The sequence below is a fragment of the Aptenodytes patagonicus genome, chromosome 1, assembly GCF_965638725.1.
Source record: "Aptenodytes patagonicus chromosome 1, bAptPat1.pri.cur, whole genome shotgun sequence".
NCBI classification, from domain to species: Eukaryota; Metazoa; Chordata; class Aves; order Sphenisciformes; family Spheniscidae; genus Aptenodytes; species Aptenodytes patagonicus.
In genome coordinates this window covers 57071566-57204321 of record NC_134949.1, presented here as the reverse complement: position 1 = coordinate 57204321, position 132756 = coordinate 57071566, and the positions used below count along the sequence as shown (strand labels likewise).

The following is a 132756-nucleotide window of genomic DNA, read 5'->3' as shown; positions in this document are numbered from 1 at the left end:
CCAGAAGGACGAAGAACCAGAGAGGAAAGGAAGAAAATAAGCAATGAAGAGACATACGTGTTGCACGGCTCTCCTCTGGTAGAAAAGATCTTGGACACGTATACACACACAAAAGAAAATCAAGTCTTCCAGTAAATAATGCCATCTCCTTTTAATTCTTTTTTCCCTAGTACTTAACATAATCTTTGCGTGTTTAAAAAATTAAATGTGAAGTTGCAAAAGGGGCTGCAAAGTGGCTTCTCTGGACCTGGATCCATACTACATTGGGGCCTGCCCCTCTTTTTGCCATCATGTTTGTTCCAATAAAATAAGCAATTGTGCAGGACACAAGCATAGTCCAGACGTTATCTAAGTCTCCCATTTATTCCCTGAATCACCTGGCTTTGCAGATCTCAGACTACTCATGCCAACGCAAAGTGAAAGAAAAAATCCAAATCCTGAAGAGTGAGTGTAAAGAAGAGAACTGAGTAAGCCTGTGAATTGATGTTGCCTGTTAGGTTACATTCTGGACTCAGGATCTGGTGTTTCAGAAAAGGCCCATCCTTGAAACTGTCTGTGTTCTGTTACATTTGATCACTTTAACCTCCTCAACAGCAAACGTCTTCCCTCAAAATCCTCAATGTCTGTTTGTTGTTCTTGCTTCGCATTTGAAATCTAACAGGCACGATACAAATTTCATGCACCTCCAACTTTTTTCCATCCCACTTGGTAAACTTGTATTGATCCAGCTGCAATATATCTAACAGGTGACAAACATACTGTGGCAGGAGATGTTTCCATCCTGCCACCTGATGTTTTCAGAACGATGTTTCCATTGGAAAGCTTGCTCCAGATTGCATGCTGGAAGATATGAATGTCACTGAGTGTAGTTAAAAGGAGGGATGACCTTTTACAGGGTCCATAACCTGGATTTGCTCTGAAAAAAGTTTGGAGGGGGTCTGGAGGAGACAGACCCAGGCAGCCATTCCCAACCCCAAGCACTGACCAGGTGGATGTCTCCATGAGAGCTTGATTCCACGCCTGGAGGAGAAGGGGTGTGAGCCTGTGTACACCCAGCTGTACGTAGCACTGTGTGCTTTTCCGCATGTTTCCTTTTCAATTCAAATAGGGGGAAGTAGATACACACCTACTTTCCTCTTTTCAGTAATTAATCCAAGAGAAGTGACCATACGGCGCAGCAATTGCAAACTGAGCACACAGTGATGGGCAGTCTCTATTGCTTATTTTGAATTCATTATTTCCTCTATCTTTTCAAGTCAGTCATATCATTATTTTGCTCTCAGTGTGCCTTGCTCCATTTTGAATTTTGCTCTGCTCAGGCTCCTCCATTCAGTCTCTCGTAACCGACTTGTGCCACAAAGCATTATTTCATTTTATCTGGAGGTGGCTGGACTGATGATAATATTTAATCTGTTTCAGGAAGTTTTTAGAGGTCACCAGTGTCAAGGAACAACAATTTGCATTATCTCCTTTATTATGTGTATTACTTCTTCAAAATAATTTTCTTAGCATTCTTGAAATTTATGCTTGTTGCAGATGTCATGTCCTCTTCCCCCAGCTTTGAAATTTGTGGTGGGTTGACCCAGGCTGGACGCCAGGTGCCCACCAAAGCTGCTCTATCACTCCCCCTCCTCAGCTAGACAGGGGAGAGAAAATATAACGAAAGGCTCGTGGGTCGAGATAAGGACAGGGAGATCACTCACCAATTACCAACACAGGCAAAACAGACTCGACTTGGGGAAAACGAATTTAATTTATTACCAATCAAATCAGAGTAGGGTAATGAGAAATAAAACCAAATCTTAAAACACCTTCCCCCTCCCCTCCCTTCTTCCAGGGCTCAACTTCGCTCCTGATTTTCTCTACCTCCTCGCCCCCAGCAGCACAGGGGGATGGGGAATGGGAGTTGTGGTCAGTTCATCACACGTTGTCTCTGCCGCTCCTTCCTCCTCAGGGGGAGGACTCCTCACACTCTTCCCCTGCTCCAGCGTGGGGTCCCTCCCACAGGAGACAGTCCTCCGTGAATTTCTCCAACATGGGTCCTTTCCACGGGCTACAGTTCTTCATGAACTGTTCCAGCATGGGTCCCTTCCACAGGGTGCAGTCCTTCAGGAACAGACTGCTCCAGCGTGGGCCCCCCACGGCGTCACAAGTCCTGCCAGAAGACCTGCTCCAGTGTGGGCTCCTCTCCACAGGGTCACAGGTCCTGCCAGGAGTCTGTTCCAGTGCGGGCTCTCCACAGGGTCACAGCCTCCTTTGGGCATCCACCTGCTCCGGCGTGGGATCCTCCACGGGCTGCAGGTGGATATCTGCTCCACCGTTAACCTCCATGGGCTGCAGGGGGACAGCCTGCCTCACCATGGTCTTCACCACGGGCTGCAGGGGAATCTCTGCTCCGGCACCTGGAGCACCTCCTCCCCCTCCTTCTTCACCGACCTCGGTGTCTGCAGGGTTGTTACTCTCACATATTCTCACTCCTCTCTTCTGACTGCTGCCGGTGTTGCGCAGGTTTTTTTTTCCCCTTCTTAAATATGTTATCCCAGAGGCGCTACCACCGTCGCTGAGGGGCTCGGCCTTGGCCAGCGGCGGGTCCATCTTGGAGCCGGCTGGCATTGGCTCTATTGGACATGGGGGAAGCTTCTGGCATCTTCTCACAGAAGCCACCCTTGTAGCCCGCCTGCTACCAAAACCTTGCCACGCAAACCCAATACAAAATTGTTACATAAATTAGAAGATTAAAAACACTTTTGGATTATAAAGATCTGGGCAAAATGGAAGTTCATTCAGTATTTCTAGCTTTTTTATTCAAGAAACACATTTATAAAAAGAATAAAATTTTAAGTAGGAGATGAACTGATTTAGAAAAGTTAACAATATGAATTGTAATTAATTTTATAACTGTTTAATATATAAAAGCTTTAAAGTGTCCTTTTCACTGCTCCCAGATACAAAAACTCCTAAGTAAGTGGTTGAGATTAGAGTGGTCTTGAAGTTTACTGGCATGTTCCAGTCTCTGACTGGAAGTATGATTTCTGTATGGTCTGCTATTGCAGATCATACACTCAGCTGATCTTCATAAAAAGGCCAGCTGAAGCATCGCTGAGCCTATGGAAGCAGGAACAAGTGTTTCCAGTGTTATCCCAGCAATGTTTTAGTTGTTAGGATAGGACTTTTGCTCCTATGAATTCCAGTCTTGATGGAAGTGACTGGTGTTCTCTGTCATACTCTAATGAGTGTTTGAAACGTTAAGTATTAACGATGCATTCAAATTATGGAAAAAATTTCTCCCAACTGATCTGGCCACTCCTTTACTCAAAGGACTGTTCTCCATGTGACTGCTGCTGTATCGGTTGGATATAGTGAGACTACAAGCTCTATACGAGGTTTTGCATACGGGGCCAGAAAGAAACTTCCATTCTGTGAGAAAGTAAGTTCTTTTTTGCAAATCTGTATGAATGTGCTAGTACTAATGGCAGAAGCCACAATTCCCCTTTTAATTAAAATATTCAATATTACAACAAAAAGACGCTTTCTTCACTTATTCTGCAATTTTAGAGTCAAAATAAACTAGTACAATGGTTTTAGCCTAATGTATGCAGTGTTCATGGAGAAATGCTTCACCCACTGGTTACTTGGGCAGTCTGCATCTTCTTGGGAAAACAGACTTGAAAGATTTGACCCTTGACTGCTTTCCAGCAGTTTTCTGTGCATCATAATAAATAAATGAATAATTGTTGCCTCTTTTTCACACTCTTTCCCTGACTGTTCAGAGAATGAAATGTCCTCGCTCTAGAGTCAAAGCCAACAGACACATACACACACACACTGCCTTGTGCACCTAGTCTTTTCCACGTAATTTGAATAAAGCATGCATATTCAAAATACTGTTACAAGCATCTATGCAAAAATGATATAGATACTGTTGTTCACAGCCAGTCTAAAGGAGTTCTTCAGACTATCATGAACAGTCCACTGCATAGCCATAATGTTTAGAGAATGGAAAAGCAATTGTACTACTCATGTTCAGGTTCCCTGAACTTAAACTCAGAGCAGTTTATACCAGGTGGGATGGAGGACTCGCTTTCATCTCAGAGAAACATATCCTTGAAAATTATATGTATACTTTGGTGACATACACCTGTGAATCAGGAACAGAGAACAAATTTTAACCTTGCAAATTTGTATAGAACTGTTATTCCTGGTCCTGGAAATAGTTTGATATTTTTTTTTTTTAACCTATAATTTTGGATTTGCAGAGGGACGGTTTCTACAGAGTTCCCTGGTGTTAGTTACATTAGCATTTTATAGGCTGCTCATGAAAACTCTTGAGCTTTCATGGCTCTCATTATTAGCTTTTTAATATAACACAGTTCATATTGGCTTTTATGCTGTTTAATTTAGGTTGGGCTTTCTTATGTGGCCCTCAGCTGCAAGGAATGTGGCCTACACTTGTTTGAAACTTTTCTTGTCTGTGTAAACCTGCTATTGATGTCCTTTTTTCTTGCATATTGTAACACTCTAAGAGCTAAACTTGCCTGTATTTGTCATGCAGATCAATTACTCTAAATAGCAAACCTAGATCTCATATTACAGGTGGGAACCCAGAACTTTTAGATGGTAACTGGAAGTCTCTCCTACCTTTATACCATATTTTGATTGTTCCACAGATATAGAAATCCATAGCTGAATTGTCTAAATAAATCATTCTCAGCAAAAAATGGCTCTTATTCAAAGGACACATGCAAATAATTCCCAGCCAACTGTTAGTTATTGGCTTCTAAGTTCATGTGCTTTTTGAAGTGATCCCAGTATCACTCTTCTCTTTTGGGCATCTGAAATTGTTTAACGCAACGTGTGGTTTCTCACCCTTCTATAAGAAAAAGGCAATTTTTAAATAGAGTGAAGAAAAATGTAGTTTAAAGAAAAGTGTATTTTAGTTTGGATATTCATGTTTATAACAGCCTCTTTCCTCAACAGAGAGAAAATTTTCTACCTAAAAAGATCTTTCTTAATAGTTATTCTAGATAAATTTGTATGGACAATTCAGATAGTTTTTAAAAACTCTGTGTAAGATACTGAGAGGAGTAAAGCTTACGTTTTCACAAGTCTTATGAAGAAAGGAAGTTCTTTCTTGTGCATTAATGTATTTAATCAGAATTCCTGGGAAGCTGTCCAGCTATACATAGTAAATATCTCACATACCAATAAAGTGATTCCTCAGCAATTCAACCACTCAGCACAAATGAGATTTAATTTATGGTGAATATCTCCACCTGTTAAACAGTGAAAAAGGCTCCTGACGTAAGTGATGCTTTCATGCTGTTATTTATCTAATTTTTTAAAAAGGTCCTATCTTTCTAGATTATAATCTTTTAAAGATCATAATTTCAAAAACATTCCCAGGCCTGAACTCTGAACTTTAATATTGAAGAGGGAATATATGTGATTTTGAGCTAAAATATATATATGTAGGGCTCAGATCAACACCATCAAGGGAAGGCATAAAATGTGCCTATTACTGAATTAGGCATTTGTTTTGTATATCTAATGATAAAATCAATATGTGGCTCCATCAGAGGAGAGATCCATCAGCCTCTATCTTGCTAGCATTCAATCAAGAGATTGAATTTGCAAGTTTCGAGGGGGAGAAATGTTTCTCCATCTTTTGACAATCCATATTACACTAATTCGGACAGCTTTTACACAGAGCTGCACCAGTTTACTCAAGCGTTGCTTTCAATATCATTTCATTAAATCAATGCAAAAGGTTGTGTTGACCTTTTAAATATATATTTAAATCTGATCAGTGGAGCTTAAATCGATTAGGAACTGATTTTAAGCCAAGTCTTAAGGCAAATAAGTGTATCCACACAGGGTTCCTCAGCTGTTCAACGAATTGATGTGAAATCCAATTTAAATTAAGCTGCTACAAACAAACCACTGTTGTGTTGTACGCAAGTCCCAAATGTGCCCTCCAAGTTCTTTGAGAACTTTCTTTTTGACTTGAACAGAGAACCCGAGGGAGATACAGTTAATGGAGTGAAATCCGCTCATCCCCGTCAGGAAAGGAGGGGTGACTACAAACCGCGGCGGTAAGAAGCTTCCAAACAAACATCCAAGGTTCATCTGAAAGTTGCATTTGTAAACCTGCTCACTGTCAAATGATGGCCATTTTTTACTCTTCTCTCTTGGCAGCTGTCACTGCAGTGAACAAGGCGGGTGGCATCAGGAATGCCAGCACGCACCAGACTCTGGCAGGAGGAGGCCTCCTCCATATCCCACAGGCTGAAAAGATCCAAAGTGAATTTAAAGGAAATCCCCTCTAATTCATGCTTGCTAGGGATTGGGACATCTAAGGTTTCCAACCTGTAGCTTGCCTTCACAGCAGCTCTGGTGTTTTCACAGAGTCGATTATTCCTCTCTCCTGAAACCTCACTGAAGACCTTTGGAGGACTGCAGAGAAGCCCCTTTATCTTCATAACCTGTAAGTCTGCAGGGGGATTTCAGAGATTTCGCTCTCGAAGCAAAGAAATGGGAGATGCAAAATGAACCGCACTCCATATTGATTCGTGATGCAGATAAGATGGAATGAAACGGGTGTTTGTAGAAAGAAAAGATTACCTGATAATTTCTACACACCAACAAACCTGCAACCTGGGTTTTAATGATTGAGTTTAAAAACAGAGTGAAATATGAACATACAATCATAGAATCATACAATAAAATACACTGTGAGAGAAAGCAGGGGTGAAAGGAGTAAATAGAAGGAAATAGTAAGATAAGTTGAGGAAAAACTCGTTTAGCATAAGCAACTACCTTAATTATTAATCAGATAACATGGGAATGCGAGTTGCATTCGGTGAGCTTCTGGGGCCTATTGGTCCCTCAACCTCCCCCATCCCACTCTTACCCAGATAAACTGTCATCTGCTCCATTTTCCCCTGTCCTAGAACTGAAGAAAATGAACAGTTTTCCATATACTCTCCAAAATGTTTTAATTAATTGGCAGGTTTTTTGTATGAAAGAAGAGTTATAAGGGCTCTTCCTCAGCTTCAGGCCCCTTTCTAACCAAAGGCTGTTGTCTGATGGGCATTTGCAGAAGCTGTCTTTGCCAGTCCAACCCCCCAGCAGGAGAAATGTATCTAAATGCAAAGGTGGGTACTTTGTCACTCATTGTATGAACAAAGGAAGGTAAGAGAATGGGGCATTGTTTTTTCTCCTCCAGGGAATGAAAAGCGTCTGGTAACTGCTGATGGTTTGTATGTGGGTAGTGTTACCAGATCTCTGGCCTTTTTCTCTTTCCAGCTTTCCTGGTTCCTCAAATTTACTTATAATATTCCCATTCAGACCTGTGCAACCAGTTGTCTTGAATGATTGCAGACTCGCAAAAGAGGGTTATGGGATGTGAGTGAACGTGAACATAAGGATCTTCCATGATAAACCCATGAGTATGTCTATATATTGAGGTAAAGGAATTAACACCTTGGTGGTTGTAGTAAACTCTCACCCAATATAGAACTTCCTATGTGTCTTGCTAAAACCCCCCTGAAGCTGTTGCATCTTGTACTGTTCCTTTTTTTTGAAGTCTTGTTGATACTGCAGGTGGGTGGGAGAGTATTCCTAGTGCTGGATATGGCTCTTTCCCCTTCCTCCTATCACTGATAGAAATCAGTGAATCCTTAAACTGGGTTGAGAAATATGATTATGAATGTAGTGAGCAGAGGAAGAAAGAAAAAACCAAAAAGACCACAGTGACTGGAGGGGGTAGAAGAAGGGACATCACTTCGCAGTGGTAAACCTCCAAAAGCAAAAATTACCAAAGCACTAGGCCCTGCACCTTACACTTGCTTCTCTGCTCACTCCTATTTTCTGTATTTCCCAAAGCTGTCAGGACTGGGGAGCTTGTGCTTTCTGATCAGTGAAAGCTCGCTGCTTCAAATGGCCCTTCTTTCCATTGGGGTTCTGGAGATCCAGTTGTTCTGAACTTTGAAATTAAAGAAGAGGATGTTTGACACAGCAAGACACGTTCAAGGTATGTGAACCTGCAAAGAAGTATGACAGTTTATTAATTTATTTTATTGTTCAGTATAGAACTGGCAGGCAGACCATCTCTTGGGGGATTTGCTGACCTAGGTGCCATAATGAACTTTATAGTGGAGTCCAAAGCAAGGCTAAACCCAGTATATTGTCTTTATCTAGGCATTAATGAGAGAGAGCGGTTAAATGCCAGAAATACTTGAAATCCTGCTTTCTGAGAACTATCTGAGTTAGGTACCACAATTTTTTGTTCCTGCTTATGCTGGTATGGGAGGCAGGGGACTGCTGGCTCCCTCACTCTTGGCTTCTTCTGTAATATCCATATAGTTTTTGCACCAGTAATTGCCGTGTCTGTGGGCCACCTACTTTGTTTTTCCCATTCCTTTGTGTCTTTCCAAGAAGCAGTGGTATAAAGTTAGGGGTTTTTTTTGCCCTGAAATCACATCTGAACTCCACCTTCACATTCCCCACCCCCCGCCAAAGAAAGCTTAGATTTGGATTTTTACAGTTTTCAATTGCCAAATGGTGCCTTTGCTATGACTACCAACAAAACGCTTTTACTGATAGCAGCATCTCTCCTATCGTGAGAAAGAAGGATGGCAAAGGCTAACGAATTGTGTCTTGTTGAGCAGGGCCTGCAGTTAGGAACTCGATTCAGTTAGATCTTTGGAGGAATTTTGAGATACTGTATTTTTTGGAAAAAGGACAAAGAATTAATGGGGAAGACAAATGCAAAGCTGTAGCTCAATGGTTCTCACTTCCTTTCAAACAGCATCAAAACCTTTGACTCAGAGGAGGTAGCTTCCAGACCTCCCTTTTTTGATAATGTTTTTTTGTGAGCTTAGTGTTTATTCCCTCTCTGTGACTCTCTCCCCACAGTCAAGACTGTCAGGGAGTTGTAGATAAGAGTATCTGTAAACAGTGTTTTAGTGTCTCCCACACAGCAGTCTGGAACAGCCTCTCCTCGTGTTACTGAAGGTTCATGGATTTCCCAAATCAGTAGGAGTTTATTGATTTATATGCAGGCAAGCTTGTGTTACTACTTTGGTTACTCTCATGTTTTTTCCTGGCTACTGTTAATTAGCCTGGCAGCATCTTCCAATGTTGCTTACATGCACCAGTAGATGAATATAACTACTTGTATTGAGCTATCATAACATTCTCCTTTTTTTGCATCCTCCTCAAAAGGATAAAAGGCACTTTGAAAACTCTTGTCTAAGCAACGAAGGAGATCCAGACTGTGACCCGGTACTCAGATGATGTCTCTAGCGTGGTTAGTGGTGCTGTCTCCTGCACTTGGACTATCCCATAGCCTCTCGTCACCTCATGCAGTCCTTCTAGGATGTTCATGGCAAAAACAATCACTGCCCTGCTACCACTTTCCTGTTACCCTCTGAAAGACTCGCCCTGTCTCTGAATTACAATCTCAGCCTCTGTCTCTGACATCTCTTCAGGATCCCAGCTCAGGTTAAAGCAGGACTCTTTCTTTCTCAAGCCCTCACTCTTTCCCATGAGTGCATTTTTTGTCTCAGTTGCTGTAGGCAGTCTCACCCTCCCACCTCTTCTTCAGCCTTGTGAATAAAAGAGGTGGCCAGGCTGCAGCTGACCTAGAGGTATGGTGACTCTTGGGCCCACGTCTTGTGTCCCCAGGCTACGGGCGGCATGGAGAGCCCTGGCTCCCCTGGGGACCTCTGCGCAGGCTGTGAGCCTGGCTGCAGAACATGTCCTCTCTGAGCAGAAGCTGGGATGCTGGTTTCTCTCGGGAGGTGGCAGCACAGCCAGATGCGATCAGCATTTGCAGCTTGGTGCCCAGAACTGCAAACGGGTGGCAGGGAGGAGGTGGCGTTGGTGTGGATTCCTTCTGAGGTGGAGTTCCTTGGTGGGGGCGAGGATTAGGATGGGGAGTGCAGGGGTGTTGAGGCATAGGAGGGATGGCTTCAAACCCGTTCTTGAAGCAGAGTGGAATCAGCCCAACATCCTCACCGTAATGTACTGGGGTCTGTTGATCCTGATCACGTTTCTCTGTATCAGCTGCTGCTGATCGTCAGGTGTGATGTGGGGCTGGGATGCCCACTGTGGGGATAGGGTCATTTGTTGAGCCTAGAGCCACACCCCCAGCTGCTCTTTTTCACGTGTGGGGAAAGGCTGTCTGCAGGAGATTGGGCACAGTCATTAAGTATCATGGTTTTTGCAAGCACCTACTTACCTGCAGGCTGTCAAGATGGTTGCATGTTATTTTATCTGCGAGTTACTAAGCAGCTTTTGGTAAAATACCATGAGAAAGGAAGAGCAAAAATTAGTCACCATCCCATGAAATTGTACAACCTGCTCCTCTCTCAGAATCTCACCTGTTCTTCTTAGCTGGATTACTGGGGGCTGGAGGCTCCATTTCTCTCCTGAGGTTTTAGTAATGGATTGCAAAGCCAGGGGTACTATATGGGGTATAATGTGACCATCATCTGGAAAACATGCACAGAGGCAGAGGGTTTGGGTTTCTCCAGAAACCAAGCACAGTCTGGTCCAAAAATCTATGGGATATATTGCTTAATCTACCGCTCTGGCTCTGTTCTTTGAATTCAGCTTTCCTATGCCAAGCACACTGAATCAGCTGGGAATGCTGCAGAGCCTTGGTGGGAGGTTGTTTGCTTCCTTCATGAACTTTGAGAAGTTTTGTGGCAACACAGAAAGACGGTAGATTCAGTTCTGCCCTGATAGCCATTTGTGAATGCTGTCTGTGGGTTTGGGCATCCAAAAGCAAACGGTGCTAGAAGTCCCAACTTAGTCAGTTCAAATGGTTTTAGTAGCATCAGCAACTGGAGGGCAGCCAGCCAGCCCTACAGTTCTTTAAAAAGTAATAAAATGCACTTGATTTTTACTCCTTGACTTGCAACCACTGAACGGGAACTAATCTCATACACCAGGTAATTCCTGCTTGACGCTGCTTAGGGCACCACTGAAATCACACCTTAAACAGGCAGCACTGAGAGGATGAAGCAGAAAGGCAGCAGAAAAACTTGAGGTTTGTAAACACTTAGAAAGGGGCCACGTCCCTTTTTTCTCCGCTCTTTGCTCCTGGCAGTCTTGGAAGGCCTATCCCTACTCTCATGACTGTACAGTAAGGGAAAGGTGTTGCTCTGAAGATTGTCTCCTCTCTTTCAGAACAGTTTTGTTTCTGAGAGTGCCCTGAGTGCCCCAGAGAGATCCTGTGGCGTTGGTGTGCGCGCTGAGGATGTCTCGTGGTAACAGAGGATGCACCACTCGTCTTGTCTGCGGGGCTGGGATGCGGAATGCAAAAGGCTCAGGCAGCGAGGACTGAAAAGCAAAGCAACCTTTCCTGTGCGCATTTTCCTTCTGACTCAGTTCTGGGGGATCCTTCCCCTGCCGTGTGGATCCCTCTGTTCTGGTGCCTTGGAGGAACAAGTTTTGTCAGTACCACCACCAGGCCTCCTGCCCGGTCCCTGCATGGGTGCAGTTGTGGAGAGCCAGGGCTACAAGCAGCTGCCCCTCCACTAACAGTTCCACAGCAGTCCAGACAGGCACACACTTTCAAAGGGTGCATGTATAGAGGGGGAATCGTTTGGGGGATAAATCCCACATAGGAAAATGTTGGTGGCTGCAGAAAAAACCACACCAACAGGTGGACTGTAAAGGAGAAAGATGATGACCGAAGTGAAAGACACTGGTTTTGGAAGGTAATTAATTGCACTGGAGTGACCAGGTTGTTGGTACCTTGCCTGTTGGAACAGTTTTGGACAACTGGGAGAGGGAGTTTGTCTCATTTTAATTGGGACTAACCATATTCAGAGCAGTTGCCCTGTGTCACCCGGTCTGTCTGTCCACCTGCCTTTTCAGCTTGGCAGTCTCCTCTTTTTCCCCTGCACGTCCCGGTGATTTGAAAAATGATCCATTCTTCAAAGCATCCCTGGTAATTTGGACCACAGTGTTATATTTCTTTTGAGGCTGATGCTTTTCAAAGCTGCAGCCTTTCTTTCTGCAGCAGCTGCTGACACCTCGCTATAACATATAGCCCTAGGAGGGGGAAAACAGGTCTGAGGGGCTGCACTTTTCCTATGAGGAAAGAAGTTAGAGATGGCACTAAAATCAACAGAAAAGAGATTATTTCATGTACAGTAAAGACGGTGGCTCAGACCTTTTTATGAAGTGCAGGACTATTAGGGAATACCATTACTCATTTCACTTTGCAAAGCACGCTGGAGATCTCTTAATGCACTTCCCATTGTTGGTATTATGTACCTGCATACATGTATCAGTACAGATTAATTAAATAAGCATGCAGATATATGTTCTATTCTGCACCATGTTTGTTATCTTTTTTCCTGAAAACACCACCACCTTTTTAACAGGACTTAACTCAAGATCTGCATTGCTATATACTTTTTGCTGCCAGATACAGAAAGATAAATCCAGACCATATGATTGCTGGCTGCATGGCTTTTTCCCATTGGCAACCATCTCCCCATGGTGACATCAGCTGAGGTGGGAAGACTGTAATGTTATATTGCGCTAGTCATTTAAAGTGAAAACGAATGTTAACATTTCTCTGGTATGCATATGCCCTACTGTACATGTTTGTTGGATGTCCTGGATTCCTACTGAGTAATGTCCTACTGGGGACATTACCATACAGGTTTAGAGTTAAAATTCATTTTCTATTATAAAGAAAATCATGCAAATTCTGCTTTGAAAAGAGCTATTTTCTTGAAGGTGAAAAAATCAATTTTGTCAAGCACTCATCTCCCGTTTTCAAAATACTCCTTTGCAGTGGCCTTCATACTAGTCCTGAATAAGGAGGAACAAGATGAAAAGCTGAATCTGTGCAGCTTCATTTTATTGTTAGCAATAAGAGACACACCATAACTGAGCAGCATTTGGTGAAAGGGGCAGTTAACTGAAATGGAAGCTTTCCACATAGATAACCAGAGGTGTTAAAGGGAGTATAAATGAGTGAGGGCATTTTTCTTCTTCAAACTTACCTTTACTGTGTTTGTGACTTTCAGGCTCAACCTGACCCTGCAAACATCTAGGTATGTGCTTAACTCAAGGCACAAGTGTTACGTGTCTTTCAAATATGAATCCCAATCCCACTGAAAATTATTCCAACACATCCAATGGCAGCATCATCTTGTCCTTACCGCAGGCCCCTACTTTAGGTTAAAGTTTATTTGGAGACTGCCAGACATCCCATCCCAGCAGGCACTGGATCACAGGTAAAAGCTGTATGCATACAGCAAGATGGATATGATGGAGCCAGACTGGAACTGTGCTATTGGGCCCAAATGCTTATGATAGGTACAGTATAGATATTGCTTGCATGTATATATGCAAGGGAATGCCCTTTCTATGCTTCTACCACCTCCTCATTCCCACATCTGTGCAGCAACACGGTGTAAAAACTGATTTAAAAGGGTTGATTCTGCAGAGAGCGAGCACATCTACAAGGACCTGCGAAGCTGGGTGACATTTCAACACCTGCTGTTGTCCTGCTGGGGACTATCTTCCCCTCAGTTTCCATACCCTGGGGAATACTACTACTGACCTTCTCAGAAAAGTGCTTTGAGCTGTACTGACAGAGAGAGGAAGTTCCCAGTACTAGCTCCCATGCCTGTTGCCTCCATCTTTGCAACAGAATAGGCAGAGCTTGGGCAGCTCTAGCACCACAGGTAAAACCCATGTTGATCATAAATATTGTTAGCCTAATTCGTGTGCTAAAAGAGTAGTCTGGACAATGCGAATTCTTTCTTTAGCAATTCTGGCATTCCATTTAAAAAAAAAAACTGGACTGCTAACGAACAAAAGGGCTTCAGTAGTAACACCAACGAGCCTACCTCGTTCTGCACTTGCTGGAGATCAATTAGGATGCAAGAAAACGAGCAGAAAGTTTATTAAGGGCTGAAGCCCTTCACAGTAGGGCAGAAAGACAAATCCCAAGTGATTTTAGCGAAGCACTGAACAAGAATCGGAGCCCAAGTGTGCCAAGGAGCTTACGGGGGTCTGGGGTTGCACTCAGAAGTGATCCTTCGGACAGTGAGCCAAACCCCCTATTAGGCAGGGCACCTCACCTGGCTGCCTGCCGTGCGGGAGCCAACCTTGCCCGCCATTCAGTGAACCGAAACAGGGGAGCCCCCACTGCAGAAGCGACAGCGAAGCGGGGCTGTTTCCCACACGAGCGCCTGTCACCTACCCCACGTCCCCTCCTTCCCCGCCGCCTGAGCCGCGCCCCGCTCCAGCGCCGGCTCCCGGGCACCGCTCGCCCCTCTGCCGCCGTGGCCCCGCACCTCTCCCCGTCTTTCTTCCGCCTCGCTCGGCCCCTGCGGAGGCCGCGGACGCCCCCGGCGCTGCCTGAGGCGAGGCGAGGCGAGGCCGGGCAGCGGTGGCCCGGCTCCCCCGGCGAGCCCTCCCGGGGGGGGCTACAGCCGGGCCAGGGGGCCCGGCCCGCGGCACCTGCTCCCTGGCCGCGGGGAGGCGAGAGCGGCGCTCGCGGGCGAGCTGAGGGAGGGAAGGAGGCGCGGCGCCGGCGCCGACCTCGGTGCCCCCCCGCTTCGCCTGACGGGCGACAGGGCCCCGCCCGGCAGCGCCGCGCAGGGCGGGGCGGGACCGCGCCCGCCCCAGCGCTTCGGGTGCGTACCCCTTTAAGGGCACCTCCCCCACCGGCTCCTCGCGCGCCCTCTCCCCTCGAGTTGTGCAACACCCCGGGGGGGGCGGGGGGGGAAGGAGGGAGGATGAGGTAACGGCGCACGGCCCCGCCCTGACCGGCGCCTTTAAGAGCCCGCCTCACGTGACCGCACTCCCGGCCTCCCCCCGGCGACGCGCTCTCTGCCCTCCCCGCACCTGTTGGCGACGGGGCGGGGCGAGCGAGAGGGCGGGACCCGGAGGGAGCCCCGCCCACCCCATCCGCCTGCTGTCCCCTTACCCCTCCCCGCTGCGCATGCGCGCGGAGCAGGACGGGCGATTCACGTATCCAAAATGGCGGCCGCGATGGATGTGGACACCCCGAGCGGTACCAACAGCAGCGCCGGCAAGAAGCGCTTCGAAGTGAAGAAAGTGAGGCCCGCCGGCGCGCTCCTCCAGCTGGCCCCAGAGGGAGGGGGTGCTGGGGCCGGCCTGCTGGCGGCGAGCGGGGCGGGGGGGGAGGGCGACTTCCCGCTCCCCTCACGGAGCCGGGCGCCCGGTTCCGCACCGGCGCGGCGGGAGGGGCGGGGCGGTGACTGCGGGGAGTCTTGGCGTGCGTCCGGGCCAATGGCTGAGGCGAGCCGCCGCACGTGGAGCGGAGGCTGACCAATCAACGGGCGCGGCTGGCGTGGGCCGCGGAGGCGGGAGGAGGGAGGCCTGAGGGGGCTGCCGTTGTCGGGGGGCTCCGTCGCCCGCTCCCCTCGGGCGCTGCCGCCGTGCCGGGCCTCGGCTGCTCTGTGCCCTCCCCGGCTGGGCCGCGTTACGCGGAGCCTCTGCGCAGCTAAGGCCGGGGAGCAGGCGTGGAGTGCTGCCTCCTCCTCAGCCCCGGCCACCCTGGCCCAGTCACCCGAGCTGCCCCACGTGCTCCATAAGACACTTGGCACAAATTTGTGTGGCTGCTTTTTTTTTCTTCTTCTTCTTTAAATCAAGCCACAGCAACATGTGTGTAGTCAGCAAATACTCTCCTGTCACCCTGGCTTTGTTTGCATCCCCAAAACAGCCATAGTACCGCTCTTGCATCCAGTGCCACCAGTTTGTCAGCTGGATCCTGGTAATAGTCCAAACCTGTTGCACGAGGGTGCGGAGGAAGTAGAGAGGCTGTGTGGGCTTGCACTAAGGTAGAATTTGAGGAAAAATGACCCCTGGACTGGATACCAGCAAACATTTCCAAAGAGTGATTCCTGCTGGAAAGATGGTCTTCCAGGTGTAGTTTGTTTGAAATGCAGCTGTCATCAGTGATGATGAAAACCCCTAGCTCTGTATAGGGCTGCAGGTCTAGGCAGAAGGAGGTGTTTGGGTGACGTGATTGCTTGTTCTTTGGAAATAGGGACAGATGTAATAGCACATGAGAGGAGCAGGAAGTGGCACCTTTTATGTGTCAGTGGCATTCTTCCTCCCCAGCAAGGTACCAAGGTGCATTTGTTGGATGTGTGGCTCAGTACAGGTCCGTGGGTCGCCAGAGTAGCTAATGTTGGGACAAGAGATTAAGTACCTGAGAGTGTGGGAGACATAAGGGTGCTGGGAACTTTCATCCTAGCTGCCTTGAAGTGTGGATGAAGTCCTTGAGAGATGAGTACCTCAGCCAAAAGGCTGGCTAGACTTGAATTTAGAAGATGGGGAGAAAAAATGGAATCACTACTGACCCATTTCCTGAAACATCTAGTAGTATTGTGATGACTTTTTATATCAGTACTAATGAAAAATTGAAGTGCTTATCAAAATGGATACTGCTTGTCAATACTTGGCAATCTGCATTCCTCCTTCAGAATCCTGAACTGAGGGGAAGCAATGAAAACACTGAGATGTAAATGGAATAAAGTAGAGAATATTTACTGTAGTACAGTCAATACAATCATATACTGAAAAAATGGAAGGAAACAAAATATCTCGACTACTTAAGTAGTAAATGAAGATTATCCTGGCTACCAATATGCTGTTGGATTGCTTTGAATATTGAAGGCAAGCCCACCTATTTTGTGAATTTGCAAAAGACCTGATTATGTTTTTTGTGGGGAGGAATAAAAAGGTGCTATGCTTTTCTGCATAGCTTGTCTTAAAGTCCTCATTCTGAATCAGTTTTCTAAAATTGTCATGGAAACTTGTAGCCAACCCTTCCCTTGAAGTAGCATGGGACAGAGATATTCCTTTTTGTTGTTGTTTTTATTTTATAAACAAAGTCTTTGAAAGGTTAATTTGGTTGTACTTTCAAATTTTTATATTAGGCTTGCTGGTAGGTCATTGCCTAGTAACCTTTTTGGAGAGGAGATTGTTCAGGAGTCAGCGAAGGGTAGCATTAGAGATTATTTTAGTTCTTGGCCCCAACTGCTCTGGGGGGTGATTACTAGAAGAACTGCTGGGAATAATGGAAATTCCTCTTAACAAAATGGCATCTGGATTGGCCTTTCTGCAAGGCACTGTCCTTTCCATCAGAATTGAGGATGTGGCATGAGCTGCATCCTTGCCTCTGGATCTTGAATAGAAATGCAGATGTTTACATTTGTTTCACAAAAAAAGGGGACTATGGGAGTTATCTTGTTGTTTCTAAAGTTTGGAGAATTGTGTCTGGGAGGTATGTGGGAGGAATGTAACACTGCTTTCTAGTAAGCTTCTGAACTCATGATAAAGAATTACTCTGGACTTCTAAGATTTTTTTTTTTAAATATCCCAGCTTTTCCATTTAAAAAATGCATGGGATCTTGAGGAATAACAAGGATTTCTGTGTGCTGTAAATTGAGTCAAAACTATGTTTTTCTTTTTCTTTTTTTTCCCCTCTCTCTAGTGGAATGCAGTAGCTCTGTGGGCATGGGACATTGTGGTTGATAACTGTGCCATTTGCAGAAACCATATTATGGATCTGTGTAAGTAAATGGTTGACGGTTTTGACTTGTATATGATGCACAGCTGAAATTTCCCCTGTTGAGGGTATAATTCAGCAAATGCAGCTTTCAGTTAGGAACTAAGTCTTCACAGTGCAAATACTAAGCTCTATTTTATGTAATGCTGAAGTCCTGTAATCTGTTTTTGTGACCTCTGTCACCATACTGCTTTTCCCTCACCCTTCTCTTGTAAAGAGTAGAATCACTTGGTACCACATCTACAGACGAGATGATGTTGCTGAGTGTATTTGGGATGTAACAAAGAGGAAAAGGAGTCATAATGAAGAGGCAAGAGGAAATGAAATTATTCAGGGTTGACAGGTATTGCTCACAAAGAGAGGTATTAGTTTTCAGAGTTGGGGATGTTGCTATAGGTATCAACTTTTTGATGACACTCAGTAGGATGAAATCTTGCAATACTTTCTGTGTCTGGCCAGGAAAGGCTTGGACCAGTGACTTCATTTGACGCTTCATTCTACAAAAACTGCCTTGCATAAGTTAGTTAATGTTATAGTATGGGGAATTTTGTGGCCACATAGAGAATTAATTGTTCGTTTACAAAGGAGAATAATCAAATGCTGAAATAAAAAACAAAGTATTGCTAGTATTGGTTTGAGTTTTTGCTGTATAATCTAGATGGTTCAATATGCTTGCTATGTAGGAAAATAAAGTGGAATTAATGGAATTAAGTGTACAAATTTCTGTTGTGAAGTAGGTGTGCATACACAAAGTCACTGGTTTCAGTCCTGTAAAAGATTGGTAACGAGTACAAAACCATTCCACCCCCCCAAACTGACAAGATATTGTTGGCACCATAACTGTCCATCTTGTTTGAGTCATGAAGGACAGAAGACCTTTTAATATACCCCAGCCAGAAATTTGCTAGTACTACTAAAATGTGGAACCCCCCCAAAACAAGAACAGGTACAGCTACAGTGTCTGGGAATGGCCTGTCATGATCCCATTGTGATAGTTTTGTTGCACTTTGTTTTTATGCAGTAGCCCTTGGAACTACTGGTAATGGTAACTTACTGTCAGTAAGCCTATAGGAAAATAAAACGTTTCAGAAAAATGAGACCTCAAGTTTATAGTAACAACTAGTGAGAGATGCACCTGATTTTACATATTTGAATAATAATTACAAAACTACTTTCAGAAGTTTTTTTTAAAATAAAGAGAAAACACGCTGTAACACACAGGGCTGAAAATGGGTTAAGCAAGTTCAATTCTTTGCTTTGGGACAGATATGTTTGTATTTTGAGCCAGCTACTGCCTATCCATGCCTCAGTTTATTCTTGGTTATTAGATATGGAATGATAACACTAAAGAGAAGCAAGTGAGAATAGGGGTTATGAAATATGCCAAGGTCTTTTGACGTAAAGATTTCCTTTTTAAGTACCTCTAATCTGTACCATCTTGAAGAGTAGTTGAGGTGGACACTGGACTACTACTTAGTCTCTCAGATTTATGATATATTAGAGAGGAAAGCATGTCACTGACAGGCAAAAGGAACTTTAAAGATTTGTTAGAACATAAGTTACATTTATGGAATTTACAAATGTATAGAATGAATAGATAAAATCCTGTAATTCAAGATAGTTATTCATGATAAGTGGGATATGTTGTAAGATAATGGATACTGGTGTGTTTCATTCTATTAATCTGCCTCAAAATTAATAGTGCCTCCCATGAGAGACCAAATACAGTCTCATATATTTGCTGTTTTTTATAAATAGCAAATAGGACATATGAGGATGAAGGAGAGATGTGGAGGAGCTGGAAGAAGAATGGACAGATGTTATTTTCCAGTAGTGAGTTTTGTGTGTCAGTTCTTTAAAAAAAAAAAATATCCTACCAAAAAGGGGGTGGGGTTGAGAGTGTATGGGTAGATTAGGAAAAACAGTGAAGGAAGAGGGCATAGGTAACTTTCTTTTTCTTTTTTGAGTTGCTCAAGCATAACACGTTATTAGTTTGGGTATGAGGAATATTATAAAAAGCCTGGACTGCAAATGACGGACCAAAATTGACAGTATACAGAGTAGAAGGGGTATCTAAATTGGTGTTCTGAGATCAGTGTTGGCTCTGGATTTACTTACTTCCTTGTTACAGATCATTAATGTTGTTAAAAAACACTTTAATTAGATTTTAAAACATAAGATGTGAAGTGATGGGAAATTGAGGAAAAATTAATAGAATATGCAGGGAAGAACAACACAAGATTCAATTTGATAAAATGCAGGATACAAATGCCTCCCTCTCCTAGTGATGAAGAGAAACCTTGAAGGGGAAAACATTAAAAGAGTGATAAGTAACACCAGCCATGCTAATGGAAGATTGTTAACCTTATAAAGTCAGGCATCCAAAAGCTAGGATATAATAAGGTTAAGGTGTCATGCCGTTCTTCTCGTGCGTGTACATTATGACTCGGTAATAATATGGTCAAAGGATTCCCCCCTGCCCTCAGTATGTTTTGTATTCAGTGTACAGAAGGAATGAGTAGATTTTCAGTGTTTTGTTTTCATTCTTCTCTGGAAAGACCCAGGTCCTGGGTCTCGGACAGGCTTGGGAGCATCGACCACCTCTCTAGGAAGCCTGTTCCAGTGTTGGACCACCTTCTCGGTAAAGAAATGCTTCCTAATGTCAGACTAAACCTTCTCTGGCGCAGCTTTGAACCATTCCCACGTGTCCTATGACTGGATACCAGGGAGAAGAGATCAGCACCTCCCTCTCCACTTCCCCTCCTCAGGAAGCTGCAGAGAGCAATGAGGTCACCCGTCAGCCTCCTTCTCTCCAAACTAGACAAGCCCAAAGTCCTTAGCCACTCCTCATAGGACAGCCACTCCTCATAGGACAAGTAACAAGTGTACTTCAAGTTTATTAGCCTGGTTACGTGTTTTTTCTGTCTGTGTTTTCTGAGTGAGTACATGATGTGTTGTGTTAGCCAAGCTATGTGTATTTATTTCTCTTCTTCCCAATAAGTCAATCCCTTCATGACATGATTTTAGAAGGCAACATGTAAAGAGAAGGAGGAACCCATACAGTTACAGTGGTTACCGTTGCTCAAGCAGAAGCCGCTTTGAAGAGCTCTTATCATCAATTTTACCAGTGCATTGGGCTGTTTACTGTAGCTGCAAACAAAAGACATGTACTTTACTTCTGTTACCTGCCATTATGGCTACTTAAATCTTGGGCTATTTTTCTTGTTACATAAACATACAGAAGATTTCTGCAATAGAAAATGTATAGGAAGAGGGATGGTCCTTAAAAGATGCCAAGATTCAGAAGTTACCGTTATATAATATGCATTTCTGTAACTCCCTGAGTTGAAACGCTTCCATTGCATCTTTAACAATTATTTACAGGTATTTCAGGTTTTAGCTGTATCTTTCTGCCCTCGCCTCCAGATACTCTGTCAAAAGCAAGGCAAAAGAAGAGCTGCTCAGTATTCCTCCAGTACCTGTTACTGTCTGACTCTTACCGCTTCTTTTGGGTCAGCAGCTGGTAAATAGCTTCTCTTTCTTTCAAGAGCCAGAATCACCAGCTTTCTTCTATGACAGAGAATGTTCATTGTTTTATTTCTTTGTTGATATATTGTCCTTTTTTGAAATGAGGCAAGTAGGAGACCAAAAAGTGCTTCAGCTTTTGGGAAACCTTTTGTTGGCAGTCAAAGGTAGTAGTGCTAGCAGTAGTCTCCAGCCTGGAGACTACTGTTTGATGAGGGAGTTAAATCTGTGTGTCTTGTTGGAAGGGCCTTATATCACCACCAGAGAACTCCTCCTCAGCTATTTCTGCAAAAGTTCATCTGTCCTCTTAAGCTTTTGGGACTGTCGTGTTTTAGACTGTACTTGCTGGTCAGCGAATGTTTGAGTAATACTAAAATTAATTTCAGTGCTGCTTTTCTTCCTTACCTAAACCACCTTTCTTCCCTCTCACTCCCAGTCAAAATAGAGAGTCCTTTAAAGCCTGGGAAAAAAAAAAAGATAATTGTATTGTGTTCCAAAGCCTACAGCTCACAGGTTAAGGCCACTTAGGGGGGGTGGGGTGGAAGACAAAATGACATAAAAATGGGCTAGATGGACTTCAGATCTAATATGCCTAATATCCAGTTTCCAGCAGGAAAAGAGGAGAAGATGAGTATATTGTGTGCTGGAATATTTACCTTGCTTTCAGCAGACAGAGACTTCCTGAGTTAAAGTCTGCTTACCAGTTGACCTTTATTCCTTCAAATGAATTTCCTCTCCTTTTCCTATTACTAATCTTCTCACCATTTTCTGTTACTGTACGGACTCATGCCAAATATTTAAAACCTAATATAATATGCCCCATGATACTCAGCAAGACCATGAGTCTATACTGCAGTAACAGTAAAATCGTTCCAGCAATCTTGGGTCAGATTTTAACAAATGTCCAAAGTAATTGAAGCTCTTCAACGTTCTTGAGCATCTTCCATTTTCTTAATCAGATTTAGTTTTATTGCTGTATGTATTGAGGGCTTAAGGAATTAAGACATCATCATTTCAAGTGCACTGGATTTTGTTCTCTTCTATAGGCAGGCCAGAGATTGAGCTTTGGACTTGCTGCTGTGGTATATCGTATCTTGATGTAAGCCATATAATAAAGAAAGGTTCATTCAAATCTTGCAGAACAGTTGTTGCTACTGAGTTTCTTTAGACCTCAGTCTTGTTTTGAGTTGTTCCTCGTGACCAAGGTTAACTGATCTCTCTCACGTCTCAGGAAAAACGGGCCTTTCTCTTGTTTTGTTCATCTCCACACCTGAGGGAGAGTGAAAAATGGAGAAAGGGATGAATGGGACAGAGCAAATAAAGGTCACATTTTTCAGCCAAACCTGTGGGGTTTGAAAGTTTTTGAATCTTTAATTGGTGAATCAAATTCCTTTTCCTCTGGGCATATTTAGGCACACTAAAAGTGAACAGAGAATTGGAGCTCATTCAGACATTTTCTTTGCCAGGAAAAAAAGAACTGCAAAACAAGCAAGCAACAAGCCCATGTATCGAGTTCTAAGCTGATCATCTATCAGCATGTCTTTTTAAAGCATTTGGGCTTGACTTTTAAGGAAAGCATCCTTTTGCAGGAAGTAAAATGTTGGTCTCATAGGTTTGTGCTGCTGGCTGTGGAGGAGTTGGAAATACCTTTTTTTTTCTCCTGAAGTTTCTTCTTGAGCTGGAGCAGAAGTGAATTTTTCAGTCTCTAGAATGGAGAACCAGGTTGCTGGATTTATTTTCTCAGTGCTGTTCTTCCTTCTTTTCTCTCTCTCGTCTCCTTCATCCATGCCATCTGACACAAAAAGTAAAACATAACCCAAACCCATAAATAGTGTTTATCTTTTCTGGGATCATCCTAGGTGTAAAAAGCTCAAGCTCTAAGGTGTAAAAAGTTCAAAAAATACATTTTAAACTGTATTTTTATTGTGTATTTTTGGGCTGTGCTTAACTGTCACAAGACTATAGAAGAGAGCCCAGCAAACTCCAGCATTACAGGAGCAAATTAATTTGTAAATATAACAGATAGTATAAAATGCCTGATGAGACAGTGAATTTATATTTAGAGAAACCTGGGTAAGAAATTTAAGTAAGCTTTCTTTCACGGCTCTGCTACTGCAACTGATCATCAAAAGACATCTATTAAAACACGAGAACAAATTAAAAATATCCTTAAAATTTGGAAAGCAGAGACATGTTACCGGTAGATGAGCTATGTGCTCTTGCCCTCTGGAAATTTGGAATACTAAAAATGTAGAGGAAGGAGGAAAGCAGGATGAAGTATATTTTGATCTGGTACTTTTGGAAAACAGTACACATTAAACCAACAGCTCTCGACACTTCTGATGTAATGAACGCAACAAAACAAAGAGCTCTTCTCCCCCCCGCCCTTGCTATTATGAAGAAATCTAGCAGTTGGTGTTGCATGTACATCTTCTACTCCTGCATATATGTGTTTAATCTTTGTTTTCACAGGCATAGAATGTCAAGCAAACCAAGCATCAGCTACCTCTGAAGAGTGCACAGTTGCATGGGGCGTCTGCAATGTAAGGAAAACTGTTTTATTGCGGAGCTCACGTGTGGTGATGCTATCCCCTTCTTTCATGACTCGGGACAAAACAAGTTCTATAAAAAGTTTCAGATAATCCACCAGAAAAAAGAACTTTGAAGAAAAAAGAAGAAAGAGTGAAAGTTGGAGAGGTGTAATAGGGAAGACACAGAAGAGAAGGGAGGAAGATAGGCCTTTACCCATATTTTTTGGAAGCATAATAGATCTTTAATGTTGAGCATGATTTTCCTGATCAAGGTTCTGCCTAGGGGCTATGCCTTTTTTTTTCCTGGAAATAGGATTACTTGGATGTCAGCATGCTTGATTTGTCTTTGTGCAGGCTGATTGGAGTCGTCAATAGGGGGTAACGAGGTGATTTGTTTCCCCTTTTGGAGGAAGATCAAATTGGTTCTAGTGTATAATCTCCAGCTCTTCAATTTGTTGCCGTATGCACTCCTTCATACATGGTCCCACTAGCATGTGAACTCAAACTTGCATACCTCTTAGCTAGCCTGGGCCTGAGTTGGAAGATAAAATTTTCCATAACGGAATAACTACCTGTTCCTCAGTCCCGTCCTCACTATGCTGTGGGATGAAGTTACAGCGTGATAATGCTGGAACGGGATTATAAATGTTGCAATTCTGTTTGTAGAGGACAAGAGCAACTTTTTTAACCATGTCAGAATATTCTAGTGTCAAAATTATGGTTTTGTGTGCAAGAGTTACCACAAGTGGAACCTTGTTTTTAAGTAGCTGTATGGGGTATGGAAAAGGATGTCCTTATTAAAGACATAATAGAGATTTTTTTTTTCTTTCTAATTTTGCAAGTTCCTTTTTATTCAGGCTTTGGTTTGTCCAGAAGACTGGCAGAAAGCTTCAGCATGTATACATACGTATCATCCCTGCTACTCACTGTGAAATCCTCTTTCTTGTCTTTCTGATTATGCTTCTTATCAGCATCTGCTCTGCCAATTTTAGCAGCTGCTGAACTATGCGTTCTCTCCTTCATCAGAAGTCAGCCGCTTGCCACTGCATGCACTGTGGAACAGGCTCCCTGCTGCCATTTCACTAATGTTCCCTTCCTCTCTGAAAACGTGGATCAATTCCTTGTTTACCAGTGAGCTGGCTGATTAGTCCTCCCCACCTTTATCTGCAAACACTTGCTACTCTCTTCTCACTGTGATGCTTTCCATGGTAGTTTTCACATTGAGATACATTCATGTGTTCTGAAATGATGTGATCTGAACTTTCTCTTCCAGCATGCTTTCCACTTCCACTGCATCTCTCGCTGGCTCAAAACTCGCCAAGTATGTCCGCTGGACAACAGGGAATGGGAGTTCCAAAAGTAGGTATCCTGCACAGATTTCAAGATGAAAAATCCAATTGTCCTTCTGTTAATAGAAATGATCAATGTCAGATATGTGGGTAATCTCTCTCATTTGTGGGTCTGAGGGCATAGTTGCTGTTGGGAAAGGTTTTTTTTCCACCTTGCTGTATAGGGACCTTTTCTTAGTCACCCGGTGGTAAATGAGCTCTGAAGGAAGCCCAAATAGCTGCGGGGTAAGTGGGAGTTGTTAAAAAGTAGTGATTTCTATTGACATTCTCTCTGAAGAATGGAGAGCAGAAGAGAAATGGAATTCACTGAAAGTGGAGCCTCAGGTGAATGCTATACTGCCGCATGAGCAATTTGGGTTTAGAAAATGACCTGAATTTAGCTGCTTGTGTTCCGAAGCATTTCTGCTGAGGTGCCAGATGTCTTACTGGGTCCCTCTGTATCTTGGTGGTTTGTTTTATAACTCTAATAGGCTCAGAGATTAATACAGCTGATTTCCTAGCATCTGGAAATCGAATATCCATGCAGCTATTGCTACAGCCTTGGCCTATTTATTCATAATTTTGGTATTCTTTGTTTTGTTTTGTGTTTTTCAAAGTTCTGTTGTTAGAATAATAATAGGAGCTCCATGGATGGGTTTTTGAGGGGTAATTGTGTTTTGAGAGGTAATTGTACATTGAGAGTAGTTAGGAAGTTTGCCTGTCACTTGCTTCATTCTGCACCATTTATCCATTAATCTTTTCTTAACTGTGGATTTTCCCTCTCCCCACCCCCTTTAAAATGTAAACAAAAACCAACCCCAAACATATTAATTCTAACAGGAGTCCAGATTAAAACAAAGCAAAACAGATATTGTAACTGTTCAGGATTGTCTCTGGGATCTGGTTCACAATCAGTTGTGCAAATCGTCATTGACGTGACAACTTGAGTACCATAGTTTTGATGTTAAGATGTTTTAATGAACACTTAATGAAAACTGAGCCCACGTTGCCTGGCTAGTGACTTAATATTGCATGGGCAGCATGATGAGAAATGGAGACGTGAATGAGTATCTTTTTGTGGGTGCTCAGTAATACGTCTGGGGCTATGACAGGCTTTGGCCTTGTTTTCACGCAGGGTACGTTTGAAGTGGGATTCAGGGCAAAAGATGATGATACCGAAGGTCTCTTGCAGATGATATTGTGGATTGCTCAGTCTCTCTTCTAACTAGTATCTGGATAGACTTTTGGGGGAAGTGAAATGTGGAGAACTTCCTAAGGTTTCCATACCATAGCATTTCACCTTCATCTGGTTTACATGATAACTACATCACGGTAGAATGAGAATAAATCTGCCCAAGTCAGCACTAGTATGAAACATAATTTTTTAAAAAGCATTAACATATTATGTATTTGCAGGTATGGACACTAGAGAGATGGTGGCCACGCTTCTTGTTACGTCGTCAGCCTCAGTTGTTCATGTCACTATGGGTTTGTTTTAGCAACTTGAAAAATCAGTAATGTATACGATTCTTCTTTAATCTTAATTTCTCCCTATTGTATACCATTGAATAAAATCTTGCTGGAGCTTCCCGTCGAAGTTTTTTCTCTTGTGTTCAGGAGTGGGCAGTCGGTGAACGAGGGAGGAGAATTATCTGGAGACTGGGGATAAGCCAGGCAACTCCTAAGCTGGGCAGCTCTTCTTGTTGCTATGCCCAGTTTTTGACTGTGGGTTTGGTCTTACTCCCACGCAATTGAGAACCACACCTCTGGCTCACTGAGGTCAGCATTAAGCTCCATCGTGTAGTGCGACGGGTGCAGGACTTGGCCTGGCTAAGTGTAATTTATGCAAATAGCATTTCATGCGGACATGCTTTCTTGCAGCTGAGTTGAAATGATGATCTATACAATTAGGGGTTGTGTCATTGTTAGAAACTACTCTCTCTTGCTTCTGCTCTTGAGTTTGACGAGACCAGCTCCCCTACAGAGGAAAATTTCACTAACTGTTCCCAGTTCCGTCTGTTTAGCTTGGGGGACATTAACTGAGTGTTAGTTTTTATCAGTGCTCATAAAGCACCTTCATATGTCAGGTGAAAGTAAACTCAGGAAATTCACGTGCTAGATTGGCTGGAGAGCTAAAAATAAGCAGCGTATGAACAAACTAATTCTTGATTGGCTTTCTACTGGTATTTTCCCAGTTTGAGCGAAGCCGTAGTTCTTAGTGGCCAAAAATTGTTACTATGAAAACTGCGTAACGTTTTGTTTGGTATCTCCTGTGCCAAACGGCCTGGTATCCTCCTCCTCACTGCATGCAATTTTGGCCCCTATGTTGACAGCGTCAGCAGATGCCGGGAACTCAAACAAGGTCAAAGAAATTCTTCCTGCTACAAGAGGCTGTGTCCCTTCATGTCGGCAGCGGTAGATACAGTAAATTTCTTTCATTGGTTGTTCATGATGCCACCTTTGGATCAACACTTTTTTGCTAGTTATTGAGGATGGGAAATTTGATAGCTGATGTTAAACATTAGTGTACTATAGTGATAGGGAATAAAGATGGTCATTGACAGAACCAAAACTTGCAGGTTTTTCAGTAATTGCTGGGGCTTTCTTTAATCTGCAGCAAGCAAATGTCAGGATTATTTTATCAGCTGGTGTCAGCGCTCTGAAATGATACGGTTCGCTGTTTTCCACCCTGAAGAAGAAAAAAGGAACAACTAGAATCTGGAGAGTTTATAGCTGGACAGTTTATTTACCAGGTTTAGCTGGTAGAAAGCTCATCCTGAATTTGCAAGGTGGTTTTGGTGATGGGGGCAGGAATGCGACAGAAGAGGGGGGAGGGAAAGGTGATCTTAACAGCAGTCAAAGCATTCATCCAGGCAGTGGGATATCCAGGTTAAATGCCATTCCCTGGGATTTGAACTCCCATTTGAATGTCCTGTCCAGCTGAGCAAAATGTCAGATGTCCCTGTTTATGATAGTCCATTTTGTGTACAGTGTTTGATTTTTTCAGGACCTGGAACCCAGATGCTCGCTGATCGGGGAATTTATTTCCTTGAGAACTTTGTTTTGGGTCCAGCTACATCATTCTGGTTCGTCTCCCTTCAGTCTGTGCATATTGCCCTGAGTGTATGTTTTTGGCTGGGGACAGATACATCAGTGCAGGCATTTCCCTCTCCTTCATGGCTTCGTGTGCATTTGCTTGAGGCTGTGCCTGCAAGAAGACAGTTTCTTTTTGTATTTTTTTATTGCTTTTTTTTAAATGGATCCCTCCACATGGCAGGCTACAGGCACTCTCCCCCCACACCCTTTGAACCTCTCTTCTGGTGCAGCGCGTAAAGCTGCACCAGTAAATAACTGTTAAATTTTATTTCAGATTTGATTTAAAATGGGAAAATACAGACTGCAAAGCAGCAAATGCTTACAGACCTGGGAAAGAAAATCTTTTTTCAGCTGCTGCCCATTGAAATGTCCCTGCTGCTGTTCCTCTGCCGCAAAGGGCCCGAGCTCTGTGATGACCCACGGCAGCTCCAGCTCAGGGCTGCCGGCAGCCCTGTTTTTGTAGCGCGCATTAAGGGTTGTGTTTGGGGGGAGAAAGAAAAGCTTCAGCAAACGACCTAAGAGAGAAGCTCCGCAGCGCAGGCAGTGTCAAGTGAAGGTAAGAGGGATCTATTTTATCCAAAGGCACAGAGCCCCATTTCCCCGGGGCATGGTTGCTCACTCAGGCTGGCATCGCTCTGTCCTGACTTTCACAGTTTGGCCTCCATCTCCGCTGGACGTGGTGGGAGGGGGAAAGCCCGTTCCTTCCCACCGCCTCTTTCTTTTTTCCTGAAGCAACAATCATTTTGGGCTACAGCTTCCCCTTCTTGCAAAATACAGACAGGTTTTTGGGGTGGAAGGAGGAGTTGGTCACATTTCTAAGCATCCCAGGGGGAGGGCAGGCATGCAGGGGAGAAACGATGACCATGTCAGTGCCGTTTGCCTGTCCTATAAATGGAGGATGCGTCTGAGCTGTGGACACAAAAATACGATCAGGAGGACATGACAGTTAAAACTGCAGAGAGTAGCGTATCCTGCAGCTGCCCGGCTTAGAGAAAAACAAATCACTGGTAGACCTGCTGCAGAGCAGAAGGCAATTTTGACATTTCTGATGCTTTCCACAAGTTTTTCAGCCGAGGCTAGCTGTATCACTGAGCTTGCCCTGGCAGAGAGTATTCTGGGCAGGCCAAAATGACCAGACAGCGGCTTCCTTCTCTTCCTTTTGGAAAGGAGGCAATGAGCTCCAGGTGCTGCGTGGCATCGGCTGTGCCTTGTGCAACAAATCCCTTGCTGCTCTTGCATTAAAATGCCAGAATCGGGACGATGTGGCGCCGGGACGGCACTTTGGGCTGTGCGGAAGTGGGAGGGGACAGACAGCAACCAAACTGAGCAGCAGTTTGAGGGGGAAACTCAGGGTGTCGAGTTTCCCCCTCAAAATCGCCTTACAGGCCATACATTAAAATAATGGCAGGCCGTCAGGAGTCTGCTGGTTGAAAGGTGTCTGTTGTCTGAGAGGAATGGCTGAAGCCTCAACCAGTTTGCCAGGCTTGTAGCAACATACCATGGAGTGAACTTCACGGTTGTGTCCTCCTGCCTCAGTCAGATGGGGAGGGAGTATCTGTGGAGATGCAGATGTTCGGGTTGGGATGAGGAAGCTTTGCAAATGCTTTGGGTGGCCCTGTGCCCATACCCCTCATGGGGGAGCCCTGGGAGCTGCTCCCACCACTGTGCAGTCAGGCACAATGGTGAAACCCAACTCACATGTGAAAATACACCTTCAAGAGGGGAGGCAGGAGTAGCCATCTGCATCTGTGTGTGCAGGCAAGCAAAGACACCAGCATCCATCAGTCCTCTTCCACTAGCTCCTTGTGAAGAAGCTAAAGGCATCTCGAAGTAGTCTGGGGCCACAAAATGCTCAGCAAAGCTGATGTGAAGATGACCCAAGCAGCACTGGTGTCGTGTGAGCCAGTGCAGGCAGAGCTGAGCTTCCAGGAGGGGAGCACGTGTGGCGGGGAGATCTGCACTGTTTCTGGAAAACTCCCACCTCCAAAGGCATCAGGGCAGAGGACGGCAACACCACCACTTCCCTGACTGGCACCACCGTGGGTTTCACTCCCTCAGCTAGAAAGGAGCAGGGGAGAGGAACAGTTGGGAAGGTAACGTGAAGAAGAGACAGGCAGAAGCAGAGACCAAGACTAAGTCACTGCCTGTGCTTGCCCAAGACACTGCTCCCATCAGGAGGCAGGCGAAGAGACATCCCAGCGAGTGGGGGCTACCAGTGCAGGTGTTGGTGGAGAGCACAAGCTCTTCCCCTTGGCAGTGTGGGAATGCTCCCACATTGTTCTTGGGCAGCAGGAATGTGGTGCCATTGTGGGACAGCAGAGAGGCGCTTGCAAGGGGCAGAGCTGATGCCCGTGAGCGGCACTCGGCCAGCCTGCTGCCGGTCCTTTCCCTGGCCCGCCATGAACTCCCGTCCTTCTGCCCTACGGCAGCTGCTTTACCACCCAGCGAAGGGACAAGCCCCTCAGTGGTGAATGATGAGGCTTTGGGTGGGCTCAACGGGCACTGGAACCCCAGGTTGCTCACCCCAGCCCAGGTGAAAGCCACCACTGCCCAGAGACCCCCAGGCCACGGCTGGAGGGAAGAGGGAGGAGGTGACACTGCTGAGGCTATTTTCCTGCCACAGGTTCCCCAGGGGGCTGGAGGGGAGGAGGAGGATGTGGGTGGAGAAGCATCCCTTGTCTCCCTGCTTTGCTCACCCTGTTCTTCTCCTCCCCACAAAACCTGTGGGAAGAGCAAGCTCTTCTTGCCTGCTTTTGCTTTTCCCCGCAAGCTCACTTTGCTGATATTGCTGCTGGCTTTAATCTGCTGTGGGGAAACATGCCTTCCCCCCGCCACGCACACTGTATGTTGCTTCGTTTTCTTCACCAATGCAGCAGGTTTTGCAGCAAGCCTGTTACTGCTCACCGTGGGGTGTCTCGGGCGCACGGATGGCTTCCACACGCCGCTCATCCCCACTGCCGCCACCTCCCTGTTCCCCGCTGCTCGCTCCTGTCCACACTCTGCTCTCCTCTTCCACTGTACCCCCCTCTGATCCAGTTCCCATGGAGATGCCGAGGCATCAACGGTGCGGTTCCTCCCTCCGTAGCCTTGCGGGGGGGGTTGGTGGGATGATTTTTGGCTCACCTGGGCTGAAGTTGCATCCAATCCCAGAAGTCAAGCAACAAGTTACTGGAAGGTCTGTTTTGTCTCTCTGTCACTTAACTCCTTCTCAACAGTAGGTCGTTGGCCTGTTGTCTCACTTTTTTTCCAGCTGCTTTCCAGCCTCTCCCCATCAGACGCAGAAGGGGATGCTGCCTAAAGCTCAGCCCCGTGACGGCGCAGCTCGCCAGGCCTTCACATCGTGCCATTGCCAGCAACGGTCCCGGCTGCAAAAGAAAAAAAAAAGCATAAAAGCATTTGAGGTTGCAATTTAAAAATCTGTTGAAAATCAGCACCAGCTGATTCTGGAAAGGCCAGATCCGGGCGTGGGGACACACCACTGCCTGCCACCTTGCTGAATTTACCTGCTTCACTGCATCAGCCTGGAGTTTGCCTGTTTGCTGCCTTTTCTTTCCATATGACTGTGAACATGGCTCAGTCAGCTGATTTCTTGGTCCTTGCATGAAAGGTGAGTCCTGGCCTCACTGCTCCAGCACATAAGCCAGGAGGAGGGCACGGCAGTTGCCTCTGGAAAGGTACCAGAGGTACCAGCATGGTAGGTATCAAAACTCAAGATGAGACTGCAAAGCAGTATGACCCTGGCGCATCAGGATTTTCTGTCCATGGGGCATCAGGTAGGTATTTTCAGTTGATCTGCTGTCACGGGCAGATGATCCTAGATGGCAGTGTGCTGGCGGTGCCTTTGAGAAGATGTCCTCTTCTTCTGGTTGTGCTGTTCTTCCTTGGTCACTCTCATCTCCTCTTCGTCTTCCTGTGCTGGGTCTCAAGTGGATGCTTATGTGCTGGGGAAGGGGATTAAAGTTTTCTTCTCTGGAGACGCAACCTGCTTATTATCCTTTTCATCCCCCTTCCTCTTCCATGTCCTAGAAGACATCAGCTACAATGCAAATCAAAAGGGGCATTCATCTCCCGTCCGCTCGCTGAGAGAGGTGGCGTGCTGTTGGAGCAGTCTCTTCATCCCAGTTGTATTGGATGCATTGAAATGATTCATTTTGACATTTTAGACATGAAACATTATGATTTTTTAATGAAAAACATGTACTTGGATATTTTGTGTACTTTCCCCCGCCTCTCCCCGAATGTCAGCATTGTGGATTTTTTGAAGGGCGTGTGTTTGCCAAAATTCATCTCAGAGCTGCAGCCTTTTCTGTAAAATGTGAGTTTGGTTTTCTGCAGTTTCAGTGTATAAGTCATTATGCTTGTCACAAAACCCTTTCACTCATGTTCAGTTCTGGGGGTGAGAGCTGGCTCCAGGTGCCAAGGCTCTCACATCCCGCTGCTCCATGCAGAGCGAGTGGCCATCCATCTCCCTGCTCAGCTAAGCGGAGACCGAACATTTAAAATACTCATAAATCACTGATCTCTGAACCGTTCAGAGATGAAAGTCTACGAAGAAAGACAACAGCTCTGTGAGGATTGTCCCTGAGCCTCTGCTTTCTCCAGAAATCTTCCAACAAGATAAACCACTCCCTAAAGGAATTGGTGTGAGGAACAACCCAGACTTGTCCTCCCAGGCAGATATTTTGGGTGTCTCTTGGTGCCACTGTGTACCTTTCCTACAGGGCGGTGAGACGGAAAAGAAGTGTTGCTCCCAGGTAGGAGGCAGAATGAGATACTCCATCCTTTTTCAGGCATTTTAGGACAGATTTCATTTTATCCACGTGAGATCTTCTTGAGAGGGTTGAGGTAAATGTGAATCCCAATGGGTCTACTGGACACCACTTCCAGGAGGGTAAAATTCAGAAAGGCCTGTGCTGGATTTGCTTCAGGAGGTTTTTACCTATTTCCCAGACGTTGTCCCCGTCCCCCCTGGTGTCACCCACGAGCATCAGCCTCTTTTCAGGCAGTCACCAGCTGTTGATAAATCCAAACAACAGTCTCCTTTTTTTGGTCCAGATGCTACCCACCTTTAAAAGTTAAGACTGGCACCCAGAGGTGCTCCTTCTGCTGATGGAGGAACGGAGCCCATCCTTATTCCATTCCCATATTACATACGACATCTCTTTCAAAAATTGCTTTTACTGTTTCCGCAACCACTGTGCTCATGCGACATTTCTGTCCTGGGTTGCAACCGCCTCCACAACCTCACCAACATGGCTTGTCCTGCTTACAGCTGGAGACCTCCGAGGGAGAGGATGGCATCCATGAGAGAGGGACACAGCAAATCCTCAAAAACACAAGCAGCTGCAGCATTTGTGCTGAAAATCGATGTTAGAGCCCCGGCCGTTGCTCATTTTGCGGCTGTTTCCTCAGCCCGATGCTGTAGGTTGCATCGGCAGAATGGAGCTATGGGTGATGACGGTGGCCTCATTTGTACCTGGGGCTGTGGCCGCTGTTGATGAACCGTCTACTGAAGCACCAAAAGCAGCTCCTGGAAGATAAGGCAGCCTCATTTCCTTTCTCCTTTCCCACTTGTCTCTTCTGGGGTCAGTACACCATTTTTGGCTTATTCCCTTGGGCTCTTTGTCAAGCTCTTTGGGTTGTCTATAAATGTGGTATCTTCATTAGCATTTAATCAGCACAATGTAGGGTCATCTCTGAGCAGCAGCCCACAAGGATGCCGTGCTTCAGATGGGAGGCACCTGTGGTCGGTCGTGTCTGCTGGGGTGGCACATGCTCATCAGAGCTTTACACAGAGAGCGGATGTTCCTGGGGCGAAGACAATGACCTCAACCCAGCTCCTTTCTGCTCCCCATAAATCACATTAGAGTATATCAAAGCTCTGAACTGTCAGCGCTACCTAGATGTAAATACTGTAATTATCCTAAGTAAAATTAACAGTTTATCAGACTTCCTGTGTTGAATGTTTTTATTCCAGGCTTTTTTTTTCATCACAGATTTGATTTGCCATAGACTTTATGTGACCCTGGATTATAAATCTCTGGCTTTCAAACACCACCTGACATCATGAGCTGTTGCAGCAGCTACTTGGCAGCTGCTCAGAGGCTTATTTTGCTGAGGAGAAGGCTTTTTTCCTGGCTGCCCCGAAATTTGCTGGTCCCTTTCAAAAAAGGTTTGCCCGTGCAATGAGTGATGCCGGATCCATACCAAGGTCCTACGGGATCCAGACGTGGATGCAACCCTACACAGCTAAAGAAATGAGACCGTGTCAAGGAGCGTGTGGGGTGGTGGATGTGGGGAGAGGAAAGGGCTCGGACCTTCCTCATCCCCAGCAAAGCAGAAGGCAGCAGCATCACACGGTGAATGCAAAAATGACCTCTTCAGCCCACCATTCCCACCAGCGACTGCCGTCATGGACACCTCCACGCTAGGTGAGGCTGCTGACGGCGGCTGCCAAGGTAGGCGCTTCAGAGAAGAGGCTGCACAAAGCTGTGCTAGCATCAAGAGTTATTTATAACACAGTCAAAGCTTTCTAATGATCGTATCAGGCTGCAGAGTTCAAGTCATGTGAAAGAATCTTCCCCCCCCCCCCCATCAGAACAGACACTGCTGAGCAAAATTACTCCAGTAATGGGGTTTTCCACTGCCCACCTCCCTGTAGCAAAAGCCAGTGGACAGTCTGCACAGGCATTTCACCATGAGTTATAAATGGCAGATTAAAAAAAAAAGGGCTTGTACTTCAAACACACAAAAAAATGAGCCTTTTCTCACACGCATCTTTGCATGGCATTAGGAGACAAGCAACGTTATTGCTTTTGTCCCAGCGGAGCCTGGTGCAGCGGGTTTGTCTCAGATGTTTTTCCTGCCTTTGACTCTCAGCCTGTTTGGTGCCTTTCTACCAGCTCCACGCCTCCTGAAGGTGATTCAGAAAATGAAACGTGGCAAAACAAAACTAATTTTAATAGCTTGTCTTGGCCAAGGCCAACTAGGGATATAGCTGTGTTATTATCATGAGCTGCAACGCAAAGCTATTTACTTCATTAGCAGGAATGACAACAAAATAGCAGCCCATAGTGTTGGCAAGGGTAGAGCCAGAACTAAAATATTGTGTACAAAATAGAAAAAGACCTGGAATAAACTCCTCATTATGGATCTAAAATAATTTTTTCTTGGACAAAATAAGCTCCAACGGCTTGTGAGAGGCTCCTTGAAAAGCGAGGTTTTATCCAACATCTGACTGTGCAAACCTCTGACATCCTGAGGAGATGCCTCCGGACAAGAGCCAGGGGCTGAACACTGGCACTTCACCAACAAGTGAATGCTTAAAGGCTGGAGACTCAAGAAGGGCACAGCTAAAACTATTAACCAAAGAGGTTTTACATTTGGACTGACTACAGTTCTCAAACCAGGACTGGCATCAAATTTGTGTTTCCATTGCGTCTGCCACTAAAAAAGCAGAGCTGAAGAGCTGCAGGTGGAGTAAAGTAAGAGTAGGCTGAATTCCTTATCATGGGACTAACATAATCAGGTTGGTTTTTGGTATGTTTGGGGTTTTTTTTTATTAAAAGGCTCTCCATACAATTTTGAGAAGTCTTTTCACTGATTATGGATAGTTTCTTTCAAGGACGAGATTTCATTCCCCAGCCGGACCCGGAGCAGCTCCTCCCAGCAACATGGACATGGAGGGGTTGCCTCCTCTTGAGAGAACAGTTCATCGGAAGTACAAAACATGAGGATAAAAAGTAGAAAGATCTGCAGTAAAATCTGCTTATCTTTGAAAGAGGAACAGAATGTTTATCTGGTTGTAACAACATAATGTTCTTCAGTTTTGTTCCAAATTTTCAGTCTATCTTAGACTACCTTTTGCATCTTAAGTAGATCAAGCTGTCCCTAAATCCCCCATGAACGTACCTGAAAGCAACATGTGCTGTACCTCAAGCATCTAAAATGTCTTCTTCCTCCTCAGTCCACTGGAGAAGTCTTTTAAAACAGCCCTTCAAACAGCCTTCCAAGCGAGGAACCCGTCCCTTCGTGGGATTTCAATTTTCTATCCATGTGCTGGACACTCGGTCCATCCACCCTGCTCCGCACCTCCCCGTTTCCCCGGCCATGCCTCCGCTCGCTTCCCGCACACTTGCAGGCACTGCCAGAGGAGACGCTGCGCCCGCCTGCCCTGGCGAGCCGGGAGGTGGTTATGGGAGGTGAGCACCAAAGATCTCCAACAGCTTCAGGGATCAGTGTGGAGCGCATCCCAATGGGCACTGCGGTGTGCCAGGCTGCACCACCAACCCTCCGACACAGCACGCCCAGGAAAATCACTTGCTCTCGGGGCGACAGGTCTTCCTACCCCCATTCAAAACTGCTGTGGGCGAGGAACATGGCTGCATGTGCTTCCTCCGAGCCGTGTATGTTCATGCCAAGTTTAGGAGGAGATATAAAAGCTGGCAGAGCTGCTACGGCTTCTTTCTTTCCTCGAATTATTTCCATCAACATTTTTCCCCACACCGCTGCTTTGGGTTCAGCTGCAGCACAAGCCATAGGGAGGCTTGAAGAAGACAAGGTAATGTCTCTGGGAAAGGATGAGCTTCGAGATATTTAGTCCATGGGCATGTTTGCGTGCAGAATGGTGTTGAAAGGGACAGCAGGAAGAGAAATACAGGCAACGAGTCCTGGCTCTGCCTTTGTGAAAAGGCTGTGTGCAGCAGGGAGAGCTGAAAATCTCAGCGACACCCGCGCTCTTTCGGTCTGACTCTGCGGCCTTTCCAGGACGTCGGACTCGCCCTCCGCCTCAGCCTTCTCATTGGCGGGCCCGGGAAAGCAACGCAAACATTGGTAGCACGGGGTTAGAAACGATTACTCAGAGTCTACGGCGCTCCGGATCAGAAAAGTGCAGCACAAGTGCTTTTATTATGTAGGTGCTAAACATGTATGGTAATTATTCAGTGCTGATGTGTTTGGGTTGCTTTCTAAGTTTGGTTTAAAAAACCCGAAACACCACGAATCAGTCGTCAGTGAAGCTGTCTTGAAAAGGCGAGCTAAGGTAGGGAAGTTTCTGTAGTGAGTCACGGCGAGATCAGAAGTAGTTTATCAGTGGCTTCCTGTCCCCGGTTGTCTGTCCTGAGCAGCCGCTTCCCGTCCCGCTGGGTGGCCTCCAGGCAGCCGCCTGCTGCTGGCGGCAGCATCCAGCATCCCCACGCACGGCCCTGGTCCTCACCTGTCTTCTGCCAGTCGCAGTACACAGGTCCCTCTGTGTGCCTCTGTGTGCACGTCTTTTTTCCTCCCCAAAATGCCCTTTGGGTTTTTTTTTTTCCCCATGGATTACCCAGAATGTAAGAGAGATTTATGCTGGGGCTAAAATGTAAGCTCTTCTTTTAACAAGTCGTACTGTTTGGATACAAGGAAAACCAAAAATCAATTTGCTTCATGCTCCATTCCTGTCCTCTCCTGCTCGCACACTGTTAGAAACACAGACTAAATTAATTGCAGGAACACCAGGCACCAGAGGGGTAGTGGAAAAAAAAATCCGAAGCCTTGTAGTACAGCTATAACACCGTTTCATGTTCTCTGGGGTTTTTACTCGCAGTGACTCTGCATCAAGGTTTTAGTCACACAGATGCCAATTTTTATTCCATTCATTCCATGTCGGGGACGTGTGCTTGACCTTTGCAAAAAAAAAAAACACTCTAAGGCCTTGATGCATCAGTGCTCTTTGAGTCTTGGGTAGGAGCAGGGCCCCGAAATGATTTCTCTCTTTGGTTTGCTACGAAACAACGAGCTTTTTCTTCCTTTCTTCTCTCCGGCGCTGGATTAACAGATAGGCACTATCCATCTGTGCCAAGGTCCCAGCTACTGGAGCGAGGTGATGAAATCGAAATCTCAGCTCCAGGAGCTGAGATTATTTCTTTTAATAAATTGAACTTCCAGTCTTTCATCATACTGAGAGGAAATTTGAAAACATCACCTAGAAGATGTCAGCTGGAGTCTGTGGAGATGCTGGAGCTGTAGCTCAAACAAGAGATGCGCTGCACTGTGCATCTCAACTGGGTCTTAATGACAAGGCTTATTTCTACAAGGGCTGCCTGGTTTATGGCTGGAGAAGAGCGTGGCAGGTCCAGCTTTTCGCCAGCCCATAAATCTGGCTGCAGGGGTGGGAGTTTTGGCAGAGGTGTCTCTTACTGCCAGAGGTGTGGGAGCCTCACAGCCTGATGCAGGGTTTGACATCATACCAAGGATGGTGGACTCCCCACTGCTGAATTGCCAACAGGGGTATTCGGGATTACCTTTGGAGATGATTTGGAGGCTACAGCAAATTGCAGAGTGCAGCTGGCTGCCCGCATGGGGGAGCGAGCCCTGCAAATGCGCCATACTGTGTTCGGGGGGCTCATGCTGCAGCCTCTTTCGGGAGGCTGGTTACAGCATAGGAAGTCCTGTATAGGAAGACTTGGCAATCTTCAAGAGCACCTGCTTGGTGCCTCCCATCAGGAGCGCTACGATCACTGCAACCTCTACCTGTTCCTTTCTGGGGGTGAATATTTCAGGGTCGGTGACTGAGGTGGTGGTGTGGGGAGCAAAATGCTCTGATAAAGCTCTCCAGGTTCCCGTGGGCAAAACGCCTGACTTGGAAAACAAATCCACCAACATTTTAGGCAACCAAACATATTAAAACACACGATGCTAAATGTTCTCAGTAGAAGATCTTCTCTACAGGATTATCATCCTCTTAGAGCATGTCAGAGCCTGGACTTGTCAGTCCTCCGGGCCCCGTGGAGGTTCGCTGGGGAAAGGCAGCCCCAGGGCAGTCATTTTCTCAGCTCTGAGCGAGGAGCCCTGTCGGATAAAACGGCAGCAAGCAGTTAACAAAGTCTAGTTTACTTCTTTTGCCATCAGTACGTGCACCTTCTTGCATGGAAAGATTTCCCTGCCATCACTTGGGCATTTGCAACCTTCGTACCATGCCAATAGATGATTCAGGCTTTTCTATAATAAAGGAACTCACTTTGGATCCTGCTGCTTTAAATTATTCACTTCCTCTTACTATCCTTTTTTTTTTTCTTTTTTTTTCCTTGAGCAAGTGAAAGTAATTTGCCTCTTCTTGCAAGATCTGAGGACTGACACACTGCTGCTGGGACCAGGAGGTGACTAAGGGCTTTGCTCCAGTGCAAACACCAAGCAGAGCACCTTGCAAAGTTGCATGTCATATAGCGGGAAATGCTAAATATGATGAAACAAGTTTCAGGGGTTGGCGGTTCAGCAGCCAACACCAATTACTCCCAGTCTGGGATGAAATCACCCTGGAGCTGCTGCAACCCCAGGCAGCTGCAGCAGAGCGGGGAGCAGGCCTTTGCCATGGCCTTTCTCATCTTCTGGTGATGTTTTATCCAGCAGCAGCAGCGTGGTTACTGCAGAGCCACAAGCGCTCGGCTCTCCCTGTGGCTCCGGCGTGATGCTCAGAGCCTGTCTGGCACGGTGGGACATCATCATGGATTTACTAGATGGCACCAGCTCAATAGGAAAGATAATCTCTAGCTGAGAGGTCTTATGGGGGGGTGTCTCTAGACTAGCTCTGGGTTGCCCTGAGCCCATGCAATTTTGTGACAGCAGTATCTGCCGCTGTTGGATACTGCTGTTCTTTAAAGAGGCAGAGGGATTCAACGACACTAAAAGCAATAAACACCCAACTGGAGTAAAAAAGGCTCTGGGGTCAGCCTCGCTCAGAAAAGCACTGAAACAGGGATCACAGGGTAGGGGTGAGCTTGAGAGGTGGCTCAAAATCCTGGCGAGTTCTGCAATCTGTTCACGTGCCACCCATATTGCTGGCTGCCGGACGGTGCTTGGGTTTAAAATGTCCATGGGGTGTTTTGGAGGAGCTGAGCCTAGATATTTGCTCAGTGACCAGACTGCAACATCCCAACTCATCCCTGCTTTGTCCTGATCACACAAGTGACACAAAAACCAAGACGCCTCTGGGCAGTAAGGGGCCAAACACGCTCATCGTTGAGGTCTCCCACTGGCAGCGTTCTGCAAATGATTTCCCTGCTTGGCACATGCGCTGCTAAATAGTGTAGATGGGAGATGTGTCCTCCTCTGCTCTGCACAGCACACCCCTGGCCCCCCAGGACTGTTTCATGCCCCGCCATGCCATGAAAGCTGGGATCAGTAACAGCCACAGAGCCTGCCCCGTCCAAAGCCATCGCCATCCGCTCCTGGACATCCTGCTGACACCGCTCTGGGACCTACTTGTAGCTCCCAAAAACAAACATCTGAGGGGCTGCTGCAGGGTGAGCTTGTGTCTCAGCCCAATTAAATGTGGTTTGGGGTTAGGCCAGTAACAGTTTGAAACTAGGTCCTTCAGGAAAGATGGGTGACCAGAAGATGGTTGCTTTTATAGTTGGAGACAGGCTATTTATAAGAAGAAAGAAAAAAACCTCAATGATGTGATAAATCATTGTTTTGTCCTGAATTCAATTGCTGCTCTTTCAACTCCCTAAGATGAAAATGCAGTAAAATAGGGATTTTTCAAACTGACTCCTTTTCTTTATAGTAGAGGATAAGGGCAATGCTGAGCCAATGTACTGAGCTCTGCCACAAGGTCATGGGGCAGGGGGTAATTCCAGTATGGGACCCTGGACTGCAACGAGTTCAACACTTCTCATATTTACAGTCCTTCAGATCTCCTAAATCTCTGGGAGCTCACAAAATGCCATGTCCATTTATAACTTTTGCTATAAGTGTATATATATATATGGAAATGATGCTCCAAGCTCGACTGATGGGGAGCAGGGGCTGGCTTCGGGGTGAGGTGACATCTAAACCTGTACGCAGGTATTTTTCATATGAAATGCTGCATTTAAGCTTATGCTTTTTCCTTGCTGTTTGTCCCTAAACAGCCTTCAGGCCCTCTGCTTCGGAGCAGAATGGTGCTGAGTGGAAGCCAGCCATGCAGCAACAGCCTGAGAGGGTTTTTTTTTCCTCTCTTTTTTTTTTTTCTTTCCTGGATGCTGAATGAAGCAGCTCTTTTGTGAACAGCAGTTGTTTACATTCTTCCTAACAAAAGTTGGGATTTCCTCCGACGCTAATAATCTTGTCACTAATGCGTACAGCCAGCCAGAGCGCTTGGAATAGCCTTTTAATAACGTCTGGGCCAACTTGAGCGTGCTCATCACTGGTAGGAACAGCCCCCGAAAGCCAACACAGTGCCACCAGAACAAGGAGGCGACTTTTCATCGCTGCCTTCTTCAGTGAGGGCAAATACCACGCATTGCTCCCTGCAAACCTCAGGCCAAGGGCTGGACCTCGTTTGCAGGTTTTCAAAGCACCCAGCATTACCCTTCGACTTGCTGGTGCGCACCGGGGCCCCCGATGTGCGGGGCGTGATCAGCCAAAGCACCTCGGACCAGTCCTAATTATGCCTGGCGTCCAGCCAGGTTTTCCACATTTGTGTTTGTGCTGTCTAGTAACTTCAGGTGATGTTTTCTCTTTCTTTGAGCATTTCTGTGCCATCTCAGTATTTAGTTTATTTTCTCTCTGAGGGGCAGCGCTTGGCCTCGGTCTCAAACATGTGGCAAGGTGAGAAGACTGACATTTTTCCGCGTTCCCATTTGCAGGTGGGGGCTATCCTGCGGAGGGGCACAGCCATCGGGGCCGGCTTCTGCCAGGTATTTGCCGGTGTAAACAGGGAAGAGACTTCCTTCAAGGAGCCAGTCGGGGCAGCCACCACCCTGCAGCTGAGCATTGCCCTACGGGATCGCAATTGGCACTTGGAGGGTAAGGTGGGCTTGGGGCAGGCTGCGATTGCCAGCAAGCTCAGCAGCGTGGTGCAAAGCTGCCTGCAAAAGGTTGGCTGTGACCAAAAATGGTGAATGACACAGACCCCTTTTTTTGTTCCCAGCGTATCCTTCAGAAAAACCTACTCGGTAGCGTGAGTTGCTGTGACCGTCTGCTCCCGTCATGGCTCTGCCCCGTACCCAGGAAGGAGAGGAGCATCCCAGTGAGCTCCCTGGCTCCTGGGGCACTGGGTGCAAACCTCTCCCTTTGTCCCTTGTCCTAGACTTCTTCCCAGCACCACACCAAGGGCTAGATAAAAAAAAGAAAGGTCCTTTCCACAGGGACTCCTGCAAAAAGCTTCCCAGCATTTTGGTTCTGTCCATAAAACAGAAAGGTTTATCAAAACCTGCTGTTGAAGTGCCTAGGAAGCCTTTTGCCATTTAAGCAGCTTTATTTAAGAATGCCGCTGTTTTAGAAGACCAAATCCAAGAGCATCATGCCGTGCTTTATAAGTAAAAATGTTAGGAAATCTAAAAAGAACGTAGTTTATTTTGACTGTCCAGAACAAATGATCACTAGTAACCAAATTACATGAAAACACAACTAAAAACATCGTCCTTATTTTCTTTATTTGAAAGCATTCTGAGCAGAGTTCAGTTTTTCTCCCCAATAATCTCTTGATTTCACGTCTGTACATTTTCATTATGAGTCACCTGGTAGCTCTTATTAAACTACATGTTGAGAAATAAGATTTCCTCATTGATAATCTCAAACCTACAGAGCAAACCACAAGTTTCCAACCAAACAGCTTGTCCCATGTCAGCACCTGGATGCGAAAGTTTGAAATGCAACAAAGGTAGAGAGATATTTCAATGCCTTTGAAAGCAAACGCCTCCCTAAAATATTACTATTAAATGCAGAAGTACTACTATTTGTCAAAGTTGAACAGCTCTTCACCTCCTAAGACGTGCTGAAAAGAAGAAGGAGGTACTTGGGGGGGGGTGTTGGGTGTTGGGGGACTGCTGTGGCTGGGGAGGGGGTCAGAGCAGCTGGAGGAACACGCAGAAGGCTAGGAATAAAAACTCTCTCTGCCAAACAGAGGCAGAAACCCTGGTGGGGGACAGGCCAAGAATGATGCAGATGCAAGTTGCAATCCTTCATTAAAATAGTCATCAGATCGGAAGCACTACAACCTGGCACGTAAAAGCATTAACTCTTTATCCAGGAGGAGCGACCGCCGGGGTCTGAAATGTCCCTCTGTGATGAACAAGCATCTGCAGGTGAGCGAAGGTGGGTGAAGTTACCACGTACAGACTCTGAGGCTTCACCTTCATTGCTTCGCCTTTCCGTCTGTCCCCTAGTTGAGCTGGGAGCACCAAAAGGGGGATCCCCCGGGCTACTCACAGGTCCACTCCAGGCCAACATTGCCTTTAGGGTGCAGACCCTGAAGGGCTCCCGGCCCATCCTGCTGGGCTCCTGCCAGTCCCCTGGGAATTGGGGCGGGAGAGCACCTGGGCAGCCCTGCTGCTCCTCTCGCTGCCACAGGCCACCCTGGCTGGATCATAATGAGCGATTTGGTGGGTTTTGCACCCAAACCAGGGGGTGAAGTAAAGATTTTTCTCTTTCTCTCCAATGTTCTCAGAGCACTGTGACAATGACACAAAATGGACATAAAATTGACAAAAAGTCCCTTTTAATCATTAAAAAATAAATGAATGCAGCAGTGGACCACAAAGGTTTCTGAAAGTTTTTCCTCACAGTGTATCATTTCCCTCTTGAATTCAAAACCTCCCACTAGTGATTTGAATTAAAATCACTGAAAATATAAAAGCTCCAGAAGCGTTTCTGATTGAAATAGGTGGACAACAAACAGATCGTAAAGCTGCACACAGTCACCATAGCGACGGAGCTTCCAAAAGGATGCAGGGGAGCCTCAGCCTCCAAGAGCATCACCAGCATCCACAGCGCCAGGAGAAGCACGAGCATCCCGACAGGGGGGTCGGGGTTGTCCTTCACAGGGAGCTGTTTGGGGGGCAGGTGGGAGGTTGCGCAGACAGGGTCCTCCCTGCCAGCCCCCTTGCCAAAAGAGTCATTGGGCAGATGTGGGGATTTTGGATCTTGGGAGGGGACCTTCAGAAACGTGGCCTTAGGACAGCCACTGAATAGTCCGGGCTTAACAAAACCGCTGGAGAAGGGAGGTGACCTTGGTGTCTTCACCAGCCCAAATTTCTATTTGGGAGTGAGCCCAGAACTTCAAAAAAATATATTAAAGACTTGACAGAGGCCAGAACAAACCAGCTTGGCTCCACACAGTCTTCCCTGTTGTGAACCGATAAAAACAAGAGCATTGGACGCCCCTGACTCCAGCACAGGGCACAGTTCACAGAGGACTTCATCTCACACTGTAGTAAGAAGATGAGTAAGGAAAAGTATTGCTCTGCTACTCAATAAATAGCAAATACTATTGATAAATAATGTCAATAAAGTCAAAGTGCCTAATACTTTTTTTATTATTGGTCTTCAGTGAATATATTGCTGCCACGCGGGCAGCCAAGAAAGGGAATGAGATGCAAGCCTGGAAGAAAGAAGCGGTTTGAGAGCACCTGGATGAGGTAAATGTTTTCAATCTCATTATGCAGGAGGAATTTCACCCAGCACTGACAGGCATTACCTCAGAATGGTAGGTGGTTAATTTGGGGAATTTATGACGGACACGTCAGGGCACCCGAAAATTAAAAAAGGGCAAAGGTGTTCCTATCAACAGAGAAGGGAAGACGAGAGAAGCCAAGGGAATTACAGAACAGTCAGCTTAACTTTAACTCTCTGGAACAAATAATCAATTTATTTGTAAACATCCAGGAGATGGCAACGAGATGAGAAGCAGCCAACTTGGATTTGTCCAGAGCAAGCCATACCAAACCAACCCGCCTTCCTCCTAAAGCAGACTAACAGCAGGCTCAGGGGCAAAAGGAGAAGCTCCGGATGTGCCGCGGCTCGGCTCCAGCCAGGCTGTGGCATGGTCTCACACGATGCTCTCCTAAACCATGAAGAGAAACTCACTGGATCAAACTAGTAGAGGACGGGTGGCAAAACGCTGTGCTATTCTGGTCCTTAGCAGTGATTCATTTTCAAAATGAAGGGCTGTACGGAGTGAGGGTGAGCCAGGATCCGTCCCGGGTACAGGCCCGTACATTTTCATATAAATTATCTGCCTGAAAGAAGAAAGATTAGGTTTGCTAAAGCTGCAGATGACCCCATGCTGTGTCAGACTGCAAGTAACACGTATAACTCTCCCTAAAAATAATATAAAAGGGGCTTTATAAAATAAAATAAGACATTCAAATTTCAGGTATGCTTACTAATAGCATCCTGGAAAGGCTGAATATACATATAGATGAGATCAGTCAAAATCCTTAGCTACATATCACCCTAAATCAGGAAATTGCTTTCTACCAGAGCACTGTGCAGAGCTCACCTCCTGATTTGTGCTGTCTCTGCAAAAGGGGAACCAGAGCATCTTTTATTTTACATTTTCATTTTTTATTTTTAAGGCCCTCATTTTGCCTCAGGCGCGCTATAATTCACATTGGTGACAAAGAAATGTGAAAAGCCTTCACCGCGTTACCAACAAGCCTGGAGCCTCCATGAATTGGGAATTCAAATACATTTTGACCCTTGCTTGGACTGGAGGTTGTGGGATGAAAATAGGCCCAAGTTAGAGTCGATCCTGAGAAGACTTTAATGGTCAAATACTGATTAATATAACAGCATTTTGTAGTTTTAGGTGAGAAGCCATGAGAGTAAGTAAAAAATTCACCCAAAGTTAGTTCCCAATTCTTTTCCATTAAAAAGTTCACAGTATTTTAACAACTGCTGACACCATTGGAGGAGGAACTGGCACAAGGAAAATGTACTCAGGAGAAAGCGTGTTGAGCAGAATATTTTCCTGAAAGCTGATTTCTGCTGACAGCATGTTATACTTCCTTTACCTCTGCTGCGAGACTGGCATCTGCCTTACTGACAAGGCTTCCTCCCATACATGTCTATATTTTATACTATATAAGGTATGATCAGGTAAAATGAAGGGTCACTTGCTGATGGGACAACTTGTGAGGGACCTGGATGACAGATACCATCGAAAACACCAGGGTTCACAACTGGCCCGCCAGCCATACAGCCCGAACCTGATCTAAACAGAAGTTACACCTATACAAATGATAACGATGCAGGAAACATGGTTCTTTTTGTATTATCCATTCCCTAAAATAAAACCACCAACATCACCTCTCTGCCTTGCACTGGATAACCCGTGCAGAGGAAGACGAACTGGACTCAAGTGAAGGCTCTCACCAGGCTGGGCGGGCTGCAGCCTGCTCTGGGACCACGTCAGGCTCCGGGCTGTGCGCCTGGAGGAAGCCTTCAGCGCTGTGCTCGGCATAACAAAGAAATACAGACATGAATTAAAAACCCCAAGGAATGATGCAGATGAAATTACGTTGTTTATTTTTACCTTTGTTTTAATGAACTGATTCCCTCACTTCTTGTTTTTCTGATTTTCTGTTGGTATGAATGGGTGAACGGATGTGTTGGTGGGAAAAATACGCTTGGAGGACTACTAAAATTAAGTCGTAAATGAATTAGGGTGGCAATCTTTGGAGTTGAAAATGAGATTATTCAGAAGTAGCTGGGTTTGCCCTGACCACCGCCTCTGCTTTAGCAGTGGAGGAAAACTGGGACATTTGTGAAATGGGGAATATACAAACAATAAATGTTAATACTTTTAAAAATAAGCTTAAGCTTTAAGGAAGATGTGTTAAAGGAAAGTTACCGTGGAGATACCTATCACATTACTTCCCCAAACAGAGCTAAGACAAGATTACCACATGACCTGGCTCATGTAGCTTGGCAAAAAATCCAAACAAGAATGAACAGCTACATCCCCCTTCGAAGCGGGGGAGATATATCTTTCGAAGGGAGGATATATATCCTTCGAAGACCTACGCTCTTCACCAGGGGGGGTCACTGCATCTGCTGGGAAGCTCGCTGGGGTTTTAGCCTGAAAAGACTCTGCCTCCTCCTCGAAATCTCAAAATCTCCCTAGACAAGTAATCTAAGTAAATCTAAATAATTCCTTCAGTGGCAACTTCACAAATCACTTTGATAGATGGATATATAATCTGATGACCGATCATTTGAATGTATTGATTTATTGATTTGATCTTAATCATGATCTCGGTGTGATCACTTCATTGGTCTGCTTTTAATTAGCTTAGTAAAAATAAGTAGTTTAGCGATATCCTTGCTCAGGTGTGCCTTCATCCGCTCATCCTTTTTAATCACCTCTGCAGGGAATACCCAAGGTAGGTTTACCCTATTGAACAGTAACTGAGGTCACAAACCTGAGGGCAGCGGTAGATTTGGGTAAGGCATATGCAGGCAGCTCAGCTCTGCAGCTCTCCAGCCAGCACCTCGCACACCCTGTGAATAGTCATCTCCAAGCACGTTCAGTCTCCAGCACCTCCCAAAGATACCCTGCGGCACTGCTGAACGAGGGGCGCGGCAGGCTTCATCTCGGAAGCGGTCAAACTTTTTGAGGACATCTTTCTCCACGCTACACCACCAAAGAGGAGAGGAGAGGGCATCCTGGGCCCCACACTGGATGATTTGTCCTCCCTCAGCCTTCACTTGCAAGCACGCAGAGCTCCAACTCTTTTAAAGTCCTTGGGGAAAGAGCTGCGACCGAAGTAAACTGGAAGAGAAGGTGAGATTTTGAACTGTAAGATTTTGAATAACACATTGCTGGGATCATAAGCATCCCATTCTGTTCTTTATTTTTTGCATTATCGTAGCTCTTGGATACCAGAAGAGATCACAACCCCCGTGGGGTAGGTACCACACGAAGAGCAAGTCTTGATGGACTTTTATGTGAGATGGATGGGTGGTGGAAGGAAAGCGGCAGCTGGAATCCCACAAAAAGGCTCTCATTGGGTATTTATTTGCACCGAGATGGTTAGAAATTTTGAGCAGAAGGGCTGAGACTTCACACTTGGCACAGGATGGAAGTGAACAGAGAGAGAAGGAACTGGGCTAGTGCCCATGGAGTCACCCACCATCAGAGCACACGCTCCTGCTGCTCCCTGCGTCCAGGTGACTCTTCGTTCAGGGTTGATGCTTTCAAATTCGGGTCAACTGCATAACCGCAACTGAATCAACAGCAAAAAAACACCTATTACAGAGGCTATCACACCGCAAGTGAGTATGGGATGCGGCTTTCCTGACCACTCAGTTAGTTAATCTTGTTCTTCATGGATATTGCTATCTGTTAGGTTTGTGAGGAGGTCAGAAGACATCGCCTGAACTGGCTTAGAAAATTATAAACAAGCATTTTTGGTTTTTTTTTACTGGAGAAGCTGTTAGAGGCCTGGTTTGAAGCCAATGTAAGTCAATGGTAGGATTTAATTGGGCTTTGTTTCCAGGCTTGGCAGCAGCCTCTTTTAATATCATTCCTCTGCTTATAATCAAGACTTGTCCCTGTCAGATTTTAATCACTTCTTCCTAGGTTAGACACCAGGATGGGTGGATGACGGTCACTGCTGCAGTTGCATGCTGCTCGTGCGTTCCTGGCGTTCGAAGCCAGGCTGCTTCACTGTTTCCACTGCCGACTGTTTGCAAATGCAGGAGAGGAGCTGGGAACGAACAGAGCGATGCAGAGTCGGGGAGGGAGGGGTTTGGTGGCTGGGCTGGAGTTAGTCACCGCCAACTTCCATTTCCAGATCGTGAGGAAGGACTCAAGCCATTTTAGGCATTTTCTTGGACTTCCTCCCCGGCTTTTAATTGAAATACCCAGGAGGGACAGAGGAATCCACGGGCCTGTTTTGCACCGATGCAGGATACTCACGCACGAGCACAGAGGCACTCGCCCTTCATATCGTAGTGTCAGGCCACCATTGTTAGCCCTTGGCTCAGCTCCTTCACATGGGAACAGGGAATCTTCCACACGTGTCTCACCTTCTGGCAGCTGGTGCACTTCTCTGCGAATAGAGAGATGCTCACCTCGGTGCAAATAATTTTTAAAGATTTTTCTTGCAGGGGCTAAATATGCCAGGATGGCTTGAATATTCTAAACAAAACACATTTAATATCTATTCCCCCGAGGTATAGAAAGATACATATATATATATTTATATATCTGTGGCAGTGCCACAGATAGGAAGACACATGAACCAGCAAACTGATTGCAGAATCACAAGAGGCCTCGGGCACCTCTGTTTCTTTTCAGTAGGAATTCAAATGCCTACATCTAGCAGAGCAACGAGAAAAAAACCCTGCGTAGCTGCCAAGACAACCGGCACATCCAGCCGCCAGACTTTTCGCTAGGCTACTCACTCTGGTGTTTTAAGTTTTGCATTTCCACATGCCCAGCAGCACTGTCCTTTTTGCCGGAGCAGCTGTTTGAGACATCACCACCAAGATGTCCCCGGGGAGGCAGGCGGCAGGCACACTGGGAGCACGTCCAGTGTGGCCAGGCATAGTCCCCTCTCTCCATTCCCAAACACGGTGATGCTCACCGTGCAGGGCAGCAGCAGCGGAAGCAGGGGGTTGTTGGTGTTGCAAGGATTTGTCGTGGGGTCGATGTTACAACCCTTTTTTCTCCTGCTGAGACAACTAATTTTTCTCTGCCCAGGGGAGCTCAGTGCCCTGCTCGCCCAGGGAAGCTTCTCCTGGGGCTTGGTGCTTGGCCCTGCAGCACCACGCAGAATGTCCATGGCCAAGCCCCTTTGTACAGGTCTCAAACGCTTGCACAAAACATTTACTCATCACGTACACGGTGATGAAAGAATCAAACTTTTGGTCATTTTGTGATGCTGATTGTGCATCTCACACTTTGCATTTGGTTTTCTTGAAGCTGGTTCTTAAATAGCAACAAATTTGCAGCCATATAAATATTGACAAAAGAGGACTAACATCAACCTTGAAGTTGTTAGTTTTCTGATGACTAGAAAAGCTCTCTACGTTCCCCAAAAAGTTACCTAAATGTTTCTTCAGCTCTAACGAAAGATAAACAAGTCCTTGCTGCCAAAATATCGTGCCAACCACGACTTTCACTTCTCATCGGGGCCTGCCAGTGTATGAAAGTTTTTTAATAGCCGGTCCAGCCGTCTCAAAAGTTTTCAGCTTTACTCCCAGATGGTTGCATCCTTATTGCGGTGCCTGCGCTTGACCAGGCAACCGGCCCTCCCCTGACATCCCACTGACAGGCTGTTTGTGTCCACCTCCGTGCATTTAATCCAGGGTGCGCTGTGGCATCCCTCTCCCATGCCTGTCCTGAGATCAAAGGGAAGGTGTCTGAGATGGCAAAAGAGGTTGGAGTAAATATCACTAATCAGCTCATAAACCAGCCCGGCTCTGCAGAAATGATCTTTCCAGGGCTTCAGGCAACGTGAGAGCACCGGGAGGAAAAGTGTGCTGCCGGGGGCCACTACAGCTTCTGCCTTCTTGCTGCTCTCTTGGTGGCTTTTAATAGCGTAGCGCCATCAAGGGCTGATGCTCCCTTCTCCGAGGCTCACAGGTCACGTGTACTGGGCAGTCAGAGGATGCGAACAGAAAGTCCAGGGCTGCCTGATGTCGGTGTCCCTTGCTAGAAGAGACCAAGGGAAAAAAAACCTCATGGGCATTGAAACGTGAGGGTTTGTGAGGGAACTTCTGGGAAAAGAAGTGATAAGTCCATATAAATTAGGAAGGTAAGGAACTGAGGATTAACCCTATTGTTCTACGCAGAGTTGTAGCGTTAGAATCAATTGGCTTTTGGTGTTTGTGGTTAATTATTGACTTTTATCTGCGTGTAGAAGGAAAGCACTCGTGAAGGCATTGCCTTTTCTAGCATGCCAAAAAGCCAAGAAAGTACAAGATCTTTTTAGAGAAAAGCAGAAAAAGAAAAAGAAAAAAAACCCAACCAGACCTATATTTCCTGTGGAAAATTGTTCTTCCATGGCAACTGTAAAAACATCTCAGATTGTGTTGATTAACTAAGTGTATTATCCCGTGAACAACAGGGTCCCATTAGCTCCGTCAGAAGGCCAATACCCTCTGTACTGAAAACCTCTCGATTCAGTACGATTCCCTGCTGCAGAGTAAGTTCCTGCCTGACCCCATCGAAGGAATCACTTTATAGCTTGAAGCATGAAAACTAATAAATCAGAAAAAAATGTTACTTTTTCCCTTGTCGCATTTTGACTGCAGACATCAATCAACGCATCGCAGTTCAGCATATAGAAGAGTGTTTAGCACGTAAAAAATATAATCTGAATTAAGGAACACTACATGAAAAAACAGCAAAGGAAGGGGAGCTGTAACAGAAATAACTGTACTTTGTTCTTTATAAGCACGTGTGGACAGTGGATTTGTATCTGTGGGACAATTCAGGAAACAAATGAAAAGACAAGTTTTGGGTTTAAGCTCAGTAGATTTCAAAGCACATTGTTTATACCTTCTGCAGTGCAATAAAGCTTATCAAGAACTTTCCCATTGGATACCAGAGTCAAAAGCAGTAAGAGGAATGTGAACAGCGTGCTTCCTCCGGGTCGTTACAATAACTATAATTCTTTCAGCACAGATTTCCCATGTTAGCTTGAGCTCCATCGCACAATGATCATTTTTAGCAGATCATTGTAAATATAGTGCTGAGCTGACCGAGTCGTTCAGAAATTTGCCATCCTTTCACCTTCCACAAGCTCAAAGCACGTGGCAAGTTCAAGGGCTCTTAATTAAAAATATTATACTTTCCCTCTAGAACATCTTGCTTGTGTCCCCATAATACTCTGGGATAAATCAACTGTTGATGTAAACACATTAATTTCAGTGTAATTTTATTTAGAAGATATAATAGTATTACATTTTCGTTCAACGATTCGGATGAGCTTTCTGTAAGGGGGGAGTAGCATCAACTCCCTGTTACAGAGGGGAGCGCTGAGCCTGGGAAGTGAAAGGCAGCAATTTGGCCAGCCCTCGGTAAAGCTGGGGGAGCACGCAAGCCTATCGCTCCTATTCCACATTTGTGCTTTCAACGTCAACCAGAGTATAAAAACAATGTATGAAGATATATACATTTCAGAGCACAAGATTCAGCTCTAGATCACCAGACCTCAAAGCTGCAGTATTTCCTAGGCAGAGCGTACCTCTCTGCCCCTCTCTTAAATTGAGAGGTCAATTTTTGTCTTTTTCTATTTCGTTCTTGCAAGGGGAGACTGCATGGCATGTTTGTTAGGACTATAATGTTGCATTCGCTAATGAAATAGAGTGGCTTTTTTGGAGAACTTCTTTTAAGCAAAACCATGTGTTCCAGGGAGGAAACATTCTTCTGGTAAACAGCTGAGCCCTTAACATTTAGCAACATAACTCTGTGTTTGCAGCTATTGAAAACTGTGTGACCGAGGAAGCCTGTGTTTCTGGGGCCGAGGACTGAAAGCATTTTGCTTGCTGTCAGAAAGCCAGCCCTTTCTTTTATGTATACGCTAGATGCAAGAACCAGCTATTGGATGGTTACTTCTTATGGTTTTAATAAAATTTGTCTCGTATCAAAACGCTGCTGGGTTTTAATGTTGACGCTGCGCTGAGCTATGTTCTCTGCTCCGGCACAGCTGGCTCTTGCTTTCCAGAAATATAGCTGCGCCCTGGCATTACTTGCAAAAACTGCAGCCTTAAATAATTTCCTCGCCCCTCTGACCTGTGCCAGGAAGGACCCTCCACACGCAGATCTCCCCGCTGGTACGGAGAAGGGGGTCATTCCTCCTTCGCTCCCCGGGAGCGGTGCTGTGCGAGCAGAGAGCTGCGGCGGCGGGAGGTAGCTGGGGAACAGGAGAAATTACCTGCCAGACACGGGCAGCAGCCCTGCAAAGCTCGGGGAAAAAGATAATACAGCTGGAAACTGCAGGCAGAAATAGGGCTGAGAAGATGGGAGTGCCCCGTCCCCCGCCCCCCATCCCACGAGCCCTCCTTTTTCAGAGACACTTGCGTGGCCTCAGGGCCGCGGGGCAAATCCTGCCAAAGGGGAGCGGGGAAGTTTTATTTAGTGTAAGTGATTTCCCGAACGGCTTTAGGGAGGGGAGGAGGTTGGTCGGGTGACTTTGAGATCACACGCCGGTTCTCCATCCAGCAGCTGGAAGGGGAAGGCCACAGCCCCAGCTCCCTCTGAGCCGAGGGAGATGATTATTCCTCTGCCTGCTCCTCTCGCTGACGCTGGGATCCTGAGCTCTGGGCATCATGTTGACCCTTGCAGTACGAGGGGATCTTATCTTGTTCCTTGTAGCCCTCAAAACAGCTGGGCATGCTTACAAATTTCAGTAACTACCAGCTAAAGCCAAACAAGATCCCATGATAAAAGTTCAAGGCCCTGCATTCCTCTTCTTATTGCTTTCCTGAGTGGATTCTCATTTTACTTGGACTTACAGTACTTTCATCCAGTTATCTCAAAGTACATAATGACTGCTGCAATTAGTGGCAATAATGAGCTAATTAATTTTTCTGGGTATTATTTTCAAGGGATAAATACTACTATCCTTGCTGTAAAAATGGGGAAACTGAGGCAAGGAGGAGCAGTTGTTGGGTAAATAGTTTTGTTTTACTTTTAATAGTATAATCCTTTCCTGGTTTTATTTGTACAGGTTTATGTATTTGCTTCTTAGTAAGCTTTGTGTTCTATTATTGCTTTCCAGTAATTTATTATTAAATGTTATTGTTTTGGCAGATAGCATTTAGCAACAGTTGGTTGTGTGTATGTACTAAGGTTCATTCAAGAAAACTGCAGTGTTTTTAGAAAAATTAACAGATGCTGCAGGGATTTTTTTGTTGTTGTTTATATATATTGGATTTATCTTAACCCTATTTTCCTGGGGTTTCATTCTTCTTCCTCCTCCTTCTCTTGTTTTAGATGAACACCTTTTTCAGAAAATAACGCAAGTAGCATTCTTTTCTATTTATTTTTCATATACTTCAGCTTGCATTTAAGTCTCTAATATGGAAAGCTAACTGACTATGACTTTCTAATGTGTAAAGAAGATATTCTACTGGTTGTGAAGCTTGTAAGGCAGAGGTATGGTTTTACTAATGTATCTGTAATTCATATTCAGAAGATATATGCTAGTTCGGTAGCATTCACCAAAGGGTGTATGTTTCCCACAGTTCAGGTACGCTTCCCTGAACTCATTCGAAGGGTAGATAAACAGGTAGCCGTAGTAGAGGGGAAGCTGCACCAAAAAAAAGGACTTTATTTTGCTTGTCAGATTTTTCTGGTACTTAACAAAACTAACCGATCCATATGATACTCTCTGGAATAGCAAATAACTACCCAGTTCTTTAACTTTTCTCTCTCAGGCTGTGCTCCAGCAAGCACACGTGCTTAGTTTTACTATGGCGAGTGGTACAGTGCCATTTCAGTGGAGCTATGTGCTATATAAAACTAAGCACACATGCAACTATTGGTAGGATCAAGTCTCTAGATAGGAACTAGTGTCACAAAACTCTTATTTGAAACATCTGCTTTGCTCCAAATTTGTTGTTTAGTAAGGGCCTGACTTTTAAAAGCATTTAGGTGTTTATGTGCACCTTGGTGTCTTTATAAAGCTGGCACTAATTCCTTATTGAACTATGGATTAAGGGCCTCTAGAGAGTCTGAAAACCTTATATAGACTTATTTCAGTCAACTTTTAATTCTAAGGAGACTTAAAAAAAAAATTAAAATTAGTCTCAGCTGTGTTAAAAAAAGTGCTTCACAGGCAAGGGAAACAGTCAATCTGACAAAATAAATAAATTGAGGTAATACAAGACTTCTATAACTGGAATATTTTGGGGAATTTAGTAGCGATAAGAGGCAAAAAAACCCTGTGAGAACCATAACGTCATTTCTAAGGTGACGCTGTTAGGTTGGACGCTGTTAACCCCGACAGCTTTAGTTCTGAGACTTTCTGCTCTCCAGATGATTTTCCTATTGCTTATTTGTCCTTGCAAGGCTCCCTCCACCTCTTTTTTAAAACATACAGATTTGCACACTGCCTATGGCTCCCGGACTTTTCCAGAAGGCTAATACATGTACAATCTCTGAGCACTTTTGGAGTGGTTTGAGCATAACCCTATTCACGTTTTCCCTTTTGTGCCGGGGGAGACAACAACAATCTTGCTGGAAATAAAGCCCAAACAAGGGAAGCTGAAGAGTGGGAGTACGTGAGGGAGCCGGTGGATAACTGTTACACGGCTGTGGATCTCTGCTCGTGCTTTCTCTCATCGCCTGTGGTATTTATTCTGGTGTTTAGGCTAGGCTCTTCCCAAATACCTGCTTCGGTTCTTACACGCAGGATTGCAGAGAGCTCAGCCCTGAAGGTGGGTGGCGAGAGAAATCCTCGCAAACGCCCCGCTTGGATCAAATGAAAGTGCTTTTTCCATTAAAAACATATGCAGGCCCGCGTTTCCCTTCCACTCCTATCCCGTAACGGCGTATAGCCCGACAGAGCCCAAACACACCAAAGGGAAAAGCCGGGATGGGGTATTTTCTTGCTAATGATGGCGGATGAGCCCTTAAAAGATTTGAGGAAAACTCTTGGTGGGTCGGCAGTCCTAAGCTCTGAAACGGCTCAGGGGCCACGAAGGCTTACGAAGGACGACATGAATGTTACCTGTTCCTACCTACAGCCCGAGAGCCAGCCCGTGCCCAGCCTCAGAAGAGCGGGTGCGTTTTCAGGACGCTGCTGTACCACGTAACGCCTCCCCGCCTCCTTCACCAGCACAAGCAAGGGTTTTCTTTGCATGAAGTGTGGTTTTGGTGGGTTTATTTACTCTTTGGCATAAAGCGAGGGGGGGGGGTGTGTTTTTTGGTAATGTCGATGGAAACCTACGGCAGCCCTCACATCCCCGAGTTAAGCAGTATGTAAAGAGTGTCCCTAGACCTCGTACATTCACTGCCCGCCGGGCCTTGGGGGTCTGTGCGGCCGCTGCCCGGCTGCCAGCGGACGGGAGTACTGCTCCCCATCCCCGCTTCTCCCAGGCCGGGGGGCTGTACCCCCGCCCGGGCGCCGCTCCGCCCTGGGGCCTGCCTGCCGGCCCGGGCTGCCATGTCTGTGGCGCAGCAAGGCCCGGGACCGGCGGGAGGAGCGCCCCGCCCGCCGGCACCGCGGGGAACCGACCGGGCGCCGACACCCGCTAGAGAGGGCCGCGGCGGGAGAAACCCACTGGGCCGGGCGGCGGGTACCGGGGAGCGCGGCAGAGCGGGGCGGCCGCCTCCCTGTCTGCCCTGGGCCGCAGGTTACGGCCGGCCTCCCCCGGGCCGCCGCCGTGCACTTTTCGGCCGACAAAAAAGAGCGTGAGGAGAGGAGGAGACTTTTTTTTTTTTAATTAAAAAACCCTTCGCCTTTAAGGGGCGGAGCCAGGGGAGTTTGCGGAAGAGCCCGACGAGAGGCGGGCGCTGATTGGGCCGGCGCGGTCTCGTGACGGCGGCTGGGCGATTTCACTCTCCTACCCCCCCCCCCGCGGCACGCCAGCCCCCCGCGTTCCATTGTGTGCGCCAGCGCCGCCGGGCCCCGCCCCCAGGCCTGGCCCCGCCCCCTTTTTTCTCTTGGCTCATTTCCGGCCGCCGCCGCCGCCGCTCGCTTCCCTCCGAGGACTCGGGAGAGTGAAGAAACAACAGCCGCCATTTTGTTTGTGTGTGAGCGACTGAGGGAGGGAGCGAGAGCGAGAGGCCGAGCCGGACGGGGCGAGCCAGGGGGAGGGCAGCGCAGAGAGACCCAGGGGCCCGGCCAGGGGACGGGGAGAGAAGCGAGGAGCCGAGACGCCCCCCCCCACCCCCCCCCCCCCCCGCGCCAGCTTGCCCGTCCTCTCTCTCTCCTCTCTCTCTCCTTTTCTCTCTTCTCCTTTTCCCCGGCTTCTTTCTCTCCCCCGCTTCTGCCCGCTCCGCCACACACGCCACAGGAGCGGCCGCAGCCGGGCCGCCGCCGAGCGCCAGGCAGGGGCAGTAGGGAGCCTGCGCTCGGCCCCCGCGCTGCCTGCGCCGTCCCGCCCCACCCCCCCCGCCGGGGAGCGCCGAGGACCCCCTCCCCCTCCCGGCTATTTAACCCACCCCGGGGCGAGTCCCCCGCCATCCCCCGGCGTAATTTTTCTTCTATTTTATTATTTGCATTTTACCCCCCCTCCTCTTCTCGGAGGGGTCGCTGACCGGCCTCCCCCTCCCCCCCCGACTACCAACCTCTTCGCTTCCTTCCCCACCCTCGCAGAGGCGAAGAGGGAGTCCCCGCCGCGCCCGAGCAGCGGCCGAGGTTTTTCTCCCTCGCTTTGCGCGCCCCGCATAGCCCGTGGGTCCGCGGAAGCAGAGACGGGCAGCCCCCTCCCTGCCCGGCGCCAGCGCTCGCAACCATCCTCGGCCGCCCGGGAGGGGGGAAGGTAGGCAGAGGGGGGGGAGGGGCCGGCTTCTTCCTCCTCCTCCTCCTCCTCCTGCCGCTGCTGTGGGATCGGCCCCTCTGCCTGCGCCGGAGGGGGGGGCAGCCTGCTACTGAGAGCGAGAGAAAGAGGAAGGGGAAAGAAGAGAAGAAGGGGGGGGGGGCAGAGAGGGTGTTGAAACCCGCCCCCCACCTTCCCATCCCGCGATCGGTGCTGCCTCCATCAGGACAACAACCCCTCCTCCTTCCCTGCACAACAAGATGTGAAGCGGAGACTCCTGGGACTTATCCTCACCCTCCTCATCCTTACAGCTCCCCTTTCTGCAGCCATTAGCGACGGGCGAGGAAGAAGCGAGTGGAGCTGGGGACCCCGCGCACGCTTTGCCTCTCTCCCCACCGCCTCCCCCCCAGCCCTGTCGCTGGCGGTGGGTATTTTTTTGCAGGGTGGTGTTGGAGGGGGAAGGAGCTGCTGCTAGAGGACGGTGATCTTTTTTTCTTTTTTCCTCCTCCTCTCCCCTCCTTCGCCCGCCTCCTTGTGGCGATGAGGAGGAGGAGGACGGCGCCGAGGAGGAAGAGGCTGATGGCGGCGGTGAGGAGGCAGCAGGAGGAGGAGACCCCCCGAAGGATGAAGATGACGATGGTGGCGGCGGCGAGGAAGCACCAGCAGCACAACAGCCGGGATTAATTTTACTTTAAAAACAAAAAAAACCCCACCAGCCTCTTTTTTTTTTTCTTTTTTTTTTTTTGGCGGGGGCTTTACCTGCTCTTCCCATCTTCGCTCAGCTCTTTCGCCTGGGGGAAGAGGCCTCTTCCCCCCCACCCCGCCCCAGCTCCCACCTTCTCCCTGCATCTCCGCTGCCGCCCTCCCGGAGCCCGAGGGGCAGAAAAAAGGGGAACTTGGCCCCCCTCCTCCGCCAGATCCTCCTCGCTCGCTCTCGGCGTTATTGTTGTTCTTCAGCTGACTCGGGGCCCGAGAAGAAGGTGAAGGTTTTGGGGTTCACCCCCCACCGTCTCTCTGCTCTGAGTGATTGTCTAAAAAAGAATTAAAAATGGCCGAGAATGTGGTGGAGCCGGGCCCGCCTTCAGCCAAGCGGCCTAAACTCTCCTCACCGGCGCTCTCCGTGTCCGCCAGCGACGGCACAGGTCAGTCTCGGGGGCCCAGGCCCTCCCCACCTCTCGGTGCCGCAATTATTGCCCTTTTCTCCCCTCTTCTGCCTAAATCTCCTCCTCCCTTTTGCTGCTGTTAACTCGTGCCTGCCTTCGTCCTTTCTGTCTGTCTGTCTCTCCCGTTTTCGCTCCGTTTGAACACATTGGCGTTAATGGCATAGGGAGGGTGTTCGGGTGTTTCTGCCCTTCTATTTTTTTGAAGTGATTGAAAGCAAAGCTGTGCAGTTTATTGTGCTTTTGATCAACTCTAGATAAGACTTAACAGTTTGTCATTTTCGTGTCTTTCACAATAGTAGTTATTACTGAGCTCCTTGCTAAGCATATGCCTTATTAATGTCAGTTGCAGAAATACGAAATAGTGCTAAAGATGATGCTTTTGTACACTTTTTTGAATTGTGTGTACGTTCATACACACAAATGTGTCTTTTGTATTTTATTTTGCATATACAAGGGGTTTTTTATAACTCGTTTAGAAACGAGGTTTATTTCTTTGCCTTTTTTCTTTTTTTCTTCTTACATGCAGTCTGCTTATTTGATTTACTTTTACAATCCTTCTTACTCTTCCTTGCAGAAGGATATCTAAAAACTGCTTTTCTGATTCAAATAGGCCATCGACTTTAGGAAAAAATCCAGGTCCCAAGTTTGGGGCAAAAGGTTTATTGAGACTCTTACCTTCTTAGAAATGAAATGTTATTTCACCTTATTTGCATTAAGAATCAATATGGAGTGCAGTTCATCTTGCATCTCCCATTTCTTTGCTGCGAGACCAAAATGTCTGAAATTCCCCTGTAGACTTAAGGGCTGTGAAGATAAAGAGGCTTCTCTGCAGTCCTGCAAAGGTCTTCGGTGATGCTGTGAAGGCAATCTAGAGGTTGAAAATCTTAGGTGTCCCGATCCCTGGTTGTACTGGGGGGGGGGGGGTAACAAAGGGCTGTTCAGCTTTTTAATGTTTCTTGTGAAGCAGTTGAGTATTTAGTGTCATTTTGGTATGAGAGTACTTGGTTACCTTTCCCACAGGAGTTTCTTTGAACTCACTTTAGATCTTCTTAGCCTATGGTATATGGAGGAGGCCTCCTCCTGCCAGAGTCTAGCGAGTGGTGGCATTTCTGATGCCACCGGTGGTCTTGTTCAATGCAGTTACAGCTGGCAAGAAAAAGGAAGAGTTGTTCTTAGTTTTTTTTTTTTTAAAAAAAACTCCTCATTTGACAGTAAACAGAAGGTTTTAGTAGCCGGTTTTTGGTTGAGCACTGGATTCTACTTGGAATCATCTTCAAAATTTCATTTTTGCCTTCTCTTTTCTTGGCGAATGGCGTGTTAGTTTTGAAAAGTTTGTGTGTAACTTTTAGAGCATATTTGATATAGGCAATATTATGTTGTAACTGGAGGACATGACTATTCCTAATATCAACAGGTCTCTAGTAAGAGAGTAGAAGAGGGTTGGAGAAGCTGCTATTTAGCTAGAGCTAGTTGTTGGGTTTTTTGTGCTAGACTTGGAAACCAGTAGTTATTTCAGTAGTAACCATTTTTAATTTGTCTTGATGGTGGTTATCTTGCTCTGTTTAGAGAGGTGAAATAAAAATGTATTTTGTGAGAGAAGTCCTGATACTTGGAAAAATAGGGAAGTTAAAGGTGTATTTTGATTCAGATGAATGCACGTATCTAAGTTAAGACATTTGTGATCAAATAAGGTTTGGATAATTTGTGAATGTATTTCAGTTTAACAGGTGCAGATTTTCACAGAATACTTAGTCTATTTTAATTGTTAGCTTACTGGGCAGCTTAATAAATGAACTTTCTATAGTTACGGTGAAACCCTAGGGATTGTTGGACAGTTTTAGTAGTGCACAAATGGGACAGTTTTTCTCAAAGTGATTGAGATTTTCATCACCTGATAGCTATGCAGAGGTTTATAGTGGTGTGAACACTCTATATATGCTACATAAAAACTATTAAAGGATTCTTACTCTTCTGGATTTTTTTTTTTTGTTGACAACTTATTACCTGGATTTGGGACAGTTCCACTTTCTGTGTTTTTTAACATGATAGCATATCTGTTTCTTTAAATAAAATCAAACTTCTTAACCAATAAGTGTGTTTTGAGGGTTATATTTTTTTCATTTGCTGCTTTGAGAGACTGCAATTTTTTTGTCCCATTTTTGCTGTTGTGGGAAACTGCTTTGAAGTTTGTATTTTTTTAACCTATCTGCTCCTTAAATTTTCTTTGAAATAGTGCAAGCAGCTTTCATTAAGTAAATTCCACTTATAGAATCTGTTGTGTTGTCCCCACTCCTTAGTTAATTATAGAAAATAAATAACATGGTGCTTATGTACTTACTCAAGCACTCTTTTTAAAACTGTTAGATTCACAGCATCATTAGAGAGAGGGAAGGAGAAAGGTAAGAAACTTGCACTGTTGATGAAACTTTTTCCAGCAAATGTGCATAGTGGATCTTTCAGTGTGTTTCTTTTTCTGTTAATTTTTTGACTCATTTATTAATCTGAAATACTGTTTTAGCTTGTTAGATACCTAAAAACAATGACTGACTCTAGTTAACTTATTCCCAAACTTGCAGATGTTAAGTGTATTTATGTTGAAGACTAAGTTGAGCATCTAATTCACTCATGTTTTCACTGTAGACCTGGATGATACTGATATTCTGGGCTTGGAATGTACTAACTCAAATGTTGGTGGTTTTCTTCTAAAAAGAAGTCAGCAAAGATTGTCCTAATACGCTTGATTTATTGGCAGCAGCCAAATATAGCTGCATTTCCCACTGTTGTTGCAGTGCTGCATCTCCTTCTGTCTTAAAAGTCTTAAATGGTTCGTGTGTTCCCTGCTCAGAATTTGCTTTGCCATAGAACATACTGTATTAGTGTAGTTTCGAGTTGCTTTATTAATGCCAATTCCTTCTTTAGGAGGTAAGAATAACATAGACTTACAGGGAAACTGAAATGTTTGTAGCACATTTTGTAATAAACATTTTGAAGTAATTTAGAAAGTCTTGGTATTGTCAGTGTCATGTAGTATATTAGAATTTTTGAATGGTCTCATTTTTTTCTTAAATGTTGCATAGTTCTAGAATAGCTTCAGGAGCAGGACTGTGTGGATCCCTTTAAACTGCCAGAGGCTTTTCAACAACTTTTTTTCTATTTAAATGTTAAATTTGTTGCAAAGAAGAATGGTAATTATACATATATCTTGTCCAGATGTTAAGTTTTCTGAAGACCATTACAGCTCTACAGTGGGCTCACCTTTTGTTGGTACAGTATCCTTAGTATGGGATGTGAGTTTGCGACATTGGATGCTAGCACAGCTCTTCTGTACTGGCACAGTTACATTGACATAAGTATTTTGCCAGTGTAGCTCATTTTGCTTACCTTTCCTTACTGGTAGAAACACTGTTTTGGTATGTTGCACCTAGTCTAACAAGACTGTCTTAAACATTGTATTAGCAAAGTGGTGTACACCAGTCTATTCCCTCCACCCGCCCATAACAGAATAGTTTGAGTGCATCCTGAAGAGTTATTTCCTTGAGTAAATGAGTGGAAGTCTTTCATAAAGATACATTTTCAACTGGATGCCTTAAACCAGTGATTTTTTTTTTATTTGGCCTTTTTATTTGTGAACCCCTCAATTTTCACCTGCAGTAATGCAGGTACACTGAAATTGCCATGTACAGATTTCTATGTGGTGTATTTAGGAAGGGAGAGTTTAATCATGTTTTACAGCCCCCCCCCCCCCCCCCCTTTAGAAATAACATGTTTTCTGTGAACTAGGAAAGCTTTTCGGGCTCTGGGTTCAGAACTGCTGTTTCATCAAGGAATAAAAATGGAGTATACTCTCTGCTGCAGCGTGGTTGTATGGTATCATGTCTTTGGGTTGCTAGATCTGAAAATAGGATTTTAAGTGCTTAGTGTTTCTGGCTTGCTGTAACATTGGAAGTCAGTTTCTACAATTAGTTGGCACGTGTGTTATATCAGAGATCAGTGTACGTATTTGTGGTATGTGCCTTAACATCCTTCAGTTTACTATGTCCAAAAGTCGTATTTTTCTGAGTAATAGCACATCTTCAATCTCCCTTTCAGTACTCATCTTTTGTAAAGTTTGTATGTTCCTTTTTTTTCAGGAACTGCTTCTGACCTTTAAAACTTTACTCTCCCTTACATCAAAGGTCTAAGGCTTGTAACGAAACTTCTTGCCCAAGGACTACTGCAATTTTGACTGATACTCATCTTTCATTTGTTCCAAATGTATCAGGATGTTTCTTTGCTCAAAATGAATCATATTAATCTTGTCTCACTGCCTTCTCCAGAGGCATATGCGCAGTTTTCAATTCTGTTTTCAGACAGCTATGTTTTTTTTCCTAGTGTTCATATATACTACTTTTAAAATTAAATACTTCTCACAAATCTCTTCTCTGGCTAATGTTTAAGACCAAGTCGTTAGCTACATTTAACTTACAGCCATCAGTTAAATGTTTTTATCAGTTCTTGTTGAGAGCCACATTTTTTGCTGGTTTTTTTCCAAGTATTAGTTGTTACAAGATGAGATATGCCTTAAAATATGGTTTGAGGGATGGCATGTACTGTAAATCGAGTATTGCAGTGGTGGATGCTTGTGTAGCAAAAATGGGCATCTTTGCCTTGTAGCTAAGTAGGTTCTCGAAGCAACTGCATGAGGAATACATTTAAATTAAGAGAATTTAAATCTGCAAGATTTTCTTTAAAAAGTAAATCGATCATTCATACGGTGCTTAGTAACTCTTAAAAAAAAATCTCAAACCTCGTAGATTTCCAAACTGCTATATCTCTGCTTTATTTGCCTTTTTCACCAAGTAGATTGCGTGTGTGTGTGTCTGACAAAGGAATGTACTTTTTCTGACCAGTGTTAGAAAGGTACCTAATTTTTTTTAAAAAATTCACTACAACACAAGGACTGTACACACCATGATGTAAAACCGAATCTTGAGCACTTACAAATAAAAAACTTTTGAGACTAGAAAACCAGTTTACAGTTGCAATTTAAAAATACAGATTCACAAGTTTGATATTGCAAGGAAAACTTTTGTTGCTGAACTTGGGAATTTAAATCCTAGATTAAAAAAAACTACTAACTTTTCCATCTTGTCCCTCATGGTCCTAGAGCAGGGTTTGGATTTAGTCTAGAGGGTCCCTAGTTCAGGTTATTGGTCAGTTCTCTATTTGCAGAAAACCAAAGTTTATCTATGAAGGGTCTAGCAGACTTTAGGGTTTAGTGTACGTTTTTAGGGGATGTGGGTTTCATAAGGTACTGGGGATAAACACTGAACTTCTACTGTAGGAGTTCTGGTTTCTTGTACCTTTACAACTTGGAGAAAATTACTTTATTAGAATTTTAACTTTGTACTTACATTATTATTTGTAACAACCAGGTATAAATATTTTACAAGTGTAAAAAAAAAAAAAAAGAAAAATCATTCTAAAGAAGCAACAACTTACTGCTCAACATCTGTCAAAGACTATTTTAGGACCTCACTAATTTAATTTTTTTTTAAGCTATCCTAATCCCTATTCAAACACTGGTGTCAAAAACATCAACCCTTGCTTAAGGAAAAAAGTCTGAATTTTGCAAAGTCTCAATAATCTGCAAGTTTGTCTCACTTGTCTATAACTAAATCATACACTAAATTGTATGATTTAGTGTGTATTTCTTGTATCTTCTCTGTAGGCTGCTTGATTATCTCCAGTGTGTCACCTCATCGTCTTGCTTAGCTGATTTAGCAGGAGCAGCCTTTCAGTGCTTCTTCCAACAATGTGATGATACTACTTTAACCTTTCTCATCACCCTAACTAGTGCCCCCTCTGAGAGGGCTTGGCCAAAAGTCATTTAGATTTATTATTTGACAAATGGAGTAATTTTGTTGTGTAGATTTCACTGACAGAGAAACAGTGCACACCTGTCTCCAAGGATTTGGCTTTTCTGTCTTTACTTAAACTGTAGCAGCAGGCTGAAGTAAAATACATCTGTCTCTGCATATGGATGTATGCACTGACAAAACATCCGTGATTACACTGAATTTGTAGAACTTCAAGTAGAACTTGAACTAGGGCAGTTCACAGAAATCCTCTCCCTGAGCAGTAAGTGACGTATCTGACAACATGACTTCGTTCTCTTCCTAAATAGCAACAAGTTTCCTTAAAATGGATTGGCATGTGAATGTATTTAAAGTTCTTTTAAAAACTTGACATGCTAATTCTTCTTCAAGCACGCATTTGTTCCAAAACTTTTTGAAGAAAATCAGAAAAAGGAGTGTTGCATTCTGATGAACTCAAAATCGTAGTAGCTTGTGGTTTAGTTGGTGATGTCAGGTGTGTTTATAGGAACAGCAAGGAGATGAAATCATGGTCCAAACTAGGATTTTCACAAAAAAGTGCAATTTAGGTACAGGACCTTCAAAAACAGTGGAGGTTATTTTCTATTATAGGTGGTTGTGAGATGGGGCAGAGAAAGATTTTGCTTTTTCCCCGTTTGATGGTGCGAAACACCTCTGTACTGCACCTTTTGTTGCATCTCCATAAGAGATGTAAGTAGAGTTTTGAACTGTATGTTTGCTTGCAGAATCATTATTTGCTGTTTCTTGCTTTGTAGAACTCCCAAATACAAGTGTATAGATAATCACTCTTACAACATACTCTTACTGTGTTAATGAACTAAAATAATCTAATTCTCATTTTTTTCTTTTTTAGAATTCTAATAAAAAATAAAATTCTGGCAAAATGCTGGTGTATGGCTTGCTCAGTACAAATTCTGCTGAAGCTAAACTGCCTTTTACGTATTCCTGAATATAATTTCAGGGGCTCTGGGGAATTAACTGGTTCAAGATAAAGAAGTCTAATCTGCTGACTCCTTTTTCTTGTTTACTTTTATATTTTTTTGTACATAAATTCAGCATTCCTTTTTGGTTTTACTTGGGAGTAATGTTGAATGAACTCAAGTCAGTAACACTCAGAAAACTGACTTTTTGGTAATTGTATATGCAGATTGCATAATTTCAAAGTTGTTGTTAAGTTGACAATGTAGTGAACTTTTTTTCTTGAAACTGATTTGTAATCACTTCTAAAATGAAACTGATTCAGTGTGTTTGTGCACATACGAGTGTTCCCTTCCTATCTGCGTGTACCCATTTTTTGCCCACCAATACAGCAGACCAGCAAGGCATCTCTAACTTTCCAGATTTCTGTGCATGGTGGTCCACAATTTATCAGACTCCCAAATGAAATGCCATTCTTATACTCAATGACACCACAGACCACCAGTAGATAACTTAAGGTGGTCTCATGGGAATTTCAGTGGCATACACAGGGTAGTCTTGGGAATAAGAATACTAATTTAGAGACTTTTCACTAAAGTTAAAGGTAGCCCAATGAAATTTATGCAAATAGCAACATGTTCACAAGGAAATTATTAACTGTGTGACTTCAGTATTTTGGAATTAAAATGTCAAAACTTTATCTTATTTGGGTCATCGGTGATGGCAAGACTAGTACCTTTGCATTGTGTTAGGTAATTCTCCCTTAAGTGATGTTAAAACATTAAATGTACCCTATCTTGATTCTTGCACCCAGTCTTTTCCATATGATTACGCCACTTCTGTTTCCTTAGAACAGCTACAATTCCATATTCCAGAGTCATAACCATTGAATTTTCACTATGGTTTTCAGTGGTAAACACCTGCTATCATCTGTGTCTCTAAACATTGTTTTTTGAAGAACTTTGAATATGATTGTGAAAATGAAAAGTTTGTTATAAATACAATTTTCTTCTGAAGTTGCAAAAAAAAAAAGCATCAACCAGGATCTACTAAAACTGGCATTTCTGTTGATATTAGTTTGGGACAAGTAAGACTTAAACTTGCAGATTATTGAGACTTTGCAAAATTCAGACTTTTTTCCTTAAGCAAGGGTTGATGTTTTTGACACCAGTGTTTGAATAGGGATTAGGATAGCTTAAAAAAAATGAAATGAGCGAGGTCCTAAAATAGTCTTTGATAGATGTTGAGCAGTAAGTTGTTGCTTCTTTAGAATGAGTTTTCTTTTTTTTTTACACTTGTAAAATGTTTATACCTGGTTGTTAAAAGTAATAATGAAATCATGTGCGTTTTAGATGGTGACTTGGACTTTTTCACCAACAAACATTTGGTTGTTTTTAAAAAAATCTGTGCCTGAAGTTGTGTGCTACCGTGACATGCTAACATGCTTTGTGCCTTTGTGTTTGTTGTCTTCCAGGGTTTTTGTGTGTTGTTTTTAGATGTGTTTTCTGCTTGTATTGTTTGCAGTCTTACTTCAAATTACAAAGTTTCTTTATGTGGTGAGGAAATTCAGCTCTTTTCTGGATTAGCAGGGAAGGAAGGAGGCAGTGCTTCCCCAGTTTCTTGCAGGGAACAGAGTTAATATCGAAGTCTAATACTGAAGACTTTGTTACCCAAATAGCATAGTACAGAATAAGAATTCTCAGTTGCTGTTGCATAAGTGATAGTGAAGACCTCTGCATCACACTTTCACTTTGGGGATGGGTGATGATTAGGGTTATATAGGGACTGATGTCCTAGGATTTTGGAAGCAGTAGTTGCAATGATGAATCTAGACCTTAGTATTTTAGGCTGATGTTGAATTTTTGCCCCTTTGTCTTGCATCAAATTAGTAGATTGATTTAAATTAACTCTACATTTTAAGGTAGGAAAAACGGTTTGGTGGAGTTTGTGTTACCATTGGGTAGTTGTGGCTTCACAGAGGATATACATGAAAAGCCTTCTCCTTAATGGGCTTTAATGGTAAGAATAAATCTGATCTCCAAAATGCCATATAGCAAAATTCTCTCACACCCACCTGGTAGGAATCTTAGAGTTTTTGCCTCTTTCTTAGACGTGGTTTTTTTTTTTTCCCCCTGATAAAACTGTCTGAGCATGTCTAGCTCAATTTTTCTGCCATTGCAGAGGCCTTGGGAAATGATGACTGACTTTATTAGCACTTGTTTCATTTCTGTGCTTCACCTTTGCTTTTGCATTTTCATGGACACCTGAGAATCGTCTTGTGAGAATGTGTCTCCTTATCTTGTTCTGCCTTTTTTATTTTTATGTTTTGAGTTTTGGCTTTTTTAAGGGCATTTCAGACAATACGTTTTAGGGCCTGTAATGCTGGTGCTTGACTGCAAGCCTGAATGGCTGGTTTCTCTGGGATATTGGTTGTATCCTCTGGGCACTTTCTCTGTTACATCTAGGCCCTGTTCAATTCCTGGATAGCTTTCGTGTTGCCATGCAGGGAAGATACTGACCTCAGCAGCTTATTGTTATTCTTTGTCTGAAAGCGCAGCAAAGGTATCATGTTTTCTGTGTAGTCCAACATCATCTGTGGCTCCTATCCACCCTGTCACATGCATGCTTTGTATTCAGTGTCCTGTATTAAGCCTTGTCCACTTGTTTTATTGTGAACCTAACGACTGTGATATAACTTGATCCACTGATATGTTTCTGGAGCCCAGAAACATTTGTGCAAGAAGGTGACTGTTCAGCAGCTTTCTAATTTGATATGTGTGTGTTCAGAATATAATACAATAAATGGGATGCAGGGACAGAAACTGTAAAGTCTCTTACCTCTGTAAAATCAGCAACGAGGTAAGCACTGGAGTAAATTGTTGTCTTACGTGTCTGACATGCAGGGTTCTTCAGGTGTCACTGTTCACACATGATGCTGCTTCTTCAGATATATCAACTCTTAACTTTGAGACTGAATGGTTGAATGTCTTCAGTCTGAGGGTACAATACACACCAGAGTAAAGCTACTACTATTCTTGCTATTTTGTAGCATGTGGGCAAGTTCTTAGAAAGCTAGTATTATTCACTGCAACCTATTTGCTAGAACCAGATAATCTCCATATTGATGGAAAAGCCTGTTTTATACTGAAAGGCAAATAGAGGTCTGTTGTCTTAATCCAGAACTGAGAAAATGACCGAATCATGACTGTAGGCTAGAAAGCATGCAAAAGAAAATAATATGTGCCACTTGAACCCACATGTGGATTTCTTTGCTAAGTAGTTAGTATGGATATATTTTCCTTGGATTGTAAGCATTGTCAGAAATCTACCTTGCCTTGCATGCTTTGAGAGCTGTTACATCACTGGTTTGAAAATTGATAACTTGGTAAGGCACCGATGTCTTATTGACTTAAGGGTTTTGATTGCACACTCTGAATCTGTACTAGTTTAAAGTCTGTTTTGGTGCCAGGTGGGTTTCCAACCCAGGCCAGCAGTTACCTTGCATCTTGCAGATCAGATGCTGTCAAAGGCAGACTTCTTAGAAGTAGGGTCCAAAACTAAGATGATAATCCATAGTATGCAACAAAAGTTAGCACACTGATTTTTGAAGTTGCTTTCTCACAGTTTAGGGTGCAGTTCATATTACTTAATCCAGTCTAACTGGACTGCCATCGAAATAAATGGACCTGCTCCATCTACTGAATTTTCTGACCCACTTTCTCACTACAGATCTAATGTAGCCAAGGCAAGTCAGGCCAGTTTCTTGACTCTACATAAAAAGACTTGCTTAAGTGTTCAGTAGTGGTACAGTTTCTAAAACGAATTATTATATGCCTTTACATGTTGAGACTACCTCAGGTTAAGACTTTCTGATTAACTACTTAATGTTGTTTTGTGGAGGTACTTTCCTTCTCTTTCCTTTGAATCTTAGGTGGCAGCAATGTATTCTGTATCTTCTTGTTACCTATGGAAAGAAATACCCTAATAATACCATAAATAACATAATGTGGAATCACTCTGTGCCGCTCTATTGAGAACAAGATTTAGCTCTACCACTTACTGCCTGCATATAACTGGATGTTTTTGAGCTCTTAGGCCAGATACTGTCTGTTCTGCTATATCCCAATTTTTCTGCATCTGACTGTACCCTAAGATCTCTAGGGATTATGAATCAGGTAGACAAACCTTTGCAGGACTAATCTGCTTCCTTCACCTTCCCGCAAGCTTAATTTTGTTAGTAAGAAATCTTTGTGTGTATCCTTAGTGAAACAGATTGCAAGGCTAGCAGTGGACTCAGTGTACTGGAAAGTCAATCAGTTCTCTGGATATTTATCACCATTGTCTTAAGCTATGCCTCTGGCTCTTGTGTGAGTGTACGTGCCATTATTTTCACATAGTCTGTGAGCTGTCTGGCTCAGCCTTGACAGTTTTTGGATTGGTCATAGGTAGAACTCTCTACAGTAGGCTGTAGGATACGTATTAAATTTAAGACTGTGACGTGGATTGCAACTGTTGCTAGATGTACACAAAGTCTTATTGATCTTTATGGTCTTTTGAGATTGTTCATGTTTCAGTCCTGTATCTGAAAACTTCTGCCCCCGGCAGTTGACTAAAAATGTAATTTTCATAGTTGACCAGACAACTGAAAGTTTTTCTAGTTTTGTTGTTTATCTACTGGTGAAGGAGACTTTTAAGTTTTGTTTTTGGAAAAGACTTATAAAAAGAGCAAATTCGAGCCAGAATATTGCATTGATGGTATTTACTACTTACGATTTTGTCTTGTAGCTGATAGTAGTCTTTTGTGATGAATGTTGTGTATTCTCTAGGATTAAAAATCCTAACAAACTAGTCTTACATGGAAAGAACAGTTTACATTTTTTGATGTAAAGAACTAATCCGATTGGGATTATCTCACAACCATTTAGTTTTGGGGTTTGGTTGTTTTTTTTTTTTTAATGTAGTTGTTGATTTGTTGTGTTTTGAGACACTAATAAAAAGAATTAAAAACACTTTGAGTTTTTATGACATTTTTCTTCCCGTTCAAGGGTGGCACAGAATGAGCAGGCCAAGGAGCTCAGGTAGCTTGTACCTGGATACTCCAGTTGGATATGAGCAAGTAAGCCTTAAAGCTGGAACTGTCCTCTCATTTATGAGGACGGGGAATTTCAAAAAGAATGAGGTTTTCAGAGAAGCAGATTAATATTTTCTTGTGAAGAAAGATGCGCAAATCTTTGTGTCTCAAAACAAGAATTGCACTACCCCTTTGCAGTGTTATATCTGAAATCATCTAAATGGGTCTTTCTGAGAAAATATTCTGTGGCTGTTTGAAAAATGAATTAGTTCTTCATATTTGGACGTTTAGTGGTCACTTTCCAGGTGGTTTTGTGAAAGGCTTAATATACAATGGTCTGATCTCAGGAAAGGTGAAGTGGGGATTTTTGTTTTGGGACTTGCCCTGTCGTGGAACTTGTGTCTGTTCAAGAGCATAAGTTTTTTTCCCCAGCTACAATCAGTCACAAAACTGGCCTTTGAGCTGTGTGGGCATCTTTGCCTGAACAGCTGTTTCCCAGTTTGGAGATGGGAGGTTGCTGTGTGCTGCCATTACGGTTATGTTGTAGGTACAGGATTTGTGCTGGCTCATGTTCTTCCCAGACACTTAACTTTCATTTTCAGTTTTGTTTGTTCATAATTAAGGAGGTTTTTTTTTTCTGGACAGCAGACTAACTTGTGAATTACTGATCGTATTTTTTTACTCTTTCCTCGCTCATGGGCTGTTTGTCAGGTTATTAGCCAGAGTGTTTTCTGGATGTAGTGCTTCAACATTTGCCTGTTAAAGGTGTCCTAACAGGCATCTTAAGATGCCTGTTGAAGCTATTTTAAACTGTCGTGTATTTTTTTGATTCCTTTCTCCATTTTCTTGATCACCCCTCTGTTTTGAGGGTCTCTTCCACTGTAACTCTTCCCATGTTCATCAATATTTAATTCTTAAGCTAACCACTAAGCATTTTAAGGTTTTTTTGAGGGGTGGGTGTTTTGAGATAAGTCTACTGACACAAAGCTCTAAATTCATCATTTTAAATGGAGGAGAACTTGGACAAAGCTTTATTCTTCTGATTATTCCTTCACTTCTGAATCTTCAAAAATACCAGTCATGCTGAAGAATACCAGTGATGCAAATGAAAGATCAGTCCTCAGTATGTGTTGCAAAGCATAACTTTTAGCATAAGATTTATGTTATTGAAGAATGGGCTAACTGTTTTTAATAGTTTAAAACATAGTTCTTTAGTGGAAATTTTCATTCTGTCTCTGGTGCTTTGCAATAATGAAGAATGTCATAGAATCATAGAATAGTTTGGGTTGGAAGGGACCTCTAAAGGTCATCTAGTCCAACCCCCCTGCCGTGGGCAGGGACATCTTCAACTAAATCAGGTTGCTCAGAGCCCCGTCCAGCCTGACCTTGAATGTTCCCAGGGATGAGGCATCCACCACCTCTCTGGGCAACCTGTGCCAGTGTTTCACCACCCTCAGTGTAAAAAATGTCTTCCTTATATCTAGTCTAAATCTACCCCCCCCCTTAGTTTAAAGCCATTCTCCCTTGTCCTGTCGCAACAGGCCCTGCTAAAAAGTTTGCCATCATCTTTTTTTATAAGCCCCCTTTAAGTACTGATAGGCTGTATATATAAATGGAGTTATAAAATCTCCTCTGTTCTGGTATACCTACATTCTTGCCAACGTCATACCGTATTTTCAGAATTCTTAAGTCATGATCTTATCTGTGATAACAGTTGCAAAGTTGTAGAAACTCTGTTAGTACTGGAGTTTGGCAGTTTGGGTATAGTATCATGTGAAACATTTTGAACAGATTTCTAATGCTGATGAGCTTTTCCGACTTACATGCTGTTTAACTGTAGTCTTTTTTCCATTAATATTTGGACCAAGTCATCTTGCCAGCCTCTCTAGAATTCAGTGTAATTGATATTTTCTTTTAAATGCAGTTGCAGTTGCTGAGATAATGAGTAGTATTTTAGGTCATTGTCTAGATCTGAAGTTTTTGAAAATGCAGTGCAATACCTCCTACAGAGCCTCTGTGAAATGACCTTTCTGGCAGAAGTGGTGCTGAAACGTTCCAATAGTTAACATTAAAAAAACCCTCCTTTACTAGGTATTCTCAGATTCCAAATATTAAGCTTTACAGCCTAGTTGTGCGTAGCTATGTCACACAGTGGTTCAGCTTTTAGCCATAAACTTTCTAGGTTATTTTTGTTTTAACTACCATAGATTAAATATACAGATTAAGGTGCATGCTGCTTCTGCAGACACAAGAACTTCTTGTTTTCTTGAGCAAATTGATTCTGGGTACTGTGTAATATTCTTGCATCTATAGATCCCAAATAGTAATCTTTCTCCACTTGGTTACCTTGGGGATTGCTTTGCATTGGTTCTTGAGATGTGAATTTGATTTTTTTATCCTAGTGTGTTTTCACAGCTTCATGGCCAGGAGGGTTATTTTGATTGTTTTCTGACAGTGTTCGTTGTGGGAAGATAACTGGCTGTCCAGTGAAGTTCAATGGAATTTTGCAATTCTGTGCTGGGAATGACTGGATGTGGAAGACTAAAAAAAACAAAAAAAGAAAACAAACAACAAACCACCACCCAAAAACAAACAAACAAACAAAAACCCCACAAGCAAACCTCTATTTATTCTTTTATAAATAGTAAACTTTTTTGAAACTATATTACTATATTAGTTACATCTGTTCCAAAACTCACAGAGTTCAGTGAAAGTTAAAGACAGTGCTTTCCCATCAACCTTATAATTCTTTGTAATAATTGTTGTCTATTTCCATTGGCTAACTGTGGGATTTTTTTAATATAGTTTTTTCTCTCCTTCCTTGTCAAATTTCTCAAGCTGAGAGATCATAGTCTGAGATACCCAGTGATCTTTCAACACAAACTCTTGTAGGAGAGTGAAGTAGAATGGTGTTCTCTAGTTTAGACTCTGCAAAGTTTAGAAATTACTTTTATCATGACAAATTGGATGGTTTTCAGTAATGACTGATATGGGAATTTTGCTGGAACACGAAGTGAAGTTTTGCTAGTTAATTGAAATAAAAAATTAGAAACTGATGAACAAGATTTTTCTTCAAGACACTACTGATTGCTCTGACCTCATACAAAATTTGTTTTGTTTTTCAGATTTTGGATCACTCTTTGATCTGGAGCATGACTTGCCAGATGAACTGATCAGCTCCACAGAACTGGGACTCACCAATGGTGGTGACATTAATCAGCTGCAGACCAGCCTTGGTCTGGCACAAGATGCTGCCTCTAAACACAAGCAGCTGTCTGAACTTTTACGGGCTGGTAGCTCCCCAAATCTCAATATGGGGGTTGGTGGCCCTGGCCAGGGCATGGCCAGTCAAACCCAACAAAATAGTCCTGGAATGGGAATGTTAAACAGCATGGTGAAAAGCCCCATGGCACAGGCTGGGTTGACTTCTCCCAATATGGCGATGGGTGCCAGTGGACCAAACCAGGGCCCTTCAGCCCAATCCACAGCAGGAATGATGCCAACAGTAAACAGTCCAGTTAATCAGCCTGGCATGGGAATGAACACAGGGATGAATGCTGGCATGAATCCTGGGATGTTGGCAGCAGGCAACGGACAGGGGATGATGCAGGGGCAAGTCATGAACGGTTCAATTGGAGCAGGCAGAGGGCGACCTAATATGCCATACCCAAACCCAGGAATGGGTAGTGCTGGTAACTTGTTGGCTGAGACGCTGCAACAAGGCTCTCCACAGATGGGAGGTCAGGCTGGACTGAGAGGGCCGCAGCCTGGAGCCATGAACAAGGTAAGACAAGCTAAGCTTGACTTTATTACCTTCCTTCTCCTTGTTGACTTTGTTTTATAAGATGTATTCCTCTGCAGTATGGGTTCTATAGAACAGGATTTTTTCTTTTAGGAGTCCTGGATCATGTGGTAAATAGTTTATATGCTGCTAAAGTGGAGTTTGTGGCAGTCATGGGAGGCGAAAATTGAGTCTTGCACAACCAGCAAGACTATTGCTAGATTAAAAAGTCTATTTTAGAAATCTTGTGGCAGTATAAATTGTCAACAACATCGAAAAGTAACTTGATTGTATTTTATTCTGTTTTATGCTTTGCCCACAAATGTATTTTCCCATCTAATGTGATGCTGGTATTGTGAGTGTGATGGAAATCCATCAGGGCCTTTTAGATGTTGTGCTTTTTTTCTGCATGACACTTAGTGAGGGTATTTGTTGTCTGAGATCAGCATTTGTTTATGCTGTAGCAGATGAGAAGAGGCACATACAGGTTTGAATGGACTGATATATTGTATGTGCTAAGACATACATGGACCTTGTTAAGAAACACATATTTGAGTTATTGGTGGAGAAAGAATGCTTGCGTAAACACCTGAAGACAAATGTTGGGTTCTTAAAGACTGTTAATCCAACCCAGTTCTAGTTTTAAAATTTAGAAAAGTTTTGTATATAGGAGAGTAAACCAGAAAGCTGAAAAAAGCCCCTTTTTATACTGGAGGGGGAAATTGATGTGCTTTTTTAATTTAGGAGTTTGGAAGAAAGTTGTTGTGGGTCACTGAAATGGTGAGAGAAGACCTGGTGGTTTAAGTCACAAGGAGATATCTAAAACTTTTGTCATGCACAGTTAGCTTTTTTAGAGTAGGGAGCCAGTTGAGTATTTCTTCTCAAGTTTTTAGTGTTTTGATCAAAAGCCTAGAAAATACCTAAAGTGAAAGGAAATACTTAAGTGGGTATTTTGTTTCTTGGCTAGTGAGGACAAAGATTGTCTAAGGTGCTTTGCAATACCTGCTTAGATCCATCTTGGAATGCCTAAAGTCAATCTGCTTGGAGGGCTTGGAATGATAAGTAACATAGTCTATAAATGTATTTGAACCATAAATGAAAATTATGCTCTGTATTCATGGTTTTGCCATGCTTTAATGTATTAAGTAAAATTATTATAGTGTTTTGTGAATGTTATTAATTATGTTCTTTGATCTTAGCTGTTTGCTTAAGCTCAGTGTGCTGCTGACAATAGTTCTGATATATTTATGTCTACTAATGAGTTGATTTTGTGGTCTGGTCACTTCAGATATTTTTGCCTGATAGGAAAGCTGTTGCAAAGCTTGATTGCTACAGTAGAAAATTTGTGTGCAGTTTACAGTGGAAAGAAATATGTAACTACCTAGAAGTATTCTTGTATTGGAATTATATAATGTCTCATTCATTATTCCTTGGCTGTAAAAAAAAAAAAAAACAAAAAACCAACAAAACTTCAGAAAGCTGTATTCAGAGGTAAAAAAATTGACATATTGGGTATTTGGGTGAAATGCAACTTATTAATCCTTACTTACAAGAGCTAAAGTAGGGTTATGAATTATAATAAACTCGTTTATCTAGGAGAAGTAAAGAAAGGACACAAAATCAAGCTTTTGGCTGATGTAGTCCAAAATTAAATTGTCTTCCTCGCTTGCTTAAATTCCAAAATAGGCTGTACATCTAAAGAAAGAACATTTTGTGCTTTTGGGAATATTCAGACCAAATACACGATAACTTCTGGTTTTTAGTTCACAGTCCCAGACTGGTTAAAAATACTTAGAGTTCTTTAATTGGTGATTAAAAAAAACCTTGAGACTTTTAGTGTAAGTATAGTGGCTATAGCCCTTGTAAAGGAGTTGAAACTGCCGGATGAGAAAGAACAGTCTGAAATGGAGGCTGAAATTCCAGAATGTCTTCAATTGGTTTGGTTGTTGGCAGGGAGCCTGTGTTTCACTTCATGCGGTGGAGTTAGCAAAATCTGACAACAGTAATGTCTGACCGTTTTATCTCTTGACCCATCTGCTTTTGTTTTTCCCACCTACAAATCTTCAAAAAGTAAATGAAAACAGAGGACCCTAAGCAGTTGTTTTTAAAAGCCAGGTTTTTTAATTGGTAAATTTAGTACTGTGTTGCTGTTAATGTGGGAGTTTGTGTAATACCTTCTGTAGGCTTCCTTCATTGCTGCAAAAAATGTTCATTATCCAGGAGCTGTCCTTCAGTAGGAGAAAAAAAATAGACCAGATGCTTTGGTTGTGTTCAACTTATGTTAGCTTGCCAAAGTCAGCCCCTTTAGGTGATGGGAGGGTTGCCTCCGAGTTTTCTCTCAGTAAAACAGAGGTGTGTTGTCTGCAATGGTTTGTACGGAGGAATAGCTTAGGCTTCCTGTGATGTTAACTAAGTGGGAGGGAGGATGTTATGCTCTTCTAACAGTAAAGATGAGCTCCAAGTGGCTAGTCAATTTGGAAAGCAAAATTGGTTACATTTCTGCTTTGTTCTGTTGTCCTGTGGAGTTACTGAAGTGTGTTCTTCCTCTCCTCCCAAAACATTGGCTAGCAATAGAGTGGAACACTTGCTTTACACATTAGCCATGTACTTCTCAACTTTTCTAGTTGTGCATGTTACTTTTTAGGACTTGGAAACCCTAAATGTCAATGTAAATGATTGATTTGGGGTCACCTGGTGTACATAAAGTTGTACTGTCATAATCTGCCGCTTACATCATGTGGTCTCATGCTGTAGTCTTATGTATAATGTGAGCAGTCACTGCCATGCAAAGAAGGAATTCTGTCTGCATGCGATCTCTGTGCCAGTTGCATGACAGGCTGTGTTGAGGAACTGATTCAGGCTTGAAACTCACATGGTCATTTAAAAAAAAAAAGTTTTAATTTGAATTGTTTTTCTGGTCCAATTTATACTCATCAGTTGGAAAGCTAGTGCTGATACTAGGGAGGGGACATATTAAAGGAGTTGATATTGCCAGTCAGAGGAGGGTGTGGACCCTGCTTTGGTGACAGTACCAGCTTAAAAATGCCTGTGAAAGTCTAGTCTGAAAGGAACTGTTAGAAGTTTGGAGGGGAAAGGAATTGTAACAAGTTTTGCTTTCTTGAATAGCTTTTGGTTTTCTATGTGCTTGGTTGTGTGCAAGTTAGGAGGACAGAAGATGTGCCTATTACTCTTAAAAAAGAAGTTTTGGAAATTGTTTGTAATGCTTTGATTCTTTCAGTGTTTAAGCATTTTTCATGCTTTTTGTCTCACTAGATAGTTTTACAACTTTCATTAATTTAAAAGTAAACAGCAAATTCAAGCTCTACAATAAGTTAAGAACAAATTCATGTTTCCTGTTTTGAACCATTCTTCATTTGGAATAATACCTAGTTAAAACCTTCAGTTTGTTGTTCCACTGGGTTCTGTCGAGAGTGCCAAGTTACAGTCTTATTGTCCAGCCTCTTACTAGGGGAGGAGGGTATTTTGTGTATAAGTTGGTGTGTGTATTTCTGTGATAGCAGTGCTCTGTCACAAAGTGACTAAGTTCACCTGGCTTTCAGGTCATTTAGATTTCATCTCCCACTGATTCAAGAAATGTTCTGTTACTGAAGTAATGAAATGGATGTGAAGGCAGTTCAGATTAGTAAGGGCATTACTGCTACCTCTGCTATGTGAGTATTTCACTCGCATATGAAATTACTTGAAATGTTTAGAGTACCAGTAGTAATTCTTTGTCATTTGGGTTACTGTTCTGAGTATATACAGGGTTCTCTCCTATTACAGTGGATACACTTGGTTTTATCAGTTTAACCTCTGTTAAGAAGAATTGATGGCAATATTTTACAAAGACAAATGTAGTTCTTCAGAATCTCCATAACTTCCTTTAAGTAAAACAAGAAGCGTCAGAATAAGAGTCCTGTTCAAAGTTGCAGAGAGATTGAAGATAACATCACCCTCAAATTGTAAAATTAGATAAAGAAAATAAAAGCACCTTATGTTCCTTAGTGTTAGCATGTTCAGTGTCACATTTTAGGTAGAAGGTCAGTGTTCTTGATTGCCTTATTTTTCAATAGCTGTTTGATTCAACAGGTAAATGTATCCACACTGTTTAGACTCTGGTACCAAGTGTACCATATGATCAAGTACTAATCCATTGAAAGTGTAGTTGCATGTTCTGGTCCTTTTTCTTTGGTGAACCAAGGTGAGAAAAAAAATAGGCAATTTCTTACTTTATCCCAGTGTAAGGGAGGAATATGTGTGTTTGAGGGAGAAATGGAGCAGTAAAGATTTGTCTTGAGTCTAAGTTTCTGGGGTGGATAGGGGAGTGTCTTGCACAGATGGCAGTGAAATAATGATAGTGTCTTGTAATAGGTACCTTAAAACATAGTGCAGTCAAGTGCAAAGAATAATAATCGATAATAGTCCTTGGAAAGAGCGCAGCAGATACCACTGTCAAAATTTTGTTGTTAAGTTGGTTATGTCTGGGTCCAGTAATGCTCTACCAGTCAGTAGAATGGCACTAGAAAATGATATACAATTTATCAATTATAAATTATTGTTTTTAAAGAGCCAGCTGGAATTTAATAAAACTAACTTTCCAGTTTCAGGAAAGTTAATTAACTTCCACTTGTGAACATGTGGATATGGAAAGATACTTGATACCATCAGTATGGTCTTAAACTAGTGCATGCACTGTAGTTACCCCAATAGAGATACATAGTTGATACTGCAAATGTTGGTTTATTTGGAAGAATGTTATTAAAACTTAATTCTATTTCTTTACTTCTCCATGCTTACATTTATCTTTGCAAATCTTAAAACTTGTCATTGTTCAATACTATTGCTGATATCTAGTTGTCTTTCAAATATTAGACTGTCAGGAAGCAGTTGGTTTTTATAGAGAAACAGTAGAATATTGTAATGTTTATGTGCGTAGCTGTAACGGGTATTCCTCCTCAATTTGTACTCTGTGGTATCGACAGTAAAACTAGAAGCAGAGTTAGCTACTTGACCTTCTTCCGAACAGAAGATGCATGTGTTTCATGGCATTAGAACAAAACTTTGGGGAATTTCCTCCACTTTTTGTAGTTGCTCTTCTCAGGTCAGGGGAGTGTCTGAACAGCCCTATCTGATGCTGCTCATGCTTATGCTTGTGCTTGTGAACTAGGATGTTTCCTGCTCATGTCATCCATGCCCTTTACATGGTGAGAGGTGCACATCTTCCACCATTCTGGTAATGACAGCCCCTGCTTCCATTGGAGGCAGGAAAGTCAAATTGTTTTCCACTGTGTATGTAGAAGGTATAACCATTTGAGATTACCTTTGTTGTCTGTTAGCCGTGCATCATCATCTTTTGCTGTTTTCCTTGTTTCCTCCTCTTCTCTTTTACTGTGATGTGGATTTCTGTCTGCTCTTCCTTGTGTGCAAGTCCTTGCGTATGTGATGAAAGTAAGTTGAGCCTGTGAGGAGAGGAAGGAAAACAATAGATGGGATGGGTAAGAAGAGAAATGGTAAGAGCAGTGGAAGGAGGTCGTGGCCAGGAAGGGAGCAAGTAGAGGTTGCACTTGGTGACTTGTAGCTATGATTCAGCCATGTATTTTTTTGCATGGTATTGCAGATGAAGCCTTGTACTTGTCTCATGCAGTGGTACTAACACCACCTTTCTTGGCTGGTTCTTCTGCACTTGATTGTTTATCTACCCCTCACTCCCAATAGATCATTAATATGATGATGAACTATATGTCAGTCTTTCTGGTTGTTTCCTACTGATAAAATTCTACAGGATTATTTTTATCTTCCTTCTGTTGTCATGAGGTCATCCATTTCTTCCTGTTTGTTGTTTTCTTTTATTCATGTTTCTCAACATGTCACAGCAAATGGCATGAGCATGCTCCTGTTTCCTGTGCCAGGGTCACAAGGCCACCTTGTGCCAGGTGAAGAATCTCCCAAATGACCCTTCTCTTGACTCAGTCTACGTTGGTGTCAGGGTAGTGGGTCTGTGACAGCAGGACCAGGGGGCCTTGCTGTGAGGTTTGGCTGTGGATCTGGTAAGTGTCAGCCTCGCTTGGACCAAGTGATGGCTGCTGATTTGTTCCAGGAGACCTTGTGGCATTTGTTTATTAGTGTCCTTCTTAGGTGTTGCTTGAGTGTGTGGCTTTTGGAGTCAGTTTGGCATGTTTGCCCTCCAACCTGGCCTGTGCTTCTCTTTGCCTCTCCTGTAGGCTGAGATGGGGAACTGAGGATTACCCCTGTCAGGAGCAGCTGGGCATGTCTGCTGCCAGGTCCCTGGGTACAGCAGGGTGGAGGAAGTCCCCTCAGTGAGGTGGTTGATGGTTCGTAGCCCTAGGGAGAGTGGAGCCCTGCATTTCTGCCATGGAGACAGCCTTGTTTGAGGGGGCTGGTTTTGCACCCCAAACAGTGCCAATGGCTCGTGCTTGAGAGCATCAGAGCTGGGCCAAATTGATTAGTACATTTGAAAAAGCCAGATGCTTCACATAAAGTTTGTGTCCAGCCGTGTTGCAGATACAAAGGTTGACTGGCATGGTCAAACCTCATCCTTGAGTTTCATCAGAAAGCTTCTGTTTTGGGTGACATAGCAAAGGTGGTTTTTTAAGTCTAGGACTGGGTTTCTCCCCCTGCAGTCAGGACAGAGCTGGTTTATCAGGTCACAGTTGTTCTGAATCCTTTGGTATCAATGTGTGAAGTCCCCAGTTGTCTGAATTGGGCATCTTGATTTCTCCCTGTGGTACCAGGGTGTGAAAATGTGCCTTCAGTCTTCAGTTCTGAATTGTTTGATTAGGTCTTTTTTTAAGGCTGATAGCAGCATAAGTTGCAGAAGTCATATGGGGGCAGTGTTAGTGATGGCCAACATAGCCTGTACTTTAGTGTGGTCTCAGGTGTCAGCTAACTTTGGGAGCTATGATTGGTAATGAACTTGGAAACTTTGCTTAGAGATTTCTGTCTTCAGGTATGTACCTGCTTTCTGAACCCTTTCTGGAGCCAAAGGGATCAGGCTATCTTACAGGAAAAGAAGAAATTTTTTACACTGAGGGTGGTGAAACACTGGCACATGTTGCCCAGAGAGGTGGTGGATGCCTCATCCCTGGGAACATTCCAGGTCAGGTTGGACGGGGCTCTGAGCAACCTGATCTAGTTGAAGATGTCCCTGCCCATGGCAGGGGGGTTGGACTAGATGACCTTTAGAGGTCCCTTCCAACCCAAACTATTCTATGATTCTATATCTTGTTTTCTTAAGGAAATAACTCCCACTGTCAGTCCTTCACTAAGTCTTGAACCTGTTGATCAATTTGAGGCAGCAATGATGATGGGGAAGAGCCCTGAAAGTATGTTTGCTGACTCCTTACATTTTTCTTCTCCCTTTCCCTTCTGCTCAGCTTGCACATAAGATCTCATTAGTCTTCTGAGGGAGAGACAGGAAGGGTTTGAGTCTTACCTGTTCTGTTTTTGGCAGCAGCTGCCTCATTGGTCACCATATGTGTATTCATTGCAGTTGAGACATGGCAGGAGTGGTGCCAAAGGAGACAGAGGAAGGGAAGCTTTTTTTAGTTCTGCCTGATCATTGCGTAGTTTGTTTATCTACCATGTGTAGAGATTTTCATTGCTCTCTAATGAATTACTGCTGTATGATTATGGTTATTGCTTGTGTGTGTGTGGAGGGGGCTGTCTTCAGGGGAATTCACTTGTATATATCGGATGTCTAAAGTGGCAGGTTCTTTAGTGAGTTTTGTGCTCCTTTTCCTGTAGCTTGGGTTTGATCCTGCTTTATTTTGTAAATGCAAACTGAATCCATTATAATGGATTGGCAGATGTTACAACCTGAAAAAGGAGAGTGTTTGACTAATCGCAGGTAATCTCTGGCCATGTAGGTTACTTCTCTGTGCAGGTTGGAGAAGCTTGGTAAGGAGCAGAAACAAGGTGTTTCTACTAGGGGAGGATGCTTTGAGAAAAAATGTGGGAATGATTGGAAACAAACCTACCACAGGAGCTTGTATGCACTTTTTTTGGATGCAGGAAAATGCTCAGACTTGAAGCAAAAAGCATCAGGGAGACTGAACATTATCTAGTCAAATGCTAATGTGAGTTGAAACAATACAGCTCTTTAAAATATTTTTGTGCCTTTATTATTGTGAGTTATGGCTCCTCTAGTATCCTGCCTTGAGTAATGGTGAGAGCTTGGTAATCTTAAAGATCTCCAGTTTTCCTGATCCTCTGTGGCCCGTTGTTTTGGTCTTAGAAGGCCAAATTTCCCATGAAAAAATAGATGGGAATGCAAGGAATGGGGAAAAAAAAGTCAGAGGACAAACAATTTTATTAACAAGGTTGATCCTGACTGTTGTTTAAATTCTGGGGCATTCTAAGGCAACAAATGGTATATTCTGGTATGCTAAAACTGTTGAATATGCAAATAGGCGATGCATATTGCAGAAAGGAGCATACAGCTTGTGTGAAATACAAATCTACTTCCCCTGTGGATGAATGGTTCACTAGCTTTGTTTTGTTTGCAGAGTTCCTTCCTACCATCTCCTTTGACCTCTAGTACCGCTCACTGCAAATGAGTTACTGTGACTGTGTGTGGTGTTACCTATGCCTATGGTGTATTCTTAAATTGAAAACAGTTGTGTACTGAAAATGCAGACACGCATTGTTACGGCTGTCTGGAGAGGAGCTGTGGGAGTGCTGACAGTTGGGTAGGAGGTTTTTGGGATAAACCCTGCCGAGATGAATGAAGGTGGTATTTGTCTCCATTTGGAGTCTGCATAGATGCAGGGAGTAGAAAAATTCTTCCAGACTTGTGAGTTATATAGTCTACGGTACAAATTTGTGATTGGGAAAGCTGAAATGAGAAATCTGTTGAACAAAATCTTTTATAAAGAAATAATCAGGCCAATTCTGACCAGACTGACCTCAAAGGTTGGTAAGTTGGCCTCACTCTGTTTATAGGAACTGTCTGTTTGAGGAGTTAATGTTGTGTGATGGGTAGATACATGCGCATAAGGGAGGAGGGGAAGCATGTGGATTGGTATTGCATTGCAGGTGGTTTATGGCTGTGATCACTCTTGCTTCTCTGAAGTATTCATTTGCCTTTTACATTGTGAACTTAAGCTATCTTACTTGAACATCTTACCATTTTAATTCCTAGATGGGAATGATGAGCAATCCCAGCCCTTACGGCCAGCCATATAGTCAGAATACCGGGCAGCAGATTGGAGCCAGTGGACTTGGGCCTCAGATGCAGAATAAAGCTGGACTGCAGAATAGCTTACCACAGTTTCCAATGGACAAGAAGCCAGTTCCTGGGGCAGGAATGCCTAACATGGTAAGTAGAATGAAAAGTGTCTCCAGAAAATGTTGTGGTAGACCAAAGTGGAGCAATATGCTCTAGTGTTGCCATAAGTTTTTACAGCTGTCATACCCAATGTGAATGCGTGCTCTGAATCCACACATAATGCACTTGCTTCAAGTCCTGAAAAGGCTGATATGAAGGAGAGGGATGAGTTGTGCTTTCTCTGTTGATAAGCTGCACCTCCACTCTTCGCCCTTCAAATCCTGTTAGCAGAGAAAATTAAATGGAGCTCCTTAACTGAGGTGAGCTTTGCCACCTGTTTGGACACTTCTGCTCTCCTCTCCCATCCCTTCTCTTGTGGTTGGTGTATTGGGCCCCTCCACCTCAGTGTAGCTTTGTCGTGAGGATTGTTTTCCTGCTTGTACTCTTTGATGCTTTTGGGAGAGAGAAGTATCCATTCTCAAACAGGTAATACCAATGATATGGCTTAGAAGCCCCAGTCATGTGTTTGTTCCTGTTTTGAATTACATGAACACACACAACAGTCCTGATGCTGGAGGTTCCCTGGCAGTTGTTGCTGTAGTAGCCCTGTTGCCTCCCCTTCCCCCCCTCCCCCCACCCTCACTGTTATTGCAGCAGGACTTAAGGAAAGGTGAAGTAAAGGTAGTGGGAAAAGTGGAGGGCCAAAAAGTGGATGAGAGGCCTTAATACTAGGTTCCCTAGCTTGAGCTTAACACTGGTGGCTGAATATGTTTGTCTCATTATTTTAGAAGCTTAAATTGGTTAGGGGTATGACATGCAACATGTCCTGCCTTTTTTCTCCCTACATGTATTTGTTAATTTGGGAACCAAATTCACATTTCTGAATATAGCTTGTGTTTCTCCCTGCTTCAAATTCCACCTCCCCACCCTCCGGGAGGGTCAGTCTCTTGATCTTAGTAACTGTTGCTGAAAAAACATTTCCAGGTAACTTTTGTACCTTTGAATTAAAAAGAGCTCAATCCTGTGAGTTTTATTTCATGTTTTTTAAGTTGAGCATGAAATGTTGGAAGCCTAGCAAACCAGTTGGTTGTATGAACCAATAAAGAAGCAGCCAAAACTTGCTGTTCAGAACCCCAGCTGTCATGCTTGTGTTCAGTGCAGAGTATGTAACTCCTTTGAAGTTGAACTGCTACCCAGTTGAACCTAGGAATGAAAAGTTGCTGCTATCTCAGTTGTCGTTTAGAATGACAGGCTGCAAACAAGGCGGTTACGGTCATATTGGAACATATACAAACCCTGAGGGGACTGAGTAATTGGTGAAGTCTCCTTGTAAAATGAAAGGTTAATACTAGTATTGAAGAGCTACAGGAGAACTGGAGTTTAGGAATGCAGGTAGCTGAGCTCTAAAAATCTGGAGATCTCCAGAAACATCCTCTAAAACCCTCTGTGAAGAGTCTGTTAGAAACTGAAGGCAGCTGAACTGAAGTGATATAAGCAACATAGAGTCCCTAAGCCTCTCTTCTTTGCTGAGTACTCCTCAAATGTCACCTGAAAGAAATACGAAGGAGTCTGAAGAAATAAACAGAAGTACAGAAGTAGTACTAGATGTTGCCATACTTTAGTTCTGTGGCATGTATTATCCTGAAGTTGTGCTTCATCTCTAGCAGAGACAAGGAGGTGCTTGTTTTGAATGCCTACATGCAAGTTTCCCGATGGAAAAAGGTTCCTGAACTTCCCCTTCATTCTCCTTTTCTAGAAACAGTCAAACTGAGGCACCTTATACTGAAATAGAGGGAAAACTCTATTCACTCTAAAAGGTGCTTTCTTCCGTTAATGTAAGAATTGTGGATGCAACTTTCCAGCCTCCAAAATGAGGAGGAGATTTGAGGTCTAAGTGCTATTAATATTTTCTGGTTGGTCTAGCACTGCAAATTAACCTGTGAACATGTGCAGAGTTCTGCTGGTCTTTGATAAGGCAAGAGCTAGGACTAGGAGAGTGATATGGGGAAGAAATTGTGGCTGGCAAGAGAATTATTGCCAGGACTGTTGGTAAGGGCTATATTTAATACGAGTCATCCAGAACTACAGATAGGTGGGCTATTCCCTTAATCACAGAATGTAGTAGTTGTTTCTCTTCTTTGATGTTGTTGTTGTTTACTTGCTCAATGGATTATTCTCAAAAATAGATTTATTTCTGGGAATTTCCTTTCCACCTTCTCCAGGGCCAGCAGCAGGCTCCCCAAGTTCAGCAAGCTGGGATGGGGCCAGCAGCTTCTCAAGGAATGGGGTCTGGAGCACCAACAGCAGATCCAGAAAAACGCAAACTCATTCAGCAGCAACTAGTTCTCCTCTTACATGCTCACAAGTGTCAGCGGCGAGAACAGGCCAACGGGGAGGTGCGACAGTGCAACCTCCCTCATTGCCGAACCATGAAGAATGTCCTGAACCACATGACACATTGTCAGGCTGGCAAATCTTGCCAGGGTAAGTGGAGGAGTGGTTATATAGATGCGGTCAACATTTGCAGGACAAGAAGGGCTCCTAGAAAGAGATGGAGAACTAGTGGGTGGCTTGGGAGGTAGAATTTTTTTTAACCTATCTGTCCCCTTAAGAATGGAAATAATAAACTTCTTTTGAGCCTTTAAAGTTTAGGCAAGTTAGAGGGGACAAGATAGCACAGAGAGATGAGTGAAGATCTTTTGCTTAACTTTGTAACTCACTGTAAGATCTTTTGGATGCTGCCTTCTGGTAAGGGTAGACACAAAACAGGAATCTGCAAGTAGTAGTCTACCTGTCTCCCTTAAACGGAAGAGACAAATCTCAAACAATAGCTAGCTAGGAATTAAGCTGATACTGGCATTGGTGAACTCTTAGTCTATCTTAGTAGCCAAGGAAAATGTATGCCACCTTTTTGGTAGCCTAGGCTTGTCTGGGTTGTGCCAGTTGCTGGCATCTCAATTGCTTGGTACAGTCTGCCTGATGTATATGGTGTTATCCTTCGAGCCAGGGAGACACAGGCTTCGGTGTATAACATAGAGCTTTCAAGTAAGCTTTAGTTGAGCCAATAGTACTTGAAGAAATTTAGCAACATTTTAAGGGCTAGTTAGTGCTGAACTATTTCAAGTAATACTTTACTGACCTGTGTTGATACAGATGTGTGTGCCCTGAGAGAAATAGTTGCTCTCTACCCAGTTTGTGTTGACCATGTTGGAGATACTGGCAGTAGTTTGTAAAAGCTTTTCATTCCCCTCCCTTTCTCAGTGGCACACTGTGCGTCTTCCCGACAAATCATCTCGCACTGGAAGAATTGTACGAGACATGACTGTCCTGTATGTTTGCCTCTCAAAAATGCTGGGGACAAAAGAAATCAACAGTGTAAGTCTACTGGGGAATTCTGTGTATTGGATAATCACCACAGGTGATAGTGGGTGATGCTTTTGAACCTGGGAACATGTAATATGATTTTCCTCTTGCTTTAGAGTCGCAGAGTATTTTTCTGCCTCTGATAGCTAGTGTTTATGGAAGCTTTCTAACTTTATTGGATTTTCCTAGCAGGAGAGTGGTAAGGGTGAAGAAGTCATAGCTCTCTCAACCATATGATGGGCTTTTCACTACCACCTCTTCCAGCTGGCCAGGTTCTGGAGACAGATGTACACACACAGAGGGTTGTGTCGTTTCAGCCCTGATGATATTTGGTTCTGTCTTCATCCTTTGTTTGCATCAGATGTCTCTTCTCCCTTCTCTTTGTGTCCCCTTGGTCTTCCTGCCAAAATCTTTGGCAAGATTTTTGTCATTGTGTTACCTGTATGTTTTTTTTCTTCTCCTTTCTTAATGTTACTTTGGGCTCTTCTCATGACTAAATGCGAGCTGAGATATTTCTTGGTTTAAGAAAATTAATTAAAAAAAAAAAAAGGCATTGCAATGGCTGTTCAAGAGCTGTATGTATCCTTCTGCCTTTAGCCTCTGTGACATGGTGTGCCTCTGTTTTCAGTTTGAAGAAAACAGATGTGTCCTAAATACTTAGAGTGGGATTTCCTCTCAGCAGCTCAAAGGGAAAACAGCATGTTGTTGGAATGGCTGGTTGGGTCAAAACTTGTCTCCCTGTTTCATGACAGGTTTTCCAGGCCTGGCCTCTTCTCTGCATGCTCCTAGAAGGAGATGTTTTAGTTCTGAATAGCCAGTGCACTCTTTATGTTCTTTCCCTGTTTTTGTGGACCTCTTTGGTTACCTCCTGCTGTTTTTATTAACTTGGTATGTCTTCTAGCGCTGCTGGGCGGAGCTGCAGTAGGACTTGCAAATACTGGCTCTGTGGGCGTGGGGCAGCAGACAACGCCCAACATAAACACTACCAGTCAGATAGACCCCAGCTCCATCGAGAGAGCCTATGCAGCCCTTGGACTGACCTATCAAGGGAACCAGATGCAGACACAGCCCCAGGCTCAAGTGAAGAATCAGCAACAAGGACAGTCACCCCAGGGTCTGCGCCCTATGAATCCTATGAGTAAGTTTATCTGCTGGTGTTAAAATACAAACTACAGGCAACTTTCCTGTGCTATATCTAATGCAAATTTTCTTAACCTACTAGCTTAATACCGCTAGTTAATTTGCAAAAGGTATTGCTTTGTAATATTTTAGACTTGAGATAGCAAGCTACTCAGTGGAACAGGAACATGAGAGGGCCCAGATGCCTTCTCTTGGAAAACAAGTTCTCCAGGAAAAGTATTTTCTTTAGAAAAATGATTTTTTTTTTTTGAGAACCAGTTTTCCAAAGCATTTTATTTAATGTTGTCTTGTAGCTTTATAATTGTACTGTAATGCAAGTTTCGGGCTTTTTAGGAATTTTTAATTGGAAATGCATGCATTGGAATGCCTGTATTTAACTCAGACTGCAGCATTTTACAGTTGTAACTCAGATATGTAATATTTGTTTTAAAAATGAAAAGTAGTAAATAACAGACTTTCTTTCTGAATCCTGTCACGTGGACTCACATAACTGTAAACTGTCTGGGTGGCTTATTGCAAAATCACAGAAGACTACATAAGAATTTTAATTTGAAGTGCAATTAATTCTAACCTGGCTATCACTGGTGTCGAGTGAAGTAACCTGTAACTATCAAATCTAATTTTGATAGTTTGAGATTATATCACAGGAATCTTTCTCACCCCCAGGTCTTTGCTTGAGTTGCTTAAGTAGAGGTGGTTTTTTAATGGAAAAGAGGAAAGATGAGCTGGTAGAGATTTATCACAAGCTTGTATGGGATTGCAGTGGTCCTGCCTGTGTGCCCCATGACGAGCTCGTGTACTGAATGCTATGAGGAAGGACCTGAGAGATTGCAGAGGAGAGTAGCAGTTGGTTGCAGGCTGCAGTTTGATGTGCTGTTTCTGCACCAAAGGACATGCTACTCCTGAGTTAATCAGGAAAAAGCTGTTGGGTAGAGTAGACTTGTTAATGAGATGACTGGTCCTCATAGGTTGCATGTGACTTGTATACTGCTAAAACTTTGCTTTCTGGTGTGTAAAGCGTTTTTTAAAAGAGGAGAGGGGAGAAGGTCCTGAGAGCTTAGTCTTAAAATGATTAGATTAAAATATGATTTTCTACTGTGTATTAGAGTGTTTTACAAATAGATTAATTTCTAGAAGCTCTAAAATGTTATAGTGAGAGCCTTGAAAGATTGAAAGGAATGTCATCCATTTTTCTGAAGCAAAATGGTTCTCTCTTTATTTATAGACACAGAGTTTGGCCTGTGCGTTCTTATTGGGCACTCCTTGTAGCACTGATAAGAAAATCCAATGAGATGCGGTTGAAAAGCTCTTGGAGCGTGAAGGACTGAAGCTTAATGTAGAAAACAAGCATGGAGAGTGTAGACTTCTGACTGTTGTTTCATTATTAGGAGCGGGTGGCTAAGGAGGGAATTACAACAGGTGAGACAGGAATTATCAGGTCATGGCCTACATGACAACAGGGCTAGTTTAGGAGAAACAGCAAGATTTGGTGAGGACTGCAATGTGAAAAGATGCAGTCCTAAGTAGATCAAACAAATGGTCGGTTTTAGCAGTTGAAAAGGGAGAGTTAAGGCAAAGGTTGACAGTTGTCTTCTACATCAGCTTGCTCTCAGATAGCAAAGTGAATCCGAGAAGGAGAGAAAAGTGACTAAGGGAAGGGAGGCTGGAGGCAGCTTTATGAAAAGACTGTTAAACACTTGGTTGTGATATTAGAGGTATGTATGAGGCTTGATATACTTAATTTCAGTGGATTTCTCTTGTACGCAGTGTCTAATTTTGCTTGAAATACAGATTCTGTAGGATTCAGATGTCCTAAATACATGTGAAGCTTGGTGTAATGGCTTTCATGCTGCTACTCAACTTCACGAAGTAATCTATTCAGAAGCTCCAGACAGAAATATGCTGCATTTTTCTTCACTATTTGAGTCTTAGCTGTAGTGTGTGAAGAAAATAGGCAACTTTTTATGGTGATTGAGATCTGCTGTGATTCAGAAAAGCAGATTTGGTACGTAACAAATTACTAGAGGTTTTTCCTGCAAAGGATTGTCAGATTTTCCTTCTTAGTACAAACATTGGAGTTAGTTGTAGGATCCTTAAGTATGGAGTGGGTGAGAGGGGACCTTGTCAGATATAGGTGGTAGCTGATGTTTTAAGTTTTGGAAGCTTTTGTGAATATATATCCTAAGACCCCAAATGACAAAAAAAACCCCAAACCCAACTGCTTCTAAACAAAAAACCAGAAGTGGTTGGTAATGCTGAATCTTTAGTTAGGGAGTCACAGAAAAGGACTCTGGTACATAATGTTTGCAGCAAATTGAAGTTGCTTGTTTGTTGTGCAGAAGAGTAATGTGGTGTGATGCTTCACTTGGAGGTCACCAGTGTTGTGCCTCAGACTTTTTCTAAGTTTGTAAAATTAAGAGGGTAAAGAGAGCAACGGGTAATTAAACTCCCTTCACAAAAGTCAAAGTACTTGAAAGTCTAGATCCTTGTTATTGCTGAGCAATTACTGATTTTTGCACAGTAATTGGGCTGTTCATTTAAGAATACTTATTCTTCTGTTTTCTAGGTGCAAATCCAATGGGAGTGAATGGAGGAGTAGGGGTTCAAACCCCTAATCTGCTGCCTGACTCAATGTTACATTCAACCATGAATTCTCAAAAGTAAGTTGAATTATTCTTTGTACCCCAGTGATTTTGTTCAGCTGCAAATGCTGATGATTGCCCATAACAAATGAGATGAAGGGGAAAGGGGTGTACGTAAGGATATTGCATGCTTATACTAGGAGGGACTAACTGATGGTTGTGCTAAAGGACAGTTGGAAAAGAAGCCTCATAGTCGTGATGCCTTTGTTCTTATCCTTTCTAGAGGTCTTGGTGTCCATTTTAACTTTGTCACTACTTGCAAACTGATGTTTTTTAGGCCACAGAGGTTACAGGCATTATCTGCTTTAGTATCTGGGCAGATCTGAAGCTCCAGTGCATTTACTGATCAGGGTGGCATACCGCAAACCTGCCATTGAGCTGCAGTGGGAGTAAGGGGCAAGTTATTCACTGAGGTGTAAAAGCAATCCTTGTACTTAATAATCTCATGGCACTTCTTGTATAAACAGTGGGGTAAATGCCATTGATGGCTGTCTCTCCCTTTGGATTTTGTAGCTTTTGTTCCAGTTTTCCAAATCCTTGGGTAGGACAGCATGTACTCATTCACGGTGTTGTTTTGGTGTCTGTGCAGCTATTTCTGCAGAGTTTGTCCATTGATTAGGGAATGGCTGAACTAGCACTTTGTCCTAACATTATTCTAAAAGAGGATATGACTGTAAGATGACTAAGCTTGGGCTAGACTTTCGCCCTCAATTCTTACTCTGTTTTTGAAGCCCCATGATGAGTGAAAGCACCAGCGTTGCCAGTTTGGGAGCCATGCCAACAGCTCAACCATCCAATACTGGAATTCGAAAGCAGTGGCATGAAGACATTACTCAGGATCTCCGAAACCACCTTGTTCATAAATTGTGAGTAGCTAATATCAAAACAATCTCCTGTTAGGTGAGTTGCTGCCTCTGAGGTGTGTGTGTGGGGCAGGAGGAGGCCCGGCTTCCAAAACCAGGGGACCAGGGAGTGAGTTTTGTCAGGGTCCGTGAGAAGGGAAAGCAGAAGCACGAAAGATGGAGCTGCATCTGCTGGTTTGGGGCTGTTGTACTGGAAGTGTCCCACTCTGTGCTCAAGCCATCTACACGGGGCCAGTGTCCCCCGGGCGCAGTAGCAGTGCTGCAGTCTGTCGGAAGATTTGCTTGCTGCTTTGTGTTCAGATCACTGGGGTTGGTGCTGATGTTCCCACCTGGGGACACCCTAATCACTTGTGTGCTTTTTTTTTTTTCCCTCCCTCCCCTGCCAGAGTCCAAGCCATATTTCCTACTCCTGACCCTGCAGCACTGAAGGATCGGCGTATGGAGAATCTGGTGGCATATGCTCGGAAAGTGGAAGGGGATATGTATGAATCGGCAAACAGCAGGGTGAGATGCCATCCTCTGTCATCCAGTTTTGTGTGTCTCTGCCTTGATCCCCTAGTGATTGGGGAGGAAGAGGAGTGAAAGCACAGATGAGAGTCCCAGGCTGAGGAAGCGTGTGTTCAGGGGCTGCTGGATGGGGTCTGGGAAGCAGCCAGCTGCAGGCTTCTGCCTGGGCGTGCTGGGAGTCAGGGTGGTGCCTGTCAGGGTGTGCTGTCCCTGAGACTTCTCAGGGTTCCCTGAAGGCAGCGTGAAGCTCTTTGCTGTGATTCTCCCAAAGAAGTGTTGGACGTGAGAGAACGTGAGAAGCAAAACGTCCAGTGTTGGCCTAATGGTTGCCAGCAATGCCCTGAGCAGTGCCCCTTTTTGCCCTCCCGTCTGTGTGGCAGCCCCTGCAAAGGGAGAGCCACCCCCGCCCAAGCAGAAGTGTGTGTGTGTGGAAGGCTGTTTTCCAAGCTTGGATCACTGGGACCTGTGGTCTTTACTTAATATGTGTTTGTCATCTCCTTTCCTGACTTGTATTCCTCCCCAACAGGCAGAGTACTACCACTTGCTAGCGGAGAAGATCTATAAGATTCAGAAGGAGTTGGAGGAGAAACGAAGAACCAGGCTGCAGAAGCAAAACATGATCCCAAATGCTCCAGGCATGCCACAGGCTCCCATGACTCAGGGGCCCAACATGGGACAGCCCCAGCCAGGGATGTCTGCAAGTAAGAACAGTTGGGTTACTGACTACCTGGTACAGGGGAATTGTGTAATGTCATTTTGGTAGCCTGGTGACCATTTTGCCTTTCTTGTTTCACAGGTACCTGGCTTCCTCAAAATTAAACACAACTTTCTCCTCTTTGTTCAGAAGTACTTGCAAAATCTTTGCTTTGCTTATGTGTTAATTAATGACCGTAGATTATCTAAAAGCATTTAGTCTTGTGAACAAATTGAAATATTCTAAACCTTTACACTTACTTTGAGGGTGGAGGGAATGGAGATTAAGTTGCATCCTTGACATTGTAGAACTTAAGTCTCATTAGATTCACCTCTAGAATTAATTGAAGATAACTTCGGTTACTGTAAGAGAAATATATTTTCATAATACTTAATTGTGTGGTGTTTAGAATTATCATCACTATTACTATTGTTGCTTAACAGAGAGTATGATGATTGGAGTACTTAGGTATTTATGCCTTTGAAAGTTTAGATAGTGCTTGTTCTGTGCCACGTTTGTTTTTTTCCGGACAAATGGCCTTTCCAGCATGCAATGAGAACCAGATTTCACTCTTTTCCCCCATGCAGCTGTCTTCTATTTCACAGTAGTTCTGTTACTTGAATTGACCTTCCTAATGCTAAACAGATTATTATTATTAGATTCCCTGCTAACCATGCATTTGTATATTAGAATAAAATTGACTTTGGAGAGGAGTCAATGATCAAAACTTATCATGCTGCTGAAGAGTGTAATGTCTCTTTACAATATTAGGAAGGGATGAGGCGCTATAGACTGTCGGGTATCTAGTATATTTTTATTTGGGTAACAGATAAAAACAGGTATCACTACTTATTGTGGATGATATTTTTAGTTAGAAAGTGGAGAAAGGCATCTGCTAACACTGTAATCTTGCATTTCTGGTTAAGTCCTGTAAATAATTGAAATACAGAATTTTAAACTGTACATTTCTAAATAGAATTGCATCCCTTACTCTGATTTAACTTTAAAAGAGAACTAATATTTTATTAACTATTTGAGTCAAAATCTGTTTTAAGATTATTTTTATTGTCTGTGATTGTAGACTGACAGCTCTGGAGACTGAAATAGTCTTTCTTAAAACTAAGCGCAACAGTTCTGCAACCATATTTTTTAGAGCCCACGCCACACCATCCCCGTCTCTCTCCTGAGAGCTTCCTTCTCAGAAGAAAAGGACTTTCTCCTTCATTCAGTCCTGCATGTTCTTAGATACTTTATGGTTAAGAATTTAGTTCTTGAGACTCCTCATGGGAACGGATGTATTACTGTCACTGACACTGTAATAAGTTGTCTAAGAAGATAGGGTCAAAATGTGAATTAGTCAACTGAGGAGGCAAAAAAAACTTCCTGGGTGGTTTTTTTTCCTAACACTGCAGAAAGATCCAGTAGCTCCAGGTATATGCTACAAGAATCTTGATCTGAGTCCTTTTTCTCCTGCTTAAGTTTGAATGTATCTTGGTAAATCCAGTTCTGGGTCTTTTTATGCTTAGTGTCAGAACAGGATTTACCGAGATGCATTACCAAGATCCAAGAAAGGTTCTTAATGGTTGATGCTGTGACTTTATTTGCTGTAACTTCTGTAGAAAGTTGATCTTCAGCAGTAGATGTGACACTTTTGGTTATTTATCATGTACTCCAGTAGTTCTCAAACTTCAGAGCTTTGATAAATACTCTGAGCCATATAGTTTTCATAGTGTTTTAAATCTAGAGGTGGTGTAACAGTGTAGAGTGGTCTGTAGAAGTTCTTGTGGTCTGGAATGTTCGTGAGCTGCTGAGTTTGTCGTTTTATCTCGGTAACGTACTCCAAATTTGTCCTCAATTTCTGAAAGCTGACTCTAAGTCAGAGGATATTTCTGTCAATGGAAATGGAAATTTTCAAGGAAGTTTCTGGTTTTGCTTCACACTTTGAGGACTCTTGAAAAGTGTTTACAGTTACTGGACTGTGTCTGTACTTTTTTTTTCTTTTACACATGGGTTTTAGTGTGTAATTCTCACTAAAATGTTTTGTGGATAAAACCTGGTGGTCTTCTAAATGCCATAATCTTATTCCAATATCTTTTTTTTCCAGATGGTCCTCTTCCCGACCCAACCCTGATACGTGCCAATGTGCCAAACCAGATGATGAATCGCATGCAGGCACAGCCAGGTAAATATTTGAAGAAAATTCGCTACTGTGATTTTGAAGGAATCTTGGAATTGGGCAGCTCTTGCTGAAGTGTTATAGCCCTTGTTTCACCTGCAGTTTCCCCATTTGATTAAGAAAATAGCTATCTATATTGTATAATACTTATGTAACTATATATATTATATATAGAAAAAACTATATATATATCTCTAATAGCATTTCATGATCTTGTGAATTTAAGAGCTGCATGTTAGCTGCTTGCTTTGTTAAGTAAAGAACTTGATCCTTTTGGAACTTCTGATCGTGTGAACATAGGATGGTGGGGTCAGTCAAACATGGTAGGCCTAGCCAGCTTAGATGAGAACACATTGGTGGCAGAGGGAAGATGGTGAGAATTATTGCTCAGAAGGAAGGGGCAGAATCTTTGTTACATATTCAAGAAGTATTGTAGCCAACATACAAAGTACTTAAGGAAGTGAACATATGGTTTGGGATTCAATAAGTGAATTTCTAATATGTAATTAAGATAATGCAACTTTCTGTAGAAAGTTGATCTTCAGCAGTAGATGTGACACTCTTGGTTATTTATCACGTACACCAGTAGTTCTCAAACTTCAGAGCCTTGATAAGTTAGTGGAAACAAGTCTTTTGGGGGTAAAAACCTAGTCTGTATTCTGAAGTAGTATGGTAGCTTGGACACTTTATATTTAAAATTGTTCCATGTAACTGGTTGATAGAAGGAAATATTTCCTTTATAGTATTGCATGCTTGAAAACTGGTTGCTAGAAAACGAAATTAGGAAGAAACTGACAGCATTTCTTCTCCAAATGTTGAATGGTGCCCAAAGGAGAATTCAGGCCTTTGTTTATAAGTGTTTTTTGGCACAAACACACAGGAATGAATCAGTTTGGCCAGATGAACATGCAGCTGTCACCGATGGGACCCCGGCAAACCCCTCCTCTTCAGCACCCTGGACAGCTAAGCCAGGCTGGGGCCATGAACCAGGTCAGTGTGCGTTTCGTTCAGGGTGTTGAGCTCTCAGGTTTGCCTCTGTTGGCTGTGGTTTCCTTAAGATAAATAAAAAGAGATTAAAAAAAATCAAGCATTATTTCTTCATTCTGTTGACCCTTTGGTTCCTCCTTTTGCATCTCCACTGAAAGGTTTGTCTGGTCTGTGGTAAGCCTTTAGGTCTTGGTGGTAAAAATTGCCTAAAAATTAAGTTTAAGTGGCTTTTAGTGCTGTTGCACCCTTAAAACAAGGAACAAAGATTAAACGTTGAGTCACAGTCCCAATCTGAATTCAATATCCTTTTCCTTGGCTTACAAGGGAAATCATTATAACTTCTGGTTTTTGAGAGGAACTATAGTAGGCTTTCCATATTGTATGCTACAGATAAGCGGCGAGCATCAATTTCTGCAAGATGAATGTTTTTTGTAAAATGTTATGGAGGTGTACGCACATTGTGTGAAATTAGTTCCTTTCCTCTCCAACAGATGGGATTTCCTTCACGTATGCAGCAGCCAGGAGTTGGCCAGCCTTCTGGTCAGAATCAGTTTCTACAACAGACCCAGTTCCCTGCCTCCTCCCCAGGAATGAACACAGCGAGCATGCCTATGACTCAGCCTGGCAATCAGACACCAGTTTCTCAAGTAAGTTTCTGATTTCTGAAAGTGGTGTCAGTGGGCTCTGTCACATACTGTTTTCATTGTTCAGTAAGTAGTAATGGAGGAGAACTTGTTTTCTCAAGATGCTTTTGGAATTGTAGTCAACTGAATTCATTTATTGAGATTGCATTTTCCTGATGTAGCACTGGGAATGGCAAGGGTGAAACATTGTTGGCTTGTTCTTAGGCTTAAGTTTAAGTGTGACAGGAATTTTTTTAAGTTTGGTTTTATGGAGCAAAGAAGAAATTGTTACTCAGCAGTGCAGTAGTTAAGAATTTCTTGCTTAATAATGAGGCAGCAGAGCCTGAGAAATTAAGAGATCGTGGAAGAATAAGTCATAAAAAGGCATGTCTATCCAGGACCAATATGTGTTCCTGGCTTTGGGGGACAGGAGGGTTATCACTACGAAAGATCTGAACATACGGTCTAGCAGTTTCCTTTCTGTCCTTTCCCTCTCCCTTTTCAGCAAGAACCTTTCAGGCCAGGAAGAAGTAGGGAACGTCAGTTTGCTTCTCGTTGATGCTTCTTCCTAGTTTGCAGGCAAGATTATTGTGGAGTGACAGCTCTTTTCCTTGACCAGTACCATTTTTTTGTAATCTCATAATGGTACAGTTACAGCTGTACTTACTTCTCATGATAAATTCAGTTTCCAGTCTTGGGGGTGGGGACATGAGCACACTAAGTGTATTTGCAGTTTTTCACTGTGGTGCATTGTCCCATATTCAGGATATACAAATCTGCAGTTTTAGAAAAGAAAGAAATGTTTTGCAAACTGGGAGTGTAGGTGTGCCATTCTTTAAACATATCAACAAGTATAAGTTATTCTATTGAAACATCTCTTTTAGAGCTGAATAAACTTTAAAACGGCTTTATATTCATGTGGAGCAAAATAAATTGAATAGATGGTTTCTCCTTGTGAAATAGAGTTTAAAAAAAAAAACAGATAATTTGTCACATTTTTAAAAGTATGCCAGTAACTGTGGGAAAGCAGCCATTTGACAGTAATTCCCCTCCTTTTCTATTTCAAGTCATTGCAAATGTGTACTTGTTTTCCCACAGGCACAAATGACCAGCGCTTCCTGTCCTGTGAATTCTCCTGCAATGGCTCCAGGTTCTCAAGGGAGCCATATTCACTGCCCACCTCTTCCACAGCCTCCCATGCACCGAAATTCTCCTTCTCCAGTACCTAGTCGAACCCCGACACCTCACCACACGCCCCCAGGCTTGGGATCACAGCAACAGCAGGCAACAGCAGCAGCTGCCACCACTGCCCCCACACCTACTCCTCAGGCAATGCCACCTGGACCACAGTCGCAAACTATGCACCCCCCTCAGAGACAGACTCCAACACCTCCACAGGCACAGCTGCCTCCACAAGTCCAGCCTCCAGTTCCAGTTACCCCTTCTGCAGAGCAACAGCAACAACCCTTGTCACAGCAGAGCACGACAGCATCTGTTCCCACACCAACAGCACCGCTGCAGCCTCAGCACCCCACAACACCTGTAAGGAAATACTTTAATTGTGCTCTCCCTGCAAATGTTTGTGTAATGTTTAATTTTCAGTTGGTCTTTATTTTTGTGCAAGTCTGTGATAATGGAGGTAGCTCCTGGCATGTTTAATATCAAAATAGGTTTTACTGCATTTGGGAAGTAACCTTTTTACATCAAGTCTATAGATCATCTGGTGTTTCCAGCGAGGGAGTATTTTTCAGAAATCTAGTGCATGTTTTGAAATTCACTGTGAAACATGGATGAGGTCTTTAGTTATGTCTATGTATGTATAGTGGTGGTGTACAATAGGGAAACAGTATGTAATTATCTATATATTTGGCCTTTCAGTGCACGTTTCTGTTGCATGTTTTTCTGTAGTTGTAGTTGTGTAGCAGTATGTTCATCAGGTGAAGCAAGTAGAAGGACTGGAGTGCATTTAAACTTGGTGGAAACATAGTATAGGTAAAAGGTAGTTTAGAGAAAGAAAAATAAGTTCATTAGAAGCCTGTTTGTAATGTGTGTTTTGTTCCCTCAGCTTTCACAGCCGGCTGTAAGCATTGATGGGCAGGTATCCAACCCCCCATCCACCAGCAGCACAGAGGTGAACTCTCAGCAGACTGTTCCAGAGCAGCAGCAGCCACCCTTGCAGGAAGTGAAAATGGATATTAAAACAGATGAAGGGGAACCAGAACAAACAGAGCTGCAAATGGAGGAGAAATCTGAGGTGAGATTGTTGGCCAGTTGTTGCGTAGAATTTCTTTATCTAGTGCTGCTAGATGCTTTCTGTCTCCATGCAAGCCATTCCTTCCAGAGTTCAATGAGAGCTGTAGGTGCTACCTGCTGCTGCTATTTTGATTGTCTTCCTCTACTTCTTTCTAAAGAAGGGTCTCTGTTTTGTGGTGAAATGGTGGTAGAAGACAGTGGCCACAGGAAGGACCATGATAATGTGGTTGCAGCTATGAGGCTTTTTGGTAAATGCCAATGTAAGAGGGCACTCAGGTCAGTCCTTCAGATGTTACTGACAGCTGTTAAATGTTAGAATAGCGGATATGTAAATGATGGGCTGCTTTACTGGGCACTGACAACTTGTCACTGTGAGGACAGCTAGGACGGTGGCCGCCAGCAGTGTCAGCCTGGCAGCCCCAGTGTAGGAGAGACTGCCAGACCTGCCTGAAGAGCTGGATGAGTACCTGTGTGTCTGCTTGCAGCTCAGAACTAGTTAGCAGCTCATCATTGCTACTACCGCAATGTTTAAAGATGCGTTCTAGCACATCTGCTCAAGTTTTAGGCAAGTTTTGACTACAAAGTAATACCCTTAATCCTAGGGAAGAGTGGTGGGCAGGATGGCAGATAGGTTTAAAGGACAGAAATGTGGATGGGTGACTTTACAGGAGGCTAAGTGACAGGCTCCAAACTACTTTGCAGGTTAAAGTAGAACCAGTTGTGGAGGAATGTAAACAAGACCCAATGGAACAAGAAGAGAAGAAATCCGAAGTGAAGACTGAAATACCAGATGGGGAAGAAAGGCCTACTACTCCAGCTACTCAGTCTTCTCCGGCAGCTGGGCAGTCTAAGAAAAAAAGTAAGCAGGAACACTGTTTTAACTCAAATTTACTGCATCTCCCTAGAGAAATCTTTGGGGGGAAAAAACCTGAGCTTTCTTCGTTGGTACTCAGTAGGCTTATATGGATTGTTCTTTGTGGCTTTTGGACAAAAATGTCTAATAACACATGTGCTTGTAATTGGCTTTGGGCAAGTTCTTTAAGTCTTTAGTATTAGACATTAAGCCTTAGTAAAATTGTCAAGCCTTAGTAAAAATGTCACTACAATAGAGATTTGAAATACTCCTCAGTTACAGATTTTCTAGACAAGTTTTTTCTTGGGACCTCAGAGAGGAGCCGTATTTGCAATGCAAACCAGCTCTGTTAATTTCAGCGGTGTCTTCCTATGATAAAAACAAGATTCTCTTTAATATTTTGGCCATCTCCTTGTGTCCAGGTGATGATTTTAATATCCTTCTCGGAACTCAGTGTTGCAGAGAATAAACAAGCCATGCTAAGTAACTTAAACCCATTGTCTGTAGTCTTTTTCCACAGACCTCACATTTTCTAGCAGGTTTCTTCCTTACAGCTGTTTCTGCTATCTTTCTAATGTTGATTGTTTTTCAAAAGTTTTCAAGCCAGAAGAGTTGCGGCAGGCCCTTATGCCAACACTGGAGGCACTTTACCGTCAGGATCCAGAGTCTCTTCCATTTCGACAGCCTGTGGATCCCCAACTACTAGGAATTCCTGTGAGTGTCTTAGCAGGATACTTTTCTGGCTTTAATTCAAAACTACTATATTATGACATACCTGTTTGAGAACAGCTAAAATCTGTCTTGTTAACACTTTTATAGTGATGCATTTGGAGAGGTTTAGCTTAGGCAGCGGAACATACAATGTCTGACTTAGGAAAGTTTGTTTTTTCAGAAGTTTGTTCAGTTCTGTGTTCCTTTTGATAAATAAGCTGGTATGCCGTGCATTGAAGTGATTACCGAAAGATCCCTGGTGCTATGTGGGCTTTTTATGGATGTTGCTTTATGTTGTGATGCTTGTATTGCTGAATTCCGTAGGTGTTTCTCATCGTATATAAAACTTGGCTGAATATGTGGGAAACTAAGCAGATCAAGACCACTTTAAAAAAATAAATAAATCCATCAATGATTATTAATCTGTTATAAGCAAGGAGGAGACTATTCAACTTCTAGTTTTTGTTTAGGTCGAATTTTCTGCTTGTTTTAGAACTGTCTTCAGAAGACATTACTGTCCTTCAAGGATCTGTGTGTTAAGCTCTCTGGATTGATGACATATGTATACATATTTGTGTATAAATAGTAAACTTAGAAGTCCTTCTTAGGTGCTTTGGGCAATGTTTTTTGCCTGAAAGGTTTTTTTGTTTGATTTTGGTGTGGGTTTTTTTTTAGGATAGATACAACAGGCCTTGAATTTTTGCAGTATTATAAGCAGGCATAAATGTTGCTAATATTCTTTAACAAGCTCTCAATTGGCTGCCATATTCTGAGGACTTTTGTAGGAGAAGTGATCCTATAACTGATGGGGGGGGTGTTGGAAAAAGGCATTCTTTAGAGGAGACGTGGTATCTTTTATCATCTAATAAAGTTATTTCTTTTTGTTTATTAGGTTGTCTGGTCTACTAAAAACAGTTGCTTTCTGTTAATGCTTTTGTATATATCCTCAGATCACAGTGGCTGCAAAAACATTGCCACTTCCTACTTTTTGTAATACTTGTTTTGCTGACTAAAATTAGTGGCTTTATTTCATCAGGAGTGGAAGAGCAATAGAGCCTGAGAAATAAAGGAATAATGAAAAGGAAGCACTGGGGAGTGATACGGTATTGCTTAGAGATTTCATTGCACGTCACAAGCAGTTTGACAATCAAGTCAGGGAGGAACCTGTTTTTCTTGATGTACTGCAGAAGAATTTTTATGCTCAGAATGCACATGCTGTCGTGTCACAACATAGTTGTGTAGTAGTGTTTTGATATGCTGCGTATTCTTGCAGGATTATTTTGACATAGTGAAGAACCCCATGGACCTTTCTACTATCAAGCGGAAGCTAGACACAGGACAATATCAGGAACCGTGGCAATATGTAGATGACATCTGGCTCATGTTCAATAATGCCTGGCTGTATAACCGCAAAACATCTCGGGTATATAAGTACTGTTCCAAACTGGCAGAGGTGTTTGAGCAAGAAATTGACCCAGTTATGCAGAGCCTTGGTTATTGCTGTGGAAGAAAGGTAAGAAAACAAATCTTTTTAGTCTGCTAAATATTGTCTGCTTGCTTCCTGGTATTGAAGGGGGGGGGGAATACAGCAGTTGCAGTTGTTAGCAGTTATGGTGTGTCAAAAATTTTGAAAGTTAACCAGGATTTAGCAATCCTGAGTAATCTGATTTTGAGGTTTTTATGGATCTTCTAATTCTATCTAGTGCTTAAATCATCTATTTGTATATAAGCCCTTGGGGGAAAACAGGAAGGCTTATTTTGATTAGGGCAAACCCGTTTGCTATTGCAAATTAAACAGACGTGTTTTTGTTACTGCAGAAGTGCTCTCTGTTTCACTATATATTGAGACTCTTTATTTCCATTGTCTTGTTTTGGTATGCTTTCCATCTTTGGAGAAGAGCTAGCTTGAGAATAACAGACCACTGAACATTTTTTGTGACTCTAGCACTTCATACACTTGCTGTACTGTGAGGTCTGTGCACAGAATAAGGTGGAAATGATCATTGTCTGGGTCTCACTTGCTTCCTGTGGAGAGCAAGTGAAAACACGTATGAGTACTAAGACGACCCATTCCTCTTTGTAGTTGGAGTTCTCGCCACAGACTTTGTGTTGCTATGGCAAACAGCTATGCACAATCCCTCGAGATGCCACTTACTACAGTTACCAGAACAGGTAAGGAAAACTCACTTGGTGCGGTTTTGTGCATGCTGCAATCAAATCTGTTAAAAGGCGTGCATGTATTTACATATATACTTTCTTTATATGTGTACACCTTTGTGTTTTAAGATAAAAATTTGCTGGAAGTGCCCTTGAATAGTTTACCTTGTGTGCTAATGATTTCTTTCTGCAGAAGTTCACTGCAGTCTTTGCTCTTCCTCTTGTTTGCAGAAACGTGATGTTTTACTAAATTTTTATCCTACAGTTAATTAAATCTTCAGTTATCTACAAATCATATATACAAGTCTGTTGTCTTTTGCTTCCTACCATGCAGCAGTATTTTTCATGCAGAACATTGTGTAAACTATGCAGCAAGTATATTAATGCTTGTAATGCATACTGTTTGGCAAGTCTTTGTTTTTCTCATTATGTTAACACTGAAGAGCAAACTTAGTTTTGTGGTGCAGATCTTCATTGGAAGATTTGTGTATTCAGATCTTCAGTAGATTGATGCTTGCTTTTTCTCCCCAAGTTTCCTTAAGGGAGTTGTCTTGCAGTAGCTGTCAGCAGCTGTGTAAAGTGCTGTCACTTCTACAGCGCTCTCTGAATATTTTTTTGAATTGGGGTTTACTAAAGGATTAAAACCTATTTGACTTCTGAAAGAAGGTTTCTTGCTAGGTGTCTCTTTGCCAATTGGGGAAGCAAGGCAGGAAGAAGCAAGGGAAATACATGCTATAACACTCCCGTATCCCCTGGCCTGTCACCAGAATGCACCTGTTAGAGCAGACATCTGGTTACCTCCAAACTATGTCACCTCCATCAATTTAGTTCCTGTTCTCCATTCTTTCCAACACCTTAAACAAAAAAACCCAAAACAACAAAAACACTAAGGCTTCTATCTGAAAGCCAAGAAGATTTTGCAGGAATTGTAGTTTTCTTAAGCACCTGGTCAGGTGAAAGCAACCGAAGAGCTACAGGTATTATATTTTAGGCTTCATAAAGGTCTATAGCAGTGAATGGAGGTTTTTTAAGAGTGAAGAAGTAGAAAATAAGCTTATAGTATCCCATAATAACTACTGTAGTTTTAGACTTATATAATGTAGAGCTTTTCGTATCATAAGTCAGTATCTTCTGCTTACGTTTATCTGTGGGCAAGCACTAGATGGACCAAAAGACTATTATTCAAAACTCTGACATGCTTTACATGTTTTCAAACATTAGAAGGGAATGTTTGCACTATAACACCTGCATACATGTGACTTGTAAATTACGTTATATACACACATGCATATATATCTATAGACTGAAATGTACAATTCCAGAAGTACTGTTCTCTGCATTATCTCAGATGAAAATTGGGAGAGAAGGTTGAGACCTGTGTTTTTAGCTTAACAGCTGCTATAGTGTTGGTTTGTGTGGCTTTATTATAAACTTGTTTGAATTTTCTTTTATTTCTTTTTATTTTTATGTGTCTTGTGCACTCAATTAACATGCCTTAGTAATGGAGAGGCCACAGTTTTAGAACATTTTTGAGGGCTGGGGTAGAATCTTCAGTTAATCGCTATTTTATTCAAACATTAAATGAAAAGTTTCTCTGTAATGCTTGCTGTATTGATACCTGGACTGTTCTACACTCAAACTGGGCTATGGCAGAATCACGTCAATGTAGAGCATTATGTGTGTAATTAATGTCAGGTATTTAGTTAACATACAGTTTGACAGTTCTATAATTAACATCTGTAAGATTTTGAGGACAGATTTTATTGTTCTTTAAGCTTCTGATGTTTAGCTTTCCCTTTCAACTGGGAGAGAAACCTGTGGCCATTCAGCATTTATACATTTAAGATGGAAGACTATCCCTCTTCCATTGATCTCCTGCAGATCCTCCTGCCAACAGAACTGCTGTGCTGATGTACAAGTCAGAGTAGCAGTTCTTCCTTCCTTCTGCTCTTTCCCCTTTCTCATTTTAATTCTTTGCTGTACGTGGCATGGATTATTAAAATGAAGAGGGTATGGGTATGCTAAAATGGAATACTCTTGTTTAATTTGCTTTAATCATTTGCTGCTTGTGAACCCATTTGAGAGATTGAATGCTAATCTGTGCTTTGCCTTGGCTTTCTGCTTTGTGTTGTCTTGTCCTGCTTCTATGTTTTTGTTTTTGTCCTGCAAACCCCCATTTCTTTGTTCGTGTGTGTGTTATTTTTTTTATTTCTCCTTCATGCTTGTCATTGTCTGCACTTGGCTTTGATTGCGCAAAAAAAAAAAAACAAAACCCAAAAACAAACCAACCAAACACAATGTGGGGCCCATAAATCTGCATCATTGAATATCCTTGTCGCCGTTGATGACCTGCTCTCTGCTCCTGTCCCTTCCTTGGCCTGCTGTGATTGGTGGCTCCGTTGCTTGGCTTGGGCTGTGTTGTATGGACGGAGCAGTTCACCCAAATATGGCCTTCTTGCTGACAGGTATCATTTCTGTGAGAAGTGCTTCAACGAAATCCAAGGGGAGAGCGTTTCTCTGGGAGATGACCCATCACAACCTCAAACGTGAGTTACTTGTGTTTGCTTGGGCCATGCGTGCATAAGCTGTATCATGGTCTATAGTGCTTTCTCAAAGGGAAAGAGTTTCGTTTTAGGTAACCCTTGCTGTCTGTAGGCTAGTAGAGGGTGGACCAGATATTCTTCGTAAAAGCCTGGACTTGCGCTGTAGATTTTTTTTTTTTTTTTGCTTTTAAGATCTGGACTGACTGAACTGTAGTGAGAAATAAGCACTTAGTGCTTAAAATTGCAACTATACCAATAGAGGGGAAAGAAGAGAATTGCTTTTTTCTGAAAAAATGTGAAAGTATTTCACTGCAGAAAAATAACTATGTGTGCAGGCAGGTAGGTGACAGACATAGTTTGAAATAGTCAAACGTACCATTCTGTTTATAGACTGGCTATGCTATTAAACTTGTATTCAACTTCAGATTGTTTTTCATGCAAATCAGAAGCAGGCAACCTCCTTTTGCCGTATGAATATTTTACTGTTGGCGTGCCATCTGCTTATGAGAAATACTGTGCAGTTGTTGAGGTGATCACGGTAAAAGGCCATGCATGGATTTAGTTGCCTTTTCCATGCTGGTGGAAAACTGTTGGGACAGTCTTTCATTCTGCTGTAACCTCCTCACACCTCCTCAAAAAACCTTGAAACAGAATTTTGGGAGACTAAGGAAACCCTTGAGGGGACAGATGAGTGCCAAGCAGTTACTCTTTGAGCTGTTGAAGAAAGCTCTTTGGGGGCAGGGCAGGAACACTGCAGGTAGAAGCAAGTGAGGAACTTAGGAAAGTCTGAAGCCAAGGGGAGAGTTGTCAAAGTTGGTAACTGGACAAACTGAGTTAACTTTCACTAGAAGCAGAAGTTGTCTTTAGCAGCATGTTACCAAATCCTGGTTTCGCTGATGGATGTATCCAGAACAGTACTGAAAGAATCCACTGGGGTTTGGGAAGATGTAAGAGTACATCTGCCTTTCGGGAAGGAAGAAGAAAGAAATAATGTTCGTATGCTGGTCTGTACAATGGGCCATGTCCCTGTGGATAGTATGGATTACTACTCTACTAGAAGCAAAGACCCAAAGTTTAATCAATATTGTCCAGTTTTGTTAATACGAGATGTGGGATATGAAGTACTTGCATATGAGAGAAGCAAGTATCTATATACATGTAAATCTGTGTATAAATAAACATCAAATATATTCATGTTTATATATAAATTTTTGTTTAGCTGCTGAGAGAGTATGATTTCTCATACAGATAAGTTGGAATGGTTTGGCCACAAACCTTTGAGTCAAGGTAGAAGGCAGCATAGAGTGCTTTTGATTTTTACATTAGATTTGAAAACACAGATGCTGGATACAATTTTTTTTTTTCAATAATGAAAACAATCAAAAGCTCTTTGAACACAAGCAATGGTAAGAATGTACTTCCAGCTCCTGGTATTCTTTTTCATAGCTGATTTAAATGCTTGGTTGGTGTGTGGTGAAAATGGAGGCTATAGGCTGCACATGAGGAGCAAGTACTGTTGAATGTTCTCTCACCTGCTTACAGGCTTTCTCTTAGGAACTCATTTTACTGGGGCATAGAGATCCTGCTCCCTTCCTATCTTCTCACAACCTATAGTTAAAATGAACAAAAGCAAAAAAGATTAGTAATATATGTTAGGTCCTGTTTACAGTTCTACTCACTATATTATAATAATAGTTTGAGGTAATTGGGAGATTGAACCTTCCTCATTAATCTGATAAGGAGCTTGAAGTATTCTGCAGGTGGCACTATTCAGAATAAACACTGAAATAAAAGGATAGGAAGGTTAATGCACCTCATGCAAGTTGGATTAGATCTCTGTCATTGCTTCTCAGAGAGGCACATACTGATCATCTCGCATTTTACAGCACTCTCTTCAGGGTAAATTCTGAGATCTGGGTATTCTTCTATGATTGTTCTTGACTGTTTTGAACCAGATTGGTGTAAAAGATACCTGGGACCTCACTGTCAAAAAGGTGGAATTTCTAGCCTAGCAAATGCTGTAGGGAAGGTAAAGATAGTGTAGAGTAGTGGCTGAGCTGGGGTTGCCGAGTTTGGAAGCTGAAATTTATCCTTTGAAGTTAATCTAGGAGGAGGGCTAGGGGAATCTGAAATAAGATAACCTGCCTTTCTCAGTAATCAAAGATAATTGGAATTGTGTGCCTTCAGAATATGAGAGGCATATGAAATAGTACTTTCACTATGAAATACTGATCAGACTGGTCCAAAACTCGAATGTCAGCAAGTTTTACCATTTATCTTGTAGTAAAACTGAATAAGGGAGCAACGTGGTTCTCTACAAGCTATTGTCCCAAAGAAAAGAATGTTTTCAACAGGCAGAGTCAAGAGTGGCATATACTTTAGTTGTCCATCACTTTGTGAAATACAGCTCCTTTCCTTGTAGTGCCAGTGAGTGTTTAAAAAAATCTGCTTGCAAGTTTTGTCTTGGTGTGTGGTATGGCATGAATGTATGTTGTCTTGTGTTAAAACTGAGTTTTATTGCCTGTTTCTCCGTAGCACGATAAACAAAGAACAGTTTTCAAAAAGGAAAAATGATACACTGGACCCTGAACTGTAAGTAATGCTGTCACACTTTGAATGATCCTCATTGCATTATAACTATTTTGTAAAATACGTGTTACTCATTCACCATCAGCTTTGCTTTTCAGTGTTTTCCAAGTTTCATGTAGCTCTGTTAGCCAGCAGGGGCTGCTAAGTAAGCAGCATATCTGGCTTTCTGTCCTGAGAACCCAGACCACCACAGCTGTACTTGAGAAATATGTAACACTATGCATGGGCCGAAATTAGTGCATTTTGTTTTGAATGTGGATTCAACAGGAGGATGAATGCAGATAACTGCTTTGAAACCCTGTTGTGGCAAATGCTCAAGTCTCAGAACTGATTTGGGTCATTTGGCAGTAGCTCTTTTGGTGCTGTTGGCTTTTCTAATTGTCATGTTTTACAGGGAGCTGTAGTAGAAGGGAAAGTTGTTAAATTTGAATCAGCCGGTTCTTCTACACTGCTCTGGAAGCAAAACTGTAGACATTCAGTAAAGTTAAGATGATGGTGACTCAGCTGCTTTTCTTTATATTGCTGATGGTTTTTTTTTTGAAGCCACTTTACATGTTCCTGAGTTATACACCAATGCTGCTACTCTGCAAACATTACCTTCATTCTCAAATGAATGAGCAAAAAGGATGTGTCTTCTTCCCACACCATCCTTCTAAGGGCATAAGGGTCAGCCAGTTCTGTTTTACAAGGGCTGTGGGAAGGAGAGAATAGTAACTTGATTCATAACTTTTCTTTCCCTTTGTTATAGTGAAGATCTAGCCTAAGGCTAGAATACAAGCCTAACTTACAGTATGATACCATATGCCCTACATAAATGACAGCTATTCATTCAAAGTCTCAGACTCCTATAGATAGACATGTTCAAAAGGAGTCAGATTGTCCTGATACATGAAACAACCTTAGGTATTTTGGAGAATTATTCACCAACATCTGTGAAGTAGACCATATCACTTACCTCAGTTGTCCTTAAATCTCTGCTAGTCTTCTGAAAGTGGCTTTGATATTGCTTCTGTTTTCTTCCTTTCCCCCCTTTCTGCAGTATATTTGCAATGTACCCCAGGCTTCAAGCATAGTGAGGCAACTAACAGCCAACTATTTCTCCTGGTTCTTTGCTTCTGAGACCTGTGAATCCATCTTTCTCTTCATTATAGCAACAAGCAGTTTACAGATTTTATCCTTAGAAGGGCTTCACTTTAAAAAAATGAGTGAAGCAGATGGCAGTAAGGCAAGCAAATGGTAATAATAATGCGTCCCTGCATAGTCTACCTGACTTGAGCTGACAGATTCTTAATTCATTCTGGAGGCTGTTCTCAGCATAGATGTGCCCTCTGTTAAATAGGCTCAAAAGCCTAAATGTTAGACCTCCTCTAATAAAATGTTACAAAATATACAAGCAAGTAATGATACTACTAACCTTGCTTCCGTTCCCCCTTTTTTCCTTCTACAGATTTGTTGAATGTATAGAGTGTGGAAGAAAAATGCACCAGATCTGTGTTCTTCATAATGAGATAATCTGGCCTTCTGGGTGAGGAATTTCTCCTTCTTAAGTAGAGAGTATATGATAGATTCACTGCATAAACTTCCTTATATTGGTTATATTTAAAAGAGTGTCTAATGGAAGAAGTTGCATTCCCACCTGAAAATTTTACAGAATATATAGGGTAACATCAAATTTAGGCATCACATCATCTTAAATGTTTCTGACATTTGTGTGTGGAAGAGGGCCTTTCAGCCTTATGTTTCAGCCTTTTATGTTAAACATAAATATATATATCTTACATATATAAGATATTTGTCCTTCATGAAAAGATGTTTTTAGTTCTGATAACAATTTCATACTGGTCTATTTTCTATACAAATCATATTGCTTTGTCATCTTCAAAAAAATTTGTAACCACTAAAGAATTTAACAGGTGAATTCACTTTTTTTGACCTCAGTGATCAAATTAAATCTGAAAAACAATCTAGTCGTCTTTAGATACTCCATAGTTCTTGATTAAAATACTGGGTTTTTTTCTGATTGCTTTAAAAGCTTTTTAAAAAAGCCGATAAATGTTATGTAGATAAAGCTCTGTAAGAGTTTAAGTATTTCCTTTCTTGACAAGAAGGCTATGACTTTTACCATTCTGTTGTCCCATCCACATTGCTGCAGAAGAGGGTAGACATCCTGTAACTGAGGAAGAATCTGCCCATCATTTCATGCTACAGCGTACTTGGGCGTTTAGAAAAAATATCAGTCTTTTGCTTTATGTATTGCGGTATCTCATCTTCATCAGAGACTGCAGTTTGAGACTATTTGTTCCAAGAATAACTTAAGCCAATATTGTTAGACCTGCCAGTGGAGATCCTGTTTCCTGGGCTTGCAGGTGGTGACATGAGTGACTGACAGGAGATGCACCCCCTGGTGCTTAGTTCCTTCTCTGCAGCTCTGAAACAGTTGGGCCATTTCTGCTGGCGCTGTTCTTTGTGCTGTCTTTTATTTCAAATTCAGTTAAGGTATTTTCCAGACCAGAGAAGATCTGGTGAAAGATTTTGCTTCTAATGATAAGATGCTAAGGAACTTTACGGTCTGACTTGGAGTGGTTTTTCACTTTCTCCTGTTTTTGCTTCAGCTTTGTCTGTGATGGCTGCCTAAAGAAAACGGGACGAACCAGGAAAGAGAACAAATTCTCTGCTAAAAGTAAGATTCTGACACTTGCACCAACAAATCTTAATTTGTTAAGAAAGGGGAAGCGGTGGCTTTTATGCTCATTTTGCATTTATTTCAATTTTTTGAGTTAAAGCAGGATGCTTTTGGTCAGTTCTGAACATCAATTCTGTGTTCAGAATGCTTGCATTCACAAGTGGTGTCACTGGTTAATAGTCTGTTGTAGAGGGCTAACGTACTGTTTTAGAGCACTGCTAATGCAAGATATGCATCCTTTTGTGTCAACTGCAGTATTAATAGCATTGGGAAATAGTTGCTGTGTGACTGCAGTCTAACTTAAATTTATGATAACATGTTCAAGTCACTGTGACTACTGCTGCTCTTAAAAGCTTTGGAGATAAAGGTTGCATCAGCTGGTGACAAAACTCTCTATAGACATTTCCTCTTGATCAAGGCAGCTGATTTGAAGGCAGTGTAGGAGGAAATTTGTGCAGTCATTGTCCATCTGTTCTATAGATAAAATAAGTCTTTCAGAAGCTTCTTAGGTTGGTGTACTTCTTACAAATAGTGAGTATTTACATTTCTGCTAAAAAAAAAAAAAATCCCCAGCCAACCAATAGCATCAAGATTCTAACAAGTATTAACTGTAGTGTTTAAGCAGTTACTTTTTAAGGTCCTTTTTTGGAAAAAGAGGAAGGAGGATATCAAAGACTGTAAATCGTCTTGAAATTTGAGGGATGGCTTAAAGTCCAGTCACAAAAAGTGTTCTCTTCAACTGTTCATATGAAATGGAAAGCAAGCCACTCAATGAATGGTTTCAACATCTGAGTCTTCCAAAATGTCCAAAATCAAACCTTCCTAGATTCACCAAGAATACAGGAAGAATATAAGGATTCTTTTACAGTTTTTATCGGCTTTCGTTTCTAGCAACCTGTATGTATTGCATACTTAACGTAGTATAGTGAACGCTTTACTGAAAGGTGTCAAATTGGAAAAATGAAAAGCTGATTGGCAGATATGTAACTCTACCAAAGGCAATGGGCAGCGATGAGACACGCCCTGTTACACCAGAAGTCTTAAACTCCCTTTCAGCTTTAGGTTTTGTCAGCTAACATTATGCTTGTACTTCTTTTGCATGAAGATTGTTTGAAAATCAGAACCTTCTGCAAGTAGCATAGTTTAGATACAGTTGTATTTACTTATTCTTTCCATTACTGAAATATATTCTTTTGGTAAGTGGAGAGACTAACTTGGCTAGTGTGGCTTTATAGCCAGAATATACTCCCAAATGCAACATCTGCTCTTGAAGCTATGTCTGAGAGCAGTGTTTTGTAATCCAGTTTAAGTAATTAATAGCTTCTATTCAGGAGGAGCCTTAATTGTGATTGACTTTTGAGACAGATAGAAATTGGGTGGAAATACAGATTCTTTCTTCATTTAAATAATGTATAAACCATAAATGTGCCTACAGGTGAAAAGCAGCTCACCCCATCTAGAAGTATTAGTGTTTAAAGATAAAGCTTTAATTTATGATAACATACTGCAAGCATTAAAAGTCACTTTTCACTTAACATCTGAATAGAGAAATCACATTTGAACAGTTCAGTTTTGTATATATTTAGAGCTGTATTTTTCTCCTGCAGGGTTACCGGCTACGAGACTTGGTACCTTCTTGGAGAACAGAGTTAATGATTTCCTAAGACGACAGAATCACCCTGAGGCAGGAGAGGTTACAGTTAGGGTGGTACACGCATCTGACAAAACTGTTGAAGTAAAACCAGGAATGAAAGCAAGGTATGTTCTTTACATTTCTAATTTTGCTTTCTTTTGGGGGAGGTGGAAGCTATTTGAATTTACTTACATGCTACTATTTTGAAAAAATACTGTTGTATTCAAAACCTCACCACTGACCAGTTCTTGATAAACAGATGTTACAGCAGCATATTAATTAGTTGTGATGAGTGTCGTCTTTTTCATAGTAAAAAGTGGATGCCTTGTATTTTGAGTAGTCTGTAAGCATTTAATTTCAAAATTGCACCAAAATTACACTTATAGTAGCCCTCATCATTGTTGCTTTTACCTAGTGACGCGTATTCTCTAGTATGTCAATGTATTTGGTATTCCTCTTTACCCTCTGTAATCTGCAGGTTTGTAGACAGCGGAGAGATGGCTGAGTCTTTCCCTTATCGAACAAAAGCGCTTTTTGCCTTTGAGGAGATTGATGGTGTAGACTTGTGCTTCTTTGGGATGCATGTACAGGAGTATGGCTCAGACTGTCCTCCACCCAATCAAAGGTGAGGAGCTGCATGAAAGTTTATTTTATTTTGGTACTGTCTCAGTTGGGTGAACCTTCTGAAGTTCTGTATAGAGCTTCAGTGTTGCATATGTGAAGACTCAGTGCTGTTAGCTTCTAGAAACAAAGTAGCTTCTGTAGGGAATATGTCAGTTAGTCGCTTCTTACTGGGGATGCTGGCTGGCAGACAGTGTTGCCTTTAAAGAATCAGTTGTCAGTATTCTCAAGGAAGGGATTGGATAGTTTTAGAGATGAGGCTAGGATATCAAAAGAAAGCTGAGTTTCTAGAGGTAAATAGGATCAGAGGCTTTGAAGATTGCTGTTGTATTGAATGCTTCAAATGTATAAAATAACATTAATAAACTTGTAGAACTACTTTGAAATCTCTGCTTCTCATCATGCCTTTTTTTTTTTAGGCGAGTGTATATATCATACCTTGACAGTGTTCATTTCTTCCGCCCTAAATGCTTGAGGACTGCTGTCTATCACGAAATACTAATTGGATATCTGGAATACGTCAAGAAACTAGGGTAAGTCTTTTCTAATGTTTTCTTCTGTGCAGTATTTGTGCTAGGTAGTTCTTATTGCAAATGAAATTACTACATCCTGTTGTGCAGAATATGGTGCCTAAATATCAGCTGATGATAGAATAACTTGGCAACAGCTGTGTATAGTTGAAAAAGAGAAAAGACAAAAAGGGATTGCAGGCTTTTCAGGAGAGACTTATGCTTCAGATATTTTTAGGTTTCCAAACTTATGTAAAACTTCCTTAAGTCTAAGTAGAAAAAGTGAGCCTTTTTTCTGCTGGGCTTGTTGATAGCAGAGTCCTTGTGTAATGCCACTGCTTTAATCGGGTCATTCCTTTGGGCTGGCAAGTAAGTTCCTACCCATGTTTATAAGGAGAAAGGTAAGTATATTGTCTGTACTGATTAACAGCTGTGTAAGGCCACTAAGAAATCTCTTATAGAATGAGTAGCTGAAATTGTGAGAAACTGAAAAGTTAGAAGAGAAAGAGGAGAGTATACTTGGGACAGCACAAAAGAGAACACAGAACTATTGAAGAAATGAGAAAGGTGGAAATTAAATGACTATATACTAACTGAAGTAGAAAACGCAGTGAAGTAAAAATCTATTGTCAAAGATATCTGGTGTAGCTTGGCAGAGAGTTATACATGAAGAAATTGTTAGGGACTGTTTAGAGTAGTTGCATGAGAAAAATTAGGGGAGTCAGAGTAGAGGTGGGTGGTACTGTCTTCAGTACCTCAGTGAGATGATATATTCCTTAGCACTTCAAAGGCATACATTAGACTTCTGCTTTTTTTTATTGTGTATTTTCTAACCTGTGAGTCTGTAAAATTGCTGCATAGAGCTCAGGCCTCAGTTTTACTTAATGCTGTTTTCTGTGCTAATGGGTAACATCGGGTTCCCATTTTGGGAAAACAATATTGGTCACGCAGTATCATATCTCCCTTCTCAGGCAGAAGGAATGACAACTGGCTGCAGTTCCCAGGGTTCGGGTAGGGTTCTGCAGAGCTGTTTCTCAACACAGCAAGGATGGTTATTTTTCTCTAACTCGAGATCTGATTATTCCTCCCACTGGAGTTCTTTTCAAAAACTAATAGAGAAGAACTGGGGATGAAGTGATCTTTGTGGTATTATATTCTCTGCAGCTGCTACTATTTGGATGTCATCTGTCTTCGTAGTGCTTAGATTGTACACCCAATAGCATAGGGGTTGACAGTGACTGTTTATTCCCAGATATAATTGTGAAACCTTTAAAAAGGATCCTCAAAGTTTAAAAAAAAAAAGAAGAGGATTTGCAGTAGAAAAGTGAATTGTGTATTTAAGTAAATCTGTTTTTAAAATGTTGCTAGGTAATGAATGACTGCACTGTCTCAAGGAAAAAGAATTCTGGCTTTTATTACTGGAATACCTAGTCCCCATCTTTCTCTTATTAGTTAATTGGGAGGTGGCAATTGCAGGTCTATATGAGGCTTTGCTTTTTATCTAGACTGGAAAACATGCACACTTTATATAAACTACTCTGCATATAGCGCTGAATTTTAAAAAAAATAATGAAAAGATGGTCATGCTGTCACATGAATGAAGCCGGAATGAACACTAGACTTGAAATCTTGGAGAGCTATAGTTGTCCATCTCGTAACACCAGCCAACTTTGTGGTGGCTCCATCTCGTGGCAGAGAGGAGAGCAAGCTCTAGTGTCAGAGCCCACATGTACTTTTTTTTGTCTAATGATGCTAGGTATACTACTGGACATATCTGGGCATGCCCACCTAGTGAAGGAGATGACTACATCTTCCATTGCCATCCTCCTGACCAAAAGATACCCAAACCCAAACGGCTGCAAGAGTGGTACAAAAAGATGCTGGACAAATCTGTGTCGGAGCGCATTGTCCATGATTACAAGGTTTGTTAAGTGTATGTTTGTATTGGGGGGGGGGGGGGCAGGTGTTGACCGGTATTGTCTTGGTTTCTTCCTTGCCTTATGCATTGTGCCCGATTCTTGGAGTTCACTGTATTAGTTTTAAGTGAAGTGAGCACTAAAAGTTTAGAGTTAAAATGTATCCTCTTCAAAGCATGTAGCTTCTGAAATCATTCTAGCAAGAGATTTGAAATGATTCCGTAGAACAGAGTAAATTCTTGAGGAATGCTGTAAAAGAGAGCAAATCTCATTTCATTAATACAAAGAAAATACATGGAATCTTTAGTCTTCCGGTGTTCAATAAAATTGCAGGGTTAAGCTGCTGATGCAGTTAGAAGTATGTAAAATCTTTGGAATTATCAGGACTTCAGCTAGCATTGACAATATAGTGATTATATTATCCCACTTGGTAAGTATGCATATTGAAGTCTAGCACATGGTAATGATTTATTTCTTCGGAGTGGGAATATTTGAAATGTATTTGCCGAACTGTCTGTAACTGATGCAGTGTAAATCTGCACTTATAATGTGCCCTCATAAAATGAACTGAAATATTAAGCTTTCCTTTGATCTGCTGGTGCCTTTTTTTATCACTTATTGAAAAGGTTGCCTTTATTTATGTGACTTGTAATAGTGGTAACCAAGTATTTTGCTCTCTTTCAGGATATATTTAAGCAGGCAACAGAAGATCGTCTAACAAGTGCAAAAGAGCTACCTTACTTCGAAGGGGATTTCTGGCCTAATGTTCTAGAGGAAAGCATTAAGGAACTAGAGCAAGAGGAAGAAGAACGGAAGAGAGAAGAAAACACTAGTAATGAAAGCACGGATGTAAGAATGCTTCTATTTCATGATCTAATGTAAAAGTTGTGATTGCCTATGACTATTTGAAGAAAAAAAAAAAGGGGGGGGGGGCTAGACACTTTGGTTAACTGGCTTTTTCACCTTCCTAGCTTCACTCCAATATAAATTTCAATTTTACATTTTATAAATTAGAGCTGTTAAAATACCACTAAGCTACATTTGTATGAGCAGTGGCTATTCATGTGGCTATAAACCTAACTAATTACCAAAGTCAATTAGATTGAAACAGCTGCTAGTTGAATATTTCGCTGCTGAAATCCAATTATTATCAATGTTCATGCTGCAACCTCAGCCTGACTTGGAAGCTTTTTTCCTTAAGCTTTAGCTTTTGGACAGTGGCTAACTTTTCTTTCTAATTTAGATGTTATAATACCAATCTTAGCAGAACATTCTGAGAAAGTAACAGCACTCTGATTTAGTAGTTTACTCAGTATAGGCTTTTTAGTAGAAAGCTTTAAGGCACTGAGGATCCGAAGCACAAAATACTGCTGAACTGTTGTTGGGCTACTTAAACTAGAGAAGTTTCTTGCTGGTATCTTGTGCAATTTTTTTTTGAAAACATGCAACAACTGTGCTTTTACATTCCACAAAAAAGGTATGCCTCTTAATTCAACAATAAAATTGAAAATGAACAGATGTGGAGTTTATGCATCTGCCCATCCTTGGATCTTCTGAGCTTTTATGGAAGAGGTGGTGAATCTAGGATAAAGTTAGTAGTTTTGCTCACACAGTAGTACTTGTTAGTTAACGCTGTTTAAGCACTGCTGCTTCATCACCTTATTAGATATTAGATTTTTGTTGGGGTTTAGAATTAATCTTTTTCCCTAAAAGACGTTTGGATCAAAAAAGTTACGTTTAACATTACAACTAGAATTTGTGGTTCTCCTGTGCTGCTCTTTGCAATACCTCCTTTCAAGGACTTTGAATAAACTAAGTGCAAGAGTAACCTGGGAATCGGGCAACTTGGTATCAAATTTGCATTAACTAACATCTTTCTTAGGTATTACTTAAGGGTTTGTTTTCCACTTGGCATAGCTGCAAGTTCCCATCTCTCTAATATACCAGAAACAAGTTGTGAGGAATCTGACCTGTGCTCTGTGTGTGAGGTTGGTCAACACCTAGTTGATCCTCCACAGCAGTTTGGCCCCAAAATCCTGCGGTGGGGGAAGCTTGCAGCATATTACTATTTAACCTTTATTATAAAAATAATTTCAACTCTTTATTGACCCCGTGTTTCACTTCTTGAAAGTGAGGCAATAATAAACTGTATTCTCAAATGAAGTGATATTCATGTTCACTGGAAATTTTCATCCTGACAAAGTTGTTACAAGCTTAGGAAAAATGCTTATTAGGTTAAGAATTGCTTTGATCCTTGCTCATCATACTCTGGTGTTTTGAGGGGTGCTCTGAGAAGCACAGAGAGGAATAAACTGTTCCTTGCGAATTGATTATAATTGAAATTAAGCTGACCCGTTTTGACTATTGCAAGATATGACAGGAGGAAGGTGCATACTAGAAATTGCACTACTAATGCCTTTTGGACTCAGAAGAACAGCTTCATATCAAAATCAGTTTAATGCAGTCTATTAAAAAATAAAAATAAATCTGTCAGAGCTGTAACAAACTAAATCGAGGTGAATTAAGTCTTTCTTACCTCTGGTTAGTGCAGTATCAGTTGTACTTTTCAGTTATTTTTAGTTTTGAATTGCATTGAGAAGCCATCTGCTGAACCTCTTTGTGATTATCCAAGAGGTTCTTCAGTGTTCAACTATAGCAGACAAACGGGTTTCAGTATGTAACGTTTCCCTTGCACCTCATGAGCATTTATGCTTTTAATATTTTTAGAACTATGTATTGCTGATCTTGGTATCTTCTGGAGTGATTCTAATGGAACTAATTTAATGTTTCAGGGGACCCTGGTAAGTGTCTTCGAGTAAATTATTGTGAAGTGTGTTTTGTCTTGCAGTTATAGAAGATGTGAAAGTAATAAATGCTGATGTGGTGTAACTTAGATATCTGACATAAAATACCTTTAAAATTAATAGGTGAGCAAGGGAGACAGCAAAAATGCCAAAAAGAAGAACAATAAGAAGACAAGTAAGAACAAGAGCAGCTTGAGTCGTGGCAATAAGAAAAAGCCTGGCATGCCCAATGTGTCCAATGACCTCTCCCAAAAGCTGTATGCCACTATGGAGAAGCACAAGGAGGTAAGAGCTGATAGAATGAGAAATATGTATTTTACTTAAGTAGAGAGGTGTACAAAGCTTTGATACTTCAGACAGAGTTGTGCCCTCTAAATTATACATGTTTGGCTGGAGAATTGAGTGGCACACCAGACAAGTACCAGTAAGTCCAGGTGCTCTTTGCTGCGAGGGCAGTGGTGATAAATACAACGGTGCTCATACAGAACTTCCTAACAGTCTAGACTGTCACAACAGTTTTACTGTTACTGTTCAGTCCATTGTTCCTTACCTAATCTTCTGAAGAAGGTGAATCTGCAGGGCACCCAGAGGTTTGAAATTTCCCAGTCCTTGCAAGCACACCACCCTGGCGCCACATCATTCAAGTGTTAGTTGGTCCTGGAATTGTACACTCCGTGTAATAAGTTCGGTGACCAAAACATCTTGATAAGTGCTGGCATTAAGTCTTTTCACTTTTCAGGTCTTCTTTGTCATCCGTCTCATTGCTGGCCCTGCAGCCAACTCCCTGCCCCCCATCGCTGAGCCTGACCCACTCATTCCGTGTGACCTGATGGATGGGCGTGATGCTTTCCTAACCCTTGCTAGAGACAAGCACCTGGAGTTCTCCTCACTACGACGGGCTCAGTGGTCAACCATGTGCATGCTGGTGGAACTGCACACCCAGAGCCAAGACCGCTTTGTTTACACCTGCAACGAGTGCAAGCATCATGTGGAGACCAGATGGCACTGCACTGTTTGTGAGGTATGCTTGGTGAAGTTTTCCCTACTTGTGTCCCTGTGTCTCTGTGCCCAGAATGCTCTTTACCTGAACTAATTTCTCAGTATTAACTGATGGAAAAAGATCTGTACAGCTCATCCCCTGGCAGTTCAGAAAGAAAGGAGAGGAAATGTTTTCCATAACAAGCGATTCTATTAATCCGCTACTTGGTGTGATTTTTGTCTTCTACTTTCAAGCTGTGGAGAACTGAAATAGAATTGTATTTCCTGTAGTTCATTTAAGGTGCTGCTGCTTAAGCAGTTGGGAACTGTAGCAATTGCTTGAGCCGTAATGGTAGGATCAGCTGACTTTTCTGAAGAGCAATGTATCCTTTCTTGTTCCAAAGTCAGAAGTGTTGTGCTGCAGTATTTCTGTATATAGGGCGCTCCGTTGGTTTACTGGCATAGAGGTTTTGCTTTGCTAGAAGTCAGATTCCTATACTCGGGTGACTCTTCCACTACCCTGTTGTATCTCTGTAGAATGCTGCAAACAGCATTTTTGTCTTCAGAAGTGTTTGCAATATCAGTGTGTTTGAAGATCAAGTCTGGTGCTCTGGGTCAATGATGAGCCCTCCAGAAGCTGGACTAACCTTGAGTCTGGCTTGTAACTTAATTTTTTAGCCTGCTGGAAGTAAATGACTTGTCTCGGATTCAGTTCTGCAAAGCTCTGATTAAAATTTTATGGTCCTATTTCCTCATACGTACCAGAAAATAAATTCTAAATTTCCTGTAGATTAATGAATCCTGAGGACCTGGATCAATTATTGAGCCTGAACTCTTGCGCTGTTGCTTTCACAGAATGTAAATGCTGTTCTATTCTTCTGCCCAGTACACTCTGCTGTTTAACTCGCCCGAAAACTGAAAATGCAGCTTTCATTCTCCTTTCCGTTTTGAAAATTGGTACCTCTCCTGCCACTCTTGCCCTCTTCTTTTGAAGCAGCAGCAGATGGGCAGCTGTTTTTTCCTTGCCTTTTTCTTCTCCTTTCTTACCAGAAGAGAAAGGGATTTTTCTGGCCCAGCTGAATAACGTGTGACTTACTAGCTCGGAGCAAACTTGTTTTTCAAGCTCTATGTGTTTGTGTAGATTTCGGACACCCTTGTGCCCATGCACTTTCCCTGGCTATAACTTGGATTTATTCCTTCAGTAGTACCTCAACATGGTGTGAAAGATTGAATTTTCCCTAGAGCAACAATTTGCCTGGGACAGACTGGGAGTAATTTGTTGAGGTGGCATGACATCATTTATTTATTGTATGGAGTTTCAGGAACACTGATAACTTTTTCTTCGTTGTTTTTCCAGGATTATGACCTGTGCATCACCTGCTATAACACTAAAAACCATGACCACAAGATGGAAAAATTAGGCCTTGGTCTAGATGATGAGAGCAACAACCAGCAGACTGCAACCACCCAGAGCCCTGGTGACTCCCGCCGCTTGAGCATTCAGCGCTGTATCCAGTCTCTGGTCCATGCCTGCCAGTGTCGTAATGCCAACTGCTCACTGCCATCCTGTCAGAAGATGAAACGGGTTGTCCAACACACCAAAGGCTGCAAACGCAAAACCAATGGAGGGTGCCCCATCTGCAAGCAACTCATTGCTCTCTGCTGCTACCATGCAAAGCACTGCCAGGAGAACAAGTGCCCAGTGCCCTTCTGCCTCAACATTAAACACAAGCTCCGTCAACAGCAACTTCAGCACCGCCTGCAACAGGCGCAGATGCTCCGAAGGAGGATGGCAAGTATGCAGCGGACCGGTGTGGTAGGCCAGCAGCAAGGATTACCCTCGCCGACGCCAGCCACCCCAACAACTCCAACGGGCCAGCAGCCCCCGACACCGCAAACCCCACAACCCCAGCCTCCGCCCCAGCCTGCCTCGCAGCCTCAACCTGCACCTCCCAACAGTATGCCACCCTACACCATGCCAAGAACTCAGCCCCCCAGCGCTGTGTCCCAGGGCAAGGCAGGTGGCCAGGTGACTCCTCCAACTCCACCCCAGCCACCTCAACCACCAGTTCAGGGTCCTCCTCCAGCAGCAGTGGAAATGGCCATGCAGATCCAGCGGGCAGCAGAGACCCAGCGTCAGATGGCACAGGTTCAGATCTTCCAAAGGCCAATTCAGCACCAGATGCCCCAGATGCCACCTATGGGAATGAACCCTCCACAGTTAGGCAGAGGTCCTGGTGGTCATATAGATCAAGGAATGGGGCCAGCAGGAATCCAGCAGCAGCCACCGTGGGTGCAGGGGGGCTTACCCCAAGCTCAGCTGCAGCCAGGAATGCAGAGGCCATCCATGATGTCAGTAGCCCAGCCAGGTCAGCCAATGAATATGGCACCTCAGCCAGGGATGGGTCAGGTACCTGGCACTGCTCAGCCCAAACAACCACCTCTGCCCCAGGCGGCCTTACAAAACCTACTGCGGACTCTCAGGTCTCCCAGCTCACCCATGCAGCAGCAGCAGGTGCTTAACATCCTTCACTCCAATCCTCAGCTGCTGGCTGCTTTCATCAAGCAGCGGGCTGCCAAGTATGCGGGGTCCCAGAACCCCCAGGGGATGACGGGTCAGCCTGGCATCCCCCAGGGTCAGCCAGGTCTCCAGCCGCAGCAGGCCATGCAAGGGCAGCAAGGAGGGGTGCACCCCAACCCAGCCATGCAGAACATGAATCCCATGCAAGCGGGAGTGCAGAGGCCCAGCATGCCCCAGCAGCAGCCGCAGCAGCAGCCGCAGCAGGCCATGGCTGGGATGAATCCTCAGGCGCAGCAGATGAATATGAATCACTCGGGGATGGCTCCCCAGTTCCGAGACCTCCTGATGAGACGGCACCAGATGATTGAGCAGCAGCGCCACCAGCAGCAACAGCAGCAGCAGGGAGCAGGACCAGCACTGGGGCCGGGGATGGCCAACCACAACCAGTTTCAGCAGCCCCAGGGTGTCGGGTATCCCCAACAGCAGCAGCAGCAGCAACAGCAGCAGCGAATGCAGCATCACATGCAGCAGATGCAGCAAGGAAACATGGGACAAATAAGCCAGCTTCCACAGGCGATGAGTGCAGAGACAGGAGCCAGTTTGCAGCAGGCTTTCCAGCAGAGGCTACTTCAGCAGCAGATGGGGTCCCCAGCTCAGCCCAATCCTATGAGCCCCCAACAGCACATGCTCCCTAACCAGGCCCAGTCCCCGCACCTACAGGGCCAGCAGCTCCCTTCATCGCTCACCAATCAAGTGCGTTCTCCGCAGCCTGTACCCTCACCACGGCCCCAGTCCCAGCCCCCCCATTCCAGCCCATCCCCTCGGATGCAACCTCAGCCTTCTCCACACCACGTCTCCCCGCAGACCAGCTCCCCACATCCAGGACTGGTAGCTGCCCAGGCTAACCCCATGGATCAAGGGCACTTTGCCAGCCCGGACCAGAGTGCAATGCTTTCCCAGCTTGCTAGCAATCCTGGCATGGCAGGCCTCCATGGTACAAGCGCCACGGAACTGGGGCTCAGCTCCGAGAACTCAGACTTGAATTCAAACCTTTCACAGAGTACACTAGACATACACTAGACATATTGTAGCATTTTGGGAGCAAAAAAACAATAAAAAAAAGAAAAGAAAAAAACTTATTTTCTCAAGACTTTTTGTACTGAAGACAAATTTTTTTGAATCTTTCTTAGCTAAAACAACATTTTTCCCTGGAACACATCTGAACTCTGCAGCAGTAGTTTGTGGTTTTAAAAACAAACCAACAACGAACCTGAGGGACAGTAGAGTACAAAGAATATATTTTTGTTATGGCTGGAATCATAACCAGTCCTTTTTCTTGGTTTTTTTTTCCTCGTGTGTGTTGGGGAGGTCGGGGAAGAGGGTGGTCTTTTGGCTCTTCACCAAAGGATGCCCTACTCGTGCCTCCAATAGGTTTTATTTTTTTTTTAAATTAATGAAAATATGTAATATTGATAGTTATTATTTACTGAGGCAGATGGTAAACATTTTCCCTATTCTGGTTTTTCTTCATGTCACTGCAAAAAAACAACAAAAACAAACAAATAACCACAGGAGAACCTTTTCCTAAAACCGGAGGACAAAAGGGGTTAATGTTGCTTTAAAAATACATTACATATATAAATATATATATATAAAAATAAATACCAATCTTTTCCTCTTTGGTTGGAAATATGTCAATTCTTTGAAAAATGTAAAAATATTAAATAACTCAGCCCCCTCCTGAAGTCTACTTTTGTCCTCCAAGAATTTTCTATACAAGAGTCTGAGCTTAAAAAAAAAAACTTCAAGTATTAAAATAATTTGTACATGTAGAGAGAAGACAACATTTTTGCAAATACACAGGGGCAGCTGCCAAATGGATGTAGTATATATATTGTGGTTTCTGTTTTCTTGAAAGAATTTTTTTTGTTATTTTTACATCTAACAAAGGAAAAAAATAAAAAAGAGGGTAAGAAACGATTCCAAGGGGATGATTTTAACCTGAGAAAAAGTCCCTGGGGTTTCTTCTTTATGCTTGCTTTCTCTCTCCCATGCCCCTTTCCCCACCCTCTTCCACTTTCTGTAAAACTTGAAAATAGAAAGCAAAAAACCCTCAAATGTTGTAAATCATGCAATTAAAGTTGATTACTTATAAATATGAACTTTCGATCACTGTATAGACTGTTAAAAATTGATTTCTTATTACCTATTGTTAAATAAACTGTGTGAGACAGACAGCCTGTTTTTAATGTTTCCCTTCTCTCCCACATGTGTTGCTTGTTCTTAAAATGGTGGGGGTAGCAGAATATATGCTACTTCATTCAAATGTTCGCTATTTAGACGTCGGAGAGCTATTTAATGTATATGACTGTTTTAAAATGCAAATCTCTAATAAGGGACATGGAGTAATAATTAGTCTTCTAAATGGACACTTTTGGTACAACTCTGCATTCGTGTTTGTTCCTGGCATGTATCTTACCAAAGAAACGAGGTCTGACCTCAACAGTTGTGCCAGTCAGCTGTACCCCACCCTGCTCACACAGCCTGGGAGCAGCTGATCTTCAAAGGACCTGTTTTGCATTTTGAAATGAGAACTATTGTTTGGATATGTGATATTAAAAGATCCTATTTCACTTGGAATATATTGTACACCTTTTGGCACCAAAGCGTGAGCATGAGGTAAGCTTGTGTGGATGTCCCATAGACACTGCACCAAGACGGCACGTGGGTGCCCTGTCACCCCGTGTTGCACCTGGTGATCTGCCAGACGTAGGGCCTCTGTGTGGTCGGTTGCTGTATATTATATATATATTTTGGGGATTTCCTGAACAGAAATGCTTCAACTGTGGAGCGCATGTGTAGTAAACCCAGTTGTGTGCTGCCTGTAGCTGTGTGCACATGGAGTTAATCCCATCATATATGAACGTGTTGCGTGCTGGTTGGGCACCATGTATGCAGCTGGTCCATTGAGGACTTCCCAAAATACAGCCTTACTCTGTGTGTGTATCTACAGTGCTGGCTGCCCAGGGAATTAATACACCTGGAAGACCTGGATGTGAGCAGAGCACATCATCTGCATAACACCAGCTGTGTTGTGAGCATCAGCATATCCACAAATCCCAGGCAAATAACAAATGTGAGCAAGCTGCCCTTGGGGAAACTGCTGGTGGATGATGATGGAGGGGGGAAACTGGACAGATGGGAGCCTCAGCCGAGTGCCAAACAAAAGTAATGGTGCATTGCAATGTGGATGGATGTTCAAGGCTGTTAGAATGGGAGAAAATGCTTGATATTTTGGTATAAACACAAGTAGGACAATGAATCTTGTGTATTAAAAAAAGTGTATTTGATAGCAAGAAGTCTTCAACAAGATGGTGGAAAGTCCCTGGGAGGCTTAAGGAAAGTAGTCCTGTGCTTCGGTATTCTCCCTTAGGTAATCCTCATACCGATCACCCCTGTGTGACGCAGACCAGCTCTGCACCAAGCCCACAGATGCCTCGTCTGCTTTCGCAGGGACTCCTGTTGACCCACTCTAATGGAGAGCAGGAAACAACAAGCCACACATTGAATGCCAGGGCAGCAGACTGGAATGGTTTTTGCCAATCATAGCAAGCTTTCCTCTTCCTTCACCCCACCAAAACAAAGCCTAGTTTTACTTTCAGCCTCAGGGCTTCTCAGGCTGGAGTATAAATAAAATTCCTTCTGACCACATACTGGCTAGTGAAGTGTAAAGTGTACCCAGCTTTCTGACTTGCATGCTTTTTGTGCCTCCCAAATTAGAGGCATGAATGAAAGCTGTTTGCTATATGTTAGTACAAAAAATATGCTTTGAATTTGTCCTGGCCTGCATGGGAGCATCTGGTCCATGCTGAAGTGGGGAAGCCTCGAGACCTTACAGAGCAGCTTTGATTCAAAGAGCTACAGATCTTCCACCTTTGAATGCCAACATAGTGACTTCCTTAAAAGATGCCATGAGGCATTTTATGTGACAGCACAGCTGCTGCGTCCTTCTTTGTAGATGGTGTCTCTGAGCCAAGTTGAAATGTTTCATTGAAGTGGTATGGATGATCAAGGGTCTTGAATTTGCATGGGGTTTCTTTCCCTTACAGCCCTCCACCTCTGCTTTCCCTGATTCTACTGGAGAACCAGAACCCACCAGGTGGGGAAATACTATGGCTGACTGGGGAAGTGGTAGGACTTCAGGATGGCAGCAAGATTAGGATGTCATCTGTATTACTGCAGTGTGCTCTTGCCAATCAGTTGCATCCAAGTTAGAGTAGGTTGTTTCACTTCTTGGACCAGCAAAAAGAACTCACACCCAATGTTTTAGCAGTCCAAAGATTTATTGTCCAGTGACAATGATGCTAATGCTTATAGTCAAATAATAACACAGTTCAATGATGTAAATTTTCTAGTATCTACCCCTTCCAATGCCCCTTTGAGTCCTACGGTCAATGATTGAAGTTGCAGGTGGGAAGGGCTTACAGTCACATGGAGGAGTATAACCATGGTTTCTCCCTCAGTCTTGGTGTCATCTGTTTGTAAAAAAAATACTCCACACCTTGCTCTTTCCTGGTTCATTGTTCCACATTATGTACACATTTACTGTTTATGGAGTGTTTTACATGCGTTGCATACTTGTTCTTTGTTACCCCTAAAACTGGTTTTACCCAGTTCCCAGTTACTCTGATGACTTGGCCAATGGTGAATTGCTTATAGCCCTGGGCCTGCAGTATCATTCTGTATGTGTCTGTACGGCTTTTTTTTTTTTTTTTTTCCCAAATTCTAGCATCGTAGATACCCTATTCTATACAGAGCCACTTGTTATTACAGAATCACAGAATCGCTGAGGTGGGCAGGCACCTCTGGAGATCATCTAGTCCACCTTCCTGCTCAATGCAGTGTCACCTAAAGTGGGTTCCACACAGCTGTATCCAGATGAGTATTTCCAGGATGGAGGTGCCCCAGCCTCTCTGTGGATAAAATCCCTCTGAGCCTTCTCTTCTCCAGGCTGAACAGTTCCAGCTTGCTCAGCCTCCCCTCGTATGACAGATGCTCCAGTCCCCTCATCATCTTCCTGGCCCTTTGCTAGACTCTGCTGTGTCCATGTCTCTCTTGTACAGAGGAGCCCAGCGCTCCAGGTGTGTCTCAGCAGTGCTGAGGGGATCACCTTCCTCTACCTGCTGGCAATGCTTTTCCTAATGCAGCTGAGGAGGCTGTTGGCTGCCTTTGCCACAAGGGCATGTTGTTGGCATATTCAGCTTGCCACCAAGACCCCCAGGCCCTTTTCTGCCAAGCTGCCTTCCAGCATGTGCTGGTGCATGGGGTTGTTCCTCCCAGGTGCAAGACTTTACATTTCCCTTTGTTGAAGTTCTTGTCAGCCCGTTCCTTCAGCCTGTTGAGGTCCCTCTGGATGGCAGCACAACCCTTTGGTGTATCTGCCACTCCTCCCAGTTTTGTACCAGCTGTGAACTTCCTGAGGATGTACTCTGCCCCATCATTCAGGTCACTAATGAAGATGATGTTAAATGGTATTGGCCCCAGTACCAACGCCTGGGGTACGTCATTAGTGTCGTGTCTCCACTGGACTTTGTGCCACTGATCCCAACCCTGCAATCCACCTTGCTATCTATTTATCTAACCCATACTTCCTCAGTTTGTGAGGAAGTTGTCAGAGATGGTGTTAAAAACCTTAATAAATTCAAGGTAAAGGATGTTCACTGCTCTCCTCTCGTTCACCAAGACAGTCATAGAATCATAGAAGGCTGTAAGGTTGCTTAAGCATGATTTCCCCTTCATAAATCCATGGTGGCTACTCCCATTCACTTTCTTGTCCTAAGTGTGTTTGGAAACAGTTTCTGGGAAGATTTGCTCTGTCACCTTCCCAGGGATTGACTGGCCTGTAGTTCCCGAGATTCTCCTCCTTCGAGAAGAGAGTCTCATTCTTCCACTCCTCAGGAACTTCCCCCAGTCACCATGACCTTTCAAAGATAATAGACAGTGGCCTTGCAATGACATCAGGCAGCTCTTTCAGCAGTTGGGTGTGCAACTGTCAAGTCCCATGGACTTGAGCATGTCTAGTTTATTTAAACGTTCTCTAACCTGATTCTACTTCACTGAGAGTGTCTCCCTTGCTCCAGACATTCCCACTGGTCTCAGGGAGCTGGGATTGCTGAAAGCACGGAACTTCAGAGAGGCACCCAGATGTGCCGATTTCCCAGAAAAGTTATGAGAGCTTCCCCAGGAAGCTGTCCTCCCAGTACGTCCTTGTTTTCATGCATACACGTGGGCTGGGCCCCCCGTCTGCCATGTATCAAGATCTCTCCTGTCCACATCACACTGCAACCTTTGCTTGCCAAGCTAGTCCATCACTTCCTCACTTGGTTGTCAGTTCTCCTGTCCCTCACCTGTTGTCCCTAGTTTAAAGCTCTTCTCCACAGGTTGGGCAGCCTTTGTCCACTTAGCAAAGATGTTTTTGCCCCCTTGGTCAGGTGGATCCCATCTCTTCATAGCTGTCCTTGATCCTTGAAGAGAGTCCCACGGTCATAAAATGGTCATGAATCCCTATTGACACCAGCTGCACAACCAGTTTTTGACCTGCAGGCTGCATCTGTTCCCCCTCAAGTACTTTCCCCTCACCAGCAGAAGACCACTCAGCCCCCGTACTTATGCCCTTTGCATCCAGAGCCATGAAGTCACACTTGATATGCTCTGGGCCTCCCCTGGCAGTATTGTTGATGCCCACATGGAAGAGCAGTGCGGAGGGTAACAGTGTGAGGGCTGGACAAGCCTTGGCAGCCTCTCCATAACATCCCAGATCTGAGACCCTGGTAAGCAGCACACCTCTGTAGGCGGGTTGGTAGATGGGGACCTCCGTCCCCTGCAGCAGGGAGTCTCTCACTACTAGCACCCACCACTTCCGTGTGGTGCTGCTGCACAGCTCAGGCTCAGGCAGTTCAGAGGTTTCGCTGGACACAGCTCCCAGCCTCACATCTGCTGTGAGGGCACTGAACTGATTCAGTTGTTGTCCTGTACATGTGCAGGTGGAGCAGGAGACGTCTTCCTGGTGCCAGAACTCACAAGCTTCCAGCCTTCATCATCATGGGAGTCACTGATTCCCAACCCAATGAGCACTGACTCTGCCTTCAGTATCAGCAAAGCTGTATCCTCCCCCAGGAGAGCTCAGCCTGGGTGGAGGCTCTGACATTACAGAGAGAGCTGTTCCCATGTCTGCAGGAGACCATGCCACGTGGCACGTCACCACCATTGCTGAGCACGGGGACTGTGACCCCCTCTGTGCACCCCGCTGTGCAAACCCCTGCATCTGTTAGCTGCTCTCCAGGACCTGTGCTCTAGGCCCCACAGTTATATAGGCTCCTCCTTAATACCTGCTATCTATTAGTTACAATAATATGTACACATAAGTGTCACACCAGATAATTGTACAAAAACTACAACAATGTTGGTAACAGTCACCTGGTCATTAGACAATTGTTGTAACAGCGAAATGAGCTACAATACAGCTCCTGGCAGGCCAAGACAAGTCCAGACAGAGCCTGACACAGCCCAAGTTACTCACACAGCGCAGAGCTTGTAGCCTCTTACAAGCAGTGGCAGCACCATGACAAAGCTGAGGTACACGATGTGACAGTGACAGCCATTCCAGCTTCTGCTTCCTTTTCCCGTGCTTCTTCCAGTGTTTGATATACACTCAGTTCCTCTACAAGAAACACCACCTCCTGTTTCCACGATGGTCTTTTTACACACACCATGTCCTTGATTGTGCTGCTCCCAGTTCCAACCAAACTCAAGGACTCTGGCCCAGCCTCTCTGGAGAGTCTGGAGCAGGTCCTGTATTGAAAGACAGCAGTGGTCAGAAGCGTCTGCTCCTAATGACTGGTTCTGCCTCAGTGTGTGAAGAGGCCTCCTACCCTTAAAATGAGCTTTTCTTTGAAGAACAGCTATACATTGCCCTGGCTGGGGAATGTTTGTTTTTACAAACCCTCTTAGCAGCTGCCTTTGTACAATACAACCCTTGGGTAACTGTCAGTTTGCACAAGGAGCCATTTCCTCCATTGGCTTGTCAAAACAGATCACGTGCTATGGATCCCAGCCTAAGACAGAGCCTAGCCCGGACCCTGAAACAATGGGCTCCATCTGCAGTGGTTTCAGCAGCATCTATGCCTACATCGGGGTTGAAAAGCCACTGAGCTGCTCCATCAGCCTTGACAGGCATGTTGCGTGCATTGGCATTTGCCTGCCTGACTTCAGTCTGGCGCTTTGTTTAGAAAAACGGGGGTTTGATGATTTGCTTGAGTTGCCTTAGTTGCACCCCTTTAGAACAGGGCCTTGGTTGTAACTCCTCAGCAGGGATCCTGTGCACGGTGGATGTTTGAAAGGGAAACCTGTTCTGTAACTGGTGCTGTGGGTAGCCGATGGGCAATCAGCCATGGCTCCAGTCTACGCTCCCTGTTGTAGGGAGTGTGGTGGATTTAGGGAGGGTGGAGGAATTACTGTTGGCACCATCTCCCATAGCCATCTTTGAAGCCCTTCATAGCTCCTGGTGAAGTTGGCATGGCTCAGACTGTTGTTTTTCCCAGGTGTGCTGGGTGCTGGCAGGCTCTGGCATATCTTGGGAGCACAGAGCTATGTGGGATGCAACCACGAGCTCTGTCAGTGGGTGTTTTGCTTCCCCCTGTGCCCCCGCAGTCCCCAGGGCAACAGCAGGAATGGGAAGGCAGTGACAGTGGCATTACAAGAAGAATGCTCTTTGCCAACCCTGCTCCTCTGGCTGAAAGGGCATAGCTTCTGCTGCCCAGGAAAGGGGGGAGTCCTTCACTTAGGTTTGTTTCCTTCTTCACTTTTGCTTTTCGTTGTCTTTGTTGCCCCACACCATTGCTGTAGCCTTTCTAAACTAGGGAAAGGATGCAGCTACGGCTGTGTACCCTGTGGAGGAAGAGTTGCAGCAGCATGGGACTCTGGGGCTGGTGAAGCAGGGGCTCAGATGTAGGGGCATCCCAGGGCTGAAAATGAAAGGATCTCCAAGGACTGGAAGGCAGGGCTTGGGTGTTAAATTTTGGCTGGGAAATGAGGTCTGGTAAGCTAGGGCTCAGCCCTCCACACTACTGCCAGGGGTAGCAGCCTCAGAGGTAGGGGCTGTGGGGCAGGAGTGGGGACTGCAACACAGCACTGGAAGCCTGGGCCCCATTTTCTGCTCATAGCAACCCCAACTCCCTAAGCTGAAGGTCCTTCAGGCATTTGCTTTTCCTGTGCTTTCTTGTGATAGCAATGAGAGCAACAGCGGTGGTCGGGGAATCCCATGTTCTTTCTGTGCAAATGTGGTCTGCTGTTCTGGCAGCAGGTCAGTAACTTCAAGTTTCTGTAAAGAAAATCCTTGTGGCTGGTATCTTGGACATCTTTTTTTCCAGTCCACCTACTGTAACCCGTATCCTTCCTCCTCTGGATTGTGGACCATGTGCTGTGTCTTGCCTGAAAAGCTGTTACAGGGTATTATAGGGGCACATGGGAGGACGTAGGGGAGGAAAAGGATGCCCATCCCTACACAACTCATGCAGCCTGCTTGGTTCATGGAGCAGCACGTTTTCTTTTCTGTTGTAAGAAGATCTGAAAAGTTCCTCTGGGGGAAGGAGAGCTTACAACAGGTCGTAGGATAGGCACTAGCTACCTGCTGTGGTGCTAGATCAGCACTGTGCTGAAGCGAAGAATTTCATTCGCTTTGATCACAGCTGCAGTGGAGATTACATCTCTGTCCAGCCAAAGATCGGGACTTGCTTTTTTAAGTTGGTATCCCAAACAGCTTCCAGTCTGTGGTCTATACTGAGTCATACAAACCCACGGGCAAGACAAGTCTCTGTCCTTGCTTAGCATTGCCACTGAAACCCGCAGCACACACTGCCCAGCCCAGCTGGCATTCTGCGACCTGCAAGACGAGGTGAGCTAACTCACTTGTGCTCATCTGAAGTCACTAGGAGCCACCCTGCAGCTTCAACTGCTCCTCTACTCGGCTTCAGCAGATGCACCCTCCTCTTGCCTTCGTTTCCATCTGCACCGGGGTACACCAGGCTCTGTGCAGTTGTACATAGTCAGGCAGGCACCTATATAGCCTTATGGAGGCTTTTAATGTGTTTGTACTGCTGGGGCATGGGCAGGTGGGGGTGGCAAGGGAGTGAGACTAATGCATTTCCCTTCCCTGTTAGACTCAGCCAGTTTCTTATTACAGAAGCTCATAGCTGTTTCTCCCGCAATTCAGTTGGCTCCAAGGAATCAAAGGGAGAACAAGATTTATTGTTCCAAAGCAAATCTTTGTCCAGCACTGGGATAGGGTGAGGAGTTAAAATCAGAAGGCTTATTTCCAGGATGATTTTGTGGGGTTTTCCCTCTTCCTTTTTCCATCAATAAGGTGTGAAGATTGGAGTGTGGCACTGAGACGAGCTCCCAATACAATGTCTCCCTGGTGAGCGGAGGTTTGGGGTATCTCACCAGGCCTGTCGACTGAAAGCTAGGCCAGCCTGAGGTGTGACCTGGGTCTAACAGCACCCATGCTGCCACGGCTTGTAACCGCATTCACTGGATGGGTTATAGCCGCCAGAAGTTAGAACCCCAAAATCATGAGTTTAAAAATAAAGACCTCAAGTGCTCTTCTGTTTGCTCCCTCTTTTCTCAGTCTGAGCTTGTACTGGAGGATTTCAAGCCTTTTTTCTGCCACCTCGGCCCAATTCCCTGGTGACTCCACAAAAAGTGAGAGAGGGCCCTTAAGTGCGACTTGGGAAAGCATATGTTAAGGGGTTTCCACCTTGGTAAACTGCATATAACATGCCAGGCCATAAGGATGTTGTAATGTCTTGTCTTCTGCTATTAGCTGGACTTGCTGGTCCTCCTGGCTGCCCCTTCTGCTGGGGAAGGTGACCTGGCAGGGCATGGCGGTGCCCCACAACTTCCCAGGCTTGCAAAGGAATCAAACAGGCAGCACAGCTCAGCACTTAAAAGCCAGATTTCTTGGGGGACTGGGATGGTGTAAGTACTTAAAACTGAGAGGTTTATCCCCCAGACAGCTAACTCTTCTCTCCCCTTTTCAGGACAGCCTTGGAACTGGGCATTTTTTATTTTTTTTTTTTTAATCTGGACACATTTTTCGTTTTAAGGTTTTTTTTTATTCTTTGTACAATGAGCTGTGTTGACATATACTGGCAGAGCTAGCATGGTACTAAAATAGCAAGAAAGGACAGGCTAACAGTATCTGTGCCCTTAACTGGGATGCTTGCTGGGTCTGGGGTTGGATTATTTGTTCACCACGCAAACCGTTTAATTGCTGTGTCTGTTGCACAGTGTGATTTAATGACAAGTTGCTTGGGAATACATAAAAACATCAATATAACATTAAGGATGATCTGACAATGGTTTTCTGTAAGTTCTGCAGCCCATGAGAGAGAACTAGAAAACAGCAACGGCTTAAATCTCCTACCTCCGAGCAGGCTGTTACCCATTCTTACACAGTGCAGGATGTGCCTTCGCTTGAGGAAACACGACCAGCACGCTGGCTGCGTTGCACTCGCGACGTAAGATTCTGCCTGAGGATCCCGAATCAATACAGGGGGTATTTAAAAAAAAATAATAATAATAATTGTGGGCATTG

At 43.4% G+C, this 132756-nt stretch overlaps 2 protein-coding genes across 2 annotated transcripts; both read left to right on the top strand.

Moving 5' to 3' along the window:
- Positions 1-14961: 14961 nt before the first annotated feature.
- On the top strand, positions 14962-26555 carry RBX1 (ring-box 1). The gene is made up of 5 exons (XM_076337219.1): positions 14962-15099; positions 17507-17585; positions 23579-23649; positions 24911-24996; positions 26382-26555. Exons 1-5 carry the CDS (start codon positions 15022-15024, stop codon positions 26392-26394), a joined length of 327 nt encoding a protein of 108 aa, XP_076193334.1. The 5' UTR covers positions 14962-15021; the 3' UTR covers positions 26395-26555.
- Positions 26556-56954: 30399 nt separating this feature from the next.
- EP300 (EP300 lysine acetyltransferase) lies at positions 56955-123743 on the top strand. The gene is made up of 31 exons (XM_076337206.1): positions 56955-58384; positions 73396-74054; positions 83212-83388; positions 85560-85821; positions 86599-86712; positions 87602-87838; positions 90407-90500; positions 91214-91348; positions 91732-91849; positions 92379-92553; positions 94651-94728; positions 95603-95712; positions 96201-96356; positions 97431-97874; positions 98398-98586; positions 99288-99444; positions 100034-100152; positions 101423-101662; positions 102233-102321; positions 104772-104852; positions 107385-107441; positions 108886-108963; positions 110051-110118; positions 111729-111879; positions 112233-112379; positions 112795-112908; positions 114641-114806; positions 115485-115649; positions 117728-117889; positions 118344-118625; positions 119940-123743. Exons 1-31 carry the CDS (start codon positions 58291-58293, stop codon positions 122181-122183), a joined length of 7362 nt encoding a protein of 2453 aa, XP_076193321.1. The 5' UTR covers positions 56955-58290; the 3' UTR covers positions 122184-123743.
- The last annotated feature ends 9013 nt before the right edge of the window (positions 123744-132756 follow it).

Bases quoted from the DNA above. Each gene is read 5' to 3' on its own strand.
- RBX1 (XM_076337219.1), top strand. From the start codon at position 15,022: ATGGCGGCCGCGATGGATGTGGACACCCCGAGCGGTACCAACAGCAGC. The intron at 15,100-17,506 runs GTGAGGCCCGCC...CCCTCTCTCTAG, and splicing joins AGCGCTTCGAAGTGAAGAAA to TGGAATGCAGTAGCTCTGTG. The intron at 23,650-24,910 runs GTAAGGAAAACT...TTTCTCTTCCAG, and splicing joins TTGCATGGGGCGTCTGCAAT to CATGCTTTCCACTTCCACTG.
- EP300 (XM_076337206.1), top strand. From the start codon at position 58,291: ATGGCCGAGAATGTGGTGGAGCCGGGCCCGCCTTCAGCCAAGCGGCCT. The intron at 85,822-86,598 runs GTAAGTGGAGGA...TCCCTTTCTCAG, and splicing joins GGCTGGCAAATCTTGCCAGG to TGGCACACTGTGCGTCTTCC. The intron at 90,501-91,213 runs GTAAGTTGAATT...CTGTTTTTGAAG, and splicing joins TCAACCATGAATTCTCAAAA to CCCCATGATGAGTGAAAGCA.